Source organism: Diplotaxodon limnothrissa, linkage group LG13 (genome assembly GCF_057381915.1).
Source record: "Diplotaxodon limnothrissa isolate DT_005_m linkage group LG13, D_limnothrissa_male_GT1.1, whole genome shotgun sequence".
Taxonomy (NCBI): Eukaryota; Metazoa; Chordata; class Actinopteri; order Cichliformes; family Cichlidae; genus Diplotaxodon; species Diplotaxodon limnothrissa.
The window spans coordinates 32,501,264-32,641,266 of NC_140608.1; the positions used below are offsets into that span (position 1 = coordinate 32,501,264).

General features: G+C 44.7%; 2 protein-coding genes across 6 annotated transcripts; both read right to left on the reverse strand.

The window, feature by feature from the left end:
• Positions 1–14,589: 14,589 nt before the first annotated feature.
• On the reverse strand, positions 14,590–70,522 carry ubr2 (ubiquitin protein ligase E3 component n-recognin 2). 5 transcript variants are annotated; one of them, XM_085368967.1, is made up of 48 exons: positions 70,423–70,522; positions 59,066–59,334; positions 58,912–58,990; positions 57,151–57,264; positions 40,032–40,162; positions 39,785–39,923; positions 39,574–39,636; positions 39,227–39,347; positions 39,039–39,146; positions 36,657–36,745; positions 33,520–33,618; positions 33,353–33,451; positions 32,788–32,951; positions 32,388–32,487; positions 32,171–32,299; positions 31,821–32,004; positions 31,680–31,741; positions 31,479–31,589; positions 31,337–31,402; positions 31,095–31,211; positions 28,534–28,594; positions 28,324–28,448; positions 25,455–25,507; positions 25,236–25,338; positions 25,100–25,148; positions 24,864–25,018; positions 23,123–23,225; positions 22,647–22,756; positions 22,471–22,554; positions 22,189–22,367; positions 21,719–21,927; positions 21,545–21,638; positions 21,314–21,475; positions 21,071–21,159; positions 20,936–20,996; positions 20,704–20,852; positions 20,550–20,605; positions 20,277–20,373; positions 19,702–19,707; positions 16,967–17,034; positions 16,738–16,876; positions 16,561–16,648; positions 16,353–16,483; positions 16,165–16,273; positions 15,953–16,087; positions 15,657–15,827; positions 15,478–15,579; positions 14,590–15,382 (listed from the first exon to the last, which is right to left on the reverse strand). In XM_085368967.1, exons 1-48 carry the CDS (start codon positions 70,501–70,503, stop codon positions 15,241–15,243), a joined length of 5,355 nt encoding a protein of 1,784 aa, XP_085225093.1. In that variant the 5' UTR covers positions 70,504–70,522; the 3' UTR covers positions 14,590–15,240. The 5 variants fall into 5 exon arrangements, with proteins under 5 accessions (XP_085225093.1, XP_085225090.1, XP_085225092.1 ...); XM_085368964.1 differs by lacking the exons at positions 19,702–19,707; positions 33,520–33,618; XM_085368966.1 differs by lacking the exons at positions 19,702–19,707; positions 33,353–33,451.
• A 35,034-nt stretch (positions 70,523–105,556) lies between these two features.
• On the reverse strand, positions 105,557–125,737 carry LOC146620548 (uncharacterized). Its single transcript, XM_085369618.1, has 19 exons — positions 125,663–125,737; positions 125,393–125,495; positions 125,164–125,324; positions 124,993–125,079; positions 124,695–124,845; positions 124,451–124,612; positions 123,355–123,464; positions 123,166–123,277; positions 123,020–123,048; positions 119,216–119,307; positions 119,023–119,137; positions 118,754–118,924; positions 115,820–115,890; positions 108,065–108,232; positions 107,874–107,992; positions 107,594–107,798; positions 106,002–106,209; positions 105,870–105,928; positions 105,557–105,791 (listed from the first exon to the last, which is right to left on the reverse strand). The coding sequence occupies exons 1-19, from the start codon at positions 125,735–125,737 to the stop codon at positions 105,557–105,559; spliced, it is 2,433 nt and encodes an 810-aa protein (XP_085225744.1).
• Between the last annotated feature and the right edge of the window lie 14,266 nt (positions 125,738–140,003).

The window sequence follows — 140,003 nt, forward strand, 5'->3', positions numbered from 1 at the left end:
GCTTGCTGTCATTCAGGAGGCCTGACAAAGGAACTCCAACCGCTGGACATCGGTGTGAACCGCCCGTTCAAAGTAAGGCTGCGAGCGGCCTGGGAGCGATGGATGACCGATGGAGACCAGTTTCACCAAGAGTGGAAGGCAGCGCCGGGCGAGTTACGCCACAATTTGCCAATGGATTGTAAATGCTTGGGCTAACATGTCTGCTGGCACTGTTGTTCGAGCTTTCGCAAAAGCCGGCATCATTTCCGAGGAGCCGCACGGCACGGAAAGTGACTCTGACGGTGAAGAAAGTGAACCTGGCATGTTTGATGGAGATTTAGCGCAGCTGTTCAATTCAGACACAGAGGATGAGGACTTCGATGGGTTTGATTGATGATAAAAATGTGAGTACCAAACTTCGTTTTGCTCCTGCTTTATTTTTAAATACGCACACTTGTATGCTTGTGTGTTGTTGATGATGATGATTACTGGTAATAAAAATGTGAGTAAGGTACCGAACTCAGGTTTGCTCCCGCTTTATTTTTAAATACGCATACGGTACTTGTATGCGCCCTATGATCCAGTGCGCCTTATGTGTGTGTTAAATACAGTAATGGCACACATAACTGAGACTGCGCCTTTTAGCACAGTGCGCCTTATGGTCGTGAAAATACGGTATGAATTTATTTTATTTTCAGTTGCTACAAACGGGACAGACATGACTGGGGGATAGGACAGGGAGAAAGAATGAAAGAAAGAGAGGGAGAGAAAGAAAACCAAAGGGGAGAAGAGACGGTGAGAAGGGGGGGAAGAAAGAAAAAAAACAAACAAAAAAAAACAAAACACCTGGGTCACCTGTATGGAGAAAAAAAACAGAAGAGAAAGCAAACAACAAAGAGCAACATAATAAAAAAAAACGGCACCATCACAATAAACTAGCTAGCAGTAGATATCAGTAGATACTAAATAATAAACGATATTGTGCAGCACGCAAGATAGACAGCGCACAATGTGCTTTGAGGCAGCAGCCAAGAAAGCTGTAGTCCGCGTCTGTGAATACCCGTGTGTACACCTGTGTGGATCAGCATGCTTGCATTCCAAAGGTTTCTCCATGTAACGATCTGCTAGGGAGTGTGGGGAGCCACAGTCCCGTCCTCCAGGGTATGAAGCAGGTATGGAGGAGATCAAAACTCCAGAGATCCAGAGGCCCCCAGAACACAAGAGACCAAGGAAGACCAACAGAGGGGCAGCTGCGCCACTGTCCCGGAAAGAGCTGAGGAGAGTCCCAGATGAGGGCTCACTCAGCAGCCGCGGAGCAGAAGCCAGGGGAAGTTGCAGTGACGCGCCCGTGAGCCCGTGAGCAGCCAGCCGTGCCTGAGTGACCGAGCCCCAGGCCGAGAGGCCAGGGGCACCCCACCTCCGAAGTGGCCCGAGCGAGCCCCAGGCTCCAGGCCCCGATAAGCGGCCGCCAAGGAGTGAGCCCACCCCCAGACACAAAGAACCACCAACGCACCGACACCTGAGGGAGTCCGCCACTGGCAGGCGAAGTGGTGGTGGGTGGAGATAGGCCTCCAAACCTTGGAGGGCCTGAGATGTCCCCAGAGAGGTGGCGTCTGATACCCAACCTGACATATAGATACAGGCACACACAGACACAAACATCCATTCCCACCCTCATGCTCTCATATGCACTTACTCCACACTCAACCAACGTGGAGACAGACATAAAGAGACGCTGTACACACGATCACACTCCCCAAGCGTACTCTACGAACCGGGTCTAGGTACCCTTGCCCCTGGAGGGGGGAACTGCACCCAGACCCAGGTGGTGTTACCCTTTTCCCTGCGGTGGGGAGAGGCAGACCGCCCCGACTCCGCAGCAGCAGGGAGGCCCCACACTCCAGACCGCAGTCGGACGGCCAACTCCTCCTAGCCCCCCCCCCCCGCTCCAGCAGGCTGCAGAGAACGGGGGTGAGAGAAGACTCCAAACCTCCCTCCACCCGCTCATTGTAGTGTTGATGCATGTGTGTTCTAAGGTGCAATTAAAACCCAGGAGGGCATGGAGCTACCTGCCAGAGAGCAGCAGGTAAGCGCATGGTCCCTCCTGCTAGCCCTCAATGTCTACGTGTATTCAAAATTGAGAGGTGGGCAACGACGCCAGGGGTGAGGTGTACACCCTGATGGTAATTTGGACTCCGTGTATCGTGCCCACCCCCAAGGTCCTATATGTATGTGTAATGAGAGTGTGAGTGATGTGAATGTCTAAGTTGTGGGATAAAATTGAGGCAGAGGCAGCCAGAAGGGGACAGAGGGGGGGGGGGGGGGGGGGGTAGCCTCCTCTGCACCCTGGTGACATACCCCTACTCCAAGGCCCTGCATGTGTGGGTGGTTGTGGTGGAGCGGGAAGAGGGAGGCAGCTGGAGATGGGGAGGGAAGGAATGGAGGGGCAGGTGACCCCTCCCTGGGGCCAGCTCCCCCGCTGACCCCATTAGGCACTCCCATACTCCGCGACCCGCCAGGGAAAGGGGGCCCAGGCCCATCCAGACCGGGGCCCAGCGCAGCAGCGCCCCCCGGCCCCACAGAGCCCGGGACAGTCCACCCAACCCCACCACAGAGAAAACTGCACCCACCCCACCATCCATTCATCTTCCAGACTACATAAGACAATAGACGCCCAGGCTGAGATCTTCCTCCACCTCTCCTGTATCTCCCCCTCCTGCAAAGAGTTCCTGAGGAGAGGAAAGCTCCTGCAAGGTGTGACAATCTCCCCCACCAGTTGAAGAGCCCCCCAGGCGGCTCGACACACCGGCGGCACCCTGCGCCAGGGATGGGCCCCCACGCACCCACCCGCCCACAACCCCGGCAACACACCAACCAGGACCCAAGGCCCCGAGGCCCGGCCAGGGCCCCAGCCCAGAGACGGAGCGCCCCCAGAACCTCACGCCCATCCCGGACCCACCCAGGAGCAGACAGGCTACCAGGTCAGTAACCCACATCCGTCAGCACAGACCTTCCCCTAGCCCCGCTGCACGCAGCCACGAGGAAACAGTCACCCGAGAGCCAAAAGAGCCCCCACCCGGACATGACCGCTACCCCGGGTTGAGCCCCCCAAGGAAGATGCCTCTGGGGAACCCCCCGACGCCCTAAGCCTGTCCCTACCCCCACACCAATCACAACAGTGAAGGCGGGACCAAACTATGACCCCCCCACCCCCACTAGGTGATGGAGCTGATCAAAGGAGCCCAGAGCAATTGATCTGATGTGGTGGCAGAGGCTGTATCAAGACTAATGTAATCTAATAGATAATTTCTATATTGGTTAGAATTAAGATTGTTTTTATTTTTCCAGTTCATGAGGACAGTTTTCTTGGTGATGCATAGGGCAGTGAAAACCATATGGGCTATATTCTTTTCTGAAGTGACATTATCTAAGCTGCCCAACAAACACACTAAGGGGGAAGTTGGAATTTTTACATTTCAGACACTTTGATAAGTCTTCACATATCTTGCGCCAAAACTTCTGCACTGGTGGACAGAACCAAAGAGCGTGAATGTAATTGTCTGGTGTATTGCCTTGACAGTGTGAGCAGTTGTTGGAAGATGTAAAGCCCATCTTGAACATCCGATGACCTGTATAGTGCACTCTATGTAGTATTTTGTATTGTATTAATTGCAGACTGGGATTTTTAATCAATTTAAAGGTTTTTAAGCATACCTGAGACCAGAAGTTTTGGTCTAAGCTGACTGATAAATCTGCTTCCCACTTTGCAATAGGAAGGGATATTGATTCATCTAATTTAGAAAGTGTTCTGTATATTTTAGATAATAATTTGGGGGATTTAAGAGTAAGGAAATGTGCCGCACTTGGTGGTGTTTGTAATTCAACTTGACTGAGGTTAAATTTCTTTTTTACTATGGATTTAATTTGTTGATATTCTAAAAATCTTTTCTTGTTGATCCCATATTGTGCAACTAGTCTGTCAAATGGAATAAATTCTGTTCCCTCTAATATATGTTCTAAGTATTTAATTCCTTTACAACTCCATTCTGGGAAATTAATCATATTATTGTTTTGTAATATGTCAGGGTTATTCCAGATAGGTGTACGTTTGCATGGGATTAATGAAGACTCCGTTATTTTTAGAAACTCCCACCATGCTGTCAGAGAGAAGCTGATGTTGATACTTTTAAAGCATTCATGTCTTTTGATGTTTGAGCTAATAAATGGTAGGTCTGAAATCTCTAGATCCTTGCATAGTGCCTGTTCAACATCTAGCCAGCGCTCATCTAAGAAGGTATGTTTTGACCATTCTGAGATGAACTGAAGCCTGTTGGCTAAGAAGTATTGGTGAAAATTAGGCAGATCTAATCCTCCTCTATCCTTGGTTCTTTGTAGAGATGGCACGATACCACTTTTTTATGTCCAATACCGATACCGATATCATAAATTTGGATATCTGCCGATACTGATATGAATCCGATATAGTGTTTTTTAATCAACAAAACTGTTTTTTAAATATCTTGCTGCATTTTGTATAAGTTCATACTCAAGTTTAAAACAACAACTACACTAAAGCTATTCTGTTATACCTGTATGCAAAAAAAAATATTTCATAGTTCAGCAATACTGATCAATCTAATAAACTTAAACCTACACCATCCTCCCTATTCTGGTATTTTAAAGAGTACTTAGCGTAAATATTAAGCAACCTAACTAATAGGGTTCCAACTCCCAGCAACAACAAAAATAAATAAATAAAAAATAGGGAACCACCCTCCACCTCATGATGCTTAATCGACGTAATCAACCTTAATTTGATGCAGTGTGAAAAAAAATGCACAGAAATCAATTATTTTTCAAGAAATATTAAATAGATTCAACATCTTTCTTCAACAAAATTGCAGACTGCACAGATGGTACCTTCCCAAAGGAAAGAGTACTATAGCTTACTAGGGTATATTAGACTTAATAGTCACTATATACAGTAATTGACTTCTATTCATTTTACATCAAATTAAAACTTTGGGTGTAAGATTTGGATAATAATAAGCTAGACATTTTAAATGAGAATAAGAAAGAAAAGTATGTCTTTGTGCCCCCTTTTCCCTGTTAATGCCCTATCGGCCCCCCTGGCTAAACTTTGCTAGATCCGCCCCTGCACAGTTACCAGCCGTCAGCTACGTAGAAAAAGATCCTCGAGTAGAAAGTAATATTAAATACATTCTAACAACAGCTGATCAAGCTTAAACGTGCTGCTGTTGTTCAGCCGCTGGTTTCCTCTTTCTGGTGCAAAGTGGGCCGAAAACAAAGAAGAGAGACGGAGTCCCGACAGAAAAGCCGATCAGCTGATCATTAAGCAGTTTCATGATTGAAGTAGCAGCGAGAAGAGGCAGTCGCTTGTTAAGCTTAACGCAGGAATGCTTTACAAACATTCAGAGATGGACTTACACACTTGCTTTACTTCTCTCGGGGATAACTTTGTCGGAGATGAAATGCCGGGTTGCTAGCGAAGCTCCAAATGCTATCCAGACCACCGACAGGTCCCACATGCCACAGCCGCTCTATCACGTGATGCATACTGCTCCGACGTGCTAACGTTCTGAGGTGAGTTACGGCGTGTTGCAAGTTTTGTGAGGTGCTTTCGTGATATTTAATGGATCGGATTACATTTTTTATTTTTCTCCGATATCCGATCCAGTAATTTAGGTCAGTATCGGACCGATACCGATACGTAATATCGGATCGGTCCATCTCTAGTTCTTTGTAGCGTTTTTAAGCTGATATGCGGGGGTTTATCTTTCCAAAGGAATTTGGAAATATATGAATCCAGAGATCTGAACCAATCTTGTGATGGTTTGTTAGGGATCATCAAAAATAAGTAATTTATTTTTGGCAAGATCATCATTTTTATAGTGGCGACCCTTCCCATGAGTGATATGGGTAAAGATTTCCATCTAGTCAGATCGCCTTCTACTTTCTTTAGAAGTGGGATGTGGTTTAATTTAGTTAAGTCTGAAAGCTTAGGAGAAACATTAATACCTTAATATTTAATATTTCCGGATTGCAGTGGGGCAGAGGAAGAATTATGGAAGGAGCAGTTAATGGGGAGAACTGTGGATTTTGGCCAGTTAATTGAATAATCTGAAACTCTTGAAAACCAGTTTAGTAGAGTAATTACCTCAGAGAGGTTGGTTTGTGTGTTTTGCAGAAAAAGCAACACATCATCCGCATAGAGACTGATTTTATGTTCTATGTTCTTACATTTTATGCCCTTAATTGTTGTAGCCTGTCTAAATGCTGCTGCTAGAGGTTCGATAAAAATTGCAAAAAGTGAAGGGGAGAGTGGGCATCCCTGTCTGGTGCCCCTCAGGAGACAGAAGCTGGAGGATGTCTGGTCATTTGTTCTGATACGAGCTGTTGGGGAATTGTATAATATTCTTATCCAGTTTATGAAAGTTGCAAATAAAAATTTCCAGTTAACTCTATCAAATGCTTTTTCTGCATCTAGAGATAATATTGTGGTTTCGATGTTTTTATTGTATGAGTAGTCTATTAAATTAAGTAATCTACAAGTGTTTGTTGAGGAGTGCCGACCTTTTATGAAACCAGTTTGGTCAGGATGAATTAAGAGGGGGGTTATTTTCTCTAATCTCTTTGAGAGAGCTTTGCAGATTATTTTAAGGTCTACATTTAAAAGAGAAATTGGACGATAGCTTGAGGGAAATAAAGGGTCTTTGCCTGGTTTTAGCAGGAGACTAATGTTGGCAGAATTCATATTTGGTGGTAGTCTGCCATTTTCCTCGATTTCCTGCATCATTCCGTGGAATACTGGTGCCAGAATTGTCCAGAATTCTTTGTAGAATTCTGCAGGAAAGCCGTCTGGACCTGGAGCCTTATTATTGGGCATACTTATCAGGGCTTCCTGGAATTCACTTGGCGTCAGTGGCAAATCCAGTTCCATTGCTTGACTGTCTAGTAATTTTGGAAGAGTTACGCTGTCAAGGAACAGATCAATTTCATTTTTAGATGGGTTTATTTGTGGTGAGTATAAAGTTTCATAGAAATCCCTAAAAATTTTGTTTATTCTTCCAGGGTCATATATTGTGTTCCCCGATAAATCTTTAGCAGCACATATAGTTGTTTTTTCTTTATTTATTTTTAACTGGTTAGCTAGAAATCGACCTGATTTGTTACTGTGTTCAAAATTCTGCAAGCGAAGTCTTTGTATAAGGAATTGTGTTTTTTTATTAATAGTTTCATTTAATTCTAGTTTTGTCTTGCGTATTTTGTTCAATGTTTCCTGATCTTGGTCGCACGCGTAGGCTTCTTCTAGTGATTTGATGGTTTTTTCTAATTCCTGAATATTTTTGTTTTCTTTTTTCTTTTTATGTGATGAGAAAGAAATTATTTTACCTCTCATCACAGCTTTCCCTGCTTCCCATAGAACAGAAGCAGATATTCCGGGAGTGTCATTAAAATCTAAATATGAAGTCCATTCCTTTTTAAAATATTTAATAAAGTCTTCATCTTTAAGCAATGATGTATTAAATCTCCAGTTTTTACTTGGCGTAGTGTTATTCTTGTGCATTAGTGTTAAAGATACAGGAGCATGATCGCTGACAGCTATAGGATGAATCTCAGTGTCTGAAATGTCGTTCAGCAGTGAGCTGCTGACCAGAAAATAATCCAGACGAGAGTAAGAGTGATGGACATGTGAGAAAAAAGTATATTCCTTACTGTTGGGGTGAAGGGAGCGCCATGCATCGCAAAGACCAAAGTCGCTCATATACTGTTTGATTATATTTGTGGATTGCCAATTGCGCTGAGTTCCTGTTGTGTTGAGCCTATCCATGTCTTCATTTAGTCCAAGGTTGAGGTCACCGCCAAGAATGAGTGTGCATTCGAGGTGTTCAGAGAGTGCACTAAAAAATCCGTGGAAGAATGAGGGTTCATCAACATTTAGAATAGAATAGAATAGAATAGAATTCAACTTTATTGTCATTGCACATGCACAGGTACAGGGCAACGAAATGCAGTTTGCATCCATCCAGAAGTGCTTAGTGATATAGATATATTACAATATATATTAGCAATAATATAGATATGTAAGTATATTACAGAAATGGGTCTATTATGTTATAATGTACACGGTATGAAGTATGTTGTGAATATTCTATAACTATAAGTATGTACAGGCTGTAGTGAGTACAAGCTATGTACAGGATATGGACAGGATATAAATATGAAAAACTATACAGAATATGAAATAAATAACTTTACAGGAATCTGAGATATACAGCTATACAGAAATGGGAACTATGCAAGTTGTAAACAGTTGTAGGGTTAAAAATTATCGTATGTACAGAATGATTGTTTACACAGGGCTATACAGTAGTGCAGTTAAGGTAAGTGAGGGTGTGGATAATTTCTACAGAGGCTATATAAAGTGCTAGTGGTTGTGAGTGGTGGTTCAGTCCATATTATTATTGTGTGTTTGAGGGTACAGTTGTCCATTGTGTGTGTGTGTGTATGTTCAGTCCATGAGTTAACGTGGGTCAGATGTCAGGAGGCAGAGTTCAGGAGTCTGACAGCTGTGGGGAAGAAGCTGTTCCGGTACCTGGTGGTCTTAGTCCGGAGGCTCCTGTAGCGCCTCCCAGAGGGCAGGAGGGTGAAGAGTCCATGTGATGGGTGACTGGGGTCTCTGATGATTTTCCCAGCCCTTTTCAGACACCGCTTCCTGTAGATGTCTTTTATGGCAGGAAGTGGTGCTCCGGCGATGCGCTGGGCAGTTTTCACGACCCTCTGCAACGCCTTCCGGTCCGAGGCAGAGCAGTTCCCGTACCAGACTGTTATACAGTTGGTCAGGATGCTCTCGATGGTGCAGCGATAGAAGTTCACCAGGATGTCTGAGGACAGGTGGTTCTTCCTCAGAGTCCTCAAGAAGAAGAGGCGCTGGTGAGCCTTCTTGACCAGCTTGGAGCAGTTGGTCGTCCAGGTGAGATCCTCGGAGATGTGGACTCCCAGGAACTTGAAGCTGCTCACACGCTCCACAGCCGTCCCCTTAATGTGGATGGGTGGATGTGGGTCAGCATTCCTCCTGTAGTCCACGATGAGCTCCTTGGTCTTCTCGGTGTTAAGCAGCAGGTTGTTTGTGCCGCACCACTCAGCCAGACGATCCACCTCCTCCCTGTAGGCGGCCTCATCGTTGTCACTGATGAGGCCAATCACCGTGGTGTCATCTGCAAACTTAATGATGGTGTTGGAACCATCAGCAGGTCTGCAGTCGTGGGTGAAGAGGGAGTAGAGGAAAGGGCTCATCACACAGCCTTGTGGTACACCGGTGTTCATTGTGATGGTAGATGAGCAGCGGTTATCCAGCCGGACATGTTGGGGGCGGTTGGTCAGGAAGTCCAGTAACCATTTGCAGATGAGGGAACTGATGCCCAGGTCTGTCAGTTTCCTGATGAGTTGTGAGGGGTGGATTGTATTGAATGCTGAACTGAAGTCTATAAACAGCATTCTGGCGTAGGTGTTGTTGTTGTCCAGGTGTGAGAGGACAGAGTGCAGTGCGATGGAGACTGCATCCTCTGTGCTCCTGTTCTGGCGGTATGCGAATTGGTGGGGGTCCAGGGTGGGGGGGAGACAGGATTTGAAGTGTGCTAGGACCAGCTGCTCTAAGCACTTAGTGATGATGGGGGTGAGTGCTACTGGGCGGTAGTCATTGAGGCAAGATGGGTTGGAGTTTTTGGGTATCGGGACGATGGAGGTGGAGTTGAAGCAGGCCGGTACCACAGCGTGGGCCAAGGACAGGTTGAATATGTCTGTCAGCACTCCTGCACCATTGGACCATATATACTTACAATACATAGTTTTTTGTTCAATATTGATAGTTTAATAATTAGAAATCTACCCTCTGGATCTATAACTGTATCGAGTACTGTAAAATTAACATTTTTATGTATTAAAATTGCTACTCCCCGTTGTCTAGAATTATAACAGGCTGCAAACACGTTAGGAAACTCAGGTGTTTTAAGTTCGTTTAAACCTGTGACAGGTCTGTGAGTTTCTTGTAATAAAACAACATCTGCCTGTAGTTTTTTAAGCTGGTTAAATATCTTTAACTTCTTTCCTCTGGTGCCAGCTCCATTTACATTCCATGTGACAAACCTCAGCATGCCCATAATTGTGTGTGTATGTCTAATGATGTACGCTGGGTGTTTCGTTTAGACAGGTGGAGAGAATGTGGAAGCATCCCTTGTTTGTAAATAGAAAGAGAAAAAAAGTGTGGTGAGAGGCTCCATAAGTCTGACTATGTGTGTGAATATTCACTAATATGAACAAGCGTGGCTTGCTTATGTGTCCTGCAAGTCTGTGCGTGCTGTGAGGCTGTTGTGAATGTGCTGCCGTTGAGCGGATGTGTTTGCGTGATCGTGGTGTGAAAATATGGAGAAATAGAGGGTGTTGTTTGTAGGTGAGTGGGGAAGTGGGTGATCACAGAGGTGAAACACAAGAGAAAGAAAGAAACCACATGAACTGTGAGCAACAACAAAAGAAAAGAAACGAAACGGAAACATTCCAATTAAAGCAATGACGGAGGGTGACGGTGTTATATCTGCTATGACATCATATTGATATTACTAGGTTAAACCCATGTTAAAGGGGAAAGTGTGAATGAATAAGAAAAGAGTGTAGCGGGTTCTTATCTGGAGTGCAGTCAATATAACCACGGTGTGGTGCCGAGGTCGCGGTACAGCTGTCCGTTCACGTAGAGCCGGTCCACGGCGATGACAGCACGGAAGCCTTTCTGGATGAAGCTACGTCGAACTGGGAACAGGACCTTGCGTCGTTCCAGGATCTCTTTGGGGAACTGGTCGTTCACGCTGAAGTCCGTTCCTTTCAGCTCTCTGCCGCGACTCTTCACCTGTTCCTTCTGTTTGAATTGACCGAATTTGGCCACAATAGGCCGTGGTCTCCCGGTCCGCGACCTCACGCCCCCCAAGCGATGTACTCTATCAAAGTCGATGTTCTTTACGGTGTCCTCCGGCAGCTTCAGGTGGATTTTGATGAAGCTTTTCACCGTTGCCTCCGCGTCCTCTCCGGCAGATTCTGGAATACCAGAAAACACAAGATTATCTCTCATGCTACGGGCTTGTAGATCGATAACGGACTCTTTTATTTTTTTATTTTCAATGTTTAGCTGGGTCACGTTATTGGTGAGAGATTTGACCGACTCCCGTAGCATGGCATTTTCAGCGGCAAGCGTTTCCACCTGCTGCTGGCTGAATTCCAGGGATTCTCTCAGAGATTTAAATTCCCGGTGTAAAATCTCCACCAGGGACAGCCTCGCATCGAAACTGGACAATCGCTTGTCGATTGACTCCAGGATGTCTGCGATGTCTTTGCCGGCAGGCGATGTTGTACCGGGGGAGTCTGCCGGGCGACATCTCTTCGATGACGGCGTCTCAATTTTGGTCGGGGAGGATGCACTCTGGGCCTTCTTCATTACTAAATCTTGAAAACAGCGGTCGATGTAATCTTGGAGAGCGTCTAAACTCTCCCCGTTGTCCTCCAGGGTGTTAGAGATGATAAAACAGATGTTGTTAGTTATATGACAATTGATTAGTATATTTGGTAATACTGAAGCTTGAAAAACTTTTGTTAAACTCTATGCTACCATTTGCTTTTTTTCCACCAATTCTCCGGCGTCTGACGTCACCTACAACATGGGTCGCTTACCTTACTCGTCACTTACCGTCGCTTACCTTGATGCACTCTCAATCATCCAGGGAAGGAAATCCCAAAAGTTGATTCTGTTCATCTGGACGTTTGGAGAAACGTTTCATCATCATCAGGTGACGTCTTCAGTCTCAGCTGACTGCAGGTTTCCAACCTTATAAACAGGACATTTGCATAATGACAAAAACTAGCACCACTGACTAAGAATGGCCTGTGAGGTCAGTTTATCAAGATTAAAATGCAAACTGCGATGACCATTGATCAACAACCACTGATCAATCACCAATGATCCTATAACTCTGAAGGTTTTTGGCTTCGATCCTCATCCCGTTGGTAGGCAGCTCTGAACACCACATCCAGAACACCTTGTATTTTGTTGAGAAGGTGAGAGATGTCGTTATGGAGGCAGATGAAACCATGGTTTTGTACGATGTTACATCTCTCTTCACTTGCGTTCCAGTCATGGAAGCATTAGAGGTGGCTTGGCACTTTCGTGGATAAAATCATATCCCTCAGGAACTTTTGTCTTACGTTGGGTTAGGCCTCATCCTCTCTGGTCCCTCTGCCATGGGGGGTACCGCAGGGATCTATTCTTGGGCCATTATTGTTTTCATTGTATCTCCTGCACTGGGTACGATCTTCAGAAACACAATTGCATTTCTTCTATATGCTGATGATTGCCAGCTTTCAGTCACTCTCATAGCTCCTCCATAGGACATGCTTGATCGTCTTAGTGATGATAAATCAGGGATCACTCAAAATCTTTTAAATTTTAATGAACATAAAACAGAAGCAATTTTATTTGGTCCCAGTCGTTCCTCTGGTACCCCAGATGTTGACTTTGCTGCTCTGACCCTCACCTGAAGAGCTCAGTTACTAATCTTGGGATAAAAATCGACTCTGCACTTAGTTTTGATGGCCACGTAAACGGGGTGGTGAAATCTTCATCCTATCACCTCAGCCGTCTGTCGAAGGTCAAGCCTTCTTTCTCAAATGCTCTCAGTCCTGAAAGCACAGCTGAAACTTAGAGACAGAGTGTTCTCTATTGTGGCTCCGAAGCTTTGGATGATCTTCGTCTTCACATCAGGCAGTCTACATCAGTGCTGGTTTTTAAATCCACATTAAAAACTTATTTTCACTCGCTGGCCTTTGACTCGGTGGGTAACTGATAATGTTATTTTATTGTTATCATTATTGTTATTTATTCATCATATTTATTATTCTTACTGTCCCTCTTATATTTCTGTTGTGCAGCACTTCAAAAACAGCACATGGCTGACCAAAGTGCTTTAGAAATAAACTATGGTATGGTAGTGGAAAAGAGGGCTTTGCTATCCTACCCTGGAACACCACCAAGCCATTGGTTGAGATATGTGGATGACACCTGGGTGAAAATCAAATCTCAGGACGTACCACATTTCACAGATCACATTAACTTGTTGGACTGACACATCAAATTCACCAGGGAGGATATGAAAAGTGGCAGGTTAGTCTTCTTAGACTGTGAGATTTCCATCAGTAATGGGGGACATCTAAAAGCTGATGTGTACCGGAAACCTACGCATACGGATCAGTATCTAAGGTTTGACTCTCATCATCCACTAGTGCCAAGTTTGGCCCTTCTGGTACAGAGCGCGAGTGTTGTGTGATCTGTTCAGTTTAGTGTTAAGGTGATGGATAAGATGTTGCACAAATGGAAGAAAGCAGTCTTACATATTTGTTTAATATGTGCGTTGAAGGACATGTCCTGGTCAAAAATGACTCCAAGGTTCCTCACAGCGTTACTGGAGGCCAAGGTAATGCCATCCAGAGTAAGAATCTGCTTAGAGACCATATTTCTAAGATTTTCAGGGCCGAGTACAATAACCTCAGTTTGATCTGAATTAAGAAGCAGAAAGTTAGCGGCCATCCAGGTCTTTATGTCTTTAAGACATTCCTGCAGTTTAACTCATTGGTGTGTGTTATCTGGCTTCATGGACAGATAGAGCTGGGTGTCATCTGCATAGCAGTGTAAATGTATGCTATGTCTTCTAATGATACTGCCTAAGGGAAGCATGTATAATGTAAACAGAATTGGTCCTAGCACTGAACCCTGTGAAACTCCATAATTAACCTCAGTGTGTGAAGAGGACTCTCCATTTACATGCACAAACTGGAGTCTGTTAGTTAAAACTGTCAAATTTCTGAGTGAGTTTTTACTAAAAATGAGAAGACTGGGAAAACCTAAAAAAAAAAAAAAAAAAAAAAAAAGAAACCCTAAAGACGCCCTGAGTGAGTCTGAGAGGACTTACAAGCGGCATTGGTCAGATTAGGCAAAGCTGAAGGAGCTTTTATGAGCCAACTTAAGAATGGATGTATCAATCACTGACAAGCAAAAAAAACAAAAAACAAAACTTAATAAAATAGAATAAAATTAAAAATTGTTTCACCTCCAAGTATATGTCATCAACTTATCAGGTTCCTGACAAATCGCTGACGATTTGTCGTGTCGCTGACGTCACCTAGCCTTCCACAAGAAAGCGACTCAACTGAGTCTGACTGAAGTTTCTGATACAGTAAATCACCTATAAATGAATACACCTCAATATGAGCAATACACACACATTCTTACCTTTTATAGGATTTCCACATTTTCATGTTTGCTCAGCGCAATTAAAAGTTGTCAATATAAAAAAACAACAACAACCAATCTTTGCTTCACTTGAACAAGCTCCACCTCCAGCAGGTGTTTTCTCAGTTTATTGATTAGCTACTTCTTTACCTCCACAGATTTGACCCACCTGGCAGGTGAGAGCAGGCTTACTGGAATGTCTATGTCCTCATAACAGGGTATCTGCCCCTGAAGTAATGAACTGACAGGAAGTGATGTCACTTTAAAGTTTTTATTGTTTTTATCATACACGTCCTCGTTTATACAGGAATTCACATATTAACAGATCATGTGATCAATGAGGCGCTCAGCTGACAGCCATTAAAAAATACCCCCAAAAAACAAAAGACATCAAGCTGAAGACCTGACCGCGCCATGTTTTAAATAATTCTCAGCATTCAAAAGTAAAACACAGAAAGTGACATCACACAGCACGCCACCAATCAGTTCTAAGCAAAATGTTAAACTAAAGTAAAAAGCGATCGATCGCTGATATGTGCTCTGATATGTCTTCACTGATCAGTCTTCAGCTGAAGCTCAACCCCTACCAGACACTTTACTGACCATCCATCCATCAATCTGCTACCATGGAGATGGCTGCTTTATGCTCTTAGCCAATCAGAAATGAAGGTGGTGATGTGTTTGAAGTCAGGAGGCAGGGCGTCACTGGACCGAATTCGAGTTTCCTGTTCCTGTCCCACACTGATTGGTGGAGAGACATGTGGAGGGTCAAAGGTGAAAAATCCCTGAAAGCAACTTAGCATCAAGCAGGCAGCTTATTGGTTCAAGGATGTGGTTTTATATAGAAAGGGGCGGGACACAATTGAGAGCCAATCAGTGTCTCTCTAAGGGCAGGGGCGGCGCAGAGTCAAACATCACAGGTGCTGCCAGTCGATAGCAACCAGCGCCTGATTGGCCTCCTGGGCGTGACCTATGACCTCAGCGATGCCGTGCTGGCGCCACAGGCGCTCGATCTTCCTGTAACGCTCGGCACACAGGTGGAGAGGATTCCCACGCCTGTAACAAACAAATAAACAGGTAGAGGGTGTGGTCAGGGGTGGGGCCAAACAAACTGGTAGAGGGGGTGGGGCTGAACAACCAAACGTACATACTTGAGGCCCTGGTCAGTTTCTCCATAGTCATCCAGGTATGGGGGCGGGTAGAAGCAGCCCTTTGTTTTACCTGCTACAAACAACACCTGACTCTCTCTGACCCTGCTCACACACAGACACACACAGGTTAGCAGGGCATGGCCGAGCGACATGCGTCAGTTCACTTGTGCAGGCGTTACCTGAGGAATAGGCCGAGGCCAGCTCCGCAGGTGAAGGTGTGTGCGGTGCAGGCGCCCACGTCCTCGCCGTCCACCTCCGTCTGACAGCAGTAACTCTGAGAGCACAGCATGCAGCCGCACACCAGGCACAGCGTGGGAGCGCGAGACTTATCCCCGCCTGAGCGCGGACACCTGCACATGTAACACTCAGGTGAGTTCAGATGGGCCGGCAAAGTTTCAGGTCACCTCACAAAAGAACTTCACAGCATTGATCCTTTTTAAATCGATCACTCTGATCTCACTGTGTGTTCACTGACGTGAAGCTGGACGCCTGATTGATGAGCACGCTGTAATCTTCCGGCAACTCGATGAGTCGATTTGACTCTCTGGGGAACCTGATGATGGCTCCGCCCCCCTGCAGGGTCTGTCTCATACCTGGATGACAACACCAACTGAACACACACACAGGAGTGTCAGGTAATGCTTTTCCAGGTACTTTGGAGTATGAGATGCGTCATTCAGGTGTTACCTGTGTATGAGCGGCTTCAGCAGTGTTTGCTGGTTGTGGTGAAGTAGCAGCAGGTTGGAGGGCAGACTGAGGTAGCTGCACAGTGCCTCCCACTGACCAGGACCTGCAACTACAACAAACACACACACTTCTGTGAACACACAGTGTAACAGAATCGTTACAGGAACTTTGCTCGGTGTTCGTCTTACTCATCAGCTCAGCGGGAGGCGCTGTGGAGTTCAGGTAGTGGAAGAAGAGGGCGGCGGCTCGGAGGAACGGCAGGACACCAGCTTTAAGACAACGATACAGCTGCCACCCAGAGGACACCTCAGGTAACACACTGATGATGAAATGAAGTCCTCTTTACTGATTTTGAATGTACTAACAGGGTAAATATGTCTCACAATCCAAACTCACCTGCCCAGGTGTTTCCTCAGTGTGCTGTACAGCTGACAGGTGAGCTCCTCCTCTGATCCACTGTTGTCCTGATCCATACATACCTCCTCTGCACACACAGGTAATACACACAGGTGAGACAGAAGCATCGGGTTCACAAAACTCAAGAGACTGTGTGTGAGTGAGAGAGAGCGACACCTGTGGTGGAGGTGAGCAGGATCTGAACCAGGTGAGCCACAGTGACCAAGTGAAGGAGGTGGAGGTGGCTCGAGTCCACCACACCGCATCCTGATTGGTCCAAACAGTGAACGGAGGAGTATGCCAGCACAGAGTAAACCTGCAGATGCCGAGAAATCAGAGTCACCTGCACCCACCCGACGAAAACGGAGCTTTAAGTGGTCCACGATGGACAGGTGTATAAACTCACCAGCAGGTGAAACATGTCGATCTCGAGGATACTCGGAGTATTTTCTACCTGAGTGTCTGGAACCAGAGCTAAACAAACAAACACACACAATTATATATATATATATATATATATATATATATATATATATATATATATATATATATATATATATATATATATATATACACATATATATACATAACAGATATACATATATATACACACACACTCACACACATGTATAAATATATGTGTATATATATATCAAATAAATGTTATCGCCCTCAATGGTTAATAATTGCAGGATAATTTCCAGAATCAGAATCGTGTTTATTGGCCAAGTATATGTGCAGACACATACAGGGAATTTGGTTCCGGTAGATGGTGGCTCTCAAGCACAGCAATGTAAATCACACACACACACACACACACACACACACACACACACACACACACACACACACACACACACACACACACACACACACACACACACACACACACACACGTCTATATATACACATTACACATACATGGTAAATGGTAAATGGCCTGTATTTATATAGCGCTTTCCTAGTCCCTAAGGACCCCAAAGCGCTTTACACATCCAGTCATCCACCCATTCACACACACATTCACACATACACAAAGCTGTGTAAACCAACTATAAATAACGAATCTAACTTATATACATAAAATACAGAAATGAATGAGGTGGAATGAATACTACAAAATGTGCATAAGGCAGCTGCAGTCTGGCAGTGGGAGCAGTGTGACAGGTCAACTGTTAAGAAGGGAGATGGGAAAGAAAGAGGGGAACGAAACTGTTCCTGTGTCGGGTGGTCCTGGTCTGCAGGCTTCTGTACCGTCTGCCAGAGGGCAGCAGATCAAAAAGTCTGTGTGCAGGGTGTGAGGGGTCTGCGATGATTTTCCCTGCCCGTTTCCTGGTTCTTGAGAGGTACAGATCCTGGATGGAGGGCAGGGGGGTGCCGACGATCCTTTCTGCTGCCCGTACAGTCCGCTGCAGTCTGCTCCTGTCCTGTTTAGTGGCTGCTCCATACCAGACTGTGATGGAGGAGCACAGGACAGACTCAATGACCGCAGTGTAGAACTGGATCAGCAGCTCCTGTGGAAGACTGTACTTCCCCAGTTGTCTCAGGAAGTACATCCTCTGCTGGGTCTTTTTGAGGATGGAGTTGATGTTGGTCTCCCACTCCAGGTCCTGGGAGATGGTTGTACCCAGGAACTTGAAGGTCTTCACAGTTGACACAGGGCTGTCTGATATGGTGAGGGGGAGCAGAGTTGAGGGATGTCTCCTGAAGTCCACTGTCATCTCTACAGTCTTAAGAGTGTTCAGCTCCAGATTGTGCTGACTGCACCAGAGTACCAGCCGCTCAACTTCCTGCCGGTATGCAGACTCATCACCATCTTGAATGAGGCCAATGACAGTGGTGTCATCTGCAAACTTTAGGAGTTTGACAGCTGAGTTACTGGAGGTGCAGTCGTTAGTGTAGAGGGAGAACAGTAGTGGTGAGAGGACACATCCTTGAGGGGCACCAATACTGAGGGACCGGGTTTCAGAGGTGATCTCCCCCAGCCTCACTTGCTGCTTCCTGTCTGTCAGGAAGCTGGTGATCCACTGACAGGTAGCTGGTGACACGCTGAGCTGGGAGAGTTTGGAGGAAAGAAGTTCAGGCACAATGGTGTTAAAAGCCGAACTAAAGTCCACAAACAGGACCCTGGCATAAGTTCCCGGGCGGTCAAGGTGTTGCAGGATGTAATGCAGCCCCATGTTCACTGCATCATCCACTGACCTGTTTGCCCGGTAGGCAAACTGCAGAGGGTCCAGCTGGTGGCCTGTAATGTCTTTCAGATGGGCTAACACCAGTCGTTCGAAGGATTTCATGACCACAGACGTCAAGGCGACAGGTCTGTAGTCATTCAGTCCTGTGATGGTGGATTTCTTGGGAACAGGGATGATGGTGGAGCGTTTGAAGCAGGAGGGAACTTCACACAGCTCCAGGGATCTGTTGAAGATGCGAGTAAAGATGGGAGCCAGCTGTTCAGCACAGGTTTTGAGGCAGGAGGGTGAGACGCGGATGATCTGATATCCTCGTGTTGGTGTTGTTCCCAGACCATCATGAAAATGTTGTTCCAGGTTCAACATTGCAAGTGACCAATCACATTGTTGTGACGTTATTCCTTTGCGCGCCAAGCCATTCATGCATTTATGAAATTCCAATGTTGCAAGGACAATATCAATTCTGCTTACTGTTTATTAAAGGGTTACGGTTAGGGTCAGGGTCCGTTGATCGGTGGACAGAGGCGGTTTCACGCAGCTTAAGTACAGTTTTTTGTTTTACGCCGGTTTTTCCCGAAGTCGCAAAAGTATGACGTCACAACATTCTGATTGGTCACTTGCAACGTTGATCCTGGAACAACATTTAGTATGATGATCTGGGAACAACACCAACACGAGGATATCAGATCAACCGGTGAGACGCCGTCTGGTCCGGGGGCTTTCCTGGGCTTCTGTTTCTGGAATAGTCGGCTCACATCCTGAGTGTGTATTCTGAGTTTCAGGGAGGAGGAAAGGGGGGTCGTTGAGTCTGGATTGGAGAGGGTGGTCGTTCCAAACTGGTAAATAATCAACTTCAAAGTTATCTGGATGAAAATAGTATTTTATCTCCTTTCATCAGGAAACTGCGCAGTACTCTAACTGTTCTCAATGATGTCTATGAAGCCTTGGACACAAAGAACTACAGTGCAGCTCTTTTTATTGATCTAGCAGAAATCTTTGACACTGCTGATCATGGCATTTTATGTCAGACATTACTGGATACCTATGCTTGCTCTCTTCACCTGTTAGATTTGCTGTCTATGGCCAGGCATTCAGATTTATAACTGGCTGCAAACCTTTAACACACCACTGTTCTCAGGTTGACTGGTCCTCATTGGCCCCACGCAGGTATCACTTTCTCTATAAAATCTATTCTGATTTATTGTCCTCTTATATATCAGAGTATATGTTGCACAAACAGTCACAGACTGCAGACTCAGGACATCATTACGTTCGTTGTTCCATCAGTTCGTACAGAGCTTGGGAAGAAGGCTTTCTCCTTTTCTGCTCTGTCCTCATTGCACAACGATCTGAAGCTCTCTTCACTTGCAGACTTCAAAAGACGTACAAATGCGTCTGTGAAATCGTCTCTGGGGACTCTTTTACATTTTGTTTCTTTTATTGTTGAAATTTTAGTGTGTTTGTCAGTAATAGGTCTCTTTTGTAAATTGAGGCATTGAGTGTAAATGAGACTGTGTGTGTTTGTACCTGACAACAGTCTGATGAAGTGGGTGTGAACAGTTTTCAGAGGAGCTGCAGTCCAACACGCTGAACTGAACCTGGTGAGAGAACTCAAACAGTCGTCCTGCAACACACACATTATCAGGTTACCAAGGAAACCACAGCATCCGCCGGAGACCAATCGACGCACAGAACTCAGTAATCAATACACTGATCTATAATATATTCGGTGAACTCTTCTTAAACCCCACCCCCTCTGCCTGACCATTCACAGCTCTTCTTTGTCATAAACAGTGTTACCTGTCGGCAAGGTAAACTTCCAAAAAGTGGCTTCTCCTCATCCATTAGCAGGCGCTCTGCAGAAAAACAAAATAACAGGACAACCTGTGACCTCTCAGGTGGGAGCACACCTGTCTCGGGTGGTTGTGCGTGCATCTGTCTCGGGTGTGTATACCTATGCTTTGGATGGTGTAGGCGCAGGAGGACCAGCTCAGCACCGGGACTCGGGGGTCCTGCTCGTTGGGGTTCACCTTCAGTCCCACCTTATAGGTGGACAGGCTGAAAGTGGTAATCATCTCACTGATGCTGCTTGAGAATGGGTTCCTGTGACATCACAATGACATCATCACCACGTAATGTCCCATTAGGTTATTGATCAGGATCAGTACAAACAGCACATGACTCACTGTGGCGTGAAGTCTACTCTGAACCCTTGAGGAACGACAGGCTCCGCCTCTTCTGCTGCACCTGTAACACACGCATTAATTAACATTAACACACACACGGCTCAGTTTGACTCCGTTTTCTTACAGGTAACTCACCTTCAGACTGCGTCCTGTGTGCAGAGTGCAGAGCTGCTATCAGCTGATTGGTTGTCTTAAGCCACACCTCGAAACTAGGATTTTCAACACTGGAGAAGAAGAAGAAAAAAAAAAAAAAACAGAGAGAGAGAGAGAGAGAAAACCATTCACGCAACATCAGGTAAAAGCCAGGAACCTGTGTACCTGTGGTCAGCACAGGTGTGCTTATTGTGTGAGTGTCTCACTGCAGTCAGGTGAGCGTACCTGTGGTCAGGTGAGGCTGCGTGCGGTAGCATGGGGATCACGGTGTTGCTCAGACACTCGCAGAGTGGACAGAGGAACTCGCCGTTCTCCACATCGTAGCTCGTGTGGCCTCTCAGACGCTGCTGACGCCGCTGCTCCTTCAGCTGTACCGCCTCAAAGTACCTGAACAGAGTGAGGACAGGTGTAACATCCTGAGAGCCGACTGGAAGGTGTGCAAGTGAGGGGAGTCACCTCTGCCAGCAGGTGGCGTGCATGATGTGTCCACAGCTGGCGGTGTGAATCCCCAGACAGAGGTCGGGGTGCATGAACAGGGGGTCACGGTGCTCTGAAACACACGATCACAGGTTAACACCTGAACTTCGACTGGTCACTCGCCTGATGATGTCAAACTGGAGCTCTGCCCACCTGGGTTGGGCAGGTTGCAGTGGCGGTTTTTGGACAGAACAGTGGACCTTTGGACAAATGCTGCAAGCACCATTGCTCTGCTGTGACCTCTGACCTCTTGCTCTTCCTGACACAGGATACAGGTGACCAGCTGTCGGCGCTCAGTCCCTCCCACCCTCCTGGGACCAACAGCCACCTGGGACACACAGGTGAGCTCTGCACTGGGAGGACTGTAAAGCAGGAGGGAGAGGATCTTTTAATATTCTCTGAATAAGCTCTTCAATCACACGTGTGCTCTGCAGCAGGTGAGTCCACAGGTGTACCAGTCCTTGCCTGCACTTAATGTTAAGTGCATTTCATATTCCAACAGATAAATACGGCTTTGTACAGTCATACCTGTGCTCAGCTGATAGTAAGACATCTAGTAAATGTGAATGAAAGTGGGTATACAGGTGTATTAGGAATGTACTGGTGTAAATATGCAGTTGTACCTGTGGTCGGCAGCTGACGTGGACGCCTCCAGCTCTTCCATGCTCTGCTGGAACAGCTCTTTGTTCTCGTTGATGAAGTGTTTCTGCATCTCTGACATCTGAGCCATGATCTTTTCCCTGCGGAGCCTCGCCATCTCCGCTTTCCTCTTCCTCTCTGCCTTATCTTTGTCCCTCATCGTCTGCAGCACGGAACCAATCAATTCATCACTTAATCAACACATACGTTAATGAGCCAATCAGTCAGTAGATAACCAGGGAAGAGGAAGCGGTGCTGAGTCTCACCTCCTCAGAGCCTCTTTCCAGGCTGACGGTAAAAGAGGAGGCTGACGATGTTCGCTCTCTCATCATTTTGATGTTTGACACCATCTACACACACACACAGAGATCATACTGATTCAGCTTCACACCTTCACTCTGGTGTTAATTCACAATGACATCACAGTGACATCAGCGGTTACCTTGAGAATCCAGGTGATCATGTCTTTATGGACTTCCAGGTGAGGAGTGTTCTGCAGACTTTCCAGCAGAGCCAGGACACTTCCTGAAGTACTGGGTGCTTCACCTGGACCTAAACACACACACGCACACACACACACACACACACACACACACACACACACACACACACACACACACACACAGGTAAACACTCAAACACACACACACACACACACACACACACACACACACACACACACACACAGGTAAACACTCAAACACACACACACACACACACACACACACACACACACACACACACACAGGTAAACACTCAAACACACACACACACACAGGTAAACACTCAAACACACACACACACACACACACACACACACAGGTAAACACTCAAACACACACACACACACACACACACACACACACACACACACAGGTAAACACTCAAACACACACACATACACACAGGTGTACTAACGTGTGATCTTGCAGGTGTAGTTGAAAGTGACATCTTCATCTCCGCTGCTGCTCTCCAGCTGCTGCTGCTCTTCCAGCAGAGCCATGCCCACCAGGTGGAGCACCTGCAGGTGAGGTACAAACACACACACACTTTGAATCTGATGTTCATTTTATTTAGGACAGAGGGCGGCCTCTACAGGTGTTTCTGAAGATCACAGTGATGATTACAGTCAGCCATTAAAGCTGGTCACCTGATCTAACACTGATGAACACACGAGAAAACAAAAGCGGGACGCAGAGCTGACTATCGAAAACAGCAACGCAAATCTCCGCTTTCACCCAGCTTCCTCACCAACACCAGATCCCTCACAAACAAAAGGGAGGAGCTACAATCAGAGATGTACTACAACCGTGTTGTCTGGGAGTGTTGTCTACTGAGTGTAACTGAATCCTGGCTCCATCCTAACATCCCTGATGCCCCAGTGGAGTCACCAGGCTGGACCCTACACCACCAGGACCACAACAAAGGTAAGGGCAGGGGCTGTAGGACTACAGTCGTAACAACACAACTATAAACAGTCACTGCTCACCGGACTCAGAGGTCATGTCATGTCCCTTTGATCTACCTTGCAAGCTAACGGTAGCCATAGTTACCATTGTTTACATCCCCCTGATGCTAACGTTAGCTCAGCGCTCAACCACCTCCAACTTACTATTAGTAAACAGCAGAGAGAGCATATCTGTCCATATCATTGTTGGGGACATTAATGAGGCAAGTTTGCAATCTGTACTCTACAAATGCCACCAACAGGTCAAGCGTCCTACCAGGGGGACAATACAGTACTCGTGGACTCGTGATATGTCATCAGTCGGAGACCAAGTACTGTTCCAATTCAAAGTACACATCAAGCCGAGAACGTGAAAAATTCCCAGATGTGTTCTCGCTCCGCAAATTTTATCGAGCATACATCGGCGGTGACTTGTGTGTACTTGGTACAGCTAAATATCCCAGAATGCATTTCGTCCAAAGCTCAAACATGGCAATGGTGGAGGAGTGCGGCTAAAAACGTTTAAATTTAAATATTACTCTTAAAATAACATTTTTAGATACTTTCAGGCGAGAATGTAGCTGTGTAAGCTTCAAATATCTGCTCGGTTTATCAAAACATCACATACTTGCAAAAGTGCTCCGACGTTTTCAGAGACGTCTGTACCCACCAACTCGATAGCTGACCGGGAGGTCAAGGGTCACTAGAGCCAGCAGGAACAGCGAACTACCGGCAGATCGTTTTCAAACCACCTGCGGTCTTTGGCTACTCAGGTTAAACATGATATATAAGTCACGTAGATCACTTCTAAATGTTAATGTTTGGTTTATTTCAGTGTTTTATTTGTTCCTGAGTAAATCGGTTTGGCTGAGATGAAAGTTCAGCTTCATAACATATTACTCACAGTTAAATTAAGAGGTGACAGCAGTAAAAACTGTGACATCATCAAGTACGCTGGTGTTCCAGTTGTACAAATCGTGAGTCTGTAACCCGAGTACGGACTTGCGTATTGAGAAAGGCCCATGGTCTGACTAACCCCCCATCACTCAGGCCACTCACACTGTGTTCAGACCAAGTCTCTGGACTGGTTCCCAGACCTCTCCTCTCCAGTGTGTCCCTCCTGTTGCTTATTTATTCCTGCTCCCTCATTTACATTTTATTTCATGTGCAACGACAATAAAGAGCTACTCTATTCTAAACACACACACTCACCCTCTGCAGCATGGACTCAGTCCAGCCCCCCCCGCTGGGCTCCACGGCCCACTGCAGCACGGCGCCCTCTATGGCGAGCAGCGCATCACATTGCAGGAGGTTCACCAGGCTGCCGAAGAGAGGGCAGAGGGGGGGAGGAGGGGGAGGGGGCAGGGCTATGCACACAAAGACACGTTACCAAGGTGACCATGTCATCCATCAGTCTTCCTGCTGGTGTTTTGTACAGGTGTGCTTACCTGTGTCCTCGCCACTCTGTCTCCTCAGCTTTCTCTGAGCTTCCTCAGCCTGAAACACAGGACGCAGCGTTACCATAGCAACAACACGTACACCAATCAATAACGCTCTGATCCGCATCCAGATCAGTGAGCGTACCTTTGACTGGTCAGCTCTGCTGTAGTGATGGAAGTACAGGTTGAAGTATCTGTTCCACTCAGGGCGGAGCTCATACAGCCCTCTACCTGTCACACCTGGTTTCCTGTTAGTACAAATACACTCAGTACTGCAGTTATTGTAACATAGAGAACAAAGAGAAATTGTAAGGATGCACGTGTATTTAAGGTGGACTGATGATATTTGAGGTGGAAGACTGACTTGAATGAAGCCACGCTGTCGATGACTCTCTCCAGCCCCGTCTCCTTGTTCCCCTGAAGACACAAACTCAGGTTATTACATCAAACTAAAAATGTTTCAGCGCACAGAAGTAAAAACAGTAAATTCCCTGCGCTCAGAAACACTGAATAGCAAACAAACAAAACATTTTAGCCTCAGGTAAGTCAGGGTTCACCTGTTCAGCAGATCTTGTATGATCGAGCCTTACAAAGTGTCTGAGTTTAACGCTCTGGGGTTACCTTTGATTTTACTCATTTACTTTGCCTTGTTTGGCATCATTCTTTTCAGCACGACCTCACATGTCTGAATTTACAGTCAAACTACTACAGTTGTATTAACACAACTGATCTAAAGTCAGGTAAAAAACATAAAATCTGAGTAGAAAAAAAGGTTATATTTTTTGCTGTAACTAACACAAACATTAATGAATCATTTTCGTAATTTGAAATGCAAATATAAACTGTACATTTTAATAACCTATGCACAAGTTATTTGCATCTATTTACCTAAAAATGCAGCCAAGGCGGGCCATTTCAAACCATTTCAAACAATTCACAGAACAATCAGCTGTTCTGCATCAAATATCATGCCACACAAATTATTTCCGCCACTCTAAAATATAATTTGTGTCCACTATAAGATAAAGGAGAACATCACAGCCTGATACCTGCAGGCCAGACAGCAGCAGGTGTTGGAGACACAGTTTACACTGTAATCTGCCTTTGGTGGCTTTTTGGCAGCAACTGTGACATTCAGCAGTCGACTAACTACACAAAATTGCACACTAAGTACATAAAACTGCACACCAACAACACAAAACTACCCACTAACTACACTCAACAAAAATATAAACGCAACACCTTTGTTACTGCTCCCATTCCCCATGGGATGGACGTAGAGACCTAAAATTCATTCCAGATACACAATATAACCATCCCTCCCAAACAGTGGTCACAAATCAGTCCAAATGTGTGGTAGTGGGCACATCTGCTATATTGAGATAATCCATCCCACCTCACAGGTGTGCCACATCAGGATGCTGATCTGACATCATGAGTAGTGCACAGGTGTACCTCAGACTGCCCACAACAAAAGGCCACCCTGGAATGTGCAGTTTTTTTGCGCTATTGGGGGTCTGGGGACCCAGAACCGGTCAGTATCTGGTGTGACCACCATTTGCCTCATGCAGTGCAACACATCGTCGCATGGAGTCTATCAGATTGTCAATTGTGGCCTGTGGAATGTTGGTCCACTCCACTTCAATGGCTGTGCGAGGTTGTTGGATATTCGTGGGAACTGGTACACGCTGTCGTATACGCCGGTCAAGCACATCCCGAACATGCTCAATGGGTGACATGTCCGGTGAGTATGCTGGCCATGCAAGAACTGGGACATTCTCAGCTGCCATCTGCCCTGAACAATGTGAACCATGATTCATCCGTGAAGCGCACACCTCTCCAACGTGCCAGACGCCATCGAATGTGAGCATTTGCCCACACAAGTCTGTTACGGCGACGAGCTGGAGTCAGGTCAAGACCCCGATGAGGACGACGGGCATGCAGTTGAGCGTCCCTGAGACGGTTTCTGACAGTTTGTGCAGAAATTGTTTGGTTGTGCAAACCAATTGTTCCAGCAGCTGTCTGGGTGGCTGGTCTCAGACGATCTTGGAGGTGAACCTGCTGGATGTGGAGGTCCTGGGCTGGTGTGGTTACACGAGGTCTGCGGTTGTGAGGCCGGTTGGATGTGCTGCCATATTCTCTGAAACGCCTGTGGAGACGGCTTATGGTTGAGAAATGAACATTCAATGCACGGGCGACAGATCTGGTTGACATTCCTGCTGTCAGCATGCCAATTGCACGCTCCCTCATTGCTTGTGGCATCTGTGGCATTTTGCTGTGAGACAAAACTGCACATTCCAGGGTGGCCTTTTGTTGTGGGCAGTCTGAGGTACACCTGTGCACTACTCATGATGTCAGATCAGCATCCTGATGTGGCACACCTGTGAGGTGGGATGGATTATCTCAATATAGCAGATGTGCCCACTACCACACATTTGGACTGATTTGTGACCACTGTTTGGGAGTGATGGTTATATTGTGTATCTGGAATGAATTTTAGGTCTCTACATCCATCCCATGGGGAATGGGAGCAGTAACAAAGGTGTTGGGTTTATATTTTTGTTGAGTGTAGTTAAAACTGCACACACTACACAAAAGTACGCACTGACAACACAAAAGACTACACAAAACTGCACACCAACTACACAAAAGTACACACGAACTACACAAAAGTACAGGGTAACTGCATAAAACTGCAAACTACATAAAAGTACACATCAACTACACACTCCAAACACACTGAATGTCACAAATCTCTTGTGTCTAAACACTCTCTCACCGCTGTCACTCCTAAAACCTCTCCTTCTTCCTAAACAACCAATTGTCACATGTTGCCATATCAGTTTGTGATTGGTTGACATGGTACATTTTTCCACCAATAGGAAAGCGGTGCTTTTTCTTTCTTTTATTTGGTCACAAGCAGAGAGTGCCGATAGTATTCAGCAAAAAACATCAGGTATATTTTTGATCATGACTCTGGTTTTTCGTGTCCTATCAACACAACTTAAAAACTTGTATATAGTTTGAAGTCCGCACTTAGACTTTAAACTTGGAGACTCGGGTTGGCTGCATCTTGTTGCAAAGTCATCTTAAATTGGTCGTGTGATTTGGATGTGCCGACGCGTCCGTCGAGCCCAGAGGGTTAATAAACTTTTAAAAGCAGAACTCACAAATACTTACAAATATGTAACAGCATAACTAAAAAAACATTAACAGACAGGTTAGGGTCTCACATTCTCAGGTAGAGCCTTGGCAAGCTCGCTGTGAGCCATCGGTCTGATGGACAGCAGGTGGATGATTTCTCTTCTGACCTCATCGTAGGGCTCCACCTGGCCAACGCCCGCCACGTACCGCTCACCTGTAACACACATGCAGAGGCAGTGCTAATGTTGCACCTGGACAAGGCGACCTCTCTGACTCATTTTCAGAGGAAACAAACTCACCGACCACCATAATGATGAGATGAAGCATCTCTTCGATGAGAGTGTTCTGCTGGACCAGGTCCTGAAACACAGGACAGAGTGGGAGGAGTCAGTCATACACCTGTAGCGTTTAACTCGAAAGATTCAACATTGCAAATGGATTTTTGAGGACTTGAATCCTTCTTAAAATCCTTCCCAAATCAAAAACCCTGGATTAACGGAGATGTTCGCGCGGCACGGAGCACCGCCTTTGCCTCCGCGAACACATCGGACTACAAACACGCACATTACCAACTCCGGAAGACGATCAAAGCAGCCAAACGTGAGCACAGGGACAGGGTGGAGCAACAGTTTGACAACCCTCGGAGTATGTGGCAGGGACTAAACACGATCACAGACTTTAGAGGGAAAACCAGCACACCGCAGACCACGGCCTCTCTGTGTGAGGATCTAAACGTATTCTATGCTAGATTCGACACAGCGAACACCATGAGACCGGACAGTGTGCGCACCGCGGATGACGTCAGAGCGCACACTGTGTCTGAGGAGGATGTGCGGAAGTGCTTCAGGAAGGTGAACGCACGCAAAGCTACTGGTCCGGACGGGATTCCCGGCCGCGTCCTCAAGTCATGCGCGGCTCAGCTGGCTGGAGTGTTCACGCACATCTTCAACCTTTCCCTCTCTCTGTCTGTAGTCCCAGCCTGCTTCAAAATGGCCACCATCGTCCCTGTACCCAAATCCTCCACCATCTCCTCATTGAACGACTGGCGACCTGTAGCCCTGACCCCCATCGTAAGCAAATGCTTCGAGAAGCTGGTCAGGGACTTCATCTGCTCTGCACTACCCAACTCACTGGACCCTCTACAGTTTGCATACCGCCACAACAGGTCCACTGATGATGCCATAGCCCTGACACTACACACTGCCCTGTCACACCTGGAGAAGAGAGACACGTATGTGAGGATGCTGTTTGTAGATTACAGCTCAGCATTCAATACCATCGTTCCCTCGAAGCTGGACAGGAAACTGCAGGATCTAGGACTGAGCAGCTCCCTCTGCAGCTGGATCCTTAGCTTCCTGTCTGACAGATGCCAAGTGGTCAGACTGGGCAGCATCACCTCATCCCCCGTCACACTGAACACTGGTGCTCCACAGGGGTGTGTACTGAGCCCTCTCCTGTACTCACTCTACACCTACGACTGCACAGCCACTAACAGCTCCAACATCATTGTGAAGTTTGCGGACGACACTACAGTGGTGGGTCTTATCACCAACGGTGATGAGACGGCTTACAGGGAGGAGGTCAGCGCCCTGACCCACTGGTGTCAAGACAACCATCTCACCCTCAACGTCGCAAAGACAAAGGAGTTGATAGTGGACTTCCGGAGGTGCAGAGAAGTACACACCCCCATCACCATCAACGGCGCTGCTGTGGAGAGAGTGAGCAGCTTCCGGTTCCTTGGTGTACATCTGGCTGAGGATCTTACGTGGTCAGTACACACAAACAAAACAGTGAAGAAGGCGCAGCAGCGCCTCTTCTTTCTCAGGAGACTGAAAAGATTCGGCATGAGCCCCCGCATCCTCAGGACCTTCTATCACTGTGCCATTGAGAGCATCCTCACTGGATGCATCACCACCTGGTATGGCAACAGCACCACCTACAACTGCAAAGCTCTCCAGACAGTAGTGCGGTGCTCTGAACGGATAATTGGAGGTGAGCTTCCCTCCCTCCAAGACATCTACAGGAAGCGCTGCCTGAGGAAAGCGGGGAGGATCATCAAGGACTCCAGTCACCCCAGCCATAAACTGTTCAGACTGCTTCCATCAGGAAGGAGGTTCTGCAGCATCCGGTCCCGTACCAGCAGACTGAGAGACAGCTTCTTCCACCAGGCCATCAGACTGCTGAACACGTCATAGACACCTCAGCTTCACTACTGGAACTTCAACATTATGCACTCCATACTGTACAGTAATGCCACTGTTTTGCACATATTCAACTCTGTATATTTTATATATTTTATTTATTGTTTACTCTATTTAATTTGTAAAATATGTGTACACACACACACACACACACACGTAGAAAAATATTTAGTATACACATCCAGAAATGCATATACTATTATATATTGTACATATATTTATTAGTTTCAGATGTAGCCATTCTTGTATTTTGCTTGTTTACATTATTGTATTTGCACAACTCTGTTGCTTGTGAAGCTCGCACACATGAATTTCACTCACATGTGCTGTACCAATGTACCTGCACATGTGATGTGACAATAAAAGTGATTTGATTTGATTTGAATGTCAAACACGACGTAATGTGAATGTCTGACCTGCAGATGTGATTCTAATTTCTCGTTACGTGCAAATAAACAGACAAGTCAAAGCGACCTGCTGCAAAATCTGACTTCTTGTCTGTTCATGCAGGTGTCTGAATTTAATCTGCTGCAGCTTTGCATCACCTGACGCTGCAGGAGCTTTAACATAACAATCTTTGGAAATGTATCTATGTCGAGGGTGGGGCGGATAAGCTTAGCAGTAAAATCATGGCGTCTTGACAACAGAAGAGGACTGACCTTGTTGGCCTCTCTGTATCTTTTCCTGATGTCAGCGGTGCTGAAAACGTGAAACACTTCAAATCGACTCAGAACAATCATCAGGAAGTGGTTTGGATCCATCATGGACGCCCCTGCCTGCACCCAACCAAAAACAGCAGCAAGCATGAGCAGAGAGTCTGCACCAACGCTTCACAGAGGCATTAGTGCTGTTGAATCAGCACTGGTAGAATAAGTGGAGCGTCAGTAGAGGCGAGTTGTACCTGTAGCATGATGATGTCTTTGTCGAACATCTCGACTCGACACTTTACATTGTGGTAATAATAAATCTGAAACAACAAACAGCAAAAAACTTAGCTAATCAGCATTGATCTCTTCAGCATAGATTAACAGGTTAGAACTCACCTGATTAATCAGTGAGAATCCGTTCCTCCTCCACATCCCAGCATGCACCTGGGCACAGAGCACCAGGCAACGGAGGGGGAGTTCGATCAGAAGGGGGGGGCTTAGTTCACCCTGAGGGACACGTGGCATCAACAATCAATGAATCAAACTGGTTGGAAAATGGCGTTTCCAATCAGGGATCAATAATAATCTGTTACTGACCAATGGGAGCTGCTCAGGGAAATGAGACGCCACCTCTGTTCTGCTGAGGAGGATGTGCAGACCTGAGGAGGTGATTGATACAACTTCAAACAGGACGTGGAGACAGATGGTGTGACTTTTAAAATGTGTGTGTGTGTTTACCTGCCAGCAGCCTGCAGACCGGCAGGTGTATGGAGACTTTTTCCTGAGACACCTGATACCTGAATGTTTCCACGCTGTGGCCTGCCAGGCTCAAGCTGATTGGCTGCTCACCATCTGGAAGGCTGTTATGACAGTGACTGAGAGCGCTCAGACACTTCTTGTAGGCCTCGATCAGCACACGCTCCTGACACACACAAAGGAGCAAAGAAAAGGCTTGGATGGCTCACTCAATCAATCTGTTTATTTAAAACTGATCAGATTATTGATCCAGAAAACAAAAAATAAACTGTAGGAACATAAAAGGTAACATTTGTAATGTTACATGTAGCGTGTTCAGTGTGTTGTCTCACATCAGTGGAGCACCATTCCTGGATCATCGTGATGATGTTTGTCAGCTTCATCTGCAGCGTGAACGCCGCCTCCCACTCAGGCTCCATCTCAATATGCTGCCCCACCTGTCTCACCACTGGGTCCATGCCCTGCAGGGAGGTGGGTTCACAGACAGACAGGCTCAGAGATGTTCGGGCTGCACCTGTACAGGTAAACCTCACACTGTCTCCATGTTACCTGCATGCACTTGAGCAGCTCCAGAAAAGCGTAGAAACCTTCTAGAAACTTGAGTCTGAGCTGATCGCTCCACTTGGACGGAGGGCTGATCAGGACATACCTGCATGTAGAAGCACTGGTTACACTGACAGGCCTGGTTTTATCATAAAACACGACACACACCCACAGCGTTTACACTTGTGAAAGAAGATTCATCAAGCTACAGAACAGGATTCATGGGTACCCTGCATACACAGTGTAGGGTCATCGCACAAGAACCAGTCTCTGTTTAGTCTCCAACTAACCTCTAACTGGCTCTTCATAACCTCTAACTGGCCCTTAACCTCTAACTGGCCCTTAACCTCTAACTGGCTCTTCATAACCTCTAACTGGCTCTTCATAACCTCTAACTGGGGCTCACTTGAGGTCACCAATGAGGCTCTGGACTCTCCCGAACTTGAAGGCCTGCTGGGCGGTGTAGCGGTCGAACTGGAAGCGCCCCTGCGGGTCTCTGTGGCGGAGGTGATCCACAAAGGTCCTGATGATGGTGGTCATCAGGTTCTCCTCCACCATCAGCATCCGGGCCTGCAGAACATTTGAGACCCACACACCAACACACACACACCCCCACACACGTACAGACGTGTCGTTCCTCATGTTCAGTGTTGGGCCTGTTATCATTTCGATCTGTGTTTCTTTGCTTGTGACATTTATTTTGGTGGATTCTGAAGAACTAAACTTTAAAGGTGATTGATCTGATTATTATTAATACTATTATTAATACATAATATATTAATAATAATTATATCTGTTATAATTATTGATTATCAACTAATCAGCTTTCAATGAAACTTCAGGGATGACTTTAGATCATAACATTTTTTCAGTGATGTCTGACATCTGTTCCACCTGAGGGTGAAGCACCCACTTTAAACAACTCAGCCGGTGGGATGACATCTACTCCGGCGGCAGCCACCTGAACTCACCAGTGACGGTACGGTGAACATTTGCACTGACAGGTCAGTGATGGAGAACTCACGGCCGTGGTCGTCTTTCACATAGTCGTTCTGCAAGCGTTCGTAATTCTAGCAGCGGGAGAGAGAGGGGAACACAGAGAGAGAGAGTTGTGTGGAGGTGCAGGAGGAGTACTCACCATGGTCGGGACGGTGAAGAGCTGGACAGACAGCGACGTCACTGACACCACTCGCTCGTGGTCGTCCTCCATAAAATCTGTCTGTAGGCGTCTGTAGTTCTGGAGGGACGACATTTCACCTCTGGGTCAGAGGTCGCTGCTGTCCGCCCAACACCCCACCACCACCCACACACTGACTCCTTTAAAAACCTGTCGCTAAAACTCTGATATTTTTAAGACAGCTCACAAAAGAAAAGTGTATCAAGACTTCTGTTAGTTCTGTAAACCTGACCTTAACACAGCACATGCACAGCAGCGACTGGTTCTTTAATCAAGATCAGCAGCAGCTTTAGGCGATCAGCTCAGCATGACCCATTTTAAATTATTTGTTTCCCACCTGAGGGTTATTTTCAGTCTGAAGACCGATTCCTGTGAATAATATGTGGACATACGTGCTTTGATCACTGAAGTCTTTCTGTCAGTCGACTTTTTAATGATTCATTTTCTAGCTGAGTGATCACCAGCATCTTTAACTTCAGTGAATTTTTATCCTGATATATCATCCTATCCTTCTTCAAATTGAGAACCACTAGTCTGCCAATCCAGAGGTACTGCCCTACATCTCCATGCAACACTGTAGAGACGTGTCCAACACAGCCCTACAACATCTGAGCCTTCAGAAACTCACAGCAAACCTCATCCACCCCAGGGGCTCTGCCATCAAGGAGTCGTTTACCTGCCTCAGTGACCTCGCCTCCAGTGATGGATGACTCACCACCCCCATTTGCTGCTTCCTCTACAGAAGTTGTATCAGTGGGATTAAGGAGGTCCTGGAAGTATTCCTTCCATCGTCCAACTATATCCTCAGTCAGCAGCGCTCTACAGTGCGGGTAGAGCGCTGTAGAGCGCTGCAGTTTGCCAGAATCGCTTTCAAGGAAAGTCATTGACCTTACTGAACTCCTCCCACACCCAAGTTTTTGCTTCAGCCACTGTCTGAATAAGTGTTCCGCTTTACCTTCCAGTACCCATCAGCTGTCTGTGAAGTCCCGCAGGCTAACAAAGGCCAATAGGATTGTTCTTCAGCCTGATGGCTCAGTTGGAAGTAAGAGTTCAAGAGCTCACGGACTGTGCCCGGCATTCACATTGCACTCTCACTATATGTTTAAGTGAGGCAAGCCTGTCCACAGTCCTAACCTACAACCTGATCCAACTCACCACCAGGAGGTGATCAGTTGACACCTCAGCAGCTCTTTTCACCCGTGTATCCAGAATATACACCTGCAGATCCGATGATACGATTACAGCATCGATCATCAACCTAGGGTGTCCCTGCTGCCATGTGCATTTACAGACGCCCTTTGAACATGGTGTTTGTTATAGACAAGTAACAGAACACCACTCGAGATCAGACCAGGCAGGCCGTTCCTCCCAATGACGCCCCTCTAAGTCTCACTGTCAATTGCTCATATGAGTGTTGAGTCTCCAGATGGAGCACCTCGAGCACCCCACCCAAAGACTCCCCAACCTGAAGGTGTCTGGTCTACTGGGAAAAAATCCAACATACAGGGCCCAAGATACCCACATCAACACACTGTCTCTTACCAAAGGCAACTCCAGACTGGAACAGAGTACAGCCCCTCTCTAGGAGACAGGTTCTAGAGCCCAAGCTGTGTGTTGAGGTGAGCCTGACTATATCTAGCCGGTACATCTCAACCTCGCATACTCCTTCTCCACCAGAGGGATGATGTTCCGTGTCCCGAACGCCAAACTCGGGGATCGATCGGTCAGGATCTCTTGCCATTAGCACACACTGCACCAGACCTCTACGGCACCCCATGGGGCTGGTGCAGGCCTACGTCGGGTGTCGGGTGCACCCAGCCGGGCCTTTTGAGCTAAGGCCTGGCCACCTGGCGTTCTCCCATTGGACACACTTCCCAGGCCTGGCTCCAGGACGGGGTCCCAGTAACCGTATCCCAGGCAGGGTGAACTCCCTTGTTGTTAAACTCATAAGGGTCTTTTGAATATCTCTTTGCCTGGTTCCTGACACAGGACCAATTTGCCATGGGAAACCCTACTAGGAGGCAAAAGGCCCTGAGAACATAGCCCCTGGGTTCCCTAGGACAAACAAACTAGTCTACCACACTAAGACAGCAGTTCATGGAGGGGTTAATGTGAGTTATGGCGCTCTTTGACAGGACACACTTTCCAAAGAGAGAAAACCCCCAAATTAATGAGATTTATGGTTTATTTTTGGCAGCGTAACCCCTTTTCTCTGTTGTTTTTGTCTGCTACATGAGCATGAAGGCTCTACACCTCAGGGTTGCTCTGTTCTACTTTGTGATGTCTTGTTGTTACATGTTTTGTTGTTTATATGACACTGTTTAGTAAAGTCTGTTTCAATGAACAAAGTTCACTCCAGAGGATCTTTTTGAGTACTTTGATTTATTTGGATCTAAAAATTCAATCGACACACGACTGGCTGGATGAAGTTTTTCATTTTAGCTGTAAACAAGCCAACAAGGTCATGTGGTGAGGTTTTAGGCTGTTGCACTGAGGAAACAGATGCTGCCAGGGAATCACAGATCATCGAGATTCTACTAGCATAAACCCCCCCAGACTATATAAAGCTCCACAGCTGTCATGGGTGTTCCGATCAGGTATATACACTCACCAGCCACTTTATTAGGTATGCCTGTTCAACAGCTTAATGCAAATATGTAATCAGGCAATCACAGGGCTTCAGCTCAGTGTATTCAGACATGTAGATATCAGACGAGCTGAAGTTCAAAATGAACATCAGATTAATGAAGGAAAGTGATTTAAGAGACTTTAAGCGTGGGATGGTTGTTGGTGTTTCAGACTGCTGATCTGATGTCATGTTCCCACCAACCATGTCTTAAATATGACAGTGAGTTTGCTGTATAAGGGCCTCCACGGTCAAAGATCTCAGTGCAGCAGAGCTCCTCTGTGCTCAGATGGAACAGAAGTTCTCATCATGCCGTGTCCACATGGACCAGCCTCTCTGAGTGTTTCCAGCAGCTTACCAGCCGTGAAGAATTGAAGCAGCTCTTAAAGAAAAAGGAGAACCAACCAGTACCAGCAAGGTGTACCTAATGAAGTGGCTGGCGGGTGTCAGGTATACTGCACAGGTGTGTTACCTTGGCAAATTGGATGGCAAAGATCTTCTTGTACTTGAGGTCCATGAGGAGGCTGTTCATGAGTAGCTGGTGATAGATGTTCCTCGCTCCTGCAAACATGACAGATCAGCTGACCTCAACTTGCTCGCATTTACTTGCAGCTCATCAACTCGCACACCATGAACAAACAGATCAAGGAGACTGCCATGCATCCAAACTTCAGCTAGTTAGAGCGCCTGTCAGTCACATTCAGCGCCAATCGAGAGTTTAAGACCACTTGAAAAATGGCCAAAAATCCTATTTTGCATTGTTGGATCTTCCAAGTTCCAAGTAGAGCTTCAACATGCAGAAACGGGAGTGAGACATAACATGCTTTGAGCATGCAGTTTACTAAAAACAAAACTTATACCAGGGGTCTGCAAACTTTAACACCTAAAGAGCCACTTGGACCCGGTTTCCACGCAAAAGAAAACACTGGGAGCCGCAAATACTTTTTAAAATCTAAAATGAAGATAACACTGTATATATTGTTTGTTTGTTTGTTTTTTTAACCTTTATGCTTTGTGTGAACAACTAAAGTAAGTAAGTAAAGTTTATTTATTAAGCGCTTTTCACAGACAAGCAGTCACAAAGCGCTGTACACAAATATTAAAATAAACAATACAATCAACAGACATTATACACAATGTAAAAGATCAAATGTAAATAATGTAAAGAATATAAAATACGTACAACAAAAGGCTTGTTTGAACAGAAAAGTTTTTAACTGCTTTTTAAAAGAATCCACGGAGCAACTAAGGTGTGTTGCTTATGAAATCCATGAAGTGCTACAGAGAAAATTACCTTTTATTCATGTAATTAACACATTTTGAACTCTTAAAGAAATATAACAAAAGGAAAGCTGAACTAAAATGATCCAGCAAACAAAAACTGTTGTGAGCCGCCCCGCTCATATCGCCTTTGGGCTTTTGGAGCCTTGACCTGACTTTTAAAAAGTAATTGGGAAAAAAAGCTCTATGCTGCTAAAAAAAATAGATATTTGCAAAATTCTGCTTAAATATGTATTTACCTGGTTAATGTGTGTGGCGGGGCGTGGTCTGCAGCGCCGCTGCAGGGGAGGTGGACTGTAGCGTTGTCCTGCTGATAAACCCAGTGTTTATCACACAGATGAGGGCCCTCAGTCACGAGGACGCTCTCTGCAACATCTGGACATGGCCAGCAGCCATTTGCCACCCCTGCACCTCCTGAAGCTCCGTTGTTCCATTGAAGGAAAAAGCACCCCAGATCATTATGGAGCCCCCTCGCTGTAGGCGTAGTAAACACCTCAGGTGAGACCTGCTTATCATGGCAGTAACACTGCAAACCATCAGGACCATCAAAGTTACATTTGTTCTCATCATCTAAGGAGCTTGGAAAGAAAAGTGTCTGGACTTCTGGAAGTTGCTTGAAGACGTTTCACCTCTCATCCGAGAAGCTTCTTCAGTTCTAGGGTCAAATGGTGGAGAGTCCCAGATTTAAGCCCTGTGGGAGTAACCCCCCGAGAGGGGACAATGGACCCCCTAATGATCCTCTACCTAATCACATGAGCCAAGGTGTGAAAGAGGCTCATGTGATTAGCTAGAGGACCTTTCAATGTCCCATGTTTGGTCAAAACGGTCAGTTCTGTGGCGTCCATGGAGACGAGGCCTCTGAAGACGTGTTTTGAGGCCGTCTGATGGTTATGGGGCTGCAGTCGGCACCAGGAACGGCCTTAATTTGGGTCGAGGGTTATCCAGTGTCTCGACGGACAGCCAACTGGATCCTCCGGCTCAGTGCTGATGACATTTGTTTGGGTCTTCCACTTGACTTTTGTTCCATAAACCTCAGGATCATTTCAGGAATTCCAAATAACTGTCTCACTGCGTCCCACCTCAGCAGTGACGGTGCTGTGAGAGACCATGCTTATGCAGTTCAACAACCCGACCCCGTTCAAAAAGGGAACATTTGTTTGCCTTTGCCATCAGAACATCATGACAGTGTGACTACCTGACAGGAAATGACAGTGAATCCACATTTGTGCCCAGATTTGTCCTTTTAAAGGCATGTGGCCCGAAACTTTTGATCAGCCGTAAAACAGCCCGTTTCAGTTTGTGTTGTTTTCAATAAACTGCATGCTCAAATGTTTTGTCTCAATCACATTTCTGCATGTTAAAGCTCTAGTTGGAACCTGGTGAAGATCCAACCATGCAAAATATGACTTTTGGCCACTTTTCAAGTGGTCTTAAACATTTAATTGGGACTGTATCTCTGCTGTGTGTCTTTGAAGGACCAACTCACAGATAAACACAAACTGTTTCACATCCGTTGGCTTCACGACCGTGGCCGTTCGAGCGCCATATGACTAGCAGCGGTACGTGCGGTTACCTTTCCACATCTTGGAGTCGTTGAGCATCAGTCGGTCGACAAGCGAGGAGTTCTCTCCCTCTGGACCTTTCTGCAATCCCACCTGACACAGGATCCTCCTCAGGCCATCTAAAACACAGTGCACAGTCACCACATGCAGCAGCAGAGACACACACAGAGGAATTGTGGGTAATGAAGTCCACACGTACCAGAGTACTGAATGATCTGACCCAGCCAGCTCAGAGCCTTCAGAGCAAAACACTGATGAGCAACGACAGACGAGTGCATCACCTGAACCCGGAGAGGCTTTGACTGACGGCTGGTGTTTCTCTGAGGGGATAGGATAGGAGGAGGAGCAGAGAAGGAGGTGATGGGGATGTAGGAAGAGGAGGAGGTGAGACATTCTTTGTTTTCTTAAATTGTTGTGATGAGTAAAACCAGAAGGCAGTGAATGTAAATGAGTGCGACATTGAACGTCCCTGAAGCAGGCACCGTCAGCACCCCCCCCACATCAGTTCAAGACTTCCTGTCATTTACCAAACTTGGAAACACTCACCACAATCACGGACTTGGCCTGTTCACAGAACTGGAAGTCTCCATACCGAACCGACTTCCTGCCCTGCGCGCGCACGCACGCACACACGCACACACACACACACACACACAAAACAGATTCTTAGAATAATCACCAGAACATGAAAAACAAGAAGCTCCTTGTCACATTTCTGAGTTCCTATAAGCGTGTTACTGTGTGTGTGTGTACTGACATCTCGATCCACCGTAGTGGCGAAGCTCACGGCCTCCTTCTGGCTGCAGCTGACAGCTTTCTGCAGCGTGTAGATCACCTGCTCGTACGTGTGCACTTCATCATTGAACAGCATGCAGTAGTAGGTGTCCTCTCGCTCCCTGCAGACACATACACACACACACACACACACACACACACACAGTGTGAACGCTGCAGTATGACGCGTTTACTGTCACGTGTCTCAGGTAAAGGTAGAGTGAGCCTACGGTGGCTGCAGTCCTGTGGGGAGCAGGTCCTCGTGCTCCCAGGTCAGCAGGTCGACGGCATACTTCAGGATGATGAAAAAGACACTGAACGCACGGCCGACCATGTCAGTGGGTAGCTGAGCTACGGGGTCCTGGAAGGACAAACAGCACAGAGTGAGCACTCTGAGAGACAGGGTTACCATCCTAAGCCAGCTCAGTTCACACCAGCCTCTAATCAGTCTCTCACACTCAAACCACAGCTGTGAAGTATGTCTGTGAAGGTTCTCAGTCATCCCTGTCATCATAGTCTAAGAAAGAAAAAGGCATCTGGACTTGTTTAAGTTGCTTGAAGACGTTTCACCTCTCATCTGAGAAGCTTGTTCAGTTCTAGGGTCAAATGGTTTTTCTTTCCAAGCTCCTTAGACCACAGCTGTGAAGATCCTTCTTCCTTCCATCCAACACCGAGTAAAACAACCCACGATTACTGCCACTCAAAAATAAAAATAAAATCCAAACTACAGGATCCAGGGAACGGAGGAAATATTTGCATGGCTGCTTTTATATTCTCTGAAAAGACGCTTAGGAACCTCCTCAAATAGGAACCTCCTTTTAATGTTTTAGTCGGGGAGCTCTCAGAGGACAACTTATCAGCGCTCAGGTCTGCTGAAAGTGAATAAGTAAGTAAAGAAATTTTTATACAGCACCTTTCAAGATAAAATCACGAAGTGCTTCACAGAAGCTAAAACATAAAAACAAAAATCAACCAAAAGCAAGTTTAAAAAGAAGAGTTTTTAGCTGTTTTTTAAAAGAGACCACTGAGTCCACAGATCTCAGGCTCAAAGGGAGAGAGTTCCACAGTCTGGGGGCCACAGTTACAAAAGCTCTGTCGCCTTTTGTTTTCAGCCTCGTGTGCTCGACAACCAGCAAGCCCTGATCACATGACCTCAGAGACCTGTGGATGTACGGATGTAAAACATCACTGATGTATGTTGGTGCTTGTCCATGTAGAGCCCTGAATGTCAAAATCATAATCTTAAAGTGGACTCTGAATATTATGGGGAGCTAGTGCAGCTATATCAGCAGGGGTGTGGCATTACTTGGAAGGCTTGGTCTGAAGCTTTGCTGCAGCATTCTGAGCACCCTGCAGATATTTCAAAGAGGCATTACATAAACAGGTGAACAAGGAATTACAATAGTCCAAACGAGATGAGACAAATGCATGAATGATTATTTCCAGTTCAGAGCGTGACTCAATGGTACTCAGCTTAGCAATGTTTCTTAAATGGTAAAAACAGGAGCAGACCAGAGATTTAACATGAGCCTCCAAAGTCAGAGCTGAGTCAAAAGTTACATCAAGGCTCCTGATAGAAGGTTTGGCAAATGAAGCAAGAGGGCCTAAATTTTCCACTACCAAGGGCACAAATTTATCAGGAACACAAACAAGGACTTTAGTTTTCTCCTCATTAAGTTGAAGAAAGTTATCAGCCTCCAACCTCTCATGGAGTCTATGCACCTATGCAAGATCTGTAGTTTGGAAACATCATGTGGCTTAAAAGAGATATACAACTGAATATCATCTGCATAGCAGTGATACGAAATGTCCTTGTGCTAAGAAGGTCCTGAAGAGAGAGTATATACAACAAAAAACAATAAGGGTCCCAACACAGAACCTTGTGGCACACCATAGGCAAGACAAGTGGAGGAGGACCTGAACTTAGAGCTAGCCATAGAGAAGGATCGTTCACACAAACAAGACCCCGATATACCCATCCAGCGTCTCAGCCTATGTAACAAAATGTGACGGTACCAAAGGCACAGGTCAGGTCCAACATCAGCAAGACATCAAAATGTCACTGGACACTCTAAAGAAGTGCAGTTTCAATAGAGTGAGCGCTACGAAAGTCAGATTGGAATTTATCGAGAATGTTGTATTTATCTAAATCAGCTGTGAACTGCTTAGAAACAACTTTTTCTAAAATCTTAGCGATGAATGATAGTTTTAAATTTGGTCTACAACTGCTAAGCAGAGAAGTGTCAAGCTTGGGGTTGTTGTTGTTTTTTTTAACAGTGGGTGAATAACAGCATTCTTACAATAAACAGGGACCTGACCAGAAACCAGTGAGGCATTGATAATTGTAAGCACACAGGGACCAATAAACTGAAAGACATTTTTAAACAAAGATCCAGGTAAAATATCAAGAGAGCAGGAGGATGCTTTCATTGAATCAACTAACTTGACAGCTCAGGTAAGGACACAGGTAAAAATCTTTCTAAAATAGCAGGCCTAGCTTGAGTTGAAGCTGACAACAGAGACACAGAAGGAGAGACATTGTTCCTCACATTGTCTTTCTTTGTTGAAAAAGTCAGTAAAGACACTAGCTCTGAGAAATAGGCAGCCCTCGCATCTTGAACTGAAGAGTTAAAAGAAACTAAAAGGTCCTTTAAATAAAAGAGATGGACATGCAAACGAGTTTTCCTCCATAAACGCTCAACCTTACGGCAGCAACGCTTTAAACAGAAAATGCTGTCATTTATCCAGGGGGACAACTTTGAAACCGGAGCTAGTCTAGTTTAAACAGGACAAACATTGTCTAAAATAGAAAGACAAAGATTATTAAAAACATTTGTTAATAAATCAAAATTATAGGAAGGTAAGACTAAATAAAAAACATCAGAAATTTTGGCAGCAGTAGAGGAATTTAAGATGCGAGAGCTAACCACATGTTGAACAGGAGAGAGGGACAGATGGAAAGACAAGTTAAAAAGAATACAACGATGGTCCAAAATAAAAATGTCCTCAGTACAAAAAAAATCACTGTTTAAACCTAAAGTATAAACAAGGCCCAGTGTGTGTCCTTTGGTGTTAGTGGGACCAGACACATGCTGTGTAAAATGAAAAGAATCCATGACGCTAAGGAAACCTCTGGCAAAGAGGTCAGAGTCATCGTCAATGTGTATATTAAAATCCCCGACTGTAACCAGTCTGAACAGCTTCAAGGTGGAGGATAAAAAGTCACTGAACACCTTTAAAACTGACCATTTAGACCAGGTAGACGATACACTACAGCACAGTAACACAGATCTTTATCTCCAATTTTAACCAGCTGTAATTCAAATGATGAAAAATGTCGGACCATTACTGAGCGACAGTCAAACCGGCTTCCAAACACTGCAGTGAGATGACCTCCTTGACCGGACGTCCAAGGCTGGCTGATGAAGGAGTACCCGCCCGGGCAAAGCTCGATGAGGGATGAGTACTCACCATCGCGCTGCCAGGTTTCAGTTAGAAATAAGAAATCCAGGTTTTTTTTGGAAAGAATAAAATTGTTCAACAAGAACGTTTTATTTGTCATTGATTGGGCATTAAAGAGCGCCATGCTCTGCGAGGTAGAAGTTGAATCATTAACAGAAATGGCCCAAATTAGGGAACATAAAAACTGAAGCTTTGATCCGCGACCTTTGTAAATTCCACTCACTGTGTGGACAGAAGGCCAAACAACTGGAAAGTCTGTATAAACACTCCTGAGGTAGCATAGTCTCACAGGTCCAGGCCCTACATAATCAAGCAGGGACAAGGAAGAAAAATGCCCCTCCGTACAAACTGTCTGACCACAGGTGACTCAGCGTCGCTTACCAGCTAATCCTCGCTTCAGAAAACTCTAAGTTTCACCTGAACACTTGCTCTCTGGAGAATGACGTGAACATTAAACTGAGAATAATCAAATGGATTGAAACATGCAGAAAAGTTTAAATACATCGAACAGATGATCGAGGTCAAAGGAGCGACTCACGTTCAGACTGAGCACCGGGGGGGGGGGGGGGGGGGGGAGAACAGACAGATGGGGTCATGTCATCAGCTCTGCTCAATTTGCTTGATTTTCTAATTCTGTTCACGGCAGGAAGGTTTATACTTAACAATAATTTAAAAAACATTAAGTCAGACCGACGGACAGAGCCACAGCTGGTTAAGGTGCTAACATACCGTCCACAATGCCGTCATCACACAGAGGCAGCCGTTTGTACCTGCGGGCACTTCACAAAGAGCCACTGTGGTATTCTTCTAAATGAAACATGTTGCCATGCCGACAATATCACGTCACACGCACTGATGACGAGGAGAACAAGCCAAGAGTTTGTCGAGTGTTTATCATATCGCACTGGCCACAACAGACTCATAGAAAATCCTGAGCATTTTCTGGCAGATGTTGAAGGACCTCAATCGCCTCAAAAAATAGAGACGACTCTGGCCCTTCCTGTAAAGTGCTGTGGTGTTTTTAGCCCAGTCCAGTTTATTGTCAATGTGAACTCCAAGGTATTTATAGTCCTCCACAATGTCCACACTGACCCCCTGGATTGAAACAGGGGTCAAGTGTTTCCTGGTCTTCCTGAAGTCCACGATCAGTTCCTTGGTCTTTGCCACGTTGAGCTGCAGATGATTCTGCTCACACACGTGACAAAGGAGTCGACCACAGCCCGGTACTCTGTCTCATCATCCCTGCTGATGCATCCAACCACCGCAGAGTCATCAGAAAACTTCTGAAGATGGAGGTCTCTGTGCAGTGGCTGAAGTCTGTGGTGTAGAGGGTGAAGAGGAAGGGGGAGAGGACAGTCCCCTGTGGTGCCCCTGTGTTGCTGATCACCTTGTCACACTCACTGTGGGAGACGTACATATTGTGGTCTTCCTGTCAGGTAATCAACAATCCAGGACACCAGAGAAGCATCCACCTGCATCGCTGCTAACTTATCACCCAGGAGGGTCAGCCTGATGGTGTTGAAAGCACTAGAAAAGTCAAAAAACATGACCCTCACAGTGCTCGCCGGCTGGTCCAGATGGGTGTAGACACGATTGAGCAGGTAGATGATGGCGTCCTCAGTTCCGAGACGAGGCTGATAAGCGAACTGAAGGGGATCCAGGTGTGGTCTTACTATGGGTCGCAGCTGGTCCAGGATGAGCCTTTCCAGGGTCTTCATGATGTGAGAGGTCAGTGCCACGGGCCTGTAATCCTGGGGGGCACTGGGACGTGGCGTCTTTGGTACAGGGACGAGGCATGTCTTCTTCCACATCACCGGGACCCTCTGCAGACTCAGACTCAGCATAAACAGTTTATGAAAGACTCCACACAGCTGGGGGGCACAGGTCTTGAGGACGAGGGGACTCACTCCGTCTGGTCCAGCAGACTTGCCTGAGTGAAGTCTCCTCATTTGCATCTCAACCTGGTATAGGGCTTTGGAGCGTGATGTCACAGGGGTGGGCGTGGAAAGGATTTTGGCCCGATCCGCCATTTTGGGGGTCTAGCGCAAGTGAAAAGGGAGCGAAGGCACACACAACAGCCATGGTTCGTATTTGCTGTGTGGTCGGCTGCAATGTACGATCACACGACCGGCAAGAGAATAAGGTTGAAAATGGTTTATCTTTTCATTCTTTCCCAACCTGGAAGCAACATGAGGCAGCTCGTGTATCGATGTTACCAAACGAAGGCATCTAGCCTGGATAGCAGCTGTGAGACGAGCTGATATCCAGTTCTCTTCCATCTCCAAATATCTGTTGGTGCTCCATACATTTTCATTCCGGTAAGTTCTAAATATGTTCACTCTTTATAGCCTATTAGTTTTATTTTCGATGCGCTCTGAGCTCATAGCAAATTAGAACAAACATCCTACTGAGTGATTTTGCAGAACTACCTTCTATTTATAGAGTTGCTAATTATTTGGCATTATTGCAGCAAACCAACCTATGAAATGGATGAAACATCGTGACTGGGTTCCAGCGCTACACAAGGGACCTGCTTCAAACATACCACCATGCCAATCAGATTACTTCTTCCATGTGAGGGTGAAGAGGTGACCCTCCTGGATAAGATGGTGAAGGTTTGCTGCGTTTTGGTGAACAGTGTGATAATAAAACCAGGGAAGAATGAAACCTGCTCCTGTTAAATATTCTTAAGTCTTGTGCTGTTAAAATTGCTGTATTTTTTCAAAAGATACAGTGAATAAAGTAATGTTAGTAGTGGGTGATATCATGTAAACACTCATGATTTTGTGTAAACATTTTGTCATTTGTAAACTATAAATGACATGGATTCTACATTGTAACTGATGTGATGTTCTATAAGGTGGTTTTAATAAAAAAAAAAAAAAGGCAAAAATTAGTTTGTTTCTTTATTCAACTTTTGAACAGTGGGACTCAGTCAGTACATATTCAGTAAATGTACATATACATATATAGTACATATTCAGTAAATGCAAATTATTTACACAGCAGTGCACTACAGGCATAAATCTAGACCCCTAGATAAAACATGATGGGTCATTCCCACAACCCACAGCTTTACTGTGTTCCAGCAAAGTATCCAATAGCAGTGACGACTCCTCCACAGTAGCAGGTGGGATTTTTCTGTTTTGAGGACGGCTCCTTTTACCTGTCAATACAGATGGTCTGTTTAGGTTTTGATCAAGAGCCTTTTTTGGGCAGCTGAAGAGGAGACGTCTATCTTATGGCCAACCTCTTGCTGTATCTTGGTCACATTACCCAGCAAAACCCAGTATGCAGGTTCATCTGTAACAGTCCTTGTGCCACAGATAAACACTGTTGCTTCTACATTAAACAGAAGAGCAGTGACGTGGGTGCAGGTCTCTGCGACTCCGGCCTTACAGGTGCAGTGGGCGTCTTCAACCTTCCCTGTGATGCTCACACTGACCCATGGCTGCAATGCTGGTTCATTCAGTCTTAGAGTGCAGGACCTGAAACACACACAGACAAAGTTCATTTAAAGAACAGAACTATGAGCCAAGGCCGACGTAAATGTGTTTTATCTACTTTATCATAAATGTAACAAAGTGTTTAGAAAGTTAGCACATACATGTAATTTTTCATTTCTTTATGTGTCCATCTATAGAACGCTGCAGGTTATAGTGTAAATCTGCCTGCAGAAAATGAACCTAAAGTATGTAATGCAAGGATGTCATCACTTTAGAGATGGAGAAAGCATAAAGTGACAATTATGAATCACTTAATATGATAAGGAGATTCTGCAGGTCATTAATCAATGTATAAAATTAAAATAAAATGTATTTTTAGTGACACAGGACACAAACATGGAAGCAAGATGTATAATTAGGATTATTTATAATAAATATGAATAAATTAGTGCAATTTCTTTAACCATAAAGAACAACAATCCTTCAGGACAATGTCACATCAATGCACTGAACTCACTATGTTATCCATCTAACAGCCTCCACATGTTCTCACTGTAATTTCCCCTCATGAATGAATTTGTGCTGCACTAATGTGAATGTTTGCAGGGAAATCAAACGCATTTCACTCGCAGTACTCAAGCTGACTTACCTTTGTTTGAATGACGACTTGTACGCGCTGACTCCACAGACAAGGTCAGGCTACGTCAGTAGCGGTTGGTCTTCAGGGTTTCTACTCCACGGCCGTATTTCATACGGGTCCACATTTCCAATGCACGCTCTTTTCTGCAAGTACCGCTGCTTCGCCTCTGGACGCAATCGGTCTCTATACAGTTCATTCTCTTTTGAGCTGCTTTTAAGCATCTTTCTTGTAGTCGTCGTTCCAACACAGTGTGTTTGTGTTGATTCGTAGACCCCGAAAATGGCGCTGCGCTCCCATAATGCATTGCGGCGTGACGTCAACTCCAAAGCCCTATTGAGTGAAGGTGATGGGTGGGGTGTCAGGAATCTCACAGGAGGCAACAGCGCCATGTGAAGAGAGAGGCTGGCACAGTGGTGTGGCTCTGGGTTCCAGGCTGACTACAGGTGAGGTTGTGGGGGTGGGAGCAGACACTGTGGTGTCGAATCTATTGAAAAACAGATTCAACTCGTTGGCTCTATTCTCACCTCCCTCAGCTCCCCTGCTGTTGGTTGGCCTGAATCCAGTGATGGTCTTCATGCCCCTCCACACCTCTCTCATGCTGTTCTGCTGGAGTTTCCACTCCAGCTTCCTCCTGTAATTGTCCTTAGCCTCCCTGATCTTGTCCTTTAGTAACACCTGGACCTTCCTCACCTCCTCTTTGTTGCCCCCTCTGAAAGCCCTCTTCTTGTTGTTGAGGAGGGCTTTGATGTTCTTAGTCACCCACGGCTTGTTATTTGGGTAACAATGAACAGTCTGAGCTGGAACAATGGAGTCGGTGCAGAAAGTTATGTAGCCTGTGATACACTCAGTAAGCCCATTGATGTCCTCAGCGTGAGGCTCACAGAGTGTTTCCCAGTTGGTCACCTCAAAACAGCCCTGTAGTTCCGCTATTGCCTCCTCTGACCACCTCCTAACAGTCCTGGTGGTCACAGGTTCCCTCCTCACAATTGGCACATAGCGGGGGGTGAGGTGAATCAGGTTATGATCTGACCTACCAAGTCAGATCATAACCTGATTCACCTAAAATTCATTTAAAGGCTGTAAGACATATTTAATGAAAATAAGGTAAAGCAACTTAAACACAATTTAAAGGACATAACAGCCATAACTGAAACTTCCAAATGAACATGATGGGTGCCAGACAGACAGAGCCAGAGCAAGACAGCTGGTTCAGTCAAGGTGTCTTTATATACACTGGGACTGGCCTTCTCAGGTGTGCTGCATCTATAATTGGGTCAGCTCCACCTACCTGCAAGAAACAGGTAACAGAAAAACCAAAACACAAGGCCAGCCCACAGCCCACAGAGCAGCTATCTGAACGCTACTCCAACAGAGGTCGATTATCTTGTTAATAATTTCACCTCCTCACTACGTACGACTCTGGATACTGTAGCTCAGGGCTGCCCAATCCCAGTCCTCAAGAGCTACTATCCTGCAGCTTTTAGATGCATCCCTACTCCAACACAGCTGAATCAAATGGTTTGATTACCTCTTCAGCATGCCATCATGTTTGGCAAAGGCCTGATAACGAGCCATTCATTTGATTCAGGTGTGTGGGAACAAGGATGCATCTAAAAGCTGCAGGACGGTAGCTCTCGAGGACCGGGATTGGGCACCCCTGCTGTAGCTCCTGTGAAAACTAAGGTCTCAAATCAGAAGTACCTGACTCTGTGGTATAATTCTCAAACACGTACCCTAAAGCAGATGACTCGTAAGCTGGAGAGGAAATGGCGTGTCCCAAATTCAGAGGATCATCATTTAGCCTGGAGAAATAGTTTGCTGCTTTATAAGAAAGCCCTCCGCAAAGCCAGAACATCTTACTATTCATCACTGATTGAAGACAATAAGAACAACCCCAGGTTTCTCTTCAGCACTGTAGCCAGGCTGACAAAAAGTCAGAGCTCTGTTGAGCCAACCATCCCTTTAACGTTAACTAGTAATGACTTCATGAACTTCTTCACAAATAAAATTTTTTTTTTTTTTTATTACTTAGCTTTTAATAAAGGTTTTACATATTTTTACAACAGAAAAGGAAAACAACAAACAACCGAAAACAACAATAACAAAACAAGCAGTTGACTGAAAAGCACAGCTTTTTCCCACAAAGCAATTCTGGCAGTGAGAACATGACTTTATATTCATGAATTGACAGCAGATCTACAGATGTAAGAGCAGCCTAGGAGAGGCATACAGAGGTTTATATAGATGTATATGTGTGTGTGTATTTATATAGAGTAGGCACAAACAGGAGAAAGAAAAAATAAATTAAATTTAAAAACAAAAAACAAAACAAACAACATTCTAATTTCGGATATATTTCAACCACTTGTACCATCTTGTGGTATAAATATTAGCCTGCAGTCTTAACAAAAAGGTACGTTTTTCCATTTTATGAATCTCCTCAACAACGCTCAACCAGTCGTCCAGAACAGGGGGGTCAGTACAGAGCCACTTACGAGTAATTGCTTTTTTTGCTGCAGCAGTAAGAATCTTCAGGAGATATTTGTCATTGCTTGTTAATTCTTCGGGTAGGTCTCCTAAATAAAATGTTATGACAGGCCGTTGTTTTGATTTAAAGCCTATAGTCTGTTCTATCTTTGATATAACATCTTCCCAAAATTTTTCGACACGACCAGAATATGTGGGTATGGTTTGCAACAGTTTCCCCACAGCTCCTCCAGCATGAAGAATTTCCCCGTGTTTGTTGTTTTGGTGTTATGAAAAATCGTACCAGATTTTTCCAACTAAATTCTCGCCAGTATGCAGAGGATGAGGTTGAACTGGCAGTCTCACACATATTGTCCCATTGCTCAGAAGTTATAACTGAGGACAACTCTCTCTCCCATCTTTCCTTTATATACAGTAAGCTGTTGAGGTTCCCCTACTTTTCAATATGCCCTGGTAGAGTTTAGAGATAACTGACTTGCAGCCCTTATAATATGTTTGTGAAATCAGATTAATTATTTCATTGGGTTGTGTATTACTTTCTTTAGTCACTTTTGAGGATAAATACTGCCGTAATTGTAGGTATCTGAAAAAAAAAAATCCCTTTTTCCTAGTTCATATTTTTCTTGTAATGTTTGGAAACTTTGCAGGCCATTCTTATCCAGTATTTTACAGTATACATTAATGCCTTTATGCGACCAATTCTTAAATTGTAAATCCAATTGGTTTGGTTTAAACTCAGAGTCATAAGCCACCCACTTAAGTACTTGAATGTGGTTCCTTAGATTTAGTTCCTTCACTATCTCAAACCAGATAAGCAATGTAAAAGATGTGAAAGGGTTCAGTTCTTTCTGGTGGGCTCTTGCCAGCTTCCGATCTCCTATCAAGGCTTGTATTGGAATGACCCCACACATATTCTCAATGTCTTTCCATCGGGCCCCATAAGTGTCAACATACCATTGTATAATTATTTTGAGTTGAGCAGCAAGGTAGTAATCCCTGAGACTTGGGCGGGAGAAGCCGCCTTTATCTTTATGGAATAATAATGTGCTATATTTAATTCTAGGTTTCCGCCCCCTCCAAATAAATCAAGATATTTGTTTGTCCCAGACATGGAACTGAGATTTGGGGATTTTGATAGGCAGAGACATAAACAGATACAGTAGTCTGGGTAGGACTGACATTTTAATGACCTCCATTCTCGCGCTAAAATCAAAAACAAGTGTTGACCATTGAGTGAGGTCCTCTTTAATCTTTTGGCTCACGGGTTCAAAGTTTTTTTTTTTATACAAGTCATCTAACGATTTAGTCAGCCATACTCCTAAATATCTAATTGCTTTCAGAGACCAATCAACAGAAAAAAATAATAATTTAACCTCATTCAACAGGCTATAGTTAAAACTCAAAATTTGTGTTTTTCCTATGTTGAGTTTTTAACCAGAATACATCCCAAACCTTCCCAGCAAATCTAAAAGGGTCCGGATGGACTGGTCTGGATTCGACAAGTACAAGAGGACATCATCAGCATATAGTGCTATTTTATGTTCTCTTGAATTAACTACGACCCCATGAACACTATTATTTTCTCTTATTGCTTGTGCTAAAGGTTCAATGTAAAGAGCGAAAAGAGTCGGAGACAAGGGACAACCTTGACGAGTAGATCTTTCCAACTTTACACGGTCCGTGACTCGTCCATTTATCTTGATTCTCGCGGTAGGCATTAAATATAATGTCTTAATACTGGTAATGGAGTTTTCAGCAAAACCAAACCTTTCTAAGACCAAGAACAAATACGACCAGCTGACACAATCAAAGGCCTTTTCGGCATCCAGACTAATTAGTACCGCTTTATGATTATTTTCTCTTACATTATTGATTATGTGGAGAGAGCGTCTTATGTTGTCTTGGATTTGCCGGCCCCCAACAAATCCAGTTTGATCTTCATCAATCAAATCTGGGATGAACGAGTTTAGCCTATTAGATATAATTGAGGCATAAAGCTTATAATCTTGGTTTAGGACTGATATCGGCCTATATGAGCTGCACAGCATTTTATTCTTACCGTCTTTAGGTATAATTGTTATGATTGCCTCAAACCATGATGGGGGTGGGGCGGGGGGGTGGACATATTCTCTAATGTCCAGTTCAATGACCTTAGCAAAACTGGAAGCACCTCCACCTCAAATGCTTTATACCACTCAGCCGGCAGGCCGTCTGTACCTGGTGTTTTGTTATTTTTTAGTTTCTTTAAGGCCATTTCCAGTTCTTCTTTCTGAATCTGTTTGGTTAGGCATTCATTTTGACACTCGCCAATTGATGGCAAATCTAATGAATTAAGAAACATTTTCATATCTTCTGTATTGGCTTGTGCAGGTTGTGCGTATAACATTTTGTAATAGGTTTGGAATGCCAAGTCAATTCCTTCCAGGTCACTTTGTAATTTCCCAGTTTGGGGACCAAGGACTGAGCACATAGAATGCGTCATTTGCCTTTTACGAAGTTTTCTAGCAAGTAATTTTGTTGCCCTTGGCCCAGTTTCATAATATGATTGCCTCATAAATTTGTATTTTTTCTCTTCTTCTTCCTGATATATATCAAGAATTTGTTTTTTAATTTTCTGAATTTGTTTCAAGGTCTGGTCAGATTGAGTATTTTTGTGTCTGTTTTCTAAATCTTTTAGTGTATTTTCAAGTCCATTCAGCTGATTCTCTTTAGCTTTCTTCAGAGCTGCACTTAGTGATATAAATTTGCCCCTAACAACTGCCTTTAAGGTGTCCCATAAAATGTTAGGATTTACCTGGCCATTATCATTTATTTCTAGAAAATATTTTATTTCAGCTTTTATCTCTTTTATAATAGCCTTATTGTTAAGTAGACCTGTATTTAGCCTCCATACAGTTTTTTTTGGTCTAGTCTCTAGGTTAATTGTTAGATAAATTGGTGAATGGTCTGACATATTCCTAGTGCCTATGTCACAACTTTTTACCCTATGTCTATCATTTCTAAAGACAAAGAAAAGATCTATTCTTGAATATATGGCATGGGGGGGTGAAAAGTAAGTAAAATCTCTATGCTTTGGATGCATTTCTCGCCAAATATCCAATAAGCCCAAGTCATCCAGGCCCTTTCTTAGCAATTTACTCTGTGAAGTCACTATCCTCTTATTATTAGAGGTATCATCCTTATGCATGATTGTATTAAAGTCCCCTGCGCATATTAACACACCCTGAGACTCCGAGGAGATCAATTCAAGGATTTTCTTAAGAAGTTTCAAATCATAATTTGGTTGTAGGTAGACTGAAAGAAGAGTTACCATTTTGCCCTCTATTTTACCTTGAATTAACACATATCTGCCTTCATTATCCTTTACTTGTCTGGTAAGTTCAAAATGTAGGGAGTTGTGTATCAATACCGCAACTCCTCTTTTGTTACCTGTTTTAAAAGAGCTGTAAAATGTATTTGTGAATCCAAACTTCTTTAACTTCTCATGCTCTGTTTGAGATAAATGAGTTTCTTGGAGAAACACAATCTGTATTTTTCCCCGCTTTATCTTAGACATGACTCTACTCCTCTTAACAGGGTTGTTAAGTCCATTTACATTCCATGAAGCTGCTCTAAAGTCACAGTTACTCATACAGGTATTTCCAACCACTTATGTCGACGCTCTGAACATAGTTAGAACTATAAGAACAGATTAACCACAAAAACTGAACATATGTTACCTTGACTTCCACTCCTGGGGCTTTATAGTGCCCTGTCATTCTATAGTGTCCATTCTTACAATATTGGAGAAAAAAAATCCTACCATATATAGGAGCTCCATCGCTGCATCCAGCAGCTTTCTCTTGTCTCTGCGCATTTTAAGTATATCTCTCTCGGTCCTGATCAACATAGTCTGTTTTACACGACACAGGTCTAACGCAAAAAATGGTATAAAGTAAAAATGTTACTGGAGCAATACGTACAATGCCAGCATATGGTAGAGGTATTTCTTTATAAATCTTAAATAAGATGTAATAGAAAGGTAAACACCTCTTCCTCTATTATATTAAACTAAGATTAGGAAACAGTACTTACAGAGCCAAAACACGTATTTTAGCCGCTTAGTCCAGTGAGGCTTAACACAAGATAGTTAATACTTATTGTCTGAGAAATCCACGAAGCCTTCCGCGGACACGTTCGGAGTGTGAGCTATCCATTTTCTCCCAGTGTGCGCTTCGGGTGAGAACCTGTTCCCAGTTGACGTCCCCGCAGCGTGGCATCTCCACAGCGTAACCCCGCTTCTTCATATGAATTCTCATTTTAGCTGGGTATGGTGTCTGGAAACAAATTTTTTGTTCTTTGAGGATCTTCTTAATGTCCTTCTATTCTTTGAGCTTGTTGTTAATCTCAGTCGGTAAGTCGTGTGTAAAAGTGATAGTTTTGCCCTCATAAGAAATTTTCTTAGCCCAAGCTGCTCTCAGGATTTTGTCTTTTATGTCATACCTCTGGAAATTAACCACAATAGACCTTGCAATCGCTATGTCTTGCGGCTTTGGTCCCAGTGATCGGTGAGCACACTGAATCTGCAACTCCTCATCTTCGGAAAGGGCAAGTTCTTTCTTTATGAAGTTGTTAATGAATGCCATCATATCATTCTCCTCAGCACCTTCCTTAATTCCGTATATACGGAGGTTGTTGCGGCGCGATCTTCCTTCCAGGTCCGTGACTTTGGTCTGGAGAGTTTTCTGCTGGTCCAGACAGTGAATTAGCGCATCTCTCAGGTCCACATTCACTGTCTCAAATTCGTTCACATGTTGTTCTGCTTCAGTTAGCCTAGTGGCGTGATTAAGAATATCCACGATGGCATCTTGTAGCTTCTGATTCATCTCAGCCTTTAGGTTATTCAGATCTTCTTTGATTTCTTTCCTCATCTCTCGGATGTTATCGCTCAAATTTTGCATTGCTTTAGCCATTGTTAGCTCGTTTTCCTCACTTTGCTCCGTGCTCCTCTTCATGCTAGCTCCGTCGCCGTCGCGTAAGGTGTCTTTTGCCTCTCCGTAACTTTTGGAGCTACCTGTGTCTTTTTACATCTGCCTCCACGCATTGTATATCATCGTCAGTATGAATACGTTTATTGTATCGAGTTTGTGGAGTTTTCCTCACTTATGATCAGGAGCGGACAAAAAGTTAATCCGCCATCTTGGAGCGCTCACCAGAAGTCCCCCACAAATAAAATTTTTATCATTAGAGAAAAAATTACCAATAATCATCCCACAGATGTAATATTATCTACAGCTACTCTTAGTACCATTGATGTTAAGTTAGACTCTTTTTCTCCAATTGATCTTTCTGAGTTAACTTCAATAATTACTTCCTCCAAACCATCAACGTGTCTTTTAGACCCCATTCCTACAAAACTGCTCAAAGAAGTCCTGCCATTAATTAGTTCTTCGATCTTGAATATGATCAACCTATCTCTAATAATCAGCTATGTACCACAGGCCTTCAAGCTGGCTGTAGTTAAACCTTTACTCAAAAAGCATCTCTAGACCCAGCAGTCTTAGCTAATTATAGGCCAATCTCCAACCTTCCTTTATATCAAACATCCTTGAAAGAGTGGTTGTCAAACAGCTAACAGATCATCTGCAGAGGAATGGTTTATTTGAAGAGTTTCAGTCAGGTTTCAGAGCTCATCACAGCACAGAAACAGCTTTAGTGAAGGTTACAAATAGGGCTGTTCGATATAACGATATATATCGGATGACGATATAAAAACATCTATCGTTTCATTTTATGCTATCATTTGTTTCGTGGTGTCGCAAAATAAACTGTTTACGGCAATATTTTTTCACCATTTTGATGGTCACTATATTAATTCCTTAAAGTTCTCTCTTTCTCTTATATTTAATATAACCACACTACGGACGGACAAGTGCCTGTTTTTATGCGTTGTGGTTAACAACAACGACGGTAACAGCATCCGTGTCCGTTTGTTTATGTTCCACATAAACCTTTCACAATAAAGCTCAAGATCTTGTTGAGACTTTTCAAAATAAACTGAATCACGTGAAAGAGCAGATTGTTTACGGATGAGAATTAAAAAAGAGCCGCCAGATGCTAAAATTAAACCTTAGACTCAAACGTTAGAACAGGCTTTTCCCCATAGCACGCCGTGTAATAAATACTTACAAAGAAAACGGCGGCCGTTACAACTTATGTCTAAAAATGTATCGTTTCATGCATCGGATAAAACACTCGACTCCAGCAACATGACGCGCAGCTGGAAACACTTCACGCAAGACGAGCTGCCCGAGATTCACAGAATTTACAGAAAATGTTACATTTTTGTGATTTATATCGTTTTCGGACGATAGATGTCTTATATCAGGATATGAGATTTTAGTCATATCGCACAGCCCTAGTTACAAATGATCTTCTTATGGCCTCTGACAGTGGACTCATCTCTGTGCTTGTCCTGCTAGACCTCAGTGCAGCGTTCGATACTGTCGACCATAATATCCTATTAGAGCAATTAGAACATGCTGTAGGTATTACAGGTACTGCACTGCAGTGGTTTGTATCATATCTATCTAATAGACTCCAGTTTGTGCATGTAAATGGAGAGTCCTCTTCACACACTGAGGTTAATTATGGAGTTCCACAGGGTTCAGTGCTAGGGCCAATTCTGTTTACATTATACATGCTTCCCTTAGGCAGCATCATTAGAAGACATAGCATACATTTACACTGCTATGCAGATGACACCCAGCTCTATCTGTCCATGAAGCCAGATAACACACACCAATGAGTTAAACTGCAGGAATGTCTTAAAGACATAAAGACCTGGATGGCCGCTAACTTTCTGCTTCTTCATTCAGATCAAACTGAGGTTATTGTACTCGGCCCTGAAAAGCTTAGAAATATGGTATCTAAGCAGATTCTTACTCTGGATGGCATTACCTTGGCCTCCAGTAACGCTGTGAGGAACCTTGGAGTCATTTTTGACCAGGACATGTCCTTCAACGCACATATTAAACAAATATGTAAAACTGCTTTCTTCCATTTGCGCAACATCTCTAAAGTTAGAAATATCCTGTCTCAGAGTGATGCTGAAAAACTAGTTCATGCATTTATTACTTCCAGGCTGGACTCACTGTCGCCAAAGTGCTTGCTCATAGGGGGTCATATGATTGTTGGGTTTTTCTCTGAATGTATTATTGTAGGGTCTACCTTACAATATAAAGCACCTTGAGGTGACTGTTGTTGTGATTTGGCACTATATAAATAAAATTGAATTGAATTGAATAGAGAGTCACAGAGAGACATCAGTCTGACCTCTTCGGTGTCCTGGTTGCCATCTCCCGGTGTGTGTTTCTGGCAGTAAGGGCCGGTCTTCCAGGCTTCAGAGTCTCCACAGTCACAGAAACCACCTCCTCCGGACGTTGTCATCTGCACGCGTGCGCACACACACACACACACACACACACAAAAAACCCAGAAAAGTTCTCTGCTCATTTGTTTAGGGACGAACAGGATGAGAGCTGCCAGAGCTACAATCAGACCACCAGCAGATGTGCTGGTGGTCTGATTGTCTTAAACCAAACAGTCAGAATCAGACCTACAAATAACTGAGTATCATTTTTAGTTGCTCCAATTAAATTTCAGCAAAATGGACTAGCCTAGGATCATTTTTTCATTTAGATTTTTGGGGGTTTCTTTGAATTCAGCCGTTCGCAAGGCAGGGCTGGACTGGGACAAAAAAAAAAAAAATCAGCCCAGGCATTTTGACTAGAGACCGGCCCACCGGGTATTACAGGAAAATAAAAATTAATACCGCTGTTTTAACAGCACCCTCTTTCATCTGAGAGCAAATGCCCCCTCCTCAGAGTATGCCCAAATGATGGAGCTGCAGAAGCTGGTGATAGCCGCATACTCAGCCGGACGGTGGACACGGAGATGCTCATACAAGTTAGTCGTGTTTGAGTACTCTGCTCGCACTTTACGTCTGCACAAGTGGCACACCGCTTTGGTTACATCCTTAGGTTTACCTCTTTCATCCCAAATTTACCTCTTTCATCCCGACTTTATATTTTTTTTAGTGCTGTCAGCGTTAATGCACAGTCATCACGACTAACGCGATTAACAATTAACCCATCTGGAGTGCAGACTGAGTCAAAATCTTTATGCTTTATGGGCAATAAACAAACAAGAGAGAGGGGACTTGCAACACCAAAGCCAATTTGATCAGTTTCATGATTGAAGTAGCAACAGGAGTGGGAGGAATAAGTCCAGCTTTGTGTCTTTGTTTCATTCTAGCTGAAGTCCAGGACAAATCGCTTCCTTTTCACCTCAGTAATATTCGGTAATAAGACTGCTTTCAGAGGGAGGGCGCAGCCGACCTCCTCGGCTGTAATTAGTCCAGCCCAGAGTCGATCATGACCAGTTGGCCAATCCACCCCCTTTCATTGTTTATACCGTTACAAAAACGAACAAAAAAAAAAAAAAAAAAAAAAAAAAAAAGACATTGGCCCATAAAAACGAAAAATCCCCATCGGGCATATCGGGAGGGTTGGTCATTTTTCTGTCTATCAAACGATGTGGCTTCTTTTCTTTCCCAACACATTACCCAAGTAATATCAGTACAGCTATCCAGGATAAGGATTTTGTTTTACATCTGAGATCTGACGTTTGTTTCTTTTAAAGTGTCCCTTTCACGTATTTAAGCAGTTTATTTTCTGTAGATCTGAGGTCAGACACATCCAGCTGATGATGATCAAGTCCGAGATGGTCTTCCTCCTCTTCTCTGTTCCATCTGCAGCACTTGAGCAAGAACACCTGAGTTGCTGGATTATTGCTCGGCGTGTTCTCTTAAACTGACCTCCTCCTTTATTTTAAACCTCTTTAACTATTTTATCCTTTTAAAACTTTGTAAATATCAGTAACTTCTTAAAAACCTTAACCGCTGTCTTCCAACACATAGACTGTGATGTCCACTGAATAACAGAGGACGCCATATACCCATGATGACCAAACTCTGTGTGTGTGTGTGTGTGTGTGTGTGTGTGTGTGTGTGTGTGTGCGCGCGCGCGCGCTTACCCTGTATCGATGCTCTTTATGAACGCTGCCCAAGAAACACTTCATGCAGAGGACACATGTCGGGTCGGCCGCACATTCCCTGCACACACACAGATCATCACTTAAAATGAGTCACCTGTGTTGCATGTGTCACCTGTGGACGTGCGTCTCCTACCTGCAGGAGTAGGTGGGCTCTCCAACCTTAAACACGTGCCCGCAAAGCGCTGATGGTTGGTTGTTCTCCTGCAGCAGCGCCAGGCCACCTGCTGGCTCCTCCCCCAGAAGGAGCCACTCCAGTGGTGCAAGGAGGAGGAGCTGACAAGCGAGCTCCTCCCTCTGCTCCTCTCTGTCACTGCTGCTCAGCCCCAAGCAAAAGATTCTGGGTACGTATATGGCCAGGTGACGGCACACTTCCTGCTGCAGGTCGGCAGCTGCGAGCCACCGCTGAGATGGAGGAAGAGGTGGAGATCAGTGACGGCTCACACATGCTTTAATGAACAGTGGTTAAACAGTACGACTGTGAGTGCTCTGGCAAACAAAGCACGAAAAAACATCAGCTTCAGTTATTCTTTAATAAACTCGAGCTCATTGTTCACAACAGACACCTGCAGCACACAGGTGTGTACAAATTCACACCTGTGTGCAACAATTTCAAATTGTGGCACTGTGGCGTGCACTGACAGGTGAGTAATGGTGAAGGTTTTTGAAGTGTTGCTTAAATGTAATACAAGTAACAAAAACAGAGTGACAGATGGAGATCGGTGGCTCTGCTTGCTGACAGGAAATAGGAGCTGCAGGTCACTGATAATCAGCTCAGACTGTCACAGCCACTCAGTCAGAATAACACACTGACCTGGTTACCAGGGGACAGCATACAGACAAAAGGCCGACACAGACCTACAAAGCAGCAAACAACCAGTAGACACTGAGCTACAAACCAGCTAAGGACCAGTAAACGCTGACATACAAACCATCTAACAACCAGTAAACACTGACATACAGGGAGTGCAGAATTATTAGGCAAATGAGTATTTTGTCCACTTCATCCTCTCCATGCATGTTGTCCTACTCCAAGCTGTATAGGCTCGAAAGCCTACTACCAATTAAGCATATTAGGTGATGTGCATCTCTGTAATGAGAAGGGGTGTGGTCTAATGACATCAACACCCTATATCAGGTGTGCATAATTATTAGGCAACGTCCTTTCCTTTGGCAAAATGGGTCAAAAGAAGGACTTGACAGGCTCAGAAAAGTCAAAAATAGTGAGATATCTTGCAGAGGGATGCAGCAGTCTCAAAATTGCAAAGCTTCTGAAGCGTGATCATCGAACAATCAAGCGTTTCATTCAAAATAGTCAACAGGGTCGCAAGAAGCGTGTGGAAAAACCAAGGCGCAAAATAACTGCCCATGAACTGAGAAAAGTCAAGCGTGCAGCTGCCAAGATGCCACTTGCCACCAGTTTGGCCATATTTCAGAGCTGCAACATCACTGGAGTGCCCAAAAGCACAAGGTGTGCAATACTCAGAGACATGGCCAAGGTAAGAAAGGCTGAAAGACGACCACCACTGAACAAGACACACAAGCTGAAACGTCAAGACTGGGCCAAGAAATATCTCAAGACTGGTTTTTCTAAGGTTTTATGGACTGATGAAATGAGAGTGAGTCTTGATGGGCCAGATGGATGGGCCCGTGGCTGGATTGGTAAAGGGCAGAGAGCTCCAGTCCGACTCAGACGCCAGCAAGGTGGAGGTGGAGTACTGGTTTGGGCTGGTATCATCAAAGATGAGCTTGTGGGGCCTTTTCGGGTTGAGGATGGAGTCAAGCTCAACTCCCAGTCCTACTGCCAGTTTCTGGAAGACACCTTCTTCAAGCAGTGGTACAGGAAGAAGTCTGCATCCTTCAAGAAAAACATGATTTTCATGCAGGACAATGCTCCATCACACGCGTCCAAGTACTCCACAGCGTGGCTGCAAGAAAGGGTATAAAAGAAGAAAAACTAATGACATGGCCTCCTTGTTCACCTGATCTGAACCCCATTGAGAACCTGTGGTCCATCATCAAATGTGAGATTTACAAGGAGGGAAAACAGTACACCTCTCTGAACAGTGTCTGGGAGGCTGTGGTTGCTGCTGCACGCAATGTTGATGGTGAACAGATCAAAACACTGACAGAATCCATGGATGGCAGGCTTTTGAGTGTCCTTGCAAAGAAAGGTGGCTATATTGGTCGCTGATTAGTTTTTGTTTTGTTTTTGAATGTCAGAGATGTATATTTGTGAATGTGGAGATGTTATATTGGTTTCACTGGTAAAAATAAATAATTGAAATGGGTATATATTTGTTTTTTGTTAAGTTGCCTAATAATTATGCACAGTAATAGTCACCTGCACACACAGATATCCCCCTAAAATAGCTAAAACTAAAAACAAACTAAGAACTACTTCCACAAACATTCAGCTTTGATATTAATGAGTTTTTTGGGTTCATTGAGAACATGGTTGTTGTTCAATAATAACATTATTCCTCAAAAATACAACTTGCCTAATAATTCTGCACTGCCTGTACAAACCAGCGAACAACCAGTAAACACTGAGCTGCAAACCAGCGAACAACCAGTAAACACTGACATACAAACCAGCGAACAACCAGTAAACACTGAGCTCCAAACCAGCTAACAACCAGTAAACACTGAGCTCCAAACCAGCTAACAACCAGTAAACACTGAGCTACAAACCAGCAAACAACCAGTAAACACTGAGCTACAAACCAGCAAACAACCAGTAAACACTGAGCTACAAACCAGCTAACAACCAGTAAACGCTGACATTAGGGCTGCCACAAACGATTATTTTAATAGTCGACTGGTCAGATCATGCATCCATTAGACATAAATTGTACAGCTGATTACAACCAGCATGCATCTGCTCTTATATAACTATCATTAGCTGACAGCGTGAAGTGTTTAAGGTGCTAACTAACAATAAAGAGCAGATGATAGTTTATTAAACTTTTAATAAAATTTCCAGATTGTCTCGGTGGAGTTTAATAAACTCGGCCGTCTGCTCCTTGCTATCTAAAATATAACAGGACACTGGAGTAAACTCTCGGCCGTCTCACACTACTGTTTAATCAGTTTTCCGTTTGACATTTATTCAGCTGTGTGAAAACAAAGGAGGAACCCACTCGATGGATTAATAACGTTTTATTTTATCTAATCTAATAACTTTAATCTCAGGCAAACCGATTTACTCACAAACAAAACACTGAAAAAAGTCAAACAATAACATTTTTAGGTTATCTAAGTGACTTATATATCATGTTTAACTAAGTAGCGAAAGACTGTGGTGATCTGAAAATGATGTGCCAGGAGTTAAAAGTTTATTTTGTGACCCAGAAAGAGTAATAAGTGTACTATTAAAGCTAAGCAGCGGCCGCCATTGTTGGAAACTTGAATTGTCTGAGCCGCGCTATGAATCCTGGGATCCTGGGGAAAAGGAGGATGCATTTGCAGCAGTCTTTGAATTTGGACAGTCTTCGTCACGTCGCTGTAACGTAATCAGCCTACAAATGCGGCCTCCGAAGGATGTGGCCCCTGAATTTGGACCGGAGGTTCCTTCTTCTTCTTCGGGTTTAACGGCAGCTGGCATTCTCGTAGATTCATTGCTGCCATCTTCTGTTTCAGTTCGTTATTACACTCTTAAAACCTACTTATGCCTGCGTCTTTCAGGATTTTACAAAGATTCAAACGACGCGTCGACTATTGAATTAGCCGTCAACGATTGTGACTAGTTTGGTAAATTGTAAATGGACTGGTTCTTACATAGTGCTTTTCTACTCAAAGTGCTTTATGTGTTCATATGAAAGGGGCGGGGCTCTCAGCATTGAACCAATCAAACCTGGATTCAAGTGTAGTGACAGCAAAACAGCTGACTTTAGAAACTAAGGCTACGTTCACACTGCAGGTCTTAATGCTCAATTCCGATCTAGTGTGAACCCTCAAAGTGGCCCGCATGCGCAACAGAAGACGTCACACACAACGCGCTCTGTTTAGACCCAGAGCAACCAGTGTTGTTTGACTGTTTCGGGCTTTACGTTTCCCAATTTTGCTTTAAGTTATAAAGTTATTTTGTTATCTACATTTGGCCTAATAATGATCCTTATTGCTGTTTTAGAGGAGCGGTGCTTCAAAGGATAGCTGCAGATTTCTGTCAGAATCTGCAGAATATACAGTACAAATAAAATGTTCACGTTTCTCCAACATTGTCTTCCCAACAGTTTCACTGGATGCCCAGGAAGCGTTCACGATGTCTTCTCCGGCGCTGATAATTGGCGTCTGTCTTGTGTCAGCGACGTAACCATCTCTCCCTGTTCCTCACACCTAGGTATTCACCACTCATCCAACGTGTGAAACCTGCTGTGAGGACAATTAAAGTGTGGCCAGAGGGGACAGACGCAGTGCTCCAGGACAGATTTAAAAACACAGACTGGAATATGTTCACCCACACAGACCTGGACCAGTACATCTGTACTGGATTACATCTCCGAAACCACAGATAGTGTCACCACCCAGAAACGGATCACCATGTACCCCAACCAGAAGCCTTGGATGAACTGGGATGTTCGTCTCCTCCTGAAGGCCCGCAACACCGCCTTTAGGTCAGGAGATGCACACGCCTACAGCACAGCCAGGGCTAATCTAAAGAAGGGCATCAAAAAAAGCCAAACACCATTACAAAAAAAAGGTAGAAGAACACTTCTCCAACTCCAACCCCCGACGCATGTGGCAAGGACTCCAGACCATTACAGACTACAGGACCACCAAACCCTCCCCCGCATCCTCTGATGTCTCCTTCCTCAACGAGCTCAACAACTTTTATGTTCGTTTTGAGCGAGGGAACCCCACAACCACAGCAGACATGACGCCAGACCACCAACCTCTGACTCTCTCCCCCACCGATGTAGGAGCGGTGCTGAGCAGGATCAATGTCCACAAGGCTGCAGGCCCTGATGGCATCCCCGGGCGTGTTCTCAGAGCGTGTTCTGGGGAGCTTGCAGGAGTGCTCACAGACATATTCAACCTGTCCTTGGCCCACGCTGTGGTACTGGCCTGCATCAAATCCACCTCCATCGTCCCGATACCCAAAAACTCCAACCCATCTTGCCTCAATGACTACCGCCCAGTAGCACTCACCCCCATCATCACTAAGTGCTTAGAGCAGCTGGTCCTAGCACACTTCAAATCCTGTCTCCCCCCCACCCTGGACCCCCACCAATTCACATACCGCCAGAACAGGAGCACAGAGGATGCAGTCTCCATCGCACTGCACTCTGTCCTCTCACACCTGGACAACAACAACACCTACGCCAGAATGCTGTTTATAGACTTCAGTTCAGCGTTCAATACAATCCACCCCTCACAACTCATCAGGAAACTGACAGACCTGGGCATCAGTTCCCTCATCTGCAAATGGTTACTGGACTTCCTGACCAACCGCCCCCAACATGTCCGGCTGGATAACCACTGTTCATCTACAATCACGATGAACACCGGTGTACCACAAGGCTGTGTGATGAGCCCTTTCCTCTACTCCCTCTTCACCCACGACTGCAGACCTGCTGATGGTTCCAACACCATCATTAAGTTTGCAGATGACACCACGGTGATTGGCCTCATCAGTGACAACGATGAGGCCGCCTACAGGGAGGAGGTGGATCGTCTGGCTGAGTGGTGCGACAGAACCAACCTGCTGCTTAACACCGAGAAGACCAAGGAGCTCATCGTGGACTACAGGAGGAATGCTGACCCACATCCACCCATCCACATTAAGGGGACGGCTGTGGAGCGTGTGAGCAGCTTCAAGTTCCTGGGAGTCCACATCTCCGAGGATCTCACCTGGACGACCAACTGCTCCAAGCTGGTCAAGAAGGCTCACCAGCGCCTCTTCTTCTTGAGGACTGAGGAAGAACCACCTGTCCTCAGACATCCTGGTGAACTTCTATCGTTGCACCATCGAGAGCATCCTGACCAACTGTATAACAGTCTGGTACGGGAACTGCTCTGCCTCGGACCGGAAGGCGTTGCAGAGGGTCGTGAAAACTGCCCAGCGCATCGCCGGAGCACAACTTCCTGCCATAAAAGACATCTACAGGAAGCGGTGTCTGAAAAGGGCTGGGAAAATCATCAAAGACCCCAGTCACCCATCACATGGACTCTTCACCCTCCTGCCCTCTGGGAGGCGCTACAGGAGCCTCCCAGAGGGCACCAGGTACCGGAACAGCTTCTTCCCCACAGCTGTCAGACTCCTGAACTGGACTGAACATACACACACACACCCACAATGGACAACTGTACCCTCAAACACACAATAATAACATGGACTGAACCACCACTCACAACCACTAGCACTTTATATAGCCTCTGTAGAAACTATCCACACCCTCACTTATCTTAACTGCACTACTGTATAGCTCTGTGTAAATAATCATTATGTACATTGGATAATTTTTAATTCTACAACTGTTTACAACTTGCATAGTTCCCACTTCTGTATAGCTGTATATCTCAGATTTCTGTAAAGTTATTTATTTCATATTCTGTATAGTTTTTCATAGTTATATCCTGTTCATAGCCTGTACATAGCTTGTACTCACTACAGCCTGTACATTACAGTACGAATATTCACAACATACTTCATACAGTGTACATTATAACATACCATAATAGACCCATTTCTGTAATATACCTACATATCTATACTATTGCTAATATATATTGTAATATATCTATATCACTAAAGCACTTCTGGATGGATGCAAACTGCATTGTGGTACTGGTGTCAAGCCAGCCTCCAATTCGAGACTCGCAGTCAAGCCAGCCTCCAGTTTGTTTTACGTTCCCTGTGTATTCAAAGTATTACGGGAATGGATGTGGAAACCAGATTTCAAAATAAAAGCCAACTTCGAGTGAATTAACAGATATGTTAAGAACATAATAACATATAATTTAGGCTTTTTTTTTTCTTTCTTTCTTTTTTTTTACAAACTCTAATGTTAGATCTATATGACACAGCCTTGTACCCTAATTGTGCCCTGTCACTATCAAGGCCATCTTATTTTGGATTTCAAAGTAAAAGCCCTGTGAATCTTCATTTTTGAACTACTCTTTCAATGACTTAATAATGCTCTTAAAAGCAAAAATCGTATTTCCAAATACTATTTGAACTTTATATCAACACTTTCCAACCACAGTCTTTTTCACAGTGATACCATATCAATATCAAGTCATTCTGATTTTGCTCTCAAAAATAAAAGCCTTTTCAAATTGTCCATAATTGACCTAACTTTCAGTGATTTCAAAATGCTCTAAAAAGGAAAATTCCTGTTTCCACAGGGTAATTCCACCTTAGATCAACAGTATACAGCCCCACAGTGATACCATATCAATATCAAGTCATTCTGATTATGCTCTCAAAAATAAAAGCCCTTTCAAATTGAGCATATACGACCTACTTTTTTAACGATTTCAAAATGGTCTTAAACAGAATTTTGCTATTTCCACAGGATGAATCCATGTTAGATCAACAGTATACAACCCCACAGTGATACCATATCAATATCAAGTCATTCTGATTTTGCCTTCCAAAATAAAAGACTTTTCAAATTGCCAAGATACGACCTACTATTTTAAAGATTTCAAAATGCTCTAAAAATGAAAATTGCTGTTTCCACAGGATAATTTCACTTTAGGTCAACCGTATACAACCTCACGATGTTACCATATTAATTTCAAGTAATTCTGATTATGCCTTCCAAAATAAAGGCCTGTTGAAAATGCCCATAATTTACCTAACTTTCAGTGATTTCAAAATGCTCTAAAATGGAAAATTCCTGTTTCCACAGGGTAATTCCACTTTAGGTCAACCGTATACAACCTCACGATGTTACCATGTCAATTTCAAGTCAGTCTGATTTTGCTTTTCAAAATAAAAGCTTTTTCAATTTGCCCATATATGACTTACTCTTGGAGCGAATTCAAAATGCTCTAAGATGGAAAATTGCTGTTTCCACAGCATAATTCCATTCCAGATCAACAGTATCCAACCCGACAGTAAAACCATGTAAATTTCATGTTGATCTGATTTCGCCTTTCAAATTAATGGCCCGTCGAATTTGTCCATATGTGATATACTCTTTCAATTATTTCAGAATGTTTTAAAAATGAAAATTTCTGTTTCAACACATATTGGGTTTTCATTTTGAAAAGCAAAATCAGACTCAATTGATTATGACAGAATTCGAATCATGAAGATGTAAAAGGAAGCTGAAATTGCCAGTAAGTTGTAATTGATGGTACGTTCATATTTCAAGTCTGTGGAAAGATGTCATTCTATATAAAGAAATTACAAAACAACTTGCAAACCATTTCCAGGGCGATTATTTTTAAATCCAAAACAAGAAAGACTTGATTTTCACAGTGTACAACTTTGAGGGAGTATATTATTGATTTAGAGGAAAAATTATTGCATGGGAACAGGGATTTTCCTATTTAACAGCATTCTAATGTCACCGAAAAGTATGGTCACCAACTCCACTGTTAGATTATATACAATGATATGTGTTGGCACAAACTGGTATTAATTCATAGAAGCTGGAACTTTCCATTTAATGCCATTCTGAAGTTGTGGAAAGAGAAGCTCCTATAAACAAAGTCAAAAGGCTTGTACTCTGAAATGCAAAACGAGATTGAGATGTTACCACTGTAGAGGTTGTGTATGGTTTGCATGAACTCCAATTACTTAGTGGAAACAGTAATTTTCCTGTTAACAGCATCCGCGTTTAATTATTAAAAGTACCAAATGAACAATTATAATTCCGATACTGACGTGATAAAACTGTGGGGTTGTATACTGTCAATGTAGAGTGAAATGATCTTGTGGAAACAGCAACTTTGCTTTTAATGGGATTCTGAAGTCAGTGAAAGAGTGGGTCATACATGGACAATTTCAATGGACCATTACTTTGAAAGGCAAATTGACTTGATATCACCGTGATAGTGTGCACTGTTGATCTTGAGTGAAATTATCCCGTGGAAACAGCAATTTTCATTTTTAAAACATTCTGAAATAATTGAAAGAGTATATCACATATGGACAAATTCGACGGGCCATTAATTTGAAAGGCAAAATCAGACCAACATGAAATTTACATGGTTTTACTGTCGGGTTGGATACTGTTGATCTAAAGTGGAATTATCCTGTGGAAAGAGCAATTTTCATTTTTAGAGCGTTCTGAATTCTTTAAAAGAGTAGGTCGTATATCGGCAATTTGAAAAGTCTTATTTTGGAAGGCAACATCAGACTGATTTGATATTGATATGGTATCACTGTGGGGTTGGATACTATTGATCTAAAGTGGAATTATGCTGTGGAAACAGCAATTTTCCATCTTAGAGCATTTTGAATTCGCTCCAAGAGTAAGTCATATATGGGCAAATTGAAAAAGCTTTTATTTTGAAAGGCAAAATCAGACTGACTTGAAATTGACATGGTAACATCGTGAGGTTGTATACTGTTGCTCTAAAGTGGAATTACCCTGTGGAAACAGGAATTTTCATTTTTAGAGCATTTTGAAATCACTGAAAGTTAGGTCAATTATGGACAATTTAAAAAGTCTTTTATTTTGGAAGGCATAATCAGAATGACTTGATATTGATATGGTATCACTGTGGGGCTGTATACTGTTGATCTAAGGTGGAATTACCCTGTGGAAACAGGAATTTTCCTTTTTAGAGCATTTTGAAATCACTGAAAGTTGGGTCAATTATGGACAATTTGAAAAGGCTTTTATTTTTGAGAGCAAAATCAGAATGACTTGATATTGATATGGTATCACTGTGAAAAAGAGTTGGAAAGCGTTGATATAAAGTTCAAATAGTATTTGGAAATACGACTTTTGCTTTTAAGAGCATTATTAAGTCATTGAAAGAGTAGTTCAAAAATGAAGATTCACAGGGCTTTTACTTTGAAATCCAAAATAAGATGGCCTTGATAGTGACAGGGCACAATTAGGGTACAAGGCTGTGTCATATAGATCTAACATTAGAGTTTGTAAAAAAAAATAAATAAAAAAAAAGCCTAAATTATATGTTATTATGTTCTTAACATATCTGTTAATTCACTCGAAGTTGGCTTTTATTTTGAAATCCGGTTTCCACATCCATTCCCGTAATACTTTGAATACACAGGGAACGTAAAACAAACTGGAGGCTGGCTTGACTGCAAGTCTCGAATTGGAGGCTGGCTTGACACAAGTATTTCGTTGCCCTGTACCTGTGCATGTGCAATGACAATAAAGTTGAATTCTATTCTATTCTATTCTAAAAGACGGATTTAATGCAACATGACCATTCAAATAGCAGTCGCTTTCTAAAACATCAGATATGTATCGGATTCAGTACCACATACGAAAGTGACCCAGATCGGATTTGAAAATATTGGATTTGTGCCGTTCACACTGTCACACCATGATCGGATAGATGGGTCACATAGGGTCAAAAAAGCTGTATTTGATGCACCTTCGCCTGCAGTGTGAACAGAGCCTAAGACTGAAATATTAGAGCAACATGAAGAGTTAAACTCAGACTGACTGTAACACAGCTGCTGCTGACAGAGCAGCAGTGAGGCTGTGTGTGTGTGTGTGTGTAGGTGCGCACATTTCAAACACTTTGCTGCGTCAGACTGGAAACTGTCCGTGTCCTGAGAGCTGTGTGAGCAGCCTGATCGATCAGAGAACCTGATGATCTTCTGAGTGTTTCATTAGATTAAAATTTGTATTTCCGCTCCAGCCTCTGCAAAGTTTTAGCCCACCTGGTGATTACACTACCTGCTGGGTTGATGAGGTCAGCAGGTACACACAGGTGTAGTGTTCTTATAGAGCGGCACAACTATGTTCAGCCAGCAGGACAAAATAAAGGTGAGTCTCAGAATCAGCGGTAAAGGTAACGATCCTCCATCAGGAGAATTTGTCAGGGTACACTTTGTAAGGCCTGATCAATCAGGTGATCAGTCAGGTAAACAACCTGCTGTAGGTAGGAAAAAGAAACATACTTAAATGTGAGACGTACCTGTGCAGCGGTCTAAGCGTTCTCAGGACCTGTTCCACCCCGTTACCTGAACCTCATGTATCTATCCATCAGCTGTCAAACACACCCGAGATGCTCACCTGCTCCAGCTGTTCTCTCACAATTGCACAGGCAAGTTCACCTGTGTGTACTCAGGTCAGGTGACCTTCTGCAACCAGGTGATTCTGACGTTAAACAGGCGCTCAGGACCGTCTCATTAAAGGGTTAACAGCTTAATCAGCGTTACTAACAGGCGTGAACACACAGTTGTAGCGCTTTAGGGTTACCATTAGCATTAGCATGAAAACAACCACGGATCGCTGACCCGCGCGGACAGCAGCGGCCGGAGCTCGGCCACACACCGGGACACGCTGCGCAGCGTCCGCGGGGCTCAAGGCTCCTGGAGCCGCTTACCGACGCGGTGTCTTTGGCGGAGAAATCCAGGAACTCCGAGCATAAAGCAGACGGATCTCTGTCAGCCTCGGTCGCCGCCATCTTTCCTCCCTCTGCTCGGTGCTGGAGCAGGAAGAACCTGGAACTGGAAATGACCAGAATGGGGGGCGTGGCCAATGTTGTTTTTTCCGGTGTTTGTTTTTAGAATAGAGACTTAGAGCTTTTTATTGTCATTGTGCAGTTTCTTGGACAGCGAAATTGGGTAGCTGAACCACAAAGGTGCTAAAGTAAGAAGAGAAACCAATACAAGGAAGGCGGAAAATAAATAAATAATCAAATAAATAGAATAAAATAAAAAACAGTGTATATGTATACATATGTGAGTAGAATAGAATAGAATAATCCTTTAATTGTCCCACAAGGGGAAATTTGGTTGTAACAGCAGCCAGAAAGACACATATACAAACAAACAGTACACAGAACAGAAACATACACAATTTTTCTTACATATTTACACATGGACAATGGTTACTATAAACAGAGTACTGTACAGTTATAAAATTAAATAAAAATAACTACAGGTAAGAGGAAAACCAGGTTGTAGTGCGAATCGGTTGATTAAATTATTGCAGTTACAGCATTGATGTAAACATCTATGTTTGTTGGGAGCAGTTCTGATTGTACAGTCTGACAGCTGCAGGGAGGAAGGACCTGCGGAAACGCTCCTTCATGCATCTAGGATGCAGCAGTCTGTCACTGAAGGAGCTCTGCAGTTCAACAACATTTACATGCATAGGGTGGGAGACTCTGTCCATCAGTGATGTTATTTTGGCCAGAGTCCTTCTGTCTTCCACCACCTGCACTGGTTTTAACTCGCAGATTAAAAGAACACAAACGTTTAGCTCCTGGGCACGAGTTCAGTTTAATAAGAACAAAATGTATTAATAACAATAGTAATGTTGCGGGAATTGCCGTCTTGTGTGTGACTGGGTGCAGTAAGGAGTGTATGTGATGTGTGTGTGAGCATGCGCGTGAAGGAAACGCGGGGAGCGAAAGAGAAAAATGGAGAGTGTGTCATGGGTAGAGAGGGCGACCGGGAGCAGCGTTCTAACGGGCTACAGGCTATGCAGTGTGTTTTCGAAGTGTGCAGTACTGTTATTAAAGCCTCATCTCTTCAGTACTCTCCGGTGCCTCGGCTGATTTCTGTCTGCCTCACTACTCCACAAAAGTGAAGGGAGTTAACCCCGAAGGAGGACAAACTTCGGCCCTGGAGGAAGCATCTCCCCTCGCGTCTCCCGACCACGGTCAGGGGACTGACGGCGAGGAATGGTTAACACTGGCGACCACGAAGGGACCCTCTCACGTTGTCAAAGGAGTGGTGAGCACTGAGAAAAACCGACAGGCTAAAGCGGCTAACGATAAAGCCGAGTGACCGTAATTACAAGTGTATTAGCCCGTAGCTAAGCTAACTCGCGATGGCCGCTGCTCGCCATTCTTGTGAAAAGTACGGACTTGAGACCAATTACTCCAACCCGTTCATATCGCTGACCAGTGTCTCCGAGGGTGCCGCGAGCATTAGGGAAGCTAACAGAGACAGGGCTGTGACTAAATGTGAACATATGAACCCATTCCTGTGTGCCGAAAGTTGTGCTAACACACATGCTAATGGAGAGGGTGTATTCGCGCCGCCCGATGGTCCTGCCCGGCCGCAGTTTTCCCGCACGAATCCCTTCGTTGAAGCTGAATGCCGCAGCTACGGCCGTGAGGGAAACACGGGCAGCAGCATGAACTATTATCCAGCTCCTACTCCCCAAATGAAAATCCACTATCCAGACTCAAACCCATTTTCCTCCGCTCACATGGACAGTTTTGTACACAGCACACCGGCTCAGTTTAACGCAATGTTAAATACACCCATGCAATGTATGCCTTCCAGTAGCCTTAATGAAGCCATAAGCTATGGGGAAACCACTGCACAGCATAAACCCCGCTCGAAACCAGGCAAGACCCGCTGTGTGCCCCGTCAGCCCCCACCTGACAGTGAAGAGGACGGTGACACTAGAGAGTCCCCACCCCACGTCCGGGCCAATATGACGGCACCACACCGTGGAAGGAATTTCTGCACAGGTTTAAGAGCTGCGCTGAAGCCAACTATTGGTCAGAAAAACCAATGACAACTCAGCTTAAATTCTGCCTAGTTGGAGCAGCAGGGGCCATTATCCACAGAAATCCCCGCTCATCTAAATGGGATTACCGCCGCCTGGTGGACGAACTGGAAACTGCATATGGCCCTTCTTCTGACCATGCAGCTGCTGTTGCTGTAGAACTGAGGCAGCGAGTGCGTAAACCTGGTGAGGCCCTGCATGTTTTCAGAGATGACATTTATGGGAAAGTGGCTGTTGCATATGGTAATAGAGCAGAGATTGAACAAGACTCTATAGCTGTTGAAGTTTTCACCAATGGGCTGGGTGATGCAGAAATAGTACAGAAGTTGCTAGAGAGGCACCCAGCCACACTTGCCTGTGCATACAAAATAGCCCACCGACACGAAACCACTAAAAGGGCTGCATCTTATGTAACCAGTGCCATGCAGCAAGGAGCCCGTAACGCAGCTGAACGCCGGCCCCGAGCTGCTGTCGTCAGAGAAAAAGACAAAGATGAGACTGTTGCTGAGCATGCACCTGCAGCTAGCCCCTCACCGAATCGTTTTGTCCCACACACACCCTCGACAACACCGAACAATCACAGAAATTTTAAAAGGAGTGGGGTTTGCTGCCATAACTGTCAAGGTTGGGGCCATGTCCAAAAGCAGTGCCCTTCCCTTCACAAAACCACCAAGGCCTTAACACTGAACAGTAGCCCTTGGGACAGCCCAAAACCCACTGTGCTCCACCTTAAGTGCCAAAGCCAAGAAATGAGTATCCCCATGCGCCTCTACGAAGTGGAGGTATGTGCTGTTTTGGACAGTGGAGCCCGGAGGAGCGTGCTGCTGCTGCCCTACTACAACTCCATCCACCCAGACGTGAGACCACCACTACAGCCCTCAGTTGTTGAGACCTTGCTTGGTGTGGGACCTGGGGACGTGCCAGTGCTAGGTGAAGCCCAGATACCTGTCAATATCAACAATCGACAGGTGGATGTTGATTTCCTGGTGGCAGATATAGCAGGAAATGAGGTGCTGCTTGGGCATCCCTTCCTCACTCAAGCTGAAGCACGTCTTGATTTCGGCAAACGCCGCATCATTCTGTTCGGTGAAGAGGTGCTCGACTACCAAACCGAAGCCAGTACAAAGTCACACGCAGTGAGAATAGCTAGTACTGTGGTGGTGGAACCGGGGCAAGAGTATATGGTGAAAGGCAATGTGCATCCTGGTGCAGCAGCTCGAGGTGACATGATGCTTAGTCCCACCAAAGGTTTTGTTGAGAAGCACAAAGTACTTATCGCCAGAGTCCTAGTCAACGCACAGCCTTCTAAAGCTGTCCCACTTCGCCTTTTTAACCTTGGCAATAAAGCAGTAACAATTAAGGCGGGATCCATTGCCGGGCTCCTCCAGCCAGCTGAGACTGTGGAACCCTCCATGGTCTCCCCAGCTGCAGACTCTCTGACCAGCCCTCCTGTGGTTCCTCTGCACCTGCAGGAGCTCTATGCCCAGAGCTCCACAGACCTCAATGACTATGAACAGCTCCAACTGAAACGCTTGCTTTGCACTTATGGACATGTGTTTTCTACAGGGCCTGCTGACCTGGGCCGAACCAGCCTTGTGCAGCATGACATCATAACCCGTCCTGGTGCCCCAGTCAAACAAAATCCACGAAGAATGGCAGGGGAAAAGCAGCAAAATGCTAATCAGCAGATCTATCAAATCAAATCAAATCACTTTTATTGTCACATCACATGTGCAGGCACACTGGCACAGCACATGCGAGTGAAATTCTTGTGTGCGAGCCCCACAAGCAACAGAGATGTGCAAACACAACAACACAAACGAGCAAAATACAAGAATGGCCAACCTGAAACTAATAAATATATGTACAATATATAATAGTGTATGCATTTCTGGATGTGTATACTAAATATTTTCCTACGTGTGTGTGTGTGTGTGTGTGTGTGTGTGTATACACATTTTTACAAATTAAATAGTAAAAAAAAAAAAAAATAATAATAATAATAATAAAATATATAAAATATACAGAGTTGAATATGTGCAAAACAAGTGGCATTTATATACAGTGTGGAGTGCATAATGTTGAAGTTCCAGTAGTGAAGCTGAGGTGTCTATGACGTGTTCAGCAGTCTGATGGCCTGATGGAAAAAGCTGTTTCTCAGTCTGCTGGTACGGGACCGGATGCTGCAGAACCTCCTTCCTGATGGAAGCAGTCTGAACAGTTTATGGCTGGGGTGACTGGAGTCCTTGATGATCCTCCCCGCTTTCCTCAGGCAGCGCTTCCTGTAGATGTCTTGGAGGGAGGGAGCTCACCTCCAATTATCCGTTCAGAGCACCGCACTACTCGCTGGAGAGCTTTGCAGTTGTAGGCGGTGCTGTTGCCATACCAGGTGGTGATGCATCCAGTGAGGATGCTCTCAATGGCACAGTGATAGAAGGTCCTGAGGATGCGGGGGCTCATGCCGAATCTTTTCAGTCTCCTGAGAAAGAAGAGGCGCTGCTGCGCCTTCTTCACTGTTTTGTTTGTGTGTACTGACCACGTAAGATCCTCAGCCAGATGTACACCAAGGAACCGGAAGCTGCTCACTCTCTCCACAGCAGCGCCGTTGATGGTGATGGGGGTGTGTACTTCTCTGCACCTCCGGAAGTCCACTATCAACTCCTTTGTCTTTGCGACGTTGAGGGTGAGATGGTTGTCTTGACACCAGTGGGTCAGGGCGCTGACCTCCTCCCTGTAAGCCGTCTCATCACCGTTGGTGATAAGACCCACCACTGTAGTGTCGTCCGCAAACTTCACAATGATGTTGGAGCTGTTAGTGGCTGTGCAGTCGTAGGTGTAGAGTGAGTACAGGAGAGGGCTCAGTACACACCCCTGTGGAGCACCAGTGTTCAGTGTGATGGGGGATGAGGTGATGCTGCCCAGTCTGACCACCTGGCGTCTGTCAGACAGGAAGCTAAGGATCCAGCTGCAGAGGGAGCTGCTCAGTCCTAGATCCTGCAGTTTCCTGTCCAGCTTCGAGGGAACGATGGTATTGAATGCTGAGCTGTAATCTACAAACAGCATTCTCACATACGTGTCTCTCTTCTCCAGATGTGACAGGGCAGTGTGTAGTGTCAGGGCTATGGCATCATCAGTGGACCTGTTGTGGCGGTATGCAAACTGTAGAGGGTCCAGTGAGTCGGGTAGTGCAGAGCAGATGAAGTCCCTGACCAGCTTCTCGAAGCATTTGCTTACGATGGGGGTCAGGGCTACAGGTCGCCAGTCGTTCAATGAGGAGATGGTGGAGGATTTGGGTACAGGGACGATGGTGGCCATTTTGAAGCAGGCTGGGACTACAGACAGAGAGAGGGAAAGGTTGAAGATGTGCGTGAACACTCCAGCCAGCTGAGCCGCGCATGACCTGAGGACGCGGCCGGGAATCCCGTCCGGACCAGTAGCTTTGCGTGCGTTCACCTTCCTGAAGCACTTCCGCGCATCCTCCTCAGACACAGTGTGCGCTCTGACGTCATCCGCGGTGCGCACACTGTCTGGTCTCATGGTGTTCGCTGTGTCGAATCTAGCGTAGAATACGTTTAGATCCTCACACAGAGAGGCCGTGGTCTGCGGTGTGCTGGTTTTCCCTCTAAAGTCTGTGATCGTGTTTAGTCCCTGCCACATACTCCGAGGGTTGTCAAACTGTTGTTCCACCCTGTCCCTGTACTCACGTTTGGCTGCTTTGATCGTCTTCCGGAGTTGGTAATGTGCGTGTTTGTAGTCCGATGTGTTCGCGGAGGCAAAGGCGGTGTTCCGTGCCGCCAGTGCCGCGCGAACATCTCCGTTAATCCAGGGTTTTTGATTTGGGAAGGATTTGACTGTTCTGGATGGGACGACATCTTCCACGCATTTCCTGATAAATCCGCAGACTGAGTCTGTGTATTCATCAATGTCTCTGGCGGCCACGTGAAACATTTCCCAGTCCGCGTGATCAAAACAGTCCCGCAGCGCAGACTCCGATTGGTCCGTCCAACAGTGCACCGCCCTCCGGGTTGGAGTTTCCTGTTTCAGCTTCTGCCTGTAGGCGGGCAGGAGCAGGATGGAGCAGTGATCTGATTGGCCGAATGGGGCGCGGGGGAGGGCTTTGTACGCATCCCGGAAGGAGGTGTAACAGTGGTCGAGTAGCCGGTTTCCACGTGTGTTGAAAAGGATGTGTTGATGGAGTTTTGGTGAGACTTTCTTCAGGTTTCCCTTATTAAAGTCTCCGGCTGTGATAAACGCTGCCTCTGGGTGTGCGGTTTCCTCGCTGCTGATCGCGCTGTACAGTTCCCTGAGTGCACGGTCAGTGTCGGCTTGTGGGGGAATGTAAACAGCCGTAATAATCACTGCTGTAAATTCCCTCGGTAGCCAGAATGGCCGGCACTTAATCATCAGGTACTCCAGGTCCGGTGAGCAGAAGGATTTGACCGGGTGCACGTTCGCATAATCACACCAGCTGTTGTTGATCATGAAACACACACCACCGCCTCTGCTTTTCCCAGTAAGATCCTGTGACCTGTCCGCGCGGTGCACAGAGAACCCCGGCAGTTGTATTGCGGAGTCCGGTACTTTGTCCGATAGCCAGGTTTCTGTGAGGCAGATCACGCAGCAGTCCCGCATCTCTCGCTGGAATGAGATCCGTGCCCGAAGCTCGCACAGCTTGTTCTCCAGAGACTGCATATTAGCCAGTAATAAACTGGGTAACGGTGGTCTGTAAGTGCGCCGTCTCAGTCGAACCAGAACGCCAGATCTTCTCCCTCTGTGTCGGCGTTTGCGGCCTCCAGGGCCAGAGAACAAAGGCGTCTCAGGTGAGATGAATGGGGGGTCTGCAAACGGAGCGTCCGTGTTGCAAAACTTGAACTCCGGAAAGTTATAAGAAAGACCGTCTTTTATGTCCAGTAAGGTTTGTCGGTCATACACAAGGAGACAAGTGCTGCTCGTGAAAAAATAAAGGAAAAGGAAAATTAAACACAGAAGAAAGCCGTTGCTTGGGGGAGCTCGCGACGAGGCTGCCATACTCGGCGCCATCTTGAAACAAAGACAGTCTACAGAGCGGTTTCGCCCAACGCAGCTGCAGCAGCTGGGCCTCGCCCATCGTTATGGTGCGTAAGAAAGATGGGATATACCGTCTCTGCATTGACTACAGGGCTCTCAACGACCACACTATAACAGACGCCTACCGGCTGCCCCGCATCCAGGACACGCTGGACACTCTCAACTGCCAGATGGTTCAGCACATTAGACCTCGCATCAGGCTACTGGCAGGTTGAGCTGACACCTAGAGCACGCAGGGCCGCCGCTTTCTGCACTAGGACAGGCCTCTTTGAGTGGAACGTCATGCCATTTGGACTATGCAATGCCCCGGCAACGTTCCAGTGGCTGATGGACCGCGTCCTGGCTGGCATGCAGTGGGAGACCTGCCTGGTCTACTTGGACGACATCATCGTGCTGGCTAAGGATGTGTCGGGGATGCTGCAACGGCTTGGCCAGGTATTCTATAGACTTCAACAAGCTAACTTGAAACTGAAACCTGCCAAATGCTGCCTCTTTCGCCGCGAAGTTGCTTATCTTGGCCATGTGGTATCCGAGCATGGTGTGGCTACCGACCCCAGCAAAGTTCAAAAAGTTCAGATGTGGCCCACACCTACGTCCATCCAGGAGGTCAGACGCTTCATCGGCCTGGCCTCATATTATCGCCGGTTCGTGAAAGATTTTGCCTCTATAGCCGAACCCCTGCACAACCTGACCAAGAAGAATGCACATTTTCAGTGGCATGCTGAGCACCAAGCAGCTTTCGACAAGCTGAAGTGTCGACTCACCTCTGCCCCTGTTCTTGGCTATCCACTTGACCAGGGAGAAATGACACTAGACACTGATGCCAGCGACACTGGCATCGGCGCGGTGCTGTCACAGATGCAACAGGGCGTGGAACGTGTGCTGGCATATGACAGTCGTAAGCTATCAAGAACTGAACAAAACTACTGCACCACACGATGTGAACTACTAGCCGTCGTGGATTTCACGTCCCATTTTCGCCAGTACCTCCTTGGATGGCCTTTCAAAGTGCGCACAGACCACAGCAGTCTACGGTGGCTAACAAAAATGAAAGAGCCAGAGGGACAATTAGCTCGATGGCTCGAGAAGCTTGCTGAGTACAACTTTGAGATCATCCACCGTCCAGGTCGAGTGCACACCAATGCTGATAGCCTCTCCAGAAGACCCTGTCGCCAGTCATGTCCATGCAGAGTGCAGGACCCCCCCAAGCATCTCGGGGGGACCAGTCATCAGGCAGTCCAATCCGAGTTGGACTCTGACACCAGCTCCCTGTTGCTGAGTCCGGTGAGGGTGGAGGGACAACCGGCTACTACAGCGGTGTGTCTAGTGGGGGTAAGTCATAACACCACTACACCAGAAACAAAGACTTTAGACCAAACTGCTCTTACAAAGTCAGACATTTTATGTCAAAACACTCCTACCAACACAGACATCTCAGAACAGACAATGCACACTAGAACAGACATGTCACCGCAAGCTCCGATGGGAACTGTCCGGGTAGGAGCCCCAATGGAGCGCGTTGCGCTGGACATTATGGGACCACTGAATGAGACGGAGCGCAGAAGCCGATATGTGCTTGTGATACAAGACTACTTTACAAAGTGGACCGAAGCCTTTCCTATCCCAGATGAACGGGCTGCAACCGTTGCCGAGGTCGTTGCATCTGAGTGGGTGTGCCGCTACGGGATACCTCAAGCACTGCACAGTGACCAGGGACGCAATTTTGAATCTAATGTGTACCAGGGGGTGTGCAGTTTGTTTGGCATAGATAAGACTCATACAACGCCATTCCGACCCCAGTCAGATGGCCAGGTTGAACGTTTCAATGCCACTCTCCAGAAGATCCTGGCCTCCACAGCAGAGCGTTGCCATTGGGACTGGGACCTGATGATCCCGTACGCTGTTATGGCCTACAGGGTGACCAAACACAGTGCTACAGGTTTCACCCCGAACTTCATGATGTTTGGCCGCGAACTGAGTGAGCCAGTGGACCTTGTCGCAGGTCTACCTCCTGATCCAGACAACCAACCCTCAGCTCCAGAGTATGTGCAGCAAATGCGTGAGCGGCTGGAGCTGGCCCACCTCATTGCCAGGGAAGCCCTGGGTGAGTCAGTCAAGCGTGCAAAAAGGCAATACGACAAGAACTGTTGCCACACACAGTATAAGACTGGAGATCCTGTGTGGTATCTCATCAAAGGAACACGTCACGTCAGAAAGTTCCTCCCATCGTATGAAGGACCATTCTTTGTCCTGGGGCAATTGGATGACCTAGTTTATCGGATCCAGAAGAACCCAAGGTCTAAAGTGAAAGTTGTCCACCATGACCAGCTAAAGCATTATCGCTGCCGCGAGCCACTGGACAATACCTGGGTCCTTGATCAAGCTCATCAGTGGTCCCCTACAGAGGTCCCACCACCAGCTTTAGAGGATGACCAAGCAGACCGTGATCTGGGTCTGGACAGTCTGTTCTCTACTGCAACTGGCAATGGCCCCAGCTCCTCTCAGCCTTCTGTCTCAGTTGCAGCTGATCCCGCTCTGGTTGTGGTTGTCCCATTGTCCCCTTCCCATGTAGACCATGAGAATGGTGGGGGTGTGGTGGGTGAGCCAGACCACCCGGGCCAGCAGTTTCAGCGACCAACTCGTCGGCGCAGAGCTCCAGATCGGTATGGAGTGTGGATCACTTAGCTTGGTTTACCTACCATGGACAGTTCCAAGTAGGACTGAAGATTCAGTTCAAGTTTAAATCGTTTCAGCCTCCTACACTGTTAGCTACAATGGTTTAAAAGAGCTATATTTTTCATTGTTCCAGTGTTTACATTTAAAAACAAAAGTGAGTAAAGTATCTGAAGGACCTACGGGGTTATCTACATGCACTTAACCATTTGTATTTGTGCCTTCCTAGATGCTAGGATAAGTTAGTTATTCCCGGTCGCCATGTAATAGTTACAGTTGTGTAATTTCTTTTCTACTTAACAGCACTTGAAATGCTTTATTTTGCACATGTATGTACACCTTACTTGAGCCAACCTCTTTGTCACTGAAGTGCACTCGTTGATACTATACCTCACCTTATATGCGGTAATGGCTAACACTTTTATCTAAAAATAAAAATGGAGAGAGTGTGTCATGGGTAGAGAGGGCGGCCGGGAGCAGCGTTCTAACGGGCTACAGGCTATGCAGTGTGTTTTCGAAGTGTGCAGTACTGTTATTAAAGCCTCATCTCTTCAGTACTCTCCGGTGCCTCGGCTGATTTCTGTCTGCCTCACTACTCCACAAAAGTGAAGGGAGTTAACCTCGAAGGAGGACAAACTTCGGCCCTGGAGGAAGCATCTCCCCTCGCGTCTCCCGACCACGGTCAAGGGACTGACGGCGAAGAATGGTTAACAGTAATAATACAACATTTTATGATTGTTTTAGTGTATTATAACGTCACCTCATAGTATCGTTAGTGTGGTGTGTCAGTTATTCTGTTTTGGTCCATTTTCATCACAAGTGAATGAAAATGGATCCAGACAGGCCGATTATTGTGATGACAATCAACAGATCAAATACGGATCAATACAAATGTAAAAACCCAGTGCCTCTCTAATAATCAGTGATGGGAATAACTGCATTACAATTAATGGCGTTACAAACGGCGTTACTTTTTTCAGTAACGAGTAATCTAACTAATTACTATTCCTATTGTTACAACGCCGTTAAAGTTACTAACAAGAAAATGCAGTCCGTTACTATTTTTCAACAAACAGACGGTTGAAGCTGTGTTCAGCTTATGGCATCTTATATCAGTTGCTGGAGGAGCCAAGATGGCGACCTGTGTGGACACTTCTCTGTAAGCTCGTGAATTTCTGATGAGTACCTAACGTTTTAAATGATCTAAACTTTCTCAGCAGGTGACCCAGGTGATTGATATATGCATTTTTTTTCTTCTTTTTTTTCTTCTGCTCATTCTGTTGGTTTTTGTCTTTTGCCCTTCTCCCCCGTCCCTCTTCTCAGCTGTTTCTCTTTCCCTCTTTCTTTCTCCCCTTCTTTCCCCCAGTCAAGTCTGTCTCGTATTCAGTAAGTGAAAATAAAATGAACAATAAAAGGTGAATCAAATAGACCATTACGGCAAGGCTGGGATGGTCAATTTGGTAAAGTAAATCCGTTGGGCATCTTTCTTTGCCTTTAGACAACAATTCTGATGGCAAAAGAGCCAAACGGGACAGGCAAAAAAAAAAAAAAAAAAAGATCTAAACGGACTCAGATTATTAGAAGTGACTCATTGCACTTGTATTTTGCGCACGTACAGGACATCTTTATAACATAAAATCAGGCCGAACTCAGTTTCTTTTTTTTCCCTGCCGAATTCCAACACGGTGAAGTGTTAGCTTGTATAGAAACATTTAGCTAATAGCCATGGGATAAGCTTGCAAAATGGCCAAAAAAGAGGCAAGAAGAAAGGAAGGACTGATAATGGTCTTGGAGCCAGATAAAAACCTTTGCAGGCTTATGCTAACCTCTTCCTCAGACCCCTCTTAACAGACCCCTCTTTTTTTTTTTTCTTTCTGCTTTTGCTCTTGACGAAGGCGGTCGCACTTTTCTCCTCCTCCTCCTCTCCCTTAGCTTCCCTGCTTAGCCTCTTATGTCCTTGTCTTGTCTCATGTTTTTTGTATTACTTTTCCTTGGAACACTCTCTCACAGTCTGTTCTCTAAAACCTAAAAGAGGAATTATGGATTGGATCAACTGGTCCCTAAATGCAATTGACACCCCTTTCTCAACAAGAAGTTTGGGTTGGGTGAGCCTGAGTACTGAAGATATCTACCTATTCGGAACCATGGTAACAGGGTTCTGGCTGATCGGAGCTGGCTTGGCCCTGACTTATCGAAGAATTAAGAAAGCGGAACCGGCTGTTCAAACCCCCACAAGGCTGCCCACTGGGATTGGAACGATGGGAGAGGCATGAGTTTCTCAAAATGGGCTCATTGAGTCAGCACGGATAAGATCTTGGAGAGGCTACGGCTGCTGTGAATACTCAGAATAAGATCTCTGACTGCAGACTGGATACATCTCGGAAGGGCTCGCTCGGAATAACAGGGAAATGGTAGGCTTGTCACATTCAAAATGGAGATATGTAATAACAAACACTGGTCTCCGTTTTTTAGGTGCTTTCTTGAAATAGTCAGCAATTTAAAAGTAGGATAGAACCGACAGGGGCATGTGCTGAGAGGTGGTGCTGCACAAGAACAAGACCAAATAAAGAAAAATTATTGTGTTTAGCTTCGATAAATTCAAATTAAAATGTACCATTACACTCAGAGGATCAATATGAAATCAAATATATGCTAATTTTGTATGAAGTACATGACTGATAACTGTTCTGTCCTGAGCTTTTGTTTTTACAGCACCCACTTGACCACACCAACAGTTTCTCGCCACCAAAAGGGGGTACTTGCAAAGAATAGGGAGGAATATCATCAACATTGGGAAAGGTAAGCCCCGAAGGGGGTGATGACACCATAAATTTTACTTATGGTCAAATTCTCAAAATTTGACCCCAAACATGAAAAATTCTTCAAACATTTAGAGACAGAGTGGAGTTCTAGATAAACATAATGTCGCAAACCAAATAAGGATGGAGCATTGGAATCGATAAGATGGTGAAATAACACGCAGTAAAATGTTGCTCATGTTGATTATGTTTATTCCAGTGTGCAGAGCAAGGTTATTATCGTTAACGAAAACTAACGAAATAACGAAAACTAGAAGTGAAAAAACATTTTCGTTAACGAAAATAAAAATAAAATAAAAAAAAGGAAAACTAACTAAAACTATAATGAGTGTTCACAAAACTAACTAAAATTAACTGAATTTATAGCAAAAATGTGTTTAGTTTCATTGATGTGTGCGTGTCCTACAATAGTCAAGGGTGAAAATGAAGTTTAGTTTCCGGATTTTTTCTTGCTGTCTCATTATGCCAGCAGGTGGCCAGTACGTTAGTCAAGTCGTCTGTGTTGCTGCTCCGTCCACGCGCAGAATCATGTCAGGAAAAGTCGGGAGAAAGCGCCAGAGTCCAATTTGGGATTACTTTGAATATGACTGTGTTTTGGATAAAGCAAGTGTCTTGTAGTGGAAAGAGACAAATTATGAGGGAAATTTCTAAAGGGAAAAAATCCCACAAACCTTAAAGTGCACTTGAAAAGCTCACACAAGAAGGCTAACCTAGCTTACCTTGAAAAGGTAAGGGGGAGCACACTCCCCCTCCTCAAAGAGCTCCCCCCACTCAACCCTCATCCCCAGAAACAGAAGCTAACCCCATGCAAGGTAGCGTGATGCATCCCGAGACAACAGGACGGGGACATCTACATAACTGTGTGAGTCAATTGCCTTCAAAAGGTTTATCAATTCACTTGAACCAAAATTACGAACACCTGGTGCTGCAAAAGTTAATAGTTAGTCTCAATACCCAAGGATAAGCAGAAGAGCATGACTGATATGATGAAACTGGGATTTTGTTACACTTAATTTTTGCAAACACAACTAAAAATATAACTGAAACTAATCAAAACTAAACTGAAACTAAGGATTTTCAAAAAGAAAATAGAAACTAAACTAAACTAGCAAACAATTGGTAAAAACTAATTACAACTGACATAAAATTGAAAATCCAAAGTCGAAACTAAATAAAAATAATGTCATGAATCGCCGTGCGGCAGGCAGGAGTAGGACCCAAAATGCAGGACTCACAGGCACGAGGGAATGAACTCAAAACTCAGCTTTATTCGCTGGCGGAACAAGTATACAAACTAAACTAAACTGGGAAACCACAAACTAAGAATTCACAGAGAGACACAGGGAGATCCACACACGGCATGAGGGACGACGTCACGCTGAACAGAGGGAGACGCAGACAGAAATACACAGAGGGTTAACGAGGGGAGTGGGAACACACGGGGAACACAGGTGACACTGATAGCCATAACGAGACAGGGCGGGGTGAACTGAACACTGACGGGAGAGGTGAAACAGGGAGCACAGAGGTTCAGACAGGAGGAGAGAGAGCACGAGTAGAACACCAACGTAACAGGCAGGGGAGACATGGAATAAACACGAAAGGGGACGAGGGCTCATAAATACATAGAGGGCACACAGGGGGAAGAGAGAGCACGGGGAGAACTTAGACATAATGGGCAGGGGAAGCATGGAATAAAACATAAGGAGAGACGAGGGCTCACAGATACACAGAGGGGCACACAGGGAGACATGAAGGGCAAGGGATCAAAACTAGAAGCCATAGAATAAATCACACAAGTACAATAATACGAAAATCACAAAGAACTAAAAACGCTGGGTCAGGAGACCCAGGACCGTGACAGTACCCCCCCCTCAAGGGCTGGCTCCAGACAGCCCAAACACAGAAAAACAAAACCAAACAGAAAACAACCCAGGGCGGGCGGCGGGGGCCCAGGACGGAGGGCTCGGAACAGAAAACAAAGAGCACAGAAAACACCGGAGCCCAAGAAAACAACCCAAAACACAGAGCCGTTCAGGGGGCCGACCGTGCGGAAGGCAACGGCGGAGACGCGGAAACAGTTCAGGAGGCCGACCGTGCGCAAGGCAACGGCGGCGACGCGGAAACAGTTCAGGAGGCCGGCCGCGCGCAAGGCAACGGCGGCGGCGAAGGAGACGACGGAGCAGTTCAGGAGGCCGACCGCGCGGAAGGCAGCGGCGGCGGCGAAGGAGACGACGGAGCAGTTCAGGAGGCCGACCGCGCGGAAGGCAGCGGCGGCGGCGAAGGAGACGACGGAGCAGTTCAGGAGGCCGACCGCGCGGAAGGCAGCGGCGGCGGCGAAGGAGACGACGGAGCAGTTCAGGAGGCCGACCGCGCGGAAGGCAGCGGCGGCGGCGAAGGAGACGACGGAACAGTTCAGGAGGCCGACCGCGCGGAAGGCAGCGGCGGCCCTCCAGTCCCAGGCGTGCCGGCCATGGCCCGGTGGGCGCAGGGCCAGGCGAGGCAGCTGATGAGGATGCTGGACCAGACGAGGCAGCTGATGAGGATGCTGGACCAGACGAGGCAGCTGATGAGGATGCTGGACCAGACGAGGCAGCTGATGAGGATGCTGGACCAGACGAGGCAGCTGATGAGGATGCTGGACCAGACGAGGCAGCTGATGAGGATGCTGGACCAGACGAAGCAGCTGAAGAGGAGGCTGCGGCAGACGAAGGCTCTGAAGAGGAGGCTGCGGCAGACGAAGGCTCTGAAGAGGAGGCTGCGGCAGACGAAGGCTCTGAAGAGGAGGCTGCGGCAGACGAAGGCTCTGAAGAGGAGGCTGCGGCAGACGAAGGCTCTGAAGAGGAGGCTGCGGCAGACGAAGGCTCTGAAGAGGAGGCTGCGGCAGACGAAGGCTCTGAAGAGGAGGCTGCGGCAGACGAAGGCTCTGAAGAGGCTGCAGCAGACGAAGGCTCTGAAGAGGCTGCAGCAGACGAAGACTCGGAGGCCGGGCCAGGCGAGGTTGCAGAGGCTGAGGCCGGGCCAGGCGAGGTTGCAGAGGCTGAGGCCGGGCCAGGCGAGGTTGCAGAGGCTGAGGCCGGGCCAGGCGAGGTTGCAGAGGCTGAGGCCGGGCCAGGCGTAGCAGAAGCACAGGCGGATGTAGCCGGGCCAGGTGATGACGAGGCGGTCGCAGATGGCGGCTGGACAGGCTCCTCGGGCCCTCCAGCTGATGCGGCGTGAGGCTGAACGGGCCCCTCGGACCCTCCAGCGGAGACAGGAGGCTGAACGGGCCCCTCGGACCCTCCAGCGGAGACAGGAGGCTGAACGGGCCCCTCGGACCCTCCAGCGAAGACAGGAGGCTGAACGGGCCCCTCGGACCCTCCAGCGGAGACAGGAGGCTGAACGGGCCCCTCGGACCCTCCAGCGGAGACAGGAGGCTGAACGGGCCCCTCGGACCCTCCAGCGGAGACAGGAGGCTGAACGGGCCCCTCGGACCCTCCAGCGGAGACAGGAGGCTGAACGGGCCTCTCGGACCCTCCAGCGGAGACAGGAGGCTGAACGGGCCTCTCGGACCCTCCAGCGGAGACAGGGAGGTGCTGGCCGGGCTCACTGGAACCCCCAGCGGACGAGGTAGATGGCGGCGTGGGAGCCGCGGAGTCCTGGATGAGCTCATCCGAGCTTCCAGCAGGAGCTGATGTAGAGCCAGAGAGGATTAGGACCCCGGGCTCAATGTTAAGCTGGCTAGAAAACCGCACTGCTACGGGGAACTGGGCCAAAGGTTCAGGTGCGAGCTGAGCTGCTGGACACACGGGGACCTGAGCTGCTGGACACACGGGGACCTGAGCTGCTGGACACACGGGGACCTGAGCTGCTGGACACACGGGGACCTGAGCTGCTGGACACACGGGGACCTGAGCTGCTAACGGTGGAGAAGTAAATGACTGCACAGGGGACTGAACTGATGTCTGTAGTAACGGTGGTGGTGAGAGTGGAGTAGGTGGTGGTTGAGTGGGTGACTGTGCTAAAGGGGACTGCACTGGGGACTGCACTGGGGACTGCACTGGGGACTGCACTGGGGACTGCACTGGGGACTCTGGGGACACTGGGGACACTGGGGACACTGGGGACACTGGAGACTGCACTGAGGGTGGCTGCGAGGGAGCTAACTGAGCTGTGAAGGGCTGCGAGGGAGCTAACTGAGCTGTCGATAAGGCTGATGATTCCTCTACCAACTGAGCTATTGACTGGGCTAAGGATTGAAATAAGGTTTGTAGTAAGTCAGGCTGTGGATGTGACTGTGCTATGGGAAGCGAGGCTGAATGTGGTGGAGGTGGCGACTGAGCTTCGGGCCGGGCGGCTAACAGAGCTTCGGGCCGGGCGGCTAACAGAGCTTCGGGCCGGGCGGCTAACAGAGCTTCGGGCCGGGCGGCTAACAGAGCTTCGGGCCGGGCGGCTAACAGAGCTTGGGGCGAAAATGGTGGTGGTGGAGTTGGTGTCTGGGCTACAGGCGGCTTCTGAGCAGGAAACACAGGACACTGAGCTACAGGTGGCTGCTGAGCAGGTGACACTGGAGACTGAGCTACAGACGGCTGCTGAGCAGGGGACTGAGCTGAAAGCGGACGGGCAGCTGACTGAATAAACATAGCTCCAGAATAAACAGTTCCAGATGAAACAGTCTTAACTCCTGGGTCCGAAGGAGCATCCACACAAACGGTTTCTAAATATATAGGTTGGAGAGCAGAATATTGTCCGAGTTGGTCCGACTTGGAAGTGGCATGGAAGAAACAGTTAGTGTCACTCACCACCGGAGTTTGCTCAGAAACGTTAGGGCGGCGGCGGCGTGAGCGCCGTTTTCGCCGAGAGGGGGGAGGAGATGAGCCGGGCCGCGAATCCTCCAGCGGACCGGGCTGAACGTCCTCCGACCCCTCACACTGGAGAGGCAGCTCCGGGCGGACGCCTACGGTGGAAACAAGGAAGTCCCGGATGTGGGGGTGCAGCGCGCCGAACAGCCACGGGAGTCCGGACACCATCCGCTGTAGACGGGCGGCTACGACCTCCCGGTGTTCGTCTCCTGGCAGCGCCTCCCACTCCTGACAGTGGTACTCCACCGTATAGATCAAATCCTCCCGGAGCTCAGCGGAGGGGTTGTGAGTTGCTGGGTCCATAACTGGTGACGTCGTACTGTCATGAATCGCCGTGCGGCAGGCAGGAGTAGGACCCAAAATGCAGGACTCACAGGCACGAGGGAATGAACTCAAAACTCAGCTTTATTCGCTGGCGGAACAAGTATACAAACTAAACTAAACTGGGAAACCACAAACTAAGAATTCACAGAGAGACACAGGGAGATCCACACACGGCATGAGGGACGACGTCACGCTGAACAGAGGGAGACGCAGACAGAAATACACAGAGGGTTAACGAGGGGAGTGGGAACACACGGGGAACACAGGTGACACTGATAGCCATAACGAGACAGGGCGGGGTGAACTGAACACTGACGGGAGAGGTGAAACAGGGAGCACAGAGGTTCAGACAGGAGGAGAGAGAGCACGAGTAGAACACCAACGTAACAGGCAGGGGAGACATGGAATAAACACGAAAGGGGACGAGGGCTCATAAATACATAGAGGGCACACAGGGGGAAGAGAGAGCACGGGGAGAACTTAGACATAATGGGCAGGGGAAGCATGGAATAAAACATAAGGAGAGACGAGGGCTCACAGATACACAGAGGGGCACACAGGGAGACATGAAGGGCAAGGGATCAAAACTAGAAGCCATAGAATAAATCACACAAGTACAATAATACGAAAATCACAAAGAACTAAAAACGCTGGGTCAGGAGACCCAGGACCGTGACAAATAAAAACTAATGAAAATTGCAAAACTATTAAAACCTTGGTCCAGACTAAGATGGCGTTGGACATCTTCAGGGCGGAAAAGGGTTGGTGTGACCAAGGTGTGGTTTGGCTTGTTGTATGTATATTTCAAGATGATATGGCTCTGGATGGACCAGTTACCAGGGCATGGAAGGAGGACGGACTCATTAATTAAGGAGAAGGAAATTTCTGGGATTGGAGATCCTCTGGGTGAGTGGTTGACTAAAAGCATGCATAAAATAAAAGCTATTTTTCATTATTGATTGGTAATAGATTGATAATTGGCCACATTTACAACTGTATTGACTTGTTGTGGACGTAGTCTACTTCACGTTTAAGCACTCTAATTAACAGATTGGAAATAGTGACATTAAAGGACGAGTATGCAGCGCCACTCTGTCAGTTGCCAGTGACGGTGGGGCTCAGTGATGAATCAGGTGAGCTGGATTCATGGCTGAATCAAAACAAAGCTTCCCCTGCTGTGGTCAGTAAGGGAAAAACAGGGGGAAATATAATTTAAAAGAGGCATTTATAAACGTTTATGTGTGAAGTTTATGAACGGGATAGAATAGAATAGAATAGAATAGAATAGCCTTTATTGTCATTGTACAGAGTACAACGAAATTGGAGTGCCACTCCCTTGGTGCAAGTTTCAATAATAAATATAAATGTAAAATATAAAAAGTACAAAAAAACAATCGTAAGTACTCAAACAATAGTATGTACAATATATACAGGATAGCAGCATTAATATAATGACAGTATGAATAGCAGCATAATATAATGACAGTGACGGTATGGAATAGGTTCAATTGTTTTTGTGCTTATTTACTACGGTGGTAGCTCTGGGAAAGAAGCTATCCCTGAATCTGTTTGTCCTGGTTTTATGTGACCTGTACCGTCGGCCTGGCGGTAATAGTTCAAACAGTTGGTTGCTGGGGTGAGAGTGGTCCTTGATGATATTGCCAGCTCTGCTGAGGTACCGAGAGTTTGCAGTGACCTCCAGGCTGGGCAGAGAGCAGCCAGTGATCTTCTGGGCTGTGTTGATGACCCTCTGCAGTACTTTCCTGTCCGCAGCTGAGCACCCTGCATACCATGTTGTTATGCCGTACGTTAGGATGCTCTCTATGGTGGCTCTGTAAAATGTCACCAGCAGCCTCTCCTCCAGGTTGTTCCTCCTGAGCACTCTCAGAAAGTGGAGACGGTGCTGGGCCTTTTTAACCACCGACGTAGTATTTGCAGTCCAGGAGAGGTCATCAGAGATCTGCACGCCCAGAAACCTCATGGAGCATACCCTCTCCACACAGTTCCCATGAATGTAAAGTGGGTGTAAAAGGGGGTGTTTTACTGTTATTTCAGCATCAGCATTATCGTTACATCAGAATCATATAACAAGCATTGCATTAAACATTGCTTGAAGCTATTGACATTACATTAACATTTGTATTACAGTGATTGTTATAACCTGAGGTTAACCTTCTATTTACAGGTGTCAGGATAATCATATGATCTTTCATTGCAGGTGTAACCATGATCATTTTTATACATATTGCAGTTTGTTGCTCATTATAGAGTTGTGTTCAAGTTAATAAGGGTTAAAAGCTACAGTCAGCGCGATGTTTGGCTGATCTATAGACTGGAGTGACTTCGAGCACTGAAGGCCGCACGCGCTTACATAACACCGATGTCATGCTTTTCTTTGTGATCTTTTATTCAGTTATATCTTTTGCTAAGTTTTAAGTAGTGGCAGTTGATTAAACGACATTCATTTAATTTTACATACCTGATTCAGAGCATTACACACAGATCAACTTAACAATCTGCAGAACCTTGTAGCTGCAATGTTGTGTCTCCCTAAGGGACAGTTGGCTCCAGGAGCTAAGTGGGAGTCAGTGCCTGTCCTCGAGAAGGAGAGCATGTTCCTTTGCTGTGTCGACATGTTCATATTCAAGTGAAGTTCATATTAATACAGGTTTTGTTTCATGGCAATTCTGCGGATGCAGGCTCTGGGCGGAGCCAGGAGTTGAACAGATCTAACATGACAATTAAATTGACTTCATTCCCTGGCACAGGATGACAGACTGGAGCAACGACACTGGATAGGAGAAGGTCTCATACTTTCTAAGATATGAGGTCACTAACCTTTTCTTTTAATTTTCTAGCTCCGTTGATTTGACACATGGGAATGTGTCAAAAGGGGGGGGGGCAAATGTTAGAATTAAAAATGGCTAATTTGTTTTTGATGTCTTTTGTTAAAATGAGTGGTTTTAATAATTTTCAGACACGCCTTGCAAATGTGCTTATAATGAGTTGGCACTCGGTCTTTTGAAGGTCATAAGCTTTGTTCTGCGTGATGGTCCGGACTGATAAAGTGTAGGAAATGCCTTGAGTGCAGAGGGCTAAATGCCAACATGCTTACACATGCATAGGATATGATTAGAAGAAGTCCCTGGGACATTCTGAATATTCTAAACCAATTCTGAATCACCAGAAGGTCAGTAGATAACAACATTAGATTATTAGGGCTAGGAAGAGAGGTGTTTTGGTTTTCTGTCTCTTACAGAGAAAGGAACAGACACCAGACGAGGTCACAAATATACGAGGATCCTTCGCAGCAGAGACAGACACAGTGACTGCCGAGACACCAACTGAGTTCAAGTGTCATGGCGTTTGGGCTCCGATTAGTCACCTCAAAGGATGGATCCCATAAACACAGCAATAACCATGAAGGGGTTGGCGGAAATCCAGGAACACCAGACCAACAAGGTTCGAGAGGCTCATGGTCAAAAGGGGGACACGTTCCTGTTCCTTTTTCTGGGGGATGCACAGGATACACAGGACCCGAGGATACACAGATCGTTGTTTGAAATCGGGGCAGAATAATCCCCTGATCTGTGCAACGACTGAAGGGTTGTCTAACCCCTGAGGTTGAAGAAAGGAGAGCAGAGGATCACCCAACTGGACAACACTGGTAGCTGCAGCAATAAAATAAAGGCTAAAAGCTCCTTGGACAGAGGTTCTAGTCTGAGTACGTCTGAAGGGTATAAGGTAGCACCAAAATAAAGCTGTGGGAGAACTGGGGAGTGTCATCTGTACCTGCTACTGTTGTAATAACAGTTTTTCTTGCATCTGAACTGCGCAAACACAGAGGTCATCTCACATATGGTTCACCCATCAGGGGGACAAAGGGCCTCAGGAGTGAGAAGAAATGAACTCGGCCACACTGGATTGCAGAGTGTAGGTGAGCTCTTTATTCTAAAGAGCTCATCAGGGGGAGTGTGAGATTAGAATATTATTTTATGCCATGTTATACCCCTAATTAAAGATTGTGAATTATTATGTAGTTTTAGTTTGCATTATTCTCCTGAATTAGAAGAAGGTGATACACTGTTAACCTTTGCTGTATTTTTCACAGTAAAATACCACAAAATGCCCAGTAACTTACCTGAAAACGTTTCTACAGTTAATTACTGTAATTTGCTTTGCATTATGGGTATATTAAGGTTACTTACTGTATTTTTTAAAATTGCGGTAGTAGTTATACCTACCGTTAACACATTAGCAGTAGTGCTACTGTATTATGTGATTTGAATGGTTCATCATACTGTTTGTGTATTTTTACTCTTTCAGTGGTTGGTTGCAATAGTGCATTACATTTTAACTCTTTCACTGCCAACCATTTCCAGATTTTCCTCCAACCTATGCCATTTGTCAGTATGATACCAGTGAAAGTATTATGGTTTTGACTTTTTAGGGGACTTGCCTGTGTGTAAGGTTCAATAATTCTGATCATCTAATCTGCTGCATGCAGTTGTATGCACATGCACAGCTGCTGCAAATGTGTGCTTGCCACTGCGTTGCCATAGAGATCAATTCAAGTGACAGCTGCTCCTGGGGAGAGGGAAAAGAATGCAGAAAGGCCTCCTTGTAGGGAAATTTTATAAAGCAAGGTTCTCCAAATCTCTCCCAAAATTCTGTGTTTTCTTAATTGACTTCCATTCATATGTAAAGACTATAAGGTTAACTACAAATAAAAAAAGCAGAATTCACATTGCTGCATCTCCATCACTTATCTCTGATTAACCCTGAACAACATTCACACTTCCTTTTGTTAATTTTTTTACTTGCCACTATTCTGTTGTTGGATTTCACTTAGGTTGTTGCTGCTGTCTGTTTTTGTGTAATTTTGTACTCGTGACAAGTAGTGAATAAAGTTATTTTAAAAAGACGCAGAAAGGCGAACTTCATTCAGTGGAGAATATTGTAATAATTTGGCGGAGGCTTCTCAGTCGAGCAGTAACTGAATTGCTCATTTACTGAACATGCAACATGTACAGAACTCTTCTGGGAACTAGTCAACCCAACTTAGTGAAACACACACTGAATGCATGCTGGCCCCGCCCACCCACCTACCTCTACCAACCACCACCACTCCATATCCTGACTGACATGACCTGTGATCCAGTGATTGACAGGAGAGGAAAGACAGTCCAACTTTGTTAACTCTTCGTTACGATATGCTCGAGAGGACAAAAGATTTTGCACCTCGTTATTGTTGGACCTCTGTGTGGAAACTGCAAACGGGACGTCATAAGGTAATACAAAGGACTCTCCTACCTAACATACTCGTTTATTAATTTTTAAGAGCATATATATTTTTTGTGTGTGGGGGGGAGGGGGGGCTTAAAATCGGTGTTAGCTTGGTCAAAATAGCTCATTAGCTGAATTATTCTGGAAAAGATGGGTTGTGTGTTTTTTTCCCTTTTATTTACTTATGTAAATATATTTTTCAAGGGTTAAATAAAGGCAACATTAAATTAACAATTGTCTCTCTGTCTTTTCCCGCCCAGTGTGGTGCATTGCAAGCCAGAGACTTCAGTGGAACAAGGAGATTGAACATCTGCTACTTGAGTGCACAGTGCAAAGCTGAACCACAACCAGATCGCCACAGCAGCCATCCTTCTTCTGATGAAGTACTTCCAAGAAAAAGAGGACTCAATCTTCATCTTGGCTGACGTAATTATATTTAAAATTTTACACATGAACTCTCAATACTGTCAACATAAACAAAGGAAAAATATTTCAATGATTTTGGGTATCATCATTCAAATCAGTTCCTTTTGTGTTTTAAAGGCTTTTTCCACCAAGATGTCTGTTGAGAGAGAGATGACCTTACCCATCACACCAAGGGTAATAGCGCTTGGTAAGTAAATAGTTTCAATCCTCTTGTAATATTTTTGTAAAAAATCTATGTAATTATTGTGGTATTTGTACCCACAACAACTTACTTAACAGGGGTTTGTCTGTTTTATATTGTATAAAAATAGAATACACACAGTTTGCTGCTGTTTCTCTTATTATTTATTATACACAATGACCAACAGGAAAAAACAGCCTAACATTTCAGCACAGGCCAAAATGCCAAAACATTAGGCAGTTTTTTCCTGTAATTGATCATAATTTTCATTACATAATAAATAATAAGAGAAATAGCAGCAAACCGTGTGGATTCTATTTTTGTACAGTGTGAGGCCTGCTATCCAGCATTCTTGTGGAAACCTTATTTGTAAGGGTGAGCACATTGTCTTATTGGACTCTTGTCTGTTTTTAGGGAATAATTTCATGTCTGCAAGCCGCTGGATGATCAGTTTGGAGGGCAAGGCATTTTATGAGCCTGAGCAGATGCATGACTTTGCCAGCACCCTTGCTGTATTCTTTACGTCATACTACGTTTTCAACCTTGAGTATCAGGAGTCAGCGTCCATCACACTGGAGATGATACAGAGGTAAATACTTTACACCATTAAAGCTTACACCATTTAAGAATGAAATATATGTGATAGCTTGACTTAGAGCTGGGCGATAGAACGATAACGATATGTATCGCGATATAACTTTTACTCGATAGAGAAATTAAACTATCGCGATAGACCTCGCCGCTCTTGTCCTCTTAAAAAAAAAAAAAAAGGTCAGCCAATCCAAATTAAGTAGCGCAGAGCCGAACCAATCACAGCCGCAGCGTCGGAGAGATTGTCGAACGGAAGAGCCATAGAAGTTCCGTAGTGTGAAGGTATTTCGGCTATTTCAAGTCTGACAAAAAACAGAGTAGCGTGCACTGTAATTGTGCCGAAAGCAAGTCTGGAAATACAATAAACTGGTGCATGCGTCACACTGTGCGCCACGTTATTGTTTCGGTGAAATGAATTTCTACAATACTGTTACTGTTAATTCTACTCTCTGCAGTGTTTAAATGCTCACATATACACACAGTTACTGTCCCTCCACACATACGACTCGGTTCTGCTTCTATGCCCCAGCTTTGTTTACTTTTTCCCACCGAGGCTTCTAGACTTCTGATTGGCCAACATTTCTGCACGGTTAGGAATCTAGCGCCACCTGCTGCTTTGGCATGTTCATAGCAGCGTTTTCCTTCATTTCTGCCTTTATGTGTGGACGGGATTATTTTTTAAAACGAAAACGGAAAATCTCCGTTTTCAAAAATACCCGTGTACGTGTGGACGTAGCCTCAGTCTCTGACTGGAAGCGCTAATTCATCATTCGGCTTTTGTCAGACTAAAGTAACTGTTAAAACTGTTTGAAAAGCTCAGCTATACAACAAGGAGAGATTGAGAATTTCCTTTTAGTTCTCAGTTTATTTGATATTGACAAAAGTTAGTCAGTTTTGTCTGTTCTTCTGTAAAACAAACTAAGATTTATCTTTAGAATTAATATTTTGTTTCTAAGTGGAATTGACAATTTAGTCTGTTTTGTTTGTTCTATTTTGAAACTTAAACGCTTTAGCGGCTGCCTTTTGTGTAGTTTGCAATATTTGCCTTTATTTATCTGAAAAAGTCTCATGTTCCTTAAGTACATCTACCCTGTTGAACTTATTATGGGAAATAAATATTTAAATAAAAACAAGCTGCTGATTATTTCACATTTTACTTGTGAGCAACGGCACATTTAAATCTTACAAATATAGTTATTTGGCTTATATCGTGATAGATATCGTTATCGCCTGAAATGAAAAAAACATATCGTGATATGAAAAAATCTTATATCGCCCAGCTCTAGCTTGACTACAGTTGCAGAAACATATAGGTGATTGCTGTAATGTATGTTTTAATTTTGAAATTAAAGCAGCCTTTTTTCCGTTAAAAGGTTCTTTGTGAGGATCAATCCAGACATGGGAACAAAATGCCCTGCAAAACTTGGTACAAGCCGCAAGACAGGTCGTGTCGTAAAGAGGAAGGTTACAAGCATCAGCCCTTGGATCACCACCTTCCTCCAGCGGCTCTCTGAGTTTGAATGGAGGACTTCCAACTAGGTAAGAATACAGAGATGATAATATCTTTTACATAGCTGATAATTATATACATACTGTACACACATCCATACAACAGTATGAATGATCTCAGACAGATGTGAACAAGTGAATAACCTGAGCAAACATGAATATTGATGATGTGTCTTTGACAGGTGGTGATAAAGACTACGCTGAACCCGACCATCCTGGTAACGGAAATCTAAATCCCATGTCACATTCTATTTCCTGGGACCCACTGATAATTATTACATTTTGTAAATGATTTTTGTTTTACAATTGTAATAGTTTATTTAATGTTCATGCTGGTGGGTTTGTCCTGTTTTTAGTGGAATGAAAAACTGTTTTCCTTAAAAAAAATCAGACACAGAAAGGTGAAGGACTGTGTAGTTTTCATGTACGCTTCTATTTATTTTGGTTATTGACATTGTTTTTATTCAGTTGAAAAATGTTTTTCTTGTTAAAAAAAATATCAACAATAAATGTTGGTTTAATTCACTATTCTGAGACTACTTTATTGAATTATATTGTTTTTTGTAAATGTTCTTATATTGAATATGAATGTTAATATTATTTTATATGCTGTAAAACACAATTACAGTCTAAACAAATTATACTGTACACAATTACAGTGTTATACCATAAACCACATTTGCAGTACAGTGATACTATAAAACTTAATCACGGTAAGTCTTTCTAACTGTAAACCACGTTTACAGTAAAGCTGTTATACTGTAATATATGTTTACAGTAAAGTGGTTGAACTGTAAAACATCACAACAGTAAAGATACTGTAGATCAGTAATTACAGTAACTTACTGGCAATAGTGTTGCCAGTAAGTTAATGTAAAAATACAATAAAATGTCTAACAGTGTAACTATTGCATCTGTTAAACTGATTTGCATTACATTAGACTGCTGATTTATTGTGAATGAATGATATTGTTTTATGATGCATTATACTGCTGAGTTATAAGAAATACTGTTCGCAGAAAGTCATCGCCTTATTTGTCTGATTAGAAGAGAACAGAATATACTGGAGTTTTCTGCCCCATCTCAGCAGGAGCAGATAAACAGGGAGCCAAGGTCGTAGCTTAGGCGCCGTGTGAGAGAAAGCATGTGAATGTTTAGGCTTTTATGATTAGGTGGGGGCCACTAGAGGCTATAAGAGTTTGATCAATGCTCCACCATTTTGAGATCTAATGCTGTCTGCGTACGGTGTCCATCTCCCACGCGTGTGATCATTGAAATCATCGTTTGACTCAACCCGGTGGTTATTTTGGTTTTTCCCCTGCCAGTGGCGGACTCCCTCAGACATCGGTGCGTTGGTGGTGGTTCTTTGTGTCTGGGGGTGGGCGTCCAGGTACACACCGGCTCACTCCTTGGCGGCCGCTTATCGGGGCCTGGAGCCTGGGGCTCGCTCGGGCCAATTCAGAGGTGGGGTGCCCCCGGCCTCTCGGCCTGGGGCTCGGTCACTCAGGCACGGCTGGCTGCCGGCGGAGCTCACGGGCGCGTCACTGCAACCCCCCCTGGCTTCTGCTCCGCGGCTGCTGAGTGAGCTCTCATCTGGGGCTCTCCTCAGCTCTTTCTGGGACAGTGGCGCGGCTGCCCCTCTGTTGGTCTTCCTTGGTCTCTTGTGTTCTGGGGGCCTCTGGATGTCTGGAGTTTTGATCTCCTCCATACCTGCTTCATGCCCTGGAGGACGGGGCTGTGGCCCCCCCACACCCTCTAGCAGATCATTACATGAAGGAACCTTTTAAAAAACAAAAAACAAACGCGTCCATGCTCACAGGTGTACACACGGGTGATCACACCCACAAACTACACCCTTTTTGGCTCCTACCTCAAAGCACACTGTTCTGTTGATCTTATGTGCTGCACAATAATGTTTAATATTTAGTATTTACTGTCATATTCCCATATATCATTGTGATGTTGTTTATTCTATTACTCTTGTTCTCTTCTGCTTGTTTTCTTTTTTCTTTCTCAACAGGTGATCCAGGTGATCGATATATGCATTTTTTTTAAATTTTTTTTTAAAGAGAGAAAGGGAAAAAAAAAGCTTGGGGAAGGTTACTGGGACAAAGTAATTGACAAAATTCATACCTTAGCCTCATGTGCAAGACTCTCTCTTATTCAGTTTAAGACTGTATACAGATTACACTTCTCAAGATCTAGACTATCTAAAATATACCCCGGCATTCCTGACCTGTGATTTAACTCATATGTTTTTTGCCTGGCCGACACTTCAGTTATACTGGACTATTTTTTTTGAAGTGCTTTCTCATGGTTTGAGCGTTACGCTCAAACCATGCCCATTAGTTGCCATTTTTGGTGTTTCTGAAGATGCCAGCCTAAACCTTAGTTGTAAGCAGCTGGATGTTATCGCTTTCACTTCACTGCTGGCACACCGTAGAATTTTGCTGTCTTGGAAAGCTCCTCACCCTCCAGCCCGATCATGTTGGCTGGAAGATGTTATGTTCTTTTTAAAAATGGAGAAAATAAAATTCAGACTCAGAGGAAATGTTAAGTTCTCACGGTCGAGTCTGGCATTAATATTTGACATCGTTTGTTTTTTTCCCTTTTTCCTTTTTTTTTTCTTTATTTTTATTTTATTTGTTTTATTGTTATCATCCAAATTTTAATGGGCTAATCTGTATTGAGATATGTCTTTGTATTGGTTGGTACTTGCTTTATTGGGCCTGATATGTCAACTTACATGTAAAAACTCTATAAATAAAGAGGAAAAAAAACTTGGCCAGTTTCCTTTCCATGGGCACAGAGAGTCTCCAATCCAGTGTTTTTAATCCCAGCAGAGCCACACAAATCCTAATTAAAATGAGTCCTCCCCCCAACATCCTTGGATTATTTTAAAAGCAAAACCAGGCCAGGTTAAAAATCCATTCCCTTAAAATGTGCACACTTCCTCCTGGAGTCTCAGAGGCTTCCCTGCTGCACCAGTGTCCTACTAAAAAAACAACAACCCTCCTTCCCGTTTCCTCTCCCCTTTATAGAGAAGGGCTTCAATCCTTCCCAATCAGCTGCTCCCTGTACTCGACTCCAAATAACTGGCAGCTGGACTAGAGTAGAATCTCCACTCCCACCTCACACCAAACACACACAAAAACACCAAAGCATGCAATTAATACAAAAAAACTAAAGTAATGCCAACCCAAAAGTTTAGTGGGGGATTCTCTCCATTCTTTTCCACCATGCTATACTCCGCAACAGTTGATTTGTTTTGTGTGTCAGTGAGGGCACTAATGAATTCACAAAGGCACTTTGTAGTGTGCAGGTAGAAACCCAGCGGAGTGATACACCTCCTGCTGTCAGGCCTGCATGTTTATCCCTGTGCTGTTCTCCTGTCTTGTGGTGGACAAATTTTTATTTTTTTTTACTGGCACACATAATTTGTGGGGCATCTTATTGCAAAACCTGATTGTTCTCTCGTGTTAGTTTTAGTAATATTTTTAAATAGTTGTGGCCAAATGTGTTTACAAAATGTGTGCATAAGTTTTCAAAATGTACAATTTATTTATTTATTTATTTATTTATTTATTTAGCATTTTAAGTTATAAAAATAATTTAGTCAACATGTCTGTGGTTTTTGCAGTAAAAAAAACAAACTTCTAGGATTTTAAGTTCTTTGTGTGATTTCATATCAGTTGTGTTAACACAGTATGTCAATGAAAAAACAACTAAATTCAAACACGTGAGGTTGAGCTGAAAATAATGATACTGTGCCGGACCACCAGGTGGCTCCACTCACACTTGAAGGGAAGTGTTGGGGTGGAGATTTTGGCGCTCACTATATGTGAAGTTCTGAGAGTCAGTTAATAAAGTTGGAGTGAGACACTGAGACCTCTCCTGTCGTTATTACATACCTCCACATTGGTGACCCCTGTAGCGAACATGCTAAGGCTCGACGACGAAGCCAGCTCCGGCCTGGAAGCATCGGCTGCCGCCGGACTTTCACCTCCGCCAATGGCTGCGTTTGCTGTGGCGCTTAAATTGCCGGATTTTTGGCTTCACGATCCTCCTTCATGGTTCGTGCACGTAGAAGCTCAGTTTGCTCTTCGTGGAGTTTCAGCCGACGATACTAAATACCACCATGTGGTGGCCTCACTTGACCCGCCGTCAACCCGCCGCGTGATGACTCTCCTCCGGGACCCCCCAGCCCAAGGCAAGTACGCCGCCCTCAAGGCGCTGCTGCTGCGGCGTTACTCCCTCTCTGATGCTGAGCGAGCCGAGAAACTCCTTTCCCTCGCGGGCCTGGGCGACGGCACCGCTCTTGAGCTCATGGAGAGCATGCTGTCCTTGCTGGGCGCGGATGACGGAGGATTTCTCTTCACCCACCTCTTTCTCCGACAGCTGCCGGCTCCAGTGCGCGCTGGCCTTGCCAACTCCCCGCTATTGGCCATGAAGGATTACCGCTCCCTTGCGGAAGAGGCGGATCGCATCCTCCTGGCTACCAGGACTTTCGGCGTCCAGGCGATTGTTCAGGACTCACCAGCGTTTTCCCCCGCCCCCTCACCGATGCTCCAGGGGCCCTCTGACTCGTCCACGGTGGCCGGAATCGCTGCACGGCGGCACCGCGGAAAGGGGCTTTGTTTTAATCACCAGCGTTTTGGAGCGAAGGCACGGCGCTGTCTCCCGCCTTGCAGTTTCCAGACCCAGGGAAATGGGCATGTCAGCGCTCTGTAGCAGCCGCGACCGCTGGCAACAAGGAAAGGCTGCTTTTCTTAGAGGACTCACGCTCGGGGAGGCGTTTCCTGGTGGACTCCGGCTCACAGAAGAGCCTTCTTCCCCCGGCTGGCTCGGACAGGCTAGCTAAGGGCTGCGGGCCATTGCTAACAGCGGCTAATGGCTCTCCCATCAAAACCTTCGGTGAAAGGTTGGTGACTGTTTGCTTTCACGACCGTGACTTTCAGTGGAACTTTGTTGTTGCTGCTAGCTCTGTGCCTATAATAGGCGCTGATTTTCTTTGTGCTCACGGACTGCTGGTTGATGTTGCTAACAGACGTTTAATTGATGCTGTGTCATTTTCCTCATTACCCTGTTTGACTCGGGGTGCTCAGCCTGTGGTGCATGCTAACTCAGTAGATTCGGGTGACGTTTTTCAGTGTTTGCTTTCTGAGTTTCCCTCACTCTCTGTCCCCACTTTCTCGAGCACGGTGACGAAGCACGGGGTGGAGCATTACATAACTACAGTAGGGCCCCCGGTGTTCGCGCGCGCGCGCCGCCTTGACCCTGCCAAACTGGCTGTCGCTCGGGAAGAATTTGCCACCATGGAGCGTCTGGGCATTGTGCAGCGTTCGAACAGTGCCTGGGCTTCTCCGTTACACATGGTGCCTAAATCTGATGGTCGGTGGCGACCTTGTGGGGATTTCCGTCGTCGTAATAATGTCACAGAGAACGATCATTATCCCATTCCCCACATCCAAGATTTTTCCGCCCATCTTGCGGGGACTTCGGTTTTTTCGAAGATCGATTTGGTACGGGGATATCACCAGGTTCCCGTGCGCGCGGAGGATGTCCCCAAAACCGCCGTGATTACACCTTTCGGCATTTTCGAGTTTCTGCGCATGCCGTTTGGCCTGAAAGGTGCCGCCCAAACCTTCCAGTGGTTGATGCGCGGGCTGCCCTTTGTTTTTGTATATCTTGATGATATACTGGTGGCCAGCAGCTCGAAGGAGCAGCACATGTTCCATCTGCGGCAGGTTTTTCAGCGTTTGGCGGAGCATGGACTGATTATTAATCCGTCTAAATGCCAGTTTGGGTTGCCCGTTCTCAATTTTCTTGGGCACCGTATTTCCGCCGAGGGCGCGGTTCCGTTGCCTGACAAAGTCCGAGCTGTTTCGGAATTTCCGCATCCCACGACTGTTAAGGCACTGCAGGAATTTTTGGGGATGGTGAATTTTTACAACCGTTTTCTCCCCAGAGCGGCACATCTGCTGAAGCCCCTTTATGGGGCGTTAAAAGGTAAGAAAGCTAATGACTCCGTTGACTGGTGTCCGGAAAGCATCCAAGTGTTTTCTGATGCTAAGTCAGTGTTAGCTAATGCTGCCCTTCTGGCCCACCCATCCCCCTCAGCGCCGATTGCGTTGACCACCGATGCATCGGACATAGCGGTGGGTGCGGTGCTGGAACAGCGAATCTCGGGTGTCTGGCAACCGCTCACCTTTTTCAGCCGTACGCTACGTGACAGCGAACGCAATTACAGCGTTTTTGACAGGGAGCTACTGGCGCTCCACCTGGCGACTCGTCATTTCCGTTTTTTTCTCGAGGGTCGTCACTTTACCGCATACGTGGACCACAAACCCTTGACGTTTGCCATGTCCAAGGTTTCTGATCCATGGAGTGCACGCCAGCAGCGCCAGTTGGCAGCCATTTCTGAGTTTACCACGCACATTCGGCATGTGGCTGGTAAATCCAATCATGTGGCTGACTGTTTGTCCCGTGCGCTGGTTTCTCCCGTCTTTCTCGGCATAGACTACTCCGCCATGGCTGCCGATCAGAGCGGTGACCCGGACATCCTCACGCTTAAATCCACCCAGACGGGCCTCATACTAGAGGACAGACTCGTGCAGGACGGTGGCCCCCTCCTCGTCTGTGACGTTTCCACCGGCTGCCCTCGCCCAGTGGTTCCCGCTTCCTGGCGTCGTCAAGTTTTTGACTCGGTACATGCTCTCTCTCATCCAGGGGTCCGGGCCTCTGTTAAACTGGTCAGCTCTAAATTTGTTTGGCCAGGCCTTCGCAAATCTGTTAAGGAATGGGCGTTGGCGTGCATTCCCTGCCAGCGTGCGAAGGTTCATAAACACACCAAGGCGCCCCTGGAGCCGTTCTTCATACCCGGCAAACGTTTCGATCATGTGCATGTCGATCTGGTGGGTCCTCTGCCGCAGTCACAAGGTTTTACGCACCTTTTGACTGTTGTTGAGCGGACCACCAGGTGGCCGGAGGCGGTCCCCCTGGCGTCCGCTACCGCAGCAGTGGTGGCCAAGGCGTTTTTGTCAAGCTGGGTCTCGCGTTTCGGCCCACCCGCGGACATTACGTCAGACAGAGGCTTCCAGTTCATTTCCGAGCTTTGGTCAGCCATGGCTGATGGACTGGGGGCTAAAGTCCACCGCACAACTGCATACAACCCGCAAGCTAATGGGATGTGTGAACGGTTCCCACGGTCGCTTAAGGCTGCTTTTCGCGCCTCCTTAAAGGATGGCAATTGGGTTGACCGCCTCCCGTGGGTTTTGCTTGGGCTGCGCTCTGCGGTTAAGGAGGATCTCGGCGCTTCCCCAGCTGAGCTAGTGTTTGGTCAGCCCCTCTGCGTGCCTGGAGAATTCTTGTCCGAAAATCCTCCTCCCTGCTTCGATCCATCGGTGCTATCTCTCAACCCGCTTTTGCACTCGCTTCGGGTTCCTGGTCCGGTGCACCATTGCGTGCCTGACACCTTTGTTCCAAAGACTTTAGAGACTGCTAAGTTTGTTTTTGTCAGGCACGATGCCCACAGGACACCGGGCCAGAAACATTTTGTTTTGGATTTTGGGGGTCGAAGGGAGACTGTGTGTGTTGACAGACTTAAACCTGCACGTTTTTCCGGACGGTAATGTAGTGCCGGCCCAGGCCCCTCGCCGTGGCCGCCCTCCTTCGATGGGGTTGACAAACTCTGGTTTTCCCCCCAGGACTACCCCCGGACCACCGGCGTTTGAGCCTCCTCCTGCCTTTCCTGCTCGCCTTCACCAGCCTCGTTCACAGGATGGACCTTCCTCTGCCTGTTCTCTCCCTCCCAGGTTCAGTCGTTCGGGTCGTTTGCTTAGACCCAGGGTCCTGGACTGAATAGAGACCTAACTGTGTGTTCAGGGGGGGGGGTATGTGTGGCGGACCACCAGGTGGCTCCACTCACACCCAAGTTGAAGGGAAGTGTTGGGGTGGAGATTTTGGCGCTCACTATATGTGAAGTTCTGAGAGTCAGTTAATAAAGTTGGAGTGAGACACTGAGACCTCTCCTGTCATTATTACATACCTCCACAATACCAAGCAAGGCAGGAAAAAAATAAAATGAAAGAATTTGAAGGTGAAATACAAATGTCCAAAATGACCAGTTATATTTTGGACCTCGGAGGGTGACTCCAACAAATCATGAAGAATTAGGTTTACATTTTTGTTCTTGACAGTGCAGATTTCTGACATTTTGTGTAATTTAAGCATGTAACACTTTGATTATTTTCTAACTGGAGTTAGACCTGTGTTTGTAAATGAACCGCCCGATGTTGTGTAGCTTTTCTGGATACTTATTGGGCTACATATTTATTTATCATACAGGCTATACAGTACATAACATCAAAACTCACATGTTTTATGTAACTAAAGTGTTTAATTATGTGGGTTACAGACAATAATTAAGTTATGTAATTTTGTTTATATGAAAAACGTGTATACTTACTGCATTTGAATAATTTTAACCATATGTAACCACCTGCATATGTGTTTGAAAAAAAAAAGGCTTTGATTTTGCCACCCTAAGAAAATTTCTCTAGATCCGCCCCTGTTTCAATCCCCTGCAGTCTTCACTACTCAGGTTAAACATGATATATAAGTCACTTAGATAACTTAAAAATGTTATTGTTTGGCTTCTTTCAGTGTTTTATTTGTTTCTGAGTAAATCAGTTTGGCTGAAATTAAAGTTCTAGTTTTCACACAGCTGAATAAACGTCAAACAGAAAACTGATTAAACAGAAGTGTGAGATGGTCGAGAGTTTACGCCAGTGTCCTGTTATATTTTAGATAGCAAGGAGCAGACGGCTGAGTTTATTAAATTCCACCGAGACAGCGGTGACGCAGATCTGAAGGCTAGACCATCACATTTCACAGCCTCACACTTCCGGCCTTCTCAGTCTTCGGAGAACCCGGCCCACGTAGACTGTGAAGGCCGGGTCCTGAGGAGGATGGGGCCTCTGAATTGGGACACAGCTAATGTCTCTGGACTGAACCATTAATGAAGCTGTGATGTTATTTTTTCGGGGGGGACTTTATTTTCAAATAACAGTCCACATTCATTCCAAGATGGCTACCAAAATACCAGCTAAAGATGAATGACACTGAACCTTTAGCAAACTTCTTACTGGTATTTTCATTTATGAGAGTTTGTAAATAACAATTAAACAGGAAGTCCTGGACCAGAGGAGATTCTGGAGAAACAGAAACATGAAACAATGGTTCTGACATTCCTCCCAGTCTAACCCACAGCTCTTATACAGAGTTGGTCTTGGTTTTAACCAGCTGCAAGACCAGAGTCTGGAGCTCCTTCAGCTCTGCTCGCAAGGCCTGAAGCTCCTGGGTCTGCCTCTGTAGGATTTGGCGACATTTGTCTTTGTTGTCCTGGTTCTGATTCTGTTTATCATGGTCCTCTTGAAGATCCTGGCTCTGCTGGCACTTATTCCTCTGGGTCTCCTGCTGGTTCTGCTGGTCCTGGTCCATCTGGACTCTGAATGAGAATCCACATTAGAGAAGCTGAATGAAGAAGAATTGTGTGTCAGTAGTGATGGAGTTCTGCTAATCTCACCGTGGACCTTCTGTGGTCTCCGCCTCCCGCTGCAGGACCAAGAACTGGTCTAGAACCTCCTGCAGACACACAGATACCATGAGAACCTGAAGCACAGGACTTTAGATCAGAATTTGTTCTTCAGAAACGCACTTTGATCTGCACTGTAATTCGTCCCATCTCATCATGGTAATGCAAGTTTGTTGTGATGCCATCATCAGAGGGTTCGACCAATGGCGAGCAGTGGCTGGAGATGTACTGGTTGTCGTAGAAATGACGCAGGAGGGGCATGGATTCCTCCACCTGCAGGATGACAGCGGCCTGCTGCATCATAGCATTGGCCTGTGAGTTATCGTGAACCCTAAAACACATAGACACACACACTTGTTCTCTCATTTTAAATAAAGTCAAGATGTGATTTTTTAAAATATATTTTTGTACATAATCCTCTTAAGAATGACTGGGGCATTGTGACATTTTTAACATGAAATGAGGCGACAGAATGTTTGGAATTAGTGGATTTTACTGAGACATAAAGCAGAGAAATCAAATGTATCTTCCTAAAATGTGGCGTTGTTGCTTTGGCTCATTATCCCTCTGCACTTGGAAGTGCTGCATTAGTCTGAATGTGAGCAGAGAGTGTTGACGTGTACACCTCACAGATCATCCTGCTGCTTCTATCAGCAGTTACATTATCAAGAAACACAAAGACTTCTGGAACAATGTCCTTCAGACAGATGAGACCAAAGTGTAGATGTGTGTCCAAAATGCACAGCAGCATGTTTACCTCATAGCAGCTGTCAGCTGGTGGTGCACACATGATGATCCAAGCACTGTCCTTAGAAAATGTGGTTTTCACCATTTCTTCCCGCACAAAACGTAAGATAGTATTTAGAAAGTTGTATTGCATGTGTGTTGTTGCTGCATGTGTTTGATTTAGTAATTTCTGTAACTGTGAGACACTTGCTGCAGCCAATCTTGGCCAGGTCTCCCTTGAAAAAGATTTTTTAACTCTCAATGGGATCTTCCTGGTTAAATAAAGGTTAAAAAAATAAATAAATAAATAAAATAAAATAAAATGGAAAACTGGCATATAGTTTGAAGTCTTGAACACAAGCTGAAATGGAGACTCAGCATGTCTGCAGCTCGTAGCTATGTCCGCTTAAATCGGTCACGTGATTCGGGGGTGCGGCGCGTGTCGACCCCAGCGGGTTAATAACACTCATATTCATTCCATTTCCAGAGTGTAACAACCAACCGCCTGTGCTGAAATCTGAAAATGTCCACGTATTGATTCAAAATGATTGTGTGGGACAATTGTCAGCATCGGTTGCTACTGACAACAAGAAATAAAGCCAGTCCGTGCTATGGGCTAAACCACTTTTTAGTGGTGTGTGTGTGTGTGTGTGTGTGTGTGTGTGTGTGTGTGTGTGTGTGTGTGTGTGTGTGTGGAGGAGGGGAGGTAACACTATGCAATATATTTAGTTTTAGAATTTATATTGAGTGTTAATTGCAGCCAGGCTCAAAGTCCAAATGCTAGCTTATTATTTTAAATAAACAGCATTTTGCTAAGCAAACTAGGGTGGCTCTAGGATCATGCCACCCCCGTAGATCCGCCCCTGCTACTCTCACAGCGGCTGTTTATAACAAGCTGAAATGATTATTGACTTCAGCTTGTTGGTGCAGCAGTCCCAGTTTCTGCCCCCCAACATAAAGTTTTATCAAATGCAGGTGTGACCTCTGACCTCTGGAAGGTATCAGTCAGCAGGGCAATCAGCAGGTTAACACACAGGATTGAAGACGCTGCCAGAAACGTCCCACACAGCACAGGAGCCATGACATCATCCACAGCCACCATGGCAGCGTACTCGTACTCGTCCACCAGAGTGATCCGATACAGACTGTACAGCAGGCCCAGGACAGACTGCATGCTGGGAACTGAAGCCATCCCTGGGGGCAGGGTTAACTTACTGTTATCATGATGTCATCAACTACCAACACACCAACCTACTCCCACACACAGACCTCCGAACATGATCCAGAAGCTGCAGGCATACGGGATGAAGATCTCCGCGTAGAGGAACAGGAAACGCATCACATCCCCAACAATCTTCCCCAACATGACGATGAACGGCCCCATCAGCCTGCAAGTACACACTAAACTTTATCTGTGCAATAGCCATACGGTTCTGCAGTAGACTGTAGCTTTTCAGTACCTGAAGCCTCTGACGTGTTTCATGAGTCGCAACCACAGGAAGACAATGGTGATGGAGAACATACGCAAACTCATGGTGTTAAGAATGGTGGACGGTCCAATCACATCGGCCACATGGACACTGAACGATGCAGTCAGCAGAAAGTACACCAGCCAATCAAAGACATTCCTGAAGTCAGAGTGTTGCTTTGTGATTTAAAAAAGTTTTAAATAAAGATTTCATGAATATAACCTCTGAAAAAGCAAATATGCATCTGTATAAACTTCAGAAAAATCACACAAACCCATCAGCATGATCCAACAAGACGACATCTTCAGATATTAAAAAACGAATTAATACAACAGAGAGTTGAGGTTTCTTTAAAATTTGGGAAAGAATAAAGAAACTTTACAAAAGTCAGTTGTGAAAATCTAGTTAATCTAATGAAGAGAAAAACAAACGAAAAGACAAGGACTCAAAATGTAAAATGAAGCACACAGCAGCCAAATGGGTGAGAACACTGACGAGCAGACAGATACCTGGAGAGAACAACATGGGCACAAGTGGAGCTGGGGTGCCGTGGGTGTAGTGAAACTTCCTGTTGGTGTAAAGAAGTCACAGAGGGGTTTGTGTGTCCCAAGGATCCTAGGGGCTATGTTGTCAAGGGGCTTTTGGCCCCTGGTATGGTCTCCCATGACAAATTAGTCCTGATTAGTCCAAATTAGCCCTTTAACAACCTCCGTCTGATTTCTAACCTAACTTTCATTTCTAAAACACTTGAAAAAACGGTTGCAGCTCAACTTCATTCACACCTGCTTAATAATAACATTTACAAGAGATTTCTGGTTTTCGTTCATGTCACAGTACAGGAACTGCTTTACGTGAAGTTACTAATGATCTTCCTCTCGGAGCTGACTCTGGTCTTCTCAACATTCTCGTCCTTTTGGATCTGAGCTCAGCCTTCGACACCATCTCTCACTCCATCCTTCTAAACAGACTTTTCTCTCTCGGCATTTCTGACACACCCCTAGCCTGTTTCCAATCATATCTCCTTGTCCCAGTTTATTCAGCTGAAATCATTCCGCTCTCATCTATTCCTGGTCACTTCTGGTGTACCCCAAGCCTCAGTCTTAGGCCCTCTTCTCTTCATAATTTACATCCTCCCTCTAGGTACCATTTTCCACAAATTTGATCTTCACTTTTTTGCTGAGGTGAATCAGGCCTGATTCCTCCCTCCCACCTTCTTTCCCTACAGAATGCCTATCTGAACTAAAATCCTGGTTCAGCTCTAATTTTCTTAAGCTCAATGAGGATAAAACTGAAATCCTCCTTATTGGCACTGAATCCAACCTAGTGAAGGCTAATCATTTCTCTCTCACTATCGATAACTCCACAGTTTTCCCTTCTCCTCAGGTTAAGAGCCTTGGTGTCATCCTAGACAGTTCACTATCCTTTAACTCTCCCATCAGTAATCTCACCCGTTCTGCCTGTTTCCATCTACACAACATTAACAGGTTACGTCCTTCTCTTTCCACCCAGTCTATGGCTGTCTCCCAATTCAGGGTCTGCAGCCTTAAAGTACGCAGCCTCAACGATCCTCAAGGGCCGTGTACTCTAAGACCGCTAAGGCCGGAAGTGCGAGGCTTGTGAAATGGGACGGTCTAGCCTCCGTTGCGCTGATACTGTTGTTTGTCAATAAAGTTTAAAAAAAAAAGCCTCCGTTGCGCTGCCCAGGTTTCCTAGCAACCATGATACTAACAGCTGGAAATGTGTCGTACAGCTGTGTTTGACAGAAATGAAGGAGAAAATCTTTTGTTCATTTGTTTCTTTCTACATGAGCTTTGATCATTCTCTGTAGGATTAAGCTCAGCTATTGAACGGCGTATATTTTAAAGTAAAGGCTTTAAAACCAAGTTAGTACAAACGTCCCTAATGTCACATGACTTTGCCGACATGTGGGCAACAGTAATGTTTAATGGTATTAAACATTTGCACATAAATAAGTGACATAATATTCAGTACTTACTTTTCACAGTTTACTCTTCGGCTGCTCCGCTTCTGCCGTCTGCGGCAGAATTCTCCACACCGACTGCTGCGCTATGAATTGTGGGATATATGGGACCACGAAGTCTACTCTGCCACAGCCTTAAAATTCAGGGAAATGAAGGAGGCATTTCAGGGCCGCATTTCGAGCAGCCTTTGAATTGGGACAGCCTTCGGCGCGCCGCTGTGACGTAATCGGCCTTGAAATGCGGCCTTTAAGGCTGCAGACCCTGAATTGGGAGACAGCCTATGTCCATTCTTGTCCTCCTGCCTTGACTGTTGTAATTCTCTCTTTCATGGTCTCCCCCAAAAATCCCTCCATCAGCTTCAACTGGTTCAGAACTCTGCTGCTCGCATTCTCACCAGAACCCCTCCTACCAGCACATCACCTGTTCTTCAGGAACTTCACTGGCTCACAGTGAAATTCTGGATAATGTACAAACTTCTTCTGCTCACCTTCAAGGCCATTCATAACCTCGCACCTCCTTACCTTTCTGACCTGTTATGCACTACCTTTTCTGCCCGCTCACTTCGATCTTCTTCTTCTATCCAGCTTACTGTGCCTTCCTTCTGCCTCATCACCAGAGCTGCTCTGCTCTCAGGCGGTGGAACTCTCTGACCCCACATATAAGAAATATTGCTTCTCTCCTCCAGTTTAAATCTCAACTCAAAACCCATCTGTTCAAATCTGCAAGTTCACTGTGAACCCAATGTTTGTTAATTTTATCTTGTGCTTTTGTTCTATTGTTCTTCATTTTGTCTTTGTTCTATTATGTGTTTTATTCTATTGTTAATTTTCCTTGGGTGTCTTGTCGGGTGGCTGTAGCTCAGGTGGCAGAGCAGGTCAGCCACTAATCAGAAAGTCGGTGGTTCGATCCCAGGCTGCCTCCTGGCTGCATGCCAAATATCCTTGGGCAAGATGCTAACCCCGTGTTTGCCTACTGGTGGTGGGCAGAGGGCCCGGTGGCGCCAGTGTCCGGCAGCCTCGCCTCTGTCAGTGCGCCCCAGGGCAGCTGTGGCTACAATGTAGCTTGCCATCGCCAGTGTGTGAATGTGTGTGTGAATGGGTGAATGACTGAATGTAGTGTGAAGCGCTTTGGGGTCCTTAGGGACTAGAAAAGCGCTATACAAATGCAGGCCATTTACCATTTGAAAGGTGCTTCATAAATAAAATTTATTATTATTATCATTATAAATTTATTGAGTGGGACTTATTTGTCCCACTTAGTCCTTCTTTGCCTGGTGAGGGACCAGGTATGTATGTTGGGGTTTCTCCCAGTGGATGAGAGGATTTCTTCCCTGTGCCTTTGGGTTGGGGAACGGGTCCTGACTGTTGTCTGTGCTTATGCGACAAATGATGGTTTAGCCTTATTGGTGTCCCTGAGTGCTCCACCTGGGGACTCTATTGTCCTACTGGAAGACTTCAGAGCAGTGTTTTGTTGTTGGATTTCTGTGCAAACAGTTTGTCCATAACAAATACCATGTTCGAAGGGTGTCCCTTAGTGCAGAAGACTGAGAAGAGGATCGCCACAGGGCTGTGTGCTTAGTGCACTGCTGTTCACCCTGCTAACACATGCCTGTACTGCACAGTACAGCTCAAATCACATTATCAAGTTTGCAGATGACACAACAGTGGTGGGTCTCATCAACAACGATGAGTCTGAATACAGAGAGGAGGTACAACACCTGGTGGACTGGTATCAGAATAACAACCTGTCTCTAAATGCTCAGAAGACTAAAGAGATGGTTGCTAACTTCAGGAAGAGCTCAATGATCCACACCCCACTGCACATCAACGGGTCTGCTGCTGAGATGGTCAACAGTGTGAAGTTCCTGGGAGTGCACATATCAGCTGACCTCTCCTGGAACCTGAACACCACCACCATCATGAAGAAAGCCCAACAACGTCTTCACTTTCTTAGGAAACTGAAGAAGGCCAGTCTACCTCCTCTAGGGATGGGTATCGAAACCCGGTTCTTGTTGAGAACCGGTTCCCACTGTTTCAATTCCTTGGGATTGTTTGTCATTTTTGCAAACAATTCCCTTATCAATTCCAGTCGCCCCGAATGACGTCAGCACGTTGCGGAGCGTCATTTACCTGGCAGGAAACACAGTGGCTCAAACGCTCAAAAATTTGGTCATACTTTACGAGAACGGATGACAACAGGGCAACTTGCAATACTTGCAAAGTAGATATTTCATTTAAGGGAGGAAACACTACGAATATGCAAAAGCATTTGCTCACAAAACACACGATGACCTTAAATGAATGTCGTGTTTTTAATTCGGTGAATCTCAACCCAGCAGCAGCGGTAACGTTTGCACGTCCTCTCCCGTTAATGCGGCAGGTAAATAATCAACTAACAGTGCATGTTATGTTAGTGCCATCTGCCTTATTACAAACCTGCCATTACTGTACATTTAGTGACCATGATGAGACAGAGTCTGGCTCAGATGCTGGCAGTTCTCGCTGCAGTCTACCGGTAGCGTCTCCTTTCAGGCAGGATAGACGAATGTCACCGAGCAGAGACTCAGTTTGTGGTCAAAGGCTTGCAGCCGTTTGCCACAGCAGATGGTTTTCAGTAAGTGAATGTGTTTAATTGTAGGCAGGGACATTACTGGATATTCTTGTGTAATTGCTACAGAATAATTTATGTTATACTTTGTTATTGCTACAGAAGAATATTTATTTTATTATTTTACATTTACAATTTTTTTTCCTGGGGACCCTGTGACACCCCATTGAAGAGGCTGTGTGTTAGGTTTTGTATTGTTGATTGTCATTTATGCTTAGAAATATTTAACCATATATGCTTAGAGGTGTATAATCAATTGTGTAGTGATAGGATGTGTGATCTTTAGCAGGCTGCAAAGGCTTGGTGTGTATTCCACACTGGAATGCACACCTACATCCTGGGAGCATGAGAAGAGGTCATACCCTGTTTTATTGTTTTATGGCAGGATAAACGTGGCTGTATCTGTTTTAGGCTAAGTGCCTTTTGTTTAGATGAACTGTTGGACTTCCAGACCAGCAGGTTTAGGGAAGTCATTTATGGGGTCACACTCTGATCCCCCCCCCCCCCCCCCCACACACACACACAGTATTCTTTGTTCACATGTATACCTATGTAAGATGTTATATGTTAATGACCCTATGCATATTCATGTAACCACAATAAAAGGAGTGCTGTGGGCTGGCTGAGAGTCTGACGGAGGTCAAGTGGTGGGACAACACTTGGCTCCAGGCAGGTCTCCCTCATGCATGAGTAACAAGAAGAACTTTGCCTACTTTGTGTCTTGCTTGCTGTGTAATTATATTGTCTTCAACGTTCCAGCGAATAGGTTCAAGCTACAAACCTATCACTGTGGATCTCTTAAGATCTCACTGTTGGGTTTGTAAGGCCACGTTACTCCTAATTTTCTATCTTGTTCAAAGAGAAGATATAAAACAAAGTTCTAAGCTAATCGACCTTAGTGTTCTCCTTTTTTAAAAATAAGAATCAATAAGAGAATCGATAAAGAATCAAATCGTTAAACAGAATCGAAAATGGAATCGGAATTGTAAAAATCTTATCCATGCCCATCCCTACCCTCCTCGCATTCTCACAGCATTTTACCAGGGAACCATTGAGAGCGTCCTCTGCTGCTACATCACTATCTGGTACGGGATCTGCACCCTCGCTGAAAAGAAGTCTCTGCAGTGGATAGTGAGGACAGCAGAGAGGATCATTGGAGGCCCTCTCCCACCCATCTCCCAACTCAACCACAAACACATTATCCGATGTGTGAACAGCATAGTGAAGGACACTTTCCACCCCTCACATGCACTGTTCTCCCTCCTTCCATCTGGCAGACGGTTTCGCAGTATCAAAACTTAACGACCAGACACTGCAAGAGCTTCTTCCCCCAAGCAGGGAAAGCTCTCATCTCACTACCACAAAAGGACTGATAAACACAAACACCCTTATAAATACCTTACAATACTCATCAAAAGACTTAAACTTACACAATCCACCTGCTTAATATGCCTGTTTGCACACATCTAAATTATACTACATTTGCACATTTTGCACGTGTCTTTGTCATGTCTCGTCTGTAAAATCCTGACAATAACTTGAACCTGGTATTCAATACCGCTGCACAATCCACTTTGTATTGTCTCTGTCCTGTCTTTCTTTATCATACAGCTAGTATTGTGTAGTTAGTGATTAGTACCTTAATTGCCTTACCTTAATTTTACCTAAATTTAGCACGTTATTTATTTGTAAATCCCAGTTTTATATCTCTTGGAGATATATCTTTAATATACTTATAAATGCACCATGGGAGGCTTGGGGTGAAACAGTATACTGTGTATACTGTTGTATTGACAATAAAGCTCTTGAATCTTGAATTGAATCTTGAATCTGGGCTTCTCTGCTTAGGCTGCCCCCGCTACCCATGCCCCGAATAAGTGAATGAAGAAGAAGTGGATGGATGAAGAAAAATTGCTGTGATAAAGAAGGAAATCTGTCAGCACAACTCTTTAAACTATAAGAAATAAATGAGTGAAATTACAGAAAAAGGTCTGCTAGCTCATTGCGCACACTGTTCAGATTTTTTTTTCTAACTATACAGACTTGTGCTCTTTATGATTATTGCAGAAAGTGAAAAACAGAAACTATTCTGTCATTTAATGGTTTATGGCTTCATGACTTTGTGTTGTATGAATGGCCATAAGGGAGGTTTTTATCAGAAGGAAAAGCTGTAAAAGTTATTGAAACACAGTTAAAAGTTCAACATTCCTGCTTGTGCTTATTTACGGAGAGCAGCAGATTAAACAAATTAAGAATTATAAATTGTAATTATAATTATGAATGGCTAGAAGCGCACTATCAGGCCTGTGAGACTCATTCAGACTCCAAGCCATGGCTCTGTGCTACATGCACACATTTCTGCAACGCTGCCATTCAAACACACTTTATGTATAGTTTATTTTTTTGTAATAGTAAATTTTTGACAGAGGCGAGGCAGCCGCGCCTCTGTCAGTGCGCCCCAGGGTGGCTGTGGCTACAATGTAGCTTGCCATCACCAGTGTGTGAATGTGTGTGGGTGGATGACTGGATATGTAAAGCACTTTGGGGTCCTTAGGGACTAGTAAAGCGCTATATAAATACAGGCCATTTACCATTTAATATTCAATACTGAACTGCACATTTATTCTCTTTCAAGGAAGCAATTTTCTCTTTATCCAGCTGCTATTTTTAAAAAATGATGCACTTAGCTTCTCATTCTCAACAATCACAAAAGTACAGCCAGATGCTCTTTTGACGTTTTCACTCTTTTCTCTTATCTACCCCCTGCTCAGCTGATGATGAATTTCTTCCTTTTTCATTGATCCATGCAAATGATCATTTAAAGATCACACCAACCATATTTTAACCTTTTCTGAGCTTTTTCTCCGCCTCCTTCAGTGGATTAATGTGGACTGATACTAGATACTAGATAGTAGATACTAGAGCTGAACCTGATTTCTCTGCGTTATACTTTTGATGGTGGGGGTTTCAATGTCCTGATTTCTTGCTGTGATATTGATCTGCACACCTGATGTCCATCGTGATGCAGATACTCTTTCTGATTGCTCTGACCATGCATTCACACTGGGACATAGTGAAGCTAAAATGTAATAAAGTGATTGTTTCACACATGATTACATTTGGTTTTTGTTCTGTGTGTGTGTGTGTGTGTCAGTACCACAGGTCCCGGCAGTAGCTTCCTCTCTTCCTGTCAACCAGTTTGAACTGGTTTAGTAGAAACTCTCTCTCCTGTAAACACAACATACACCTGAAACGTCAAAGGAGCTTGCAAAGAAAAGCGTCTGGACTTCTTTAAGTTGCTTGAAGACGTTTCACCTCCCATCCGAGAAGCTTCTTCAGTTCTAAGGTCAGATGGTGGAGAGTCCCAGATATAAACCTAGTGGGAGTATCCCCCCACAGAGGGACAAAAGGACCCCCTGATGATCCTCTAATCGCCTGAGCCAAGGTGTGAAACTGGGTGTGGGTCCCAATCAGCCAGAGTTTCGGGTGTGTTCATTGTGAAACCTGGCCCCACCTTATCATGCGAATTCCTGAGGTCAGCTGGCCCAGGATGTGAGTGGGCGTTAAGGCGTCTGGGAAGGGATCTCAAAACTGGATTATAGATGGCAGACAGTTGGTGTCGTAAACCACCGCCTCTGTTCAAAGATGGTCGCTCACAGTGGACATAGATGGCTTCTTTCACTCCTCTTTCAAACCATCTGTCCTCTCTGTCCAAAATGTGAACATTGGCATCTTCAAAAGAGTGACCTTTGACCTTTTTTAAATGCAGATGGACTGCTGAGTCTTGTCCTGTGGAGGTGGCTCTACTATGTTGTGCCATGCGCTTGTGAAGTGGCTGTTTGGTCTCTCCAATGTAGAGGTCTGGGCATTCCTCGCTGCACTGTACAGCATACACCACATTGTTAAGTCTGTGTTTTGGCGTTTTGTCTTTCGGGTGAACCAGTTTTTGTCTGAGCGTGTTGCTGGGTCTGAAATACACTGGGATGTCATGCTTGGAGAAAACTCCTGAGTTTCTCTGATACACCTGATACATAGGGGATGACAATGTTGTTGCGTCTGTCTTTCTTATCCTCCCTTGCTGGTGTCTGATCTTCTTTTCTGTGCCTCTTTGCTGACTCTAAGAATGCCCATTTAGGATAGCCGCACGTTTTGAGTGCTTCCTTTACATGTGTGTGTTCCTTCTTTTTTCCTTCAGGCTTAGAGGGAACATGTTCTGCCCGGTGGTGTAGGGTCCTGATTACTCCAAGTTTGTGTTCCAGAGGGTGATGGGAGTCAAAGAGGAGGTACTGGTCCGTGTGTGTGGGCTTCCGGTAAACTTCGATGTTGAGGTTGCCGTTCTCTTCAATGTGCACAGCGCAGTCCAGGAAAGGCAAACAGTTGTCCTTTGTGTCTTCCCTGGTGAACTTGATGTTTTTATCCACAGCGTTAATGTGCGCAGTGAAGGATTCCACTTCTTGTGTCTTGATTTTGACCCAGGTGTCGTCCACATATCTGTACCAGTGGCTGGGTACTCTTCCTTTGAAAGAGCCAAGAGCCTTCCTTTCCACTTCCTCCATGTAAAGGTTGGCTATAATAGGTGACACGAAGGAGCCCATGGCACAGCCATGTTTTTGTCTGTAGAAGCCTTCGTTGTATTTGAAATATGTAGTGGTGAGGCAGAGGTCTAACAGTGTGCAGATCTGATCGGGTGTGAAGTTGGTCCTGTCTTCCAAGGAGCCGTCTTCTTGTAGTCGTTTTCTGACAGTCTCCACGGCCTCCGTGGTGGGTATGCAAGTGAAGAGAGAGACTACATCAAAGGACACCATGGTTTCATCTGGATCCAGGGTAAGTTTCTGGACCTTGTTGGTGAAGTCGGTGGAGTTCTTGATGTGGTGTGGGGTGTTCCCCACGAGAGGAGCAAGGATGGTAGCAAGGTGTTTAGCAATGTTATAAGTGGCTGAGTTTATGCTACTGACTATGGGTCTGAGTGGGACAGCTTCCTTGTGGATTTTAGGAAGTCCGTAAATGCAGGGTATGGCATCCCCTGGGTAAAGGCGGTGATATGTAAGGTGGTCAATAATTTTGTCCTTTTCAAAGTCTTGAAGGCAAACTATAACTTTCTTTTTGTAGCTGCTTGTGGGGTCTCGCTTTAAGGCTTCGTAGGTATTGTTGTCACTGAGGAGAGTAGTGATCTTTGTATGGTAATCTGTAGTGTTTAGGACCACGGTGCATCTTCCCTTATCAGCTCGTAAAACAGTGATGTTGTGGTCTTTGCTCAGGGAAGCAACGGCCTTCTTTTCCTGTATTGTGAGGTTGGATGGAGGGACTTTGGCACTGGAGAGCGTGGCTGAGACTTTCATCCTGATTTGCTCTGCTTCTGTCTGTGATAATTTATTAATCCGTATGGCAGATTCTGTGGCTGTGATGAGGTCCACTATGGGCAACTGTTGTGGAGAAATGGAAAAATGTAGTCCTTTGGCTAATACTCTCTTTTCAGGTTCAGTGAGAATCCTGTCTGAAAAGTTCTTAACCCATTTCTCCTGACTGTCTTCAGGTGTGTTTTCTTCTCTGGGTTGTGTAGGTTCGGGATGAGGACTGTGTGTTTTTGAAAGCAAGGTGTGAAATTTCCTGCGTTGTCTTTCTTTTCCTTTAGAGTGTTGGGCCCGCTGAGCCTTGTCCACAAACTTGTAAACCTCTTCTAAGATTGGAGAGGGTAGAAGGGTTTCCAGTTCCTGCAGGGTCTGGCTGATCTTGATCTGGAGGGCATCTATAGTGAAATGGACCTGTCTTATCCTTTCACTTAAAAGGTGATTTTGTGCTCTCTGTAGAATCAAGTCTGCTCTGTATCCCCTGACAGTGGATCCAAGGCGCAGGCTCTTAGGAACAACTCTGCTTTGTCTACATCTGGGACTCTCCACCATTTGACCTTAGAACTGAAGAAGCTTCTCGGATGAGAGGTGAAACGTCTTCAAGTAACTTAAAGAAGTCCAGACACTTTTCTTTGCAAGCTCCTTTGACTACGATGACCTGGATGACTGAGAACCTTCACAGACATACACCTGAAATATCTGATACTTCCTGTTCCTGTCCACCACATCATCCTGATTCCTACCTGTGGCCACATGGGATGTGAGCAGCTCAGGTCACTCTGGAGACGATGCTTCACCAACTGCTGCCAGAGGTGGAGCTTTTTCCTTGAGCGCAGGATGTCCCGCACATCCCTTAGCACTTCCTCTAGGGTCAACAGGAGCGCCAAGACCACAAAGAGGACACACCACCAGTCCTGAGACAGACAGGTGTAACATAAATGTTAGAGTAACGCATGTGAGAGATACACAGGTGACACATAGATAGATAGGTTAGGTGTGACAGACAGGTTACCTCGGGGAGGACATAACGATCAGGTGAGTCTCGGTGGACAGACACTGAGATAGCGACAGTCGTCCAGGAAACATTAAACAGGAAGTTAAGGATAAGGAGAAGCCATGCCCCAAACCTGTCAGCAGGACAGACAGACATGCAGGTAGAAAAGTGTCCTATCACCTGACATAACCGTCAGTCAGAGAGACTTTACCTGCCGTAGAGATTCCATTTGACGTGGATCAGTTTGAGGAAGACGGGATTCATGATGAGATCAAGTTTCTCCTCCTGAATCACCATCTGCAGCTTGAACAGATACAGGTACAGCTGATGTCCGACTGCATTTATAGCACGTAAAATAAAATCCTCTGTGCACTGATGCCATCAAACAAAAATAACCTGCACTGGTTCTTAAGCTCCGTCAAGCAGTGCTGTGCAAAAGTCTTGAGCCATTGCTTATGTATTTTATTTTGTTCCTCTTTGGACATTGGCTGCTTTTCACTCATGTTCAGTACAGTCCTTGTACCTGACCATTTTCACTGGATGGTTTTGGTTATTGACCCTCTGAACTCTGACCCATGAATTATTCAAGCAATGACTCCTAGCCCAAGGATGATGAGAATTGTGTTGACACATACTAGAAGCCGTTTTAAGTAGTGTAGTGGTAGTGGCTCTACTCCAGGCTCCTGCCCTGTTGTAAGGCTGAGCCCAGATCCTCTGCAGAGGAAGCTTGTTTCTGCTTCATTTATCTTCAGTCTTATACTTTTGGTCACTAAGCACAGCTTGTGAGCTAGTGATGTGTCGGTCACGAGAGAAACGGCTCTTAGAGCTGGATCTTTGAAGTGAACAACGCGAGTCGGCTCCTTATTGGGAGCTGTGGGTTTTTTTTTTCTTTCTCTCTCACTTTTTTCCGCTTCACTCCGCATGCAAGCCTTGTGCTTTGCGCTGGGAAGAGGGGGGAGGGGCGGTAGTTACACTCGCAGTAGCACAGGATATATGATTTATTTATTACATTTTATGCGGAGTGAATAAATAAAAGTATATTTATGGTGGCCCCTAGAGAAAAAGCACGTACAAACTCCAAAACACGTACGAACTCCAAAACACGTAAAAACTCCAAAACACGTACGAACTCCAAAACACGTACAAACTCCGAAGGACATACAAACTCCGAAGCAGGTAAATACTCCAAAACACGTACAAACTCCGAAGCAGGTAAATACTCCAAAACACGTAAAAACTCGAAAAAACTTACGAACTCCAAAACACGTACAAACTCCAAAACATATACAAACTCCGAAGCACGTACAAACTCCAAAACACGTACAAACTCCGAAGCACGTACAATCTCCAAAGCACCTACGAACTCCAAAACACGTACGAACTCCAAAACACGTAAAAACTCCAAAACACGTAAAAACTCCGAAGCACGTACGAACTCCAAAACACGTAAAAACTCCAAAACACGTACGAACTCCAAAACACGTAAAAACTCCAAAGCACAAACAAAACACAACAGAAGTGCTCCAGTATGCTAGGGCGCAGTGTTGAGCTTTTGTTACCTAGTGGCTACATAAGCCAAGAATTACCAATGACCGGATTTGGTGTGTGGTAGTAACAGGTAAATAAACATTTTTTTAAAAATTATTTGAATATATATGAGTGCTTGTGTATAAATTACAGATGGCACGATACCACTTTTTTATGTCCGATACGATACCGATATCATAAATTTGGATATCTGCCGATACCGATATGAATCCGATATAGTGTTTTTTAATCAATAAAACTTTTTTAAATATCTTGCTGCATTTTGTATAAGTTCATACTCAAGTTTAAATAAAAAACAACAATAATACTATTCTGTTATACCTGTATGTAAAAAATACACTGCACCCAAAATATTTCATAGTTTAGCAATACTGATCAATCTAATAAACTTAAACCTGCTCCATCCTTCCTATTCTGGTATTTTAAAGAGTACTTAGCAGAAATATTAAGCAACCTAACTAATAGGGTTCCAACTCCCAGCAAAAAAAAATAGGGAACCACCCCCCACCCTCCGCCTCATGATGCTTAATCGACGTAATCAACGTTAATTTGATGCAGTGTGAAAAAAAAATGCACAGAAATAAATTATTTTTCAAGAATAATTAAATAGATTCAACATCTTTCTTCAACAGAACTGCAGACTGCACAGATGGTATCTTCCCAAAGGAAAAAATACTATAGCTTACTAGGATATATTAGACTTAACAGTTACTATATACAGTAATGGACTTCTATACATTTTAGATCAGATTAAAACTTGGGTGTAAGATTCAGATAAATATTTATTAAAAGCTAGACATTTTAAATGAGAATAAGAAAGAAAAGTATGTCTTTGTGCCCCCTTTTCCCTGTTAATGCCCTATCGGCCCCCCTTTGCTAGATCCGCCCCTGCACAGTTACCAGCCGTCAGCTGCGTAGAAAAAGAACCTGGTGTAGAAAGTAATATTAAATAAATTCTAACAACAGCTTATCAAGGTTAAACGTGCTGCTGTTGTTCAGCCGCTGGTTTCCTCTTTCTGGTGCAAAAACAAACAAGAGAGACGGACTCGCGACAGAAAAGCCGATCAGCTGATCATTGTTCAGTTTCATGATTGAAGTAGCAGCAAGAAGAGGCAGTCGCTCCATATATCGGTTGTTAAGCTTAACGTGGGAATGCTTTACAAACATTCAGAGATGAACTTACACACTTGCTTTACTTCTCTCTGGGATAACTTCCTCGGAGATGAAATGCCGGTTTGGTAGCGAGGCTACAAATACACACAGCCGTTCTATCACGCGACACATACTGCTGCAACGTGCTACGGTTATGAGGCGAGTTACGCCGTGTCGCAAGTTTTGTGAGGTGCTTTTTTTGATATTTAATGGATTGGATTACATTTTTTATTTCTCTCCGATATCCGATCCAGTAATTTACGTCAGTATCGGACCGATACCGATACGTAATATCGGATCGGTCCATCTCTAGTATAAATACACAAACAATACACATATGCTTTCAATTGTGTAATTTAAGTGATGTAGTTAGCTCTGTTTTGGAATTTCAGTTAACGCTAGAAATGTGTTTTGCCGTTCGTATGTGCTTTGTCTCTAGGGGCTACCGTATATATTTATATATAAACATATATAAATAAAACCACTTTTTTTTACATTAGTAATTCCTTTTGTGCATAATTTTATATTATTGTTAATAATAAATTAATTAAAGCAACAAAACAACCTGAAGAGCCGGCTCTTTTTAGTGAGCCGAGCCAAAAGAGCCGGTTCTCCAAAAAGAGCCGGAAATCCCATCACTATTGTGAGTGTAGATGAGGGTGGGAGTAGATCAGCTGGTAAATGGACACCTTTGGTTTCACCAAAGCTACAGTGTCACTGCAGTCATGGTGCTAAACTATGTGTTGACATGTGTCTGCCCTCACTTAAACAAGAACCCAACATACTTAAACTCCTCCACTTTGTCCCTGTTCTGGAGTACGGCCTCCACCCTTTTCCTATTGAGGACTATGACCTTAAACCTGAGGCGTTCTCTTTTCTGCCCTTCACGCTCGGCAGTGAACCATCAGGATAGCTCAATGAGGCTAAAATAACCGCATCAACACAAAAAGCAGAGCGGTGATCCCAAGGCCACAGAGTAGATGTGTACCCACACCATCATACATCCTTCAGAGGACGAGGAGTTGATCCAAAGAGCTGTTTAGAACTTCAGACAGGCACTTAGTGAAGGAACCTGACTCAGTCATGTAGACGCCCCAACTCCCAGTAAACATCTGCATCATCATAATTTTTTTTTCTACAGTTTGATCCTAATTTTAGTTTAAGAGGACACTAATCCATGAGTAATATTATAGGATGCCTTATTAAATCATGGGGATCCCTCCGGACAAGATGATTTTTTTTCTTTAAATGTAGCTCAGGTGGTGCTAATGGGGATGCCGAGGTTTGAATCCCTTCACTTACTGTTGAAACTTACCGGAGACATTGGCTCACCGACCCACACACCTACAGACAGACAGAGGGGTGTTAGGCAAGACCAGCAGCTGTAATATCAACACTACTGCAGAAGTACTACTGCAGCTGTGAGGCTGCTGTACGCCAGACTGCACACTGTAGTATCACCTGACAGCTGGTCCTCAGGTGAGTGTAGTTCTGGTTCCAGCAGGTTCAGGTAGTAGTAGTGCTGCCTGGTCATTCGGTCGAAAACATGGAACTGACTGAGAGCCAGCTGAGCCTAAACACAACCACATGTTACATAACAATGTCTGTGAACGAATCACAGCTGTGTTGTTTTTATGTGGGACGTTATACCACTGGGCTCATCCGGCCAATCAGAGCTGTTATACAGAACTGTCCATCAGAGTCCTTCAGCCCCGCCTCCGCCCCGAGCTCCAACAGCACACGAGCTGCATCACTACGCTCTGAAGACACAAAGAGATGATTACAATCAGACAGTGGGAAGGAAAAACTTCCTCTTGACAGGAAGACACCTCTGGCAGAACCAGGCTCAGGAAGGGGCGGGGCCATCTGGAGGTTAGCAGAGGAAGACGCAACAAAGAAGTACTGTGGAAGAGAGCCAAGGGTTAATAATAACGAATAATCAAATGCAACGAAGTAAATAAGTAAAAAGCTGACTGAAGAAGAAACACCCAGTGCATCATGGGAATCCCCCGGCAGCCTACACCTGTTGCAGCATAACTAAGGGAGGATTCAGGGTCACCTGGTCCAGCCCTAACTATATGCTTTAACAAAAAGGAAAGTTTTAAGCCTAATCTTAAAAGTAGAGATAGTGTCTGTCTCTGAAATATCTTATTATAGAAAAGTTAGACATATTTTCCTAGCATGTGCTTAATTTTGCTTGGTAAGAATATGGTTTCTTTTTAGACAAAAAATACGAAAAAATGTTCAGAAACAAAGGTTTTTTTTTTTACTTTCTTGAAAATCGATTTTTGCAGTGCAGTTTTTTCTTGTACAGACTTTTAAAAACATGGACAGGAAACTGGTCCAGTAGCTAGCACCACTCCCTCCATCAAGAAGGTTCTGAGTTCAACTCCAGCATCTGCCTTGTGCCTCCCCTCTGGGTTCTCTCCCACAGTCCAAAGATTGAAGTTAATCGCTTATTCCAAATCGTCCACAGGCAAGACTGTTAGCCCTGTGACAGACGGGTGACCAGAAGATCCTTCCTCTCAAAGTGAAAAAGAAACAACACTGAAAGCATTACTGACGGGTTTGTTTTCAGTTGATCTGACTTCAAACATACTTGTCTACATAATTTTTCTTATTTCAAGAAATCTTATCGAGTGTAATTATCTTATTTCACTTATTATAGTCAGGATCTTCTTTAAAGTCAATTATTATTTTTCCTTATTTCTAAACAGGCAATTTTTGCAGTGTGTGTCAGTGGTACCTGCGTTAGCGGCGAGCTGCAGTGGTGTCCTGCGTTTGTAGTCGGTGCAGCTGATGGAGGCTCCGGCCTGCAGCAGAAGCCTGATCGAACCGACGGCATCATTCTTCGCAGCGTAGTGAAGCGGGGTCTGCTTGTCCAGAAAGGTGCGAGCCTCCAGATCAGCTGATCATAACACACATGCAGTCATGTGACTCTATCACATGACTTCCCATCACACACTGTTCATGCTTTAGTGTCCACAGACCTTTTCGGTCCAGCAGGAACTGCACCATGTCCTGATAGTCCAGCGCCGAGGCCACATGCAGCGCAGTGACTCCAAACTGATCTGGCCGCAGGAGGTCTGAGCCCCGGTCTAGGAAGAACCGCATCACATCCACGCTCCACGCTCTGGAGATCTGAACACACACGTACCTGCATTAGTTCTCTGCAGACACACACCTGTACCACACAGACACAGCACAAGCTCTCCAGAAGCTCTCAGTGACCGTCCTGCAGGTGTGTGAACAAACGGCTAACAGGGCAGAAGTGACTTCCCGTGTGACCTCGTGCAGGACGGTCTGTCCATATCTGTCTGAGGCGTTCGGATCAGCTCCGTCTGAGATCGCCCGGTCCAGAAGCTGAAGGTCCACCTGAACAAACACACAAACATGAATACAAACAGAGGAAAAGAAAAATGGTTTGATTTTATACGGACACTTCTCACTGATTGTTACCTGGTCAGTGTCCTGGTTGGTTGCAGCCAGATGTCTGAAGTGATCGAGCAGTTTTTTGTTGAGTTGTTGGTTTTTGTTGATGTTGTCTATTTTGTCCCTCTGCTCTTTGTCATCTTCATCATCCTCAGCCAGACCACAGTATTTGACCTCCACCTGAAATCCTGAAAAAGAAGCTTTGATGAAGACCAAACTCAGACTTGTTGCAACGACTGAGCTCAGCTGGACTTACCTGTAAGCTTTCTTCTTTTCTGCCTCCAGCGACCTCTGTAATAAGACACCCACCAAGCTGCTGCTGACACAGAGGACCTGGATCCCTGTGGACACCCTGATTCCTGAGGACAAGTAAATACCTGAGGACACCTGGATACACTGTTTTTTCTGCTAAAGTCTGTTAAAGACACCCACCAAGCAATCGAATAAAGTTTTTATGAGTACAAATATTTTTAAGCATTGAGGAGTTAAGCTCCAGCTGGCTGCATATGAGGAAAATCCCACTCACCTGGACGGTTCTTCCTGTCATGTCCTCCAGCTCCAGTCCAGTATTACATAGACCCCCCTGGGCTCCTCTCTTCATCCTGCTTCTGATGTACCTCTGAGCTCTCTGCTGGTTTCAGTTGACGAAAACAAACCTTTAAAGTCAGCTGATGGTGACGTGTTGCAGCTCAAAGGTTTATGGTTTATCTTATCAGTGGGTGGAGATTGTTCCACCTCGGTCCACGTTCAGGTGTTGACCCAAGGTTCAAGCAGACGAGTATGATATATGATATGCTTCAGTTTTACTTCTTTGTTAGTAGAAAAAAAACAAAAGCTGTACAAATTCTTTGTTTTCCTGTTTAGTCACATAATGAATCTGAGCTGTCTCCTAAACATCAATGATGTGCTCCCCATCGGTCCCAACACGAGGACCAGATTCAGAGCGTGAATGAACTCATTTTAATACAAAAAGCATCTGTGCAAACTCATAAAGGGCTTCATATATAGTTAGAGCTTTCTTTCTCTTTCACTCTTTCTCACACACACACACGCCAACTTCAAACCACCAAGACTTCAGCAGGGACCAAACAAAGCCAACTGATGTGACCTCTGCATGAGCCTAAAGTTGCTCAGAAATCCCAAGAAGTTTATTCTGTTCATCTGGACGTTTTCAGTGTGAGAAACGTTTCGTCATCACGTCACCTTCTTGATCAGTGGTTGTTGATCAATGGTCATGACAGTTTGCATATCATAAACTGATATGCAAACCACTGTTCATTCAGTGGTGCTGGTTTCAGTCATTGTGTAAATGTCCTGTTTAAGGTTGGAAACCTGCAGTCAGCTGAGACTGAAGATGGCACCTTACGGTGGCCCCTAGAGACAAAACATGTACAAACTCCAAAACACGTATAAAATCCAAAACACTTACAAAATCCAAAACACTTACAAAATACAAAATTCAATTCAATTTAATTCAATTTTATTTATATAGCACCAAATCACAACAAAAGTCGCCTCAAGGCGCTTTATATTGTGAGTAGATCGTACAATAATAGATACAGATAAAAACCCAACAATCATATGACCCCCTATGAGCAAGCACTTTGGCGACAGTGGGAAGGAAAAACTCCCTTTTAACAGGAAGAAACCTCTGGCAGAACCAGGCTCAGGGAGGGGCGGGGCCATCTGCTGTGATTGGTTGGGGTGAGAGAAGGAAAACAGGATAAAGACATGCTGTGGAAGAGAGACAGAGATTAATAACAGATATGATTTGATGCAGAGAGGTCTGTTAACACATAGTGAGTGAGAAAGGTGACTGGAAAGGAAAAACTCAATGCATCATGGGAATCCCCGACAGCCTACGTCTAATTCACTGAGGAGATGATGGAGCGGGTCAATGCTGGGCTCAGATCTACCCCCCGGCCCAATCCCTTTTTGTCCCCCATAAACCCCCCACCAGAGCGGCCAAAGGTTCGCCATCGAGCCCCACCCTCAACAGAGCAATCGAAGTCACATTGCCCAGCCTCGCCCCCCTTAGTTCCTCCTTACCACCTTCATGCTTTGTCTCCGCAGTCTGATGTGTGATGTGTGGAGGGTCCGGGCTGCGAGGATTATGGCAGTGGTGACTTTTCCCAGGAGAAGCTGGGACCCTGTTTACTAGAAGGTTTTAAAATCTCTGTACTTTTAGGTGACAGGAGACATGTGGCCTGGTCAAAACACAGAGAGCTGCACTCTAAAAGATCTTTAAACATAGTAAACATACCTTGTGTGCCACAGACTGCTCCCAAACACAAGGGGACAAGTAATACCTCTAAAACACTTAAGTTGGCTTTATTAAACGTTAGATCTTTAGCTGGGAAAACATTTTTAATTAATGATTTAATCACTGAGCACAGCCTTGATTTTATGTTTTTAACTGAAACTTGGTTGGACCAAAGTAACAGTGGAGCTGTTCTCATCGAGACGACCCCTCCTAACTACAGTTTTATCAGTGAGGCCAGGGTGAGCAGGAGAGGAGGAGGGGTTGCTGTCTTATTTAATGAACCATTTCAATGTAAGCAGCTATCTCCTGGAAGTTTTCAGTCTTTTGAATATGTGGCTTTACAGCTGAAGGCCCCATCCAAAGTTGTGTTTCTTAATGTTTACAGGCCTCCCAAATACTGCACAGACTTTTTTAATGACCTCAGTGAACTGCTGTCTGTGATCTGTGTTGATTTCGACTGTGTAATTATTGTTGGGGATTTTAACATCCATGTGGACAACCCTCAGGACAAAGGGACTAAAGACCTGAGTAACACTCTGGGCAACTTTGGGCTGACTCAGCATGTAACAGAGGCCACACATAATAGAGGACACACTCTTGACCTACTGATCTCCAAAGGCCTGAGCATTTCAAAGGTTACTGTGTCTGATGTGGGCCTGTCTGATCATTACTGTGTTTTCTTTGAAAGTAAAATCTCAGCCCACACAAATATATCAACAACAGTGATCACAAAACGGTGTATAACTGAACACAGTAGTGCAATTTTTAACCAGGTCTTCCCATTAACACCTGACCTGTCCAAAGGTTCTGTCATGGTCCTGGGTCGTGCGACCCAGTGTTTTGTGTTTTAGCCTATTTTGATGTTTATTCTTTGTTTAGGGTCACTAAGGCAGTCCAGCCATTTGTACATATTACCCGTGTATTAAGTCTCCCTTGCCCTTCGTGTGTTTATGTCTGCGTGTCTTATATTGTCAAGTCCATGCTGTCAGTTATGTCATCTCCCCTGTACTACGTCTCCCCGGTTCATGTGTCTTGTTTAATCTCCATGTTTCCTGTTTTACTTTGAAAGTCTGTATTCACGGTCAGTGTATTCAGTTTCACTCCTTCTGTCCTGTCGTTAAGTTCATGTGTGTCAGCTGTGTTCCCATGTGTGTCTCCACTTCCCCTGATCACCTCATGTGTGTATTTAAGCCTTCTGTTTTTTGCATGTCATTGTCAGGTCGTCTGTTTGCATCCCCATAGTGTTTCGTCATAGTTTACTCAGTGTTCATAGTTTGTCATCGCATTTTCACTGAGTTTCTTAGTCCTTTAGTTTTCTGAGTGTTCACAGTTTTCTTAGTTTTCATAGCTTCATGCTTTTTCGTGTGCCAACATCCAAATAAAGGATCGTCTTCTGTTCAGCCAGCAACTCCGCCTTTCAGCATCTGCTTTTGGGTCCTGTTTCCATTCACATCGGCGCACCCCGCCGTGACAGGTTCAGTCAATGAGCTCGTCAATAGCTTCAATGCTAAAATGTTAAATGTAATGGACACTATTGCTCCCATTAAGGTGAAGGTTATCTCTGGAAGGAAAAAGTCTCCATGGAGAAACTCCACACTGGTGAAAAAAGAAAAAAGAGAGTGTAGGAAAGCTGAGCGCAGATGGAGAAAAACAAACCTCCAGGTTCATTATGACATCTATAAAGAGAAACTTCACAATTATAATTTACAACTGAGGAGTGCAAGGAGGTCCTACTTCTCTGACATCATCACTAAAAACAGCCATAATGCTCGGGTCTTATTTTCTACAGTAGACAGGCTAACAAACCCTCCTGTGTCAGTGGCAGCTGAACTTCATTCGACCATGGCCTGCAATGACTTTGCCAAATTCTTCACAGAAAAAATCCAAAAAATTAGACAAGCAATTGGTACATCAACAGCAGATCCAGAATATGTACTGTGTCCACTGAAAAACTGTTTAAACACCATGAAACAGTTTCACCCTATTAACAGCAAAGACCTGGAGGACATCTTAGGTCAACTGAACTCCTCCTCTTGCTGTTTAGATGTCCTGCCAACAAGTTTTTTCAAAAAGGTCTCAAAGACTTTGGAGTCAGACCTGTTACAGATCGCCAACTTTTCTTTAATATCAGGCGTGTTTCCAGAACCACTAAAAACTGCTGTAATAAAACCTATACTGAAAAAGGACAATCTTGACAAGACACAAATGAACAACTACAGGCCGATCTCAAATCTCCCATTTTTAAGTAAGATCATTGAAAAAGCAGTTTCTCAACAGCTCAATTACTTCTTAAAACAGAATAACTGCTATGATGCCTTCCAGTCAGGTTTTAGACAGAATCACAGCACTGAAACTGCTCTGACCAAAGTGTTCAATGACATATGTCTGAATACAGACAGTGAAAAAATGTCAGTCTTAGTTTTACTGGATCTCAGTGCAGCATTTGATACAGTCGACCACAACATATTACTCAAACAACTGGAGAACTGGGCAGGTCTTTCAGGAACTGTACTAAACTGGTTCAAAACATACTTAGAAAACAGGAAATACTTTGTATCAATAGGTAACTTCACATCTGAGCAGACAAGTATCACATGTGGAGTTCCCCAAGGTTCCATCTTGGGACCCCCTCTGTTTAACATTTACATGCTCTGGCACAGATTATAAAGAACAACAAAATAAACTACCACAGCTATGTAGATGACACACAAATATATATCACAATGTCACCAGGAGACCAAGGCCCTGTACAGGCTCTTGGTAAATGCATTGAGGAAATTAATGACTGGCTGTGCCACAATTTTCTCCAGCTAAACAAAAACAAAACTGAGGTAATAGTCTTTGGCGCCAAAGAAAAACGATTACAGGTCACCAGAGAACTTCAATCTATACACCTAAAAACCACAAACCAGGCGAGAAATTTGGGTGTAGTGATGGATGCAGACCTAAACTTAGAAAAACACATTAAGACAATAACAAAGTCAGCTTACTATCACCTCAAGAATATTTCAAGGATAAAAGATCTGATGTCCCAACAGGACCTGGAAAAACTAGTCCATGCATTCATCTTTAGTAGGCTTGATTACTGTAACAGCATCTTTACAGGTCTACCTAAAAAATCAGTCAGACAACTACAGCTCATTCAGAACTCTGCTGCTCGAGTCCTCACTAAGACCAAAAAAGTGGACCACATCAGCTCTGAGGTCTTTACACTGGCTGCCAGTCCGTCAGAGGATAGACTTTAAAGTCCTGATGCTGGTCTATAAAGCTCTGAATGGTTTAGGACCAAAATACATCAGTGACCTCCTGACCCAGTATGAACCTTCCAGATCCCTCAGGTCATCTGGATCCGGTCTTTTATCAGTTCCCAGAGTCAGAACCAGACACGGAGAAGCTGCATTCAGCTTTTATGCTCCTTATATCTGGAACAAACTCCCAGAAAGCCTCAGATCAGCTGAAACACTCAGTTTATTTAAATCCAGGTTGAAGACTCACCTATTCTCAGCTGCATTTGAATAAAGCACCAAATCCACACTTTTAAGCTTAAATTTCAAAACTTACACTAACTACTGATCTTATCTATTTCTGATTTTATCTGTTTTGATTTTATATACTGTTTTGTTTGTTTGTTAAGCTTAAATTTCAAAACTTACATTAACTACTGATTTTATCTACTGTTCTGATTTTATCTGTTTTGATTTTATATACTGTTTTGTTTGTTTGTTTGTTTGTTTGTTAAGTGGGTTTAGAGCTCTGGGTAGCTCCCCAGCTGGGTCTAGACTGGGTCTAGAGAGTATTTTAAATTCAGGGAATTTAAAATAGAAAGTAGCTCGTCCACAGAAGGACTGGTAGCTCCCCTTACGATAAGGGTTCAGATCGTGCGAACAGGTGTGGGATTAGAGCTCTGGGTAGCTCCCCAACTGGGTCTAGACTGGGTCTAGAGAGTATTTTAAATTCAGGGAATTTAAAATAGAAAGTAGCTCGTCCACAGAAGGACTGGTAGCTCCCCTTACGATAAGGGTTCAGATCGCGCAAACAGGTGTGGGATTAGAGCTCTGGGTAGCTCCCCAACTGGGTCTAGACTGGGTCTAGAGAGTATTTTAAATTCAGGGAATTTAAAATAGAAAGTAGCTCGTCCACAGAAGGACTGGTAGCTCCCCTTACGATAAGGGTTCAGATCGCGCGAACAGGTGTGAAATGTGTGTGTTTAGTTAGTTTGTTTGTTTGCTTGTTTTAATCAATTTTAAATCATGCTTTTTATTTGTTTTTGTTTCTAATGTCTCTGTAAAGCACTTTGAATCACCTTGTTGTTGAATTGTGCTATACAAATAAATTTGCCTTGCCTTGCCTCCATACAGTGGGGCAAAAAAGTATTTAGTCAGCCACCGATTGTGCAAGTTCCCCCACTTAAAATGATGACAGAGGTCAGTAATTTGCACCAGAGGTACACTTCAACTGTGAGAGACAGAATGTGAAAAAAAAAATCCATGAATCCACATGGTAGGATTTGTAAAGAATTTATTCGTAAATCAGGGTGGAAAATAAGTATTTGGTCACCTCAAACAAGGAAAATCTCTGGCTCTCACAGACCTGTAACGTCTTCTGTAAGAAGGTTTTCTGTCCCCCACTCGTTACCTGTATGAATGGCACCTGTTTGAACTCATCATCTGTATAAAAGACACCTGTCCACAGCCTCAAACAGTCAGACTCCAAACTCCGCCATGGCCAAGACCAAAGAGCTTTCGAAGGACACCAGGAAAAGTATTGTAGACCTGCACCAGACTGGGAAGAGTGAATCTACAATAGGCAAGCAGCTTGGTGTGAAAAAATCAACTGTGGGAGCAATCATCAGAAAATGGAAGACATACAAGACCACTGATAATCTCCCTCGATCTGGGGCTCCACGCAAGATCTCATCCCGTGGGGTCAAAATGATCATGAGAACGGTGAGCAAAGATCCCAGAACCACACGGGGGGACCTGGTGAATGACCTGCAGAGAGCTGGGACCAAAGTAACAAAGGTCACCATCAGTAACACACTACAACGGCAGGGAATCAAATCCCGCAGTGCCAGACGTGTTCCGCTGCTGAAGCCAGTGCATGTCCAGGCCCGTCTGAAGTTTGCCAGAGAGCACATGGATGATACAGCAGAGGATTGGGAGAATGTCATGTGGTCAGATGAAACCAAAGTAGAACTTTTTGGTATAAACTCAACTCGTCGTGTTTGGAGGAAGAAGAATACTGAGTTGCATCCCAAGAACACCATACCTACTGTGAAGCATGGGGGTGGAAACATCATGCTATGGGGCTGTTTTTCTGCCAAGGGGACAGGACGACTGATCCGTGTTAAGGACAGAATGAATGGGGCCATGTATCGTGAGATTTTGAGCCAAAACCTCCTTCCATCAGTGAGAACTTTGAAGATGAAACGAGGCTGGGTCTTCCAACATGACAATGATCCAAAACACACCGCCCGGGCAACAAAGGAGTGGCTCCGTAAGAAGCATTTGAAAGTCCTGGAGTGGCCTAGCCAGTCTCCAGACCTCAACCCCATAGAAAATCTGTGGTGGGAGTTGAAAGTCCGTGTTGCTCGGCGACAGCCCCAAAACATCACTGCTCTCGAGAAGATCTGCATGGAGGAATGGGCCAAAATACCAGCTACTGTGTGTGCAAACCTGGTAAAGACCTATAGTAAACGTTTGACCTCTGTTATTGCCAACAAACGTTATGTTACAAAGTATTGAGTTGTATTTTTGTTATTGACCAAATACTTATTTTCCACCCTGATTTACCAATAAATTCTTTACAAATCCTACCATGTGGATTCATGGATTTTTTTTTCACATTCTGTCTCTCACAGTTGAAGTGTACCTCTGGTGCAAATTACTGACCTCTGTCATCATTTTAAGTGGGGGAACTTGCACAATCGGTGGCTGACTAAATACTTTTTTGCCCCACTGCAATTCCTCTTCTACACCACTGCAATCGGGAAATATAAAATATTTAGGTATTAATGTTTCTCCCAAGCTTGCAGATCTAACTAAATTAAACCATATCCCACTTTTAAAGAAGGTAGAAGATGATCTGGCTAGATGGAAATGTCTACCCATATCACTCATGGGAAGGGTTGCCGCTATAAAAATGATGGTCTCACCAAAAATAAATTATTTATTCTCAATGATCCCAACTAAACCGCCACAAGATTGGTTCAGATCGCTAGATTCATGTATGTCCAAATTCCTTTGGAAAAATAAACCCTCACGTATAAGCTTAAAAACACTACAAAAGACCAAGGATAGAGGAGGATTAGAACTACCTAACTTTCAGCACTACTTCTTAGCCAACAGGCTTCAGTTTATCTCAGGATGGCTAAAACATACCCTCTTAGATGAACCTTGGCTAGATGTAGAACAAGCACTTTGCAATAATCTAGAGATCTCAGACCTACCATTTATCAGCTCAAACATCCAACGACGTGAATGCTTTAAAAGCATCAACATCAGCTCTTCTCTGACAGCATGGTGGGAGTTTCTAAAATTGACGGCGTCTTCATTAATCCCATGCAAACGTACACCTATCTGGAACAACCCTGACATATTACAAAACAATAATATGATAAACTTTTCAGATTGGAGTGGTAAAGGAAAAAATATTTAGAACATATACTAGAAGGAACAGAATTAATTTCATTTGACGGACTAGTTACACAATATGGGATCAACAAGAAAAGATTTTTAGAATATCAACAAATTAAATCCATAGTAAAAAAGAAATTTAAACCGGGTCAAGTTGAACTACAAACACCACCAAGTGTGGTTCAATTTCTTACTCTTAAAACCCCCCAAATTGATGGTTGTGTTGATCTGTGTGGGACTGGGGGGGGGGGGGCGTTGTGGGTTTTCTTTTCATATATATGTGTGTTTATTTACTTAGGAAAATGAAGAAAGGTTGATTGTATTTTGGTAACTGCAAGTACTGTTGTTTTCTTTTTTCAATAAAAATATTAAAAAAAAACAACAAAAAAACCCCAAATTACTATCCAAAATATACAGAATGCTTTCTAAAACAGATGAATCAACATCACTTCCTATTGCAAAATGGGAAGCGGATTTATCAGTTAACTTAGACCAAAACTTCTGGTCTCAGATTTGCTTAAAAACCTTTCATCTAATCAGAAATCCCAGTCTTCAATTAATTCAATACAAAATACTACATAGAGTGCACTATACAGGTCATCGGATGTTCAAGATGGGCTTTACGTCTACCAACAACTGCTCACACTGCCAAACCAATTCACCGGACAATTACATCCACGCTCTTTGGTTCTGTCCACCAGTTCAGAAGTTTTGAAGGCCCCTTCCACCCCACCTGTTTCTGTATGGCATGTTCAACTAGGCAGACTCGCTGCACTAGAACAACTCTCATACACAAGGTTATTATCGTTAACGAAAACTAACGAAATAACGAAAACTAGAAGTGAAAAAACATTTTCGTTAACGGAAATAAAAATAAAAACAAAAAAAGGAAAACTAACTAAAACTGTAATGAGTGTTCACAAAACTAACTAAAATTAACTGAATTTATAGCAAAAATGTGTTTAGTTTTCGTTGATGTGTGCGTGTCATACAATAGTCAAGGGTGAAAATGAAGTTTAGTTTCCAGATTTTTTCTTGCTGTCTCATTATGCCAGCAGGTGGCCAGTACGTTAGTCAAGTCGTCTGTGTTGCTGCTCCGTCCACGCGCAGAATCATGTCAGGAAAAGTCGGGAGAACGCGCCAGAGTCCAATTTGGGATTACTTTGAATATGACTGTGTTTTGGATAAAGCAAGTGTCTTGTAGTGGAAAGAGACTAATTATGAGGGACATTTCTAAAGGGAAAAAATCCCACAAACCTTAAAGCGCAGTTGAAAAGCTCACACAAGAAGGCTAACCTAGCTTACCTTGAGAAGGGAGCACACTCAACCCTCATTCCCAGAAAACAGAAGCTAACCCCAGGCAAGGCAGCGTGATGCATCCCGGGACAACAGGACGGGGATATCTACATAACTGTGTGAGTCAATTGCCTTAAAAAAGTTTATCAATTCACTTGAACCAAAATTACGAACACCCGGTGCTGCAAGAGTTAATAGTCTCATTGGGGCCAAGATATAAAATTTAAAGTTGCCTGGTATCAATGGTTGTTCATCTGCCGTTATTTATTTATGTATTTATTTATTTATTTATTTAAAGAACCCACAGTGTTGGGAAGGTTACTTTTAAAATGTATTCCACTACAGATTACAGAATACATGCCCCAAAATGTATTTTGTAACGTATTCCGTTACGTTACTCAATGAGAGTAACGTATTCTGAATACTTTGGATTACTTAATATATTATCATGCTGTTTACAACTACGTGAATGTACTATTGCTGTGTGATTTATTACTATTACTGAAGGTCCGTGGCTCCGAACCGTAGTAAAGGGACCTCTGGCTAATACCGTGGGTTCCGTAGCCGAAAACTAGCTTTACTTTGTTGTGTGGGTCAACTTTTCTTGCGAGAGACAGAGAGAGGCGTTGAAAGGCTGCTCCAACGGAACTTATTGTTTTCGGAGGAAAACACGAACACGGTGTACAGTCGAGTCTTAATAGCTTACTTACAACTGGACTCGTCAGGCACTCTTCTTGGCTGCAGTGGTTATTATTATATTTACATGCTTCCAGCTCCCGTTTTTCCTCGATGACAGCTTGTACTTTTCCTTTTTTTCCCTCCCTCGCTCACAGACACATAAAGGGTATGGCAGTCCATTCTCCCTGCAGCACGGACTACACTGCCTATGATGCTACATTCTTTAGAGCTATATCTGTAGCATTCTGCCTATTAGCTTAGCACAACAACAACAAAAAGGCGCTCTCTCACCCAGGAAACACGCAGAGAGAGAGTCACCCTGTAACCATGGCAACCGTAACGCTGCCGCCTGGAACAACAGAACATAGCTGTCAAACAAAACCCAAACAGTCCTGACCCGCCACAATATGAAACAGGAAAGTACCGTCCTGTAATCAATTTATTTCAACAAAGTAACTGTATTCTAAATGCCACCTTTTTAAACGTTAACTGTAACGGAATACAGTTACTCATATTTTGTATTTTAAATACGTAACGGCGGTACATGTATTCCGTTACTCCCCAACACTGAGAACCCATAGGTGGAAATGTGAGTTGTCTGTCTCTGCGTGTTAGCCCTGCGACAGACAGGCGACCTGTTGACCTTTTGTTACACTTAATTATTGCAAACACAGCTAAAACTATAACTGAAACTAATCAAAACTAAACTGAAACTAAGGATTTTCAAAAAAATAAAAACTAAACTAAACTAGCAAACAATTGGTAAAAACTAATTAAAACTGATATAAAATTGAAAATCTGAAGTCAAAACTAAATAAAAATAAAAACTAATGAAAGTTGCAAAACTTTTAAAACCCTGCTCATACAGGCTTCCTTTTTTGTTGTTTTGTTGTGTTTTGTTTTGTTTTTCATCTCTTGCTTTGTTTGTCCCCCTCATTTTGGTTTTGTATTCTCTGCTGCTGTTCTGCTGCTATGCTGATGTTTTATGTGATGTAACCGGTCTCTGCAGTGGACTGTAGTGTTCTAAAAGCACAATAAAATATTAATCACAAAAAAAAAAACTGAATAATTTTGGAGTGCTTCTTCAGTACATTTAAAATAAAAAGAAAAAAGTAGAGATAGTGTCTGTCTCCTGAATCCAAGCTGGAAGCTGGTTCCACAGAAGAGGGGCCTGAAAACTGAAGGCTCTGCCTCCCATTCTACTTTTAAATACTCTAGGAACAACAAGTTGGCCTGCAGAGCGAGAGCGAAGTGCTCTAATAGGGTGATATGGTACTACAAGGTCATTAAGATAAGATGGGGCCTGATTATTTAAGACCTTGTATGTGAGCAGCAGGATTTTGAATTAACAGGAAGCCAATGAAGGGAAGCCAATACAGGAGAAATCTGCTCTCTCTTTCTAGTCCCTGTCAGTACTCTTGCTGCAGCATTTTGGATTAGCTGAGTTTTTAGGACTTCCTGATAATAATGAATTACAGTAGTCCAGCCTGGAAGTAATGAATGCATGAACTAGTTTTTCAGCATCACTCTGAGAAAGGATATTTTTAATTTTAGAGATGGTGCACAAATAGAAGAAAGCAGTCTTACATATTTGTTTAATATGTGTGTTGAAGGACATATCCTGGTCAAAAATGACTCCAAGGTTCCTCACAGTGTTACTGGAGGCCAAGGTAATGCCATCCAGAGTAAGAATCTGCTTAGATACCATATTTCTAAGATTTTCAGGGCCGAGTACAATAACCTCAGTTTGATCTGAATGAAGAAGCAGAAAGTTAGCGGCCATCCAGGTCTTTATGTCTTTAAGACATTCCTGCAGTTTAACTAATTGGTGTGTGTTATCTGGCTTCATGGACAGATAGAGCTGGGTGTCATTTGCATAGCAGTGAAAATGTATGCTATGTCTTCTAATGATGCTGCCTAAGGGAAGCATGTATAATATAAAAAGAAATGGTCCTAGCACTGAACCCTGTGGAACACCATAATTAATAATAATAATAATAATAATAATAATGGATTGGATTTATATAGCGCTTTTCAAGGCACCCAAAGCGCTTTACAATGCCACTATTCATTCACTCTCACATTCACACCATAATTAACCTCAGTGTGTGAAGAGGACTCTCCATTTACATGAACAGATTGGAGTCTATTAGATAGATATGATACAAACCACTGCAGCACAGTACCTGTAATACCTACAGCATGTTCTAATTGCTCTAATAGGATATTATGGTCAACAGTATCGAACACTGCACTGAGGTCTAGCAGGACAAGCACAGAGGTGAGTCCACTGTCAGAGGCCATAAGAAGATCATTTGTAACCTTCACTAAAGCTGTTTCTGTGCTGTGATGAGCTCTGAAACCTGACTGAAACTCTTCAAAACTCTTCAGATGCTCTGCAGATGATCTGTTAGCTGTTTGACAACTACTCTTTCAAGGATGTTTGATATGAAAAGAAGGTTGGAGATTGGCCTATAATTAGCTAAGAGTGCTGGGTCTAGAGATGATTTTTAAGTAAAGGTTTAACTACAGCCAGCTTGAAGGCCTGTGGTACATAGCCGATTATTAGAGAAAGTTTAATCATATTTAAGATTGAAGAATTAATAAATGGCAGGACTTCTTTGAGCAGTTTTGTAGGAATGGAGTCTAAAGGACACGTTGATGGTTTGGAGAAAGTAATTATTGAAGTTAACTCAGAAAGATCAACTGGAGAAAAAGAGTCAAACTTAACATCAATGGTACTAAGAGTAGCTGTAGATAATATTACATCTGTGAGATGATTATTGGTCATTTTTTCTCTAATGATAAAAATGTTATTTGTGAAGAAGTTCATGAAATCATTACTAGTTAACGTTAAAGTGATGGTTGGCTCAGTAGAGCTCTGACTTTTTGTCAGCCTGGCGACAGTGCTGAAGAGAAACCTGGGGTTGTTCTTATGTTCTTCAATCAGTGACGAATAGTAAGATGTTCTGGCTTTGCGGAGGGCTTTCTTATAAAGCAACAAACTATTTCTCCAGGTTAAATGATGATCCTCTAAATTTGGGACACACCATTTCCTCTTGTTACGAGTTCAAAATATTGGGGATGGACACCAGAGGAAAAACCCACAATAACAACACTGGTCCGGTCGGGTTGAGTCAAACGATGATTTAATGATCACACACGTGGGAGATGGACACTGTATGCAGACAGCCTCAGATCTCGTCTCAAAAAACACATCACCATAGTTTTATGAAATCAGGGTATTAGAACGCCCCTTCATGCGTAGTGACAGGTGTAATACAATCAATGTTGACAATTTTATTTAACACAAAGAATAACATTGTCTCCTTCCCGAGGGCAGACGCTGACTGCCCCCATCTCCTGGAACCGTCTGTACCCTGCTAAGACACAACATGGCAGCTACAAGGACTCTTTCATTTGTTAAGACCATCAGTGTGTATTGCTCTAAATCAAGTATATAATATTAAATGAATATTGCTGGATCAGCTACTTCTACTTAAAACATATTAGAACATGACTAAGCACAAAATCACCAAGAATAACATCTTATAAGTGCTGTGTAAGCGCGTGCGGCCTTCCAAGCTCAAAGCCTTTGCCCTCCATAGATCAGCCAGACTCGCGCTGGCTGTAGCTTTTAACCTTTAATTAACTTGAGCACAACTCTAGAATAAGCAACAAACTGCAATGTGTATGGAATGATCATGGTTACATCTGCAATGGAAAATCATGTTATTATTCTGGTACCTGTAAGAAAAGATCAAACTAAAGTTATAACAATCACTGTAATGCAAAGGATAATGTAAGGTCAAAAACTTCAATTTATGTTTAATGCAAAGCTGGTTATATACTTCTGATGAACTAATAATGCCATATTAAAATAGTAAATGATAATGAGAAAAACATCCCCTCCTTATTCTACACTCTCCAGCTTACGAGTCATCTGCTTTAGGCTACGTGTTTGAGAATTATACCACGGAGTCAGGTACTTCTGA

What these genes read in the sequence shown, in the direction of transcription:
- ubr2 (XM_085368967.1), bottom strand. Translation starts at nt 70,503, where the DNA reads ATGGCGGCGACCGAGGCTGACAGAGATCCGTCTGCTTTATGCTCGGAG. An exon ending in CGACTCCAAGATGTGGAAAG is followed by an intron (nt 36,746 to 39,038) that starts GTAACCGCACGT and finishes TCATGTTTGCAG; the next exon opens with GAGCGAGGAACATCTATCAC. An exon ending in CTGAGGAAACACCTGGGCAG is followed by an intron (nt 16,484 to 16,560) that starts GTGAGTTTGGAT and finishes TTTCATCATCAG; the next exon opens with TGTGTTACCTGAGGTGTCCT.
- LOC146620548 (XM_085369618.1), bottom strand. Translation starts at nt 125,737, where the DNA reads ATGAAGAGAGGAGCCCAGGGGGGTCTATGTAATACTGGACTGGAGCTG. An exon ending in TCGGTGAGCCAATGTCTCCG is followed by an intron (nt 119,308 to 123,019) that starts GTAAGTTTCAAC and finishes TATCTGTTCAAG; the next exon opens with CTGCAGATGGTGATTCAGGA. An exon ending in CTGACTGATACCTTCCAGAG is followed by an intron (nt 106,210 to 107,593) that starts GTCAGAGGTCAC and finishes TATGTGTTTTAG; the next exon opens with GGTTCACGATAACTCACAGG.